The 142902-nt window shown below is 41.0% G+C and overlaps 7 protein-coding genes across 17 annotated transcripts; 3 read left to right on the top strand and 4 right to left on the bottom strand.

Moving 5' to 3' along the window:
• Positions 1-23398: 23398 nt before the first annotated feature.
• On the bottom strand, positions 23399-25651 carry LOC124488489. Of its 3 annotated transcripts, none has more exons than XR_006958711.1 (6): positions 25480-25651; positions 24420-25298; positions 24212-24298; positions 24005-24127; positions 23723-23914; positions 23399-23569 (listed from the first exon to the last, which is right to left on the bottom strand). XR_006958711.1 is itself a non-coding variant. In XM_047051113.1 (6 exons), the coding sequence occupies exons 1-4, from the start codon at positions 25282-25284 to the stop codon at positions 24051-24053; spliced, it is 885 nt and encodes a 294-aa protein (XP_046907069.1). In that variant the 5' UTR covers positions 25285-25454; the 3' UTR covers positions 23399-23569; positions 23723-23914; positions 24005-24050. The 3 variants fall into 3 exon arrangements, 1 of the variants encoding a protein (XP_046907069.1); XR_006958712.1 differs by having other exon boundaries at positions 24420-25051; XM_047051113.1 differs by lacking the exon at positions 25480-25651 and having other exon boundaries at positions 24420-25054; positions 25199-25454.
• A 10-nt stretch (positions 25652-25661) lies between these two features.
• LOC124488487 (fibroin heavy chain-like) lies at positions 25662-31267 on the bottom strand. 3 transcript variants are annotated; one of them, XM_047051108.1, is made up of 9 exons: positions 31072-31267; positions 27871-27983; positions 27447-27773; positions 27222-27350; positions 26978-27116; positions 26796-26885; positions 26624-26653; positions 25999-26509; positions 25662-25886 (listed from the first exon to the last, which is right to left on the bottom strand). In XM_047051108.1, the coding sequence occupies exons 1-8, from the start codon at positions 31178-31180 to the stop codon at positions 26466-26468; spliced, it is 981 nt and encodes a 326-aa protein (XP_046907064.1). In that variant the 5' UTR covers positions 31181-31267; the 3' UTR covers positions 25662-25886; positions 25999-26465. The 3 variants fall into 3 exon arrangements, with proteins under 3 accessions (XP_046907064.1, XP_046907065.1, XP_046907066.1); XM_047051109.1 differs by having other exon boundaries at positions 25999-26165; XM_047051110.1 differs by lacking the exon at positions 26624-26653 and having other exon boundaries at positions 25999-26165.
• Positions 31268-31371: 104 nt separating this feature from the next.
• On the top strand, positions 31372-75298 carry LOC124488485 (nidogen-1-like). Its single transcript, XM_047051102.1, has 20 exons — positions 31372-31675; positions 37064-37366; positions 37616-37845; positions 38072-38406; positions 38598-38738; positions 38915-39166; positions 39856-40056; positions 40410-40643; positions 59231-59368; positions 60542-60670; positions 60999-61142; positions 61587-61715; positions 62872-63108; positions 63332-63504; positions 70279-70405; positions 70606-70777; positions 70907-71064; positions 71402-71525; positions 71758-71870; positions 74368-75298. The coding sequence occupies exons 1-20, from the start codon at positions 31472-31474 to the stop codon at positions 74484-74486; spliced, it is 3663 nt and encodes a 1220-aa protein (XP_046907058.1). The 5' UTR covers positions 31372-31471; the 3' UTR covers positions 74487-75298.
• An 82-nt stretch (positions 75299-75380) lies between these two features.
• On the bottom strand, positions 75381-114196 carry tbce (tubulin folding cofactor E). Of its 4 annotated transcripts, none has more exons than XM_047051104.1 (17): positions 114094-114196; positions 113617-113815; positions 112523-112607; positions 112097-112273; positions 111853-111938; positions 107402-107501; positions 105882-105984; positions 103840-103916; positions 103651-103746; positions 103471-103535; positions 103325-103389; positions 102955-103107; positions 102581-102734; positions 102260-102328; positions 101945-102004; positions 101634-101725; positions 75381-76275 (listed from the first exon to the last, which is right to left on the bottom strand). In XM_047051104.1, exons 2-17 carry the CDS (start codon positions 113714-113716, stop codon positions 76180-76182), a joined length of 1578 nt encoding a protein of 525 aa, XP_046907060.1. In that variant the 5' UTR covers positions 113717-113815; positions 114094-114196; the 3' UTR covers positions 75381-76179. The 4 variants fall into 4 exon arrangements, with proteins under 4 accessions (XP_046907060.1, XP_046907063.1, XP_046907062.1 ...); XM_047051107.1 differs by having other exon boundaries at positions 113617-113818; positions 114089-114187; XM_047051106.1 differs by having other exon boundaries at positions 113617-113818; positions 114094-114187.
• Positions 114197-115478: 1282 nt separating this feature from the next.
• npl (N-acetylneuraminate pyruvate lyase (dihydrodipicolinate synthase)) lies at positions 115479-128687 on the top strand. 2 transcript variants are annotated; one of them, XM_047051112.1, is made up of 13 exons: positions 115479-116084; positions 123070-123100; positions 123270-123339; positions 123800-123873; positions 124134-124221; positions 124389-124446; positions 125403-125478; positions 125560-125652; positions 125855-126000; positions 126928-126974; positions 127323-127407; positions 127589-127628; positions 127734-128687. In XM_047051112.1, the coding sequence occupies exons 3-13, from the start codon at positions 123272-123274 to the stop codon at positions 127901-127903; spliced, it is 945 nt and encodes a 314-aa protein (XP_046907068.1). In that variant the 5' UTR covers positions 115479-116084; positions 123070-123100; positions 123270-123271; the 3' UTR covers positions 127904-128687. The 2 variants fall into 2 exon arrangements, with proteins under 2 accessions (XP_046907068.1, XP_046907067.1); XM_047051111.1 differs by lacking the exon at positions 115479-116084 and adding an exon at positions 122888-122976.
• Positions 128688-128937: 250 nt separating this feature from the next.
• rbm34 (RNA binding motif protein 34) lies at positions 128938-133438 on the top strand. Of its 3 annotated transcripts, none has more exons than XM_047051074.1 (11): positions 128938-129216; positions 129504-129666; positions 129758-129876; positions 130039-130258; positions 130609-130668; positions 130764-130807; positions 131089-131172; positions 131304-131367; positions 131494-131536; positions 131629-131747; positions 131857-133438. In XM_047051074.1, the coding sequence occupies exons 1-11, from the start codon at positions 129170-129172 to the stop codon at positions 132262-132264; spliced, it is 1371 nt and encodes a 456-aa protein (XP_046907030.1). In that variant the 5' UTR covers positions 128938-129169; the 3' UTR covers positions 132265-133438. The 3 variants fall into 3 exon arrangements, with proteins under 3 accessions (XP_046907030.1, XP_046907031.1, XP_046907032.1); XM_047051075.1 differs by having other exon boundaries at positions 128949-129216; positions 129507-129666; XM_047051076.1 differs by having other exon boundaries at positions 128949-129216; positions 130039-130240.
• A 4220-nt stretch (positions 133439-137658) lies between these two features.
• Positions 137659-141626, bottom strand: tomm20b (translocase of outer mitochondrial membrane 20b). Its single transcript, XM_047051085.1, has 5 exons — positions 141045-141626; positions 139907-139953; positions 139233-139314; positions 138576-138718; positions 137659-138309 (listed from the first exon to the last, which is right to left on the bottom strand). Exons 1-5 carry the CDS (start codon positions 141166-141168, stop codon positions 138265-138267), a joined length of 441 nt encoding a protein of 146 aa, XP_046907041.1. The 5' UTR covers positions 141169-141626; the 3' UTR covers positions 137659-138264.
• Between the last annotated feature and the right edge of the window lie 1276 nt (positions 141627-142902).

The following is a 142902-nucleotide window of genomic DNA, read 5'->3' as shown; positions in this document are numbered from 1 at the left end:
GTAACACCCACAGTAACACGTTAGAGCAGTGAAAACATCAAGAAAACCCTTCAGCCAGAAGTTAAATGCCAAACATTGTAAATGCATGGAAAACGCTATTCAGGAGCTGAAAAGCACTTTAAAGCAATAAAAAAAGGAAAGTCTCTTAAACTGAATCTAAGGGCTACACAGCTTCAGAAAACACCTTTACCATGTAGTAACACCCACAGTAACACGTTAGAGCAGTGAAAACATCAAGAAAACCCTTCAGCCAGAAGTTAAATGCCAAACATTGTAAATGCATGGAAAACGCTATTCAGGAGCTGAAAAGCACTTTAAAGCAATAAAAAAAGGAAAGTCTCTTAAACTGAATCTAAGGGCTACACAGCTTCAGAAAACACCTTTACCATGTAGTAACACCCACAGTAACACGTTAGAGCAGTGAAAACATCAAGAAAACCCTTCAGCCAGAAGTTAAATGCCAAACATTGTAAATGCATGGAAAACGCTATTCAGGAGCTGAAAAGCACTTTAAAGCAATAAAAAAAGGAAAGTCTCTTAAACTGAATCTAAGGGCTACACAGCTTCAGAAAACACCTTTACCATGTAGTAACACCCACAGTAACACGTTAGAGCAGTGAAAACATCAAGAAAACCCTTCAGCCAGAAGTTAAATGCCAAACATTGTAAATGCATGGAAAACGCTATTCAGGAGCTGAAAAGCACTTTAAAGCAATAAAAAAAGGAAAGTCTCTTAAACTGAATCTAAGGGCTACACAGCTTCAGAAAACACCTTTACCATGTAGTAACACCCACAGTAACACGTTAGAGCAGTGAAAACATCAAGAAAACCCTTCAGCCAGAAGTTAAATGCCAAACATTGTAAATGCATGGAAAACGCTATTCAGGAGCTGAAAAGCACTTTAAAGCAATAAAAAAAGGAAAGTCTCTTAAACTGAATCTAAGGGCTACACAGCTTCAGAAAACACCTTTACCATGTAGTAACACCCACAGTAACACGTTAGAGCAGTGAAAACATCAAGAAAACCCTTCAGCCAGAAGTTATATGCCAAACATTGTAAATGCATGGAAAACGCTATTCAGGAGCTGAAAAGCACTTTAAAGCAATAAAAAAAGGAAAGTCTCTTAAACTGAATCTAAGGGCTACACAGCTTCAGAAAACACCTTTACCATGTAGTAACACCCACAGTAACACGTTAGAGCAGTGAAAACATCAAGAAAACCCTTCAGCCAGAAGTTACATGCCAAACATTGTAAATGCATGGAAAACGCTATTCAGGAGCTGAAAAGCACTTTAAAGCAATAAAAAAAGGAAAGTCTCTTAAACTGAATCTAAGGGCTACACAGCTTCAGAAAACACCTTTACCATGTAGTAACACCCACAGTAACACGTTAGAGCAGTGAAAACATCAAGAAAACCCTTCAGCCAGAAGTTAAATGCCAAACATTGTAAATGCATGGAAAACGCTATTCAGGAGCTGAAAAGCACTTTAAAGCAATAAAAAAAGGAAAGTCTCTTAAACTGAATCTAAGGGCTACACAGCTTCAGAAAACACCTTTACCATGTAGTAACACCCACAGTAACACGTTAGAGCAGTGAAAACATCAAGAAAACCCTTCAGCCAGAAGTTAAATGCCAAACATTGTAAATGCATGGAAAACGCTATTCAGGAGCTGAAAAGCACTTTAAAGCAATAAAAAAAGGAAAGTCTCTTAAACTGAATCTAAGGGCTACACAGCTTCAGAAAACACCTTTACCATGTAGTAACACCCACAGTAACACGTTAGAGCAGTGAAAACATCAAGAAAACCCTTCAGCCAGAAGTTAAATGCCAAACATTGTAAATGCATGGAAAACGCTATTCAGGAGCTGAAAAGCACTTTAAAGCAATAAAAAAAGGAAAGTCTCTTAAACTGAATCTAAGGGCTACACAGCTTCAGAAAACACCTTTACCATGTAGTAACACCCACAGTAACACGTTAGAGCAGTGAAAACATCAAGAAAACCCTTCAGCCAGAAGTTAAATGCCAAACATTGTAAATGCATGGAAAACGCTATTCAGGAGCTGAAAAGCACTTTAAAGCAATAAAAAAAGGAAAGTCTCTTAAACTGAATCTAAGGGCTACACAGCTTCAGAAAACACCTTTACCATGTAGTAACACCCACAGTAACACGTTAGAGCAGTGAAAACATCAAGAAAACCCTTCAGCCAGAAGTTAAATGCCAAACATTGTAAATGCATGGAAAACGCTATTCAGGAGCTGAAAAGCACTTTAAAGCAATAAAAAAAGGAAAGTCTCTTAAACTGAATCTAAGGGCTACACAGCTTCAGAAAACACCTTTACCATGTAGTAACACCCACAGTAACACGTTAGAGCAGTGAAAACATCAAGAAAACCCTTCAGCCAGAAGTTAAATGCCAAACATTGTAAATGCATGGAAAACGCTATTCAGGAGCTGAAAAGCACTTTAAAGCAATAAAAAAAGGAAAGTCTCTTAAACTGAATCTAAGGGCTACACAGCTTCAGAAAACACCTTTACCATGTAGTAACACCCACAGTAACACGTTAGAGCAGTGAAAACATCAAGAAAACCCTTCAGCCAGAAGTTACATGCCAAACATTGTAAATGCATGGAAAACGCTATTCAGGAGCTGAAAAGCACTTTAAAGCAATAAAAAAAGGAAAGTCTCTTAAACTGAATCTAAGGGCTACACAGCTTCAGAAAACACCTTTACCATGTAGTAACACCCACAGTAACACGTTAGAGCAGTGAAAACATCAAGAAAACCCTTCAGCCAGAAGTTAAATGCCAAACATTGTAAATGCATGGAAAACGCTATTCAGGAGCTGAAAAGCACTTTAAAGCAATAAAAAAAGGAAAGTCTCTTAAACTGAATCTAAGGGCTACACAGCTTCAGAAAACACCTTTACCATGTAGTAACACCCACAGTAACACGTTAGAGCAGTGAAAACATCAAGAAAACCCTTCAGCCAGAAGTTAAATGCCAAACATTGTAAATGCATGGAAAACGCTATTCAGGAGCTGAAAAGCACTTTAAAGCAATAAAAAAAGGAAAGTCTCTTAAACTGAATCTAAGGGCTACACAGCTTCAGAAAACACCTTTACCATGTAGTAACACCCACAGTAACACGTTAGAGCAGTGAAAACATCAAGAAAACCCTTCAGCCAGAAGTTAAATGCCAAACATTGTAAATGCATGGAAAACGCTATTCAGGAGCTGAAAAGCACTTTAAAGCAATAAAAAAAGGAAAGTCTCTTAAACTGAATCTAAGGGCTACACAGCTTCAGAAAACACCTTTACCATGTAGTAACACCCACAGTAACACGTTAGAGCAGTGAAAACATCAAGAAAACCCTTCAGCCAGAAGTTAAATGCCAAACATTGTAAATGCATGGAAAACGCTATTCAGGAGCTGAAAAGCACTTTAAAGCAATAAAAAAAGGAAAGTCTCTTAAACTGAATCTAAGGGCTACACAGCTTCAGAAAACACCTTTACCATGTAGTAACACCCACAGTAACACGTTAGAGCAGTGAAAACATCAAGAAAACCCTTCAGCCAGAAGTTAAATGCCAAACATTGTAAATGCATGGAAAACGCTATTCAGGAGCTGAAAAGCACTTTAAAGCAATAAAAAAAGGAAAGTCTCTTAAACTGAATCTAAGGGCTACACAGCTTCAGAAAACACCTTTACCATGTAGTAACACCCACAGTAACACGTTAGAGCAGTGAAAACATCAAGAAAACCCTTCAGCCAGAAGTTAAATGCCAAACATTGTAAATGCATGGAAAACGCTATTCAGGAGCTGAAAAGCACTTTAAAGCAATAAAAAAAGGAAAGTCTCTTAAACTGAATCTAAGGGCTACACAGCTTCAGAAAACACCTTTACCATGTAGTAACACCCACAGTAACACGTTAGAGCAGTGAAAACATCAAGAAAACCCTTCAGCCAGAAGTTACATGCCAAACATTGTAAATGCATGGAAAACGCTATTCAGGAGCTGAAAAGCACTTTAAAGCAATAAAAAAAGGAAAGTCTCTTAAACTGAATCTAAGGGCTACACAGCTTCAGAAAACACCTTTACCATGTAGTAACACCCACAGTAACACGTTAGAGCAGTGAAAACATCAAGAAAACCCTTCAGCCAGAAGTTAAATGCCAAACATTGTAAATGCATGGAAAACGCTATTCAGGAGCTGAAAAGCACTTTAAAGCAATAAAAAAAGGAAAGTCTCTTAAACTGAATCTAAGGGCTACACAGCTTCAGAAAACACCTTTACCATGTAGTAACACCCACAGTAACACGTTAGAGCAGTGAAAACATCAAGAAAACCCTTCAGCCAGAAGTTAAATGCCAAACATTGTAAATGCATGGAAAACGCTATTCAGGAGCTGAAAAGCACTTTAAAGCAATAAAAAAAGGAAAGTCTCTTAAACTGAATCTAAGGGCTACACAGCTTCAGAAAACACCTTTACCATGTAGTAACACCCACAGTAACACGTTAGAGCAGTGAAAACATCAAGAAAACCCTTCAGCCAGAAGTTAAATGCCAAACATTGTAAATGCATGGAAAACGCTATTCAGGAGCTGAAAAGCACTTTAAAGCAATAAAAAAAGGAAAGTCTCTTAAACTGAATCTAAGGGCTACACAGCTTCAGAAAACACCTTTACCATGTAGTAACACCCACAGTAACACGTTAGAGCAGTGAAAACATCAAGAAAACCCTTCAGCCAGAAGTTAAATGCCAAACATTGTAAATGCATGGAAAACGCTATTCAGGAGCTGAAAAGCACTTTAAAGCAATAAAAAAAGGAAAGTCTCTTAAACTGAATCTAAGGGCTACACAGCTTCAGAAAACACCTTTACCATGTAGTAACACCCACAGTAACACGTTAGAGCAGTGAAAACATCAAGAAAACCCTTCAGCCAGAAGTTAAATGCCAAACATTGTAAATGCATGGAAAACGCTATTCAGGAGCTGAAAAGCACTTTAAAGCAATAAAAAAGGAAAGTCTCTTAAACTGAATCTAAGGGCTACACAGCTTCAGAAAACACCTTTACCATGTAGTAACACCCACAGTAACACGTTAGAGCAGTGAAAACATCAAGAAAACCCTTCAGCCAGAAGTTAAATGCCAAACATTGTAAATGCATGGAAAACGCTATTCAGGAGCTGAAAAGCACTTTAAAGCAATAAAAAAAGGAAAGTCTCTTAAACTGAATCTAAGGGCTACACAGCTTCAGAAAACACCTTTACCATGTAGTAACACCCACAGTAACACGTTAGAGCAGTGAAAACATCAAGAAAACCCTTCAGCCAGAAGTTAAATGCCAAACATTGTAAATGCATGGAAAACGCTATTCAGGAGCTGAAAAGCACTTTAAAGCAATAAAAAAAGGAAAGTCTCTTAAACTGAATCTAAGGGCTACACAGCTTCAGAAAACACCTTTACCATGTAGTAACACCCACAGTAACACGTTAGAGCAGTGAAAACATCAAGAAAACCCTTCAGCCAGAAGTTAAATGCCAAACATTGTAAATGCATGGAAAACGCTATTCAGGAGCTGAAAAGCACTTTAAAGCAATAAAAAAAGGAAAGTCTCTTAAACTGAATCTAAGGGCTACACAGCTTCAGAAAACACCTTTACCATGTAGTAACACCCACAGTAACACGTTAGAGCAGTGAAAACATCAAGAAAACCCTTCAGCCAGAAGTTAATGCCAAACATTGTAAATGCATGGAAAACGCTATTCAGGAGCTGAAAAGCACTTTAAAGCAATAAAAAAAGGAAAGTCTCTTAAACTGAATCTAAGGGCTACACAGCTTCAGAAAACACCTTTACCATGTAGTAACACCCACAGTAACACGTTAGAGCAGTGAAAACATCAAGAAAACCCTTCAGCCAGAAGTTAAATGCCAAACATTGTAAATGCATGGAAAACGCTATTCAGGAGCTGAAAAGCACTTTAAAGCAATAAAAAAAGGAAAGTCTCTTAAACTGAATCTAAGGGCTACACAGCTTCAGAAAACACCTTTACCATGTAGTAACACCCACAGTAACACGTTAGAGCAGTGAAAACATCAAGAAAACCCTTCAGCCAGAAGTTAAATGCCAAACATTGTAAATGCATGGAAAACGCTATTCAGGAGCTGAAAAGCACTTTAAAGCAATAAAAAAAGGAAAGTCTCTTAAACTGAATCTAAGGGCTACACAGCTTCAGAAAACACCTTTACCATGTAGTAACACCCACAGTAACACGTTAGAGCAGTGAAAACATCAAGAAAACCCTTCAGCCAGAAGTTAAATGCCAAACATTGTAAATGCATGGAAAACGCTATTCAGGAGCTGAAAAGCACTTTAAAGCAATAAAAAAAGGAAAGTCTCTTAAACTGAATCTAAGGGCTACACAGCTTCAGAAAACACCTTTACCATGTAGTAACACCCACAGTAACACGTTAGAGCAGTGAAAACATCAAGAAAACCCTTCAGCCAGAAGTTAAATGCCAAACATTGTAAATGCATGGAAAACGCTATTCAGGAGCTGAAAAGCACTTTAAAGCAATAAAAAAAGGAAAGTCTCTTAAACTGAATCTAAGGGCTACACAGCTTCAGAAAACACCTTTACCATGTAGTAACACCCACAGTAACACGTTAGAGCAGTGAAAACATCAAGAAAACCCTTCAGCCAGAAGTTAAATGCCAAACATTGTAAATGCATGGAAAACGCTATTCAGGAGCTGAAAAGCACTTTAAAGCAATAAAAAAAGGAAAGTCTCTTAAACTGAATCTAAGGGCTACACAGCTTCAGAAAACACCTTTACCATGTAGTAACACCCACAGTAACACGTTAGAGCAGTGAAAACATCAAGAAAACCCTTCAGCCAGAAGTTAAATGCCAAACATTGTAAATGCATGGAAAACGCTATTCAGGAGCTGAAAAGCACTTTAAAGCAATAAAAAAAGGAAAGTCTCTTAAACTGAATCTAAGGGCTACACAGCTTCAGAAAACACCTTTACCATGTAGTAACACCCACAGTAACACGTTAGAGCAGTGAAAACATCAAGAAAACCCTTCAGCCAGAAGTTAAATGCCAAACATTGTAAATGCATGGAAAACGCTATTCAGGAGCTGAAAAGCACTTTAAAGCAATAAAAAAAGGAAAGTCTCTTAAACTGAATCTAAGGGCTACACAGCTTCAGAAAACACCTTTACCATGTAGTAACACCCACAGTAACACGTTAGAGCAGTGAAAACATCAAGAAAACCCTTCAGCCAGAAGTTAAATGCCAAACATTGTAAATGCATGGAAAACGCTATTCAGGAGCTGAAAAGCACTTTAAAGCAATAAAAAAAGGAAAGTCTCTTAAACTGAATCTAAGGGCTACACAGCTTCAGAAAACACCTTTACCATGTAGTAACACCCACAGTAACACGTTAGAGCAGTGAAAACATCAAGAAAACCCTTCAGCCAGAAGTTAAATGCCAAACATTGTAAATGCATGGAAAACGCTATTCAGGAGCTGAAAAGCACTTTAAAGCAATAAAAAAAGGAAAGTCTCTTAAACTGAATCTAAGGGCTACACAGCTTCAGAAAACACCTTTACCATGTAGTAACACCCACAGTAACACGTTAGAGCAGTGAAAACATCAAGAAAACCCTTCAGCCAGAAGTTAAATGCCAAACATTGTAAATGCATGGAAAACGCTATTCAGGAGCTGAAAAGCACTTTAAAGCAATAAAAAAAGGAAAGTCTCTTAAACTGAATCTAAGGGCTACACAGCTTCAGAAAACACCTTTACCATGTAGTAACACCCACAGTAACACGTTAGAGCAGTGAAAACATCAAGAAAACCCTTCAGCCAGAAGTTAAATGCCAAACATTGTAAATGCATGGAAAACGCTATTCAGGAGCTGAAAAGCACTTTAAAGCAATAAAAAAAGGAAAGTCTCTTAAACTGAATCTAAGGGCTACACAGCTTCAGAAAACACCTTTACCATGTAGTAACACCCACAGTAACACGTTAGAGCAGTGAAAACATCAAGAAAACCCTTCAGCCAGAAGTTAAATGCCAAACATTGTAAATGCATGGAAAACGCTATTCAGGAGCTGAAAAGCACTTTAAAGCAATAAAAAAAGGAAAGTCTCTTAAACTGAATCTAAGGGCTACACAGCTTCAGAAAACACCTTTACCATGTAGTAACACCCACAGTAACACGTTAGAGCAGTGAAAACATCAAGAAAACCCTTCAGCCAGAAGTTAAATGCCAAACATTGTAAATGCATGGAAAACGCTATTCAGGAGCTGAAAAGCACTTTAAAGCAATAAAAAAAGGAAAGTCTCTTAAACTGAATCTAAGGGCTACACAGCTTCAGAAAACACCTTTACCATGTAGTAACACCCACAGTAACACGTTAGAGCAGTGAAAACATCAAGAAAACCCTTCAGCCAGAAGTTAAATGCCAAACATTGTAAATGCATGGAAAACGCTATTCAGGAGCTGAAAAGCACTTTAAAGCAATAAAAAAAGGAAAGTCTCTTAAACTGAATCTAAGGGCTACACAGCTTCAGAAAACACCTTTACCATGTAGTAACACCCACAGTAACACGTTAGAGCAGTGAAAACATCAAGAAAACCCTTCAGCCAGAAGTTACATGCCAAACATTGTAAATGCATGGAAAACGCTATTCAGGAGCTGAAAAGCACTTTAAAGCAATAAAAAAAGGAAAGTCTCTTAAACTGAATCTAAGGGCTACACAGCTTCAGAAAACACCTTTACCATGTAGTAACACCCACAGTAACACGTTAGAGCAGTGAAAACATCAAGAAAACCCTTCAGCCAGAAGTTAAATGCCAAACATTGTAAATGCATGGAAAACGCTATTCAGGAGCTGAAAAGCACTTTAAAGCAATAAAAAAAGGAAAGTCTCTTAAACTGAATCTAAGGGCTACACAGCTTCAGAAAACACCTTTACCATGTAGTAACACCCACAGTAACACGTTAGAGCAGTGAAAACATCAAGAAAACCCTTCAGCCAGAAGTTAAATGCCAAACATTGTAAATGCATGGAAAACGCTATTCAGGAGCTGAAAAGCACTTTAAAGCAATAAAAAAAGGAAAGTCTCTTAAACTGAATCTAAGGGCTACACAGCTTCAGAAAACACCTTTACCATGTAGTAACACCCACAGTAACACGTTAGAGCAGTGAAAACATCAAGAAAACCCTTCAGCCAGAAGTTAAATGCCAAACATTGTAAATGCATGGAAAACGCTATTCAGGAGCTGAAAAGCACTTTAAAGCAATAAAAAAAGGAAAGTCTCTTAAACTGAATCTAAGGGCTACACAGCTTCAGAAAACACCTTTACCATGTAGTAACACCCACAGTAACACGTTAGAGCAGTGAAAACATCAAGAAAACCCTTCAGCCAGAAGTTAAATGCCAAACATTGTAAATGCATGGAAAACGCTATTCAGGAGCTGAAAAGCACTTTAAAGCAATAAAAAAAGGAAAGTCTCTTAAACTGAATCTAAGGGCTACACAGCTTCAGAAAACACCTTTACCATGTAGTAACACCCACAGTAACACGTTAGAGCAGTGAAAACATCAAGAAAACCCTTCAGCCAGAAGTTAAATGCCAAACATTGTAAATGCATGGAAAACGCTATTCAGGAGCTGAAAAGCACTTTAAAGCAATAAAAAAAGGAAAGTCTCTTAAACTGAATCTAAGGGCTACACAGCTTCAGAAAACACCTTTACCATGTAGTAACACCCACAGTAACACGTTAGAGCAGTGAAAACATCAAGAAAACCCTTCAGCCAGAAGTTAAATGCCAAACATTGTAAATGCATGGAAAACGCTATTCAGGAGCTGAAAAGCACTTTAAAGCAATAAAAAAAGGAAAGTCTCTTAAACTGAATCTAAGGGCTACACAGCTTCAGAAAACACCTTTACCATGTAGTAACACCCACAGTAACACGTTAGAGCAGTGAAAACATCAAGAAAACCCTTCAGCCAGAAGTTAAATGCCAAACATTGTAAATGCATGGAAAACGCTATTCAGGAGCTGAAAAGCACTTTAAAGCAATAAAAAAAGGAAAGTCTCTTAAACTGAATCTAAGGGCTACACAGCTTCAGAAAACACCTTTACCATGTAGTAACACCCACAGTAACACGTTAGAGCAGTGAAAACATCAAGAAAACCCTTCAGCCAGAAGTTAAATGCCAAACATTGTAAATGCATGGAAAACGCTATTCAGGAGCTGAAAAGCACTTTAAAGCAATAAAAAAAGGAAAGTCTCTTAAACTGAATCTAAGGGCTACACAGCTTCAGAAAACACCTTTACCATGTAGTAACACCCACAGTAACACGTTAGAGCAGTGAAAACATCAAGAAAACCCTTCAGCCAGAAGTTAAATGCCAAACATTGTAAATGCATGGAAAACGCTATTCAGGAGCTGAAAAGCACTTTAAAGCAATAAAAAAAGGAAAGTCTCTTAAACTGAATCTAAGGGCTACACAGCTTCAGAAAACACCTTTACCATGTAGTAACACCCACAGTAACACGTTAGAGCAGTGAAAACATCAAGAAAACCCTTCAGCCAGAAGTTAAATGCCAAACATTGTAAATGCATGGAAAACGCTATTCAGGAGCTGAAAAGCACTTTAAAGCAATAAAAAAAGGAAAGTCTCTTAAACTGAATCTAAGGGCTACACAGCTTCAGAAAACACCTTTACCATGTAGTAACACCCACAGTAACACGTTAGAGCAGTGAAAACATCAAGAAAACCCTTCAGCCAGAAGTTAAATGCCAAACATTGTAAATGCATGGAAAACGCTATTCAGGAGCTGAAAAGCACTTTAAAGCAATAAAAAAAGGAAAGTCTCTTAAACTGAATCTAAGGGCTACACAGCTTCAGAAAACACCTTTACCATGTAGTAACACCCACAGTAACACGTTAGAGCAGTGAAAACATCAAGAAAACCCTTCAGCCAGAAGTTAAATGCCAAACATTGTAAATGCATGGAAAACGCTATTCAGGAGCTGAAAAGCACTTTAAAGCAATAAAAAAAGGAAAGTCTCTTAAACTGAATCTAAGGGCTACACAGCTTCAGAAAACACCTTTACCATGTAGTAACACCCACAGTAACACGTTAGAGCAGTGAAAACATCAAGAAAACCCTTCAGCCAGAAGTTACATGCCAAACATTGTAAATGCATGGAAAACGCTATTCAGGAGCTGAAAAGCACTTTAAAGCAATAAAAAAAGGAAAGTCTCTTAAACTGAATCTAAGGGCTACACAGCTTCAGAAAACACCTTTACCATGTAGTAACACCCACAGTAACACGTTAGAGCAGTGAAAACATCAAGAAAACCCTTCAGCCAGAAGTTAAATGCCAAACATTGTAAATGCATGGAAAACGCTATTCAGGAGCTGAAAAGCACTTTAAAGCAATAAAAAAAGGAAAGTCTCTTAAACTGAATCTAAGGGCTACACAGCTTCAGAAAACACCTTTACCATGTAGTAACACCCACAGTAACACGTTAGAGCAGTGAAAACATCAAGAAAACCCTTCAGCCAGAAGTTACATGCCAAACATTGTAAATGCATGGAAAACGCTATTCAGGAGCTGAAAAGCACTTTAAAGCAATAAAAAAAGGAAAGTCTCTTAAACTGAATCTAAGGGCTACACAGCTTCAGAAAACACCTTTACCATGTAGTAACACCCACAGTAACACGTTAGAGCAGTGAAAACATCAAGAAAACCCTTCAGCCAGAAGTTACATGCCAAACATTGTAAATGCATGGAAAACGCTATTCAGGAGCTGAAAAGCACTTTAAAGCAATAAAAAAAGGAAAGTCTCTTAAACTGAATCTAAGGGCTACACAGCTTCAGAAAACACCTTTACCATGTAGTAACACCCACAGTAACACGTTAGAGCAGTGAAAACATCAAGAAAACCCTTCAGCCAGAAGTTACATGCCAAACATTGTAAATGCATGGAAAACGCTATTCAGGAGCTGAAAAGCACTTTAAAGCAATAAAAAAAGGAAAGTCTCTTAAACTGAATCTAAGGGCTACACAGCTTCAGAAAACACCTTTACCATGTAGTAACACCCACAGTAACACGTTAGAGCAGTGAAAACATCAAGAAAACCCTTCAGCCAGAAGTTACATGCCAAACATTGTAAATGCATGGAAAACGCTATTCAGGAGCTGAAAAGCACTTTAAAGCAATAAAAAAAGGAAAGTCTCTTAAACTGAATCTAAGGGCTACACAGCTTCAGAAAACACCTTTACCATGTAGTAACACCCACAGTAACACGTTAGAGCAGTGAAAACATCAAGAAAACCCTTCAGCCAGAAGTTAAATGCCAAACATTGTAAATGCATGGAAAACGCTATTCAGGAGCTGAAAAGCACTTTAAAGCAATAAAAAAAGGAAAGTCTCTTAAACTGAATCTAAGGGCTACACAGCTTCAGAAAACACCTTTACCATGTAGTAACACCCACAGTAACACGTTAGAGCAGTGAAAACATCAAGAAAACCCTTCAGCCAGAAGTTAAATGCCAAACATTGTAAATGCATGGAAAACGCTATTCAGGAGCTGAAAAGCACTTTAAAGCAATAAAAAAAGGAAAGTCTCTTAAACTGAATCTAAGGGCTACACAGCTTCAGAAAACACCTTTACCATGTAGTAACACCCACAGTAACACGTTAGAGCAGTGAAAACATCAAGAAAACCCTTCAGCCAGAAGTTAAATGCCAAACATTGTAAATGCATGGAAAACGCTATTCAGGAGCTGAAAAGCACTTTAAAGCAATAAAAAAAGGAAAGTCTCTTAAACTGAATCTAAGGGCTACACAGCTTCAGAAAACACCTTTACCATGTAGTAACACCCACAGTAACACGTTAGAGCAGTGAAAACATCAAGAAAACCCTTCAGCCAGAAGTTACATGCCAAACATTGTAAATGCATGGAAAACGCTATTCAGGAGCTGAAAAGCACTTTAAAGCAATAAAAAAAGGAAAGTCTCTTAAACTGAATCTAAGGGCTACACAGCTTCAGAAAACACCTTTACCATGTAGTAACACCCACAGTAACACGTTAGAGCAGTGAAAACATCAAGAAAACCCTTCAGCCAGAAGTTAAATGCCAAACATTGTAAATGCATGGAAAACGCTATTCAGGAGCTGAAAAGCACTTTAAAGCAATAAAAAAAGGAAAGTCTCTTAAACTGAATCTAAGGGCTACACAGCTTCAGAAAACACCTTTACCATGTAGTAACACCCACAGTAACACGTTTAAAATGCAAAGGTAGCCCTCATGACCTCAACTTGCTCACTATGATTGCGTGGAGTGTTTCTTGCAAGGGTATGATTATCTTTTTCAACCGATGCCGTCTGACACTTTTGGCCTTGTTTGAACACACACTGGAGCCCCGTCTTGTAATGTTTCTAATATATTTTAAAGAAACTTGGGTTCTTCAAAGATTTATTAATTAAGTAGCAACTAGAAAACTCGGTCAACATGTGCCTCCAGTTTGGTGTGTGTCTTTTACTAAAGAACCTGCTGGTAATTCTTCAAGATTGTAGGCCTACAGATCACAGGACATTTTTTTCTTTTTTTAGCTAGTCGTTGCTGCCCTCTGGTGTTCGATAGTAATAACACCCCCAATCATTATACGTCTCTCCCCCTCTCTCTCTCTTTCACTTGTGCCAGTGTGCATAATACGGCCGGTCAAACAAATGAGTAAATGGCTTGTTATACCGTTTGTGTTATATGGATATTCCGTAATTCCAAAATGAAACAAAACAACGGAAACCAAGCCTTTACCCATAATCAGGTTCTGACATCCAAAATGGACAAAACGATATTACGAGGCTATTATTCATTTGTTGCAGATATTAGCATAAAGGATATGGAATAATCAAAACAACGATTAATGGCTCGTTATACCATTTGTGTTATATTGTTATTTCATTATTCCCAAAAAAACAAAACAACCAAAAACATGCCGTAATACTTAAATGTGTGTTTGAGTTACTAAAATGACAAAACGATATTACGGCCCTATTTTGCGTTTGTCAACACGGGTTGGAAAATAGAATAACCAATGGCCACAAGGTACAGGGACCATGTCAAACAGTCATCGCTGTTTTGACTTTGGTGGCTGATCCATGATAGAAAGAGAGAAGGACGCCCATTCAATTACGCTTTTAAATGCTCGCAATGTAGGCCTACGGTAAAGTGGGCGAAGAAAGCCGCTGATTACCTGATGACCTTCAAGTTTCGTAAATACGACGTAAACTGAAGTTTCACAGCGTGCACAATCTGCGGGTTGGCCATGGCGCTAATAACGCTACGTCTGCGAATGTACGTACATGAGGCCCACAGTGTTATCAGTGTAATGTAGACAAATGTCTTTATTTTTATGAACTTTATTTAGAAGAATTCCTGCAGTGTACAATCGCCGGTATACACGATCTCATTCGAGAACAAGTACATAGAGTATAACATATGAGACAATATGAGACATCAGACAAAATAAAAGGCTAAACATCCTCATAGGTACATCACAGACACATCAGACCAAATTTTATATCTGTACACATAAAATTAACCCAAATAAACCCTAAATTACATTTGCAGCAGAGACAATAAAAATACAACCTTTAATCTCGATCAAAACACCATTGCCATTAAGAACTACCCAAAGTGAGTTACCGGTGTTGGACCGAATTCTCACTCCCCCGCAGAATCCCACTCCCCTACGCGTGAACGCGCACTGCCTTCCTAGCGTATTGCTAGATGTAGTTTGACGAACCCATTTAATTCATGTTTCATCAAAATCTAAGTTATGTTGACCTGCACTTGAGAGCCTATACGATTGGTATGTCGTGCTACTCGTAAAGTCAGAATTATTGTCTCAAGAAAATAGACGAACTTTGGAGCTGCACTTGAAAAACGATGTTGATGTCGATATATAGCCTACAGTATTATCGAAATGAGGGTAATATGTGAATTATGTTGTAGTTGCGAATGCAGTTATGTCACTGTCTGGTAAAAGCGAGAATCATTCTGTGTATTCATTTGTACGATTCACTTTTAGTAGAACTATTCACTTCTGATTCTTGATTACGTTGTACTTGCTATACTTACTAAATGCACTATATGCCAATTAATTGGCATATAATCGTCAGGTAAATGAGAATAGCTACATCATTTTACAAATGTAGGCTATATAAAAAGGCCCCTGCTCACAGGTCCCTCCTTACATAATTCAACTTCTGTTTCTCTCTCAGTAAACTACTAGCCAAACAACTGCTTTGTGTTTACAATCATATCCATTTTATAGATCCTGCTTCCCACAGCCTAGTTTGTGTCTGCCAACTTGCCATGTACAGTGCTTGGTTTTAGTACCTGATAAGCCAAGTCTGGACCTTCCCTTTGTGAATGGCTAGTGAAAAACATCTAATAAATGATGACATTTTGATTAGTTCCATCACATTTATTTTCAACAAAAAACTATAATGATATATTTAACAAAAGGTAGAAAAAAAGAAAGAAAGTGATCTTTAAATGAGAGTTTTAACAAGTTTGAGGCTTGATCATGACAACAGGTCAGGGATGCATATTCCTCTCAGTTGGATTTGAGAACAACACTGATGGAACCATCTGAGGCAGCTGTCACAGCCAACCTGAGATTTTAGATAAACATTAAGATTAATTTGTGGAATGATAATGAATGATCAAACATTAGGAATGGCAAAAACTGGCACTGTCACCTATAATAACATTACCGCCTATACAAAGAAATACCAATGCTTCATTATAAATGTGTCTATTAGTGAAATAAGTATTGTATTCAATACCATTTGACAAGCTATTACCCAGTTAATGTTGCCAGCCATATTGTCCACATCCTGGGGGTGTGTCAAATGTTATAATCCCAAAATATGAGAGGGGGGAGGATTTCGGCAGGTATGAAAAACAGTGTTGCCAAAATCCCACTCCCCTTCTAACTTTTACATTTATGCAACTAGTATCAAAAGCTTTTTATGGTACACTTTACAGGGCATGATGAGCCACCAAAATAATTTGGGGGTGTGTCAAATGTTATAATCCCAAAATATGAGGGGGGGGAGGATTTCGGCAGGTATGAAAAACAGTGTTGCTAAAATCCCACTCCCCTTCTAACTTTTACATTTATGCAACTAGTATCAAAAGCTTTTTATGATACACTTTACAGGGCATGAGGAGCCACCCAAATAATTTTGGGGTGTGTTAAATGTTATAATCCCAAAATATGAGGGGGGGGAGGATTTCGGCAGGTATGAAAAACAGTGTTGCTAAAATCCCACTCCCCTTCTAACTTTTACATTTATGCAACTAGTATCAAAAGCTTTTTATGGTACACTCTACAGGGCATGAAGAGCCACCCAAAATTATTTTAGGGGGGGGGCGGGTATTATACTCCCAAGATATGGGGGGGAAGGATTTTGTCAGGTAGGATGTTATCCACCATCATCCCTGTGCCAAAAAGCCAAGACCAACAGGACATAATGACTACAAACCCGTCGCCCTGACCTCTGTGGTAATGAAGTATTTTGAGCGCCTGGTGCTGGCACACCTCAAATCCATCATAGACCCCCTCCTGGACCCCCTGCAGTTTGCCTACAGTTTGCCTACAGAGCCAACAGGTCTGTGGATGATGCAGTTAACATGGCCCTCCACTTCACCCTACAGCACCTGGATTCCCCAGCATCCTATGCCAGGATCCTGTTTGTGGACTTCAGCTCTGCCTTCAACACCATCATCCCCGCCCTGCTTCAGGACAAGCTCTCCCAGCTGAACGTGCCTGATTCCACCTGCTGGTGGATCACAGACTTCCTGTCTGACAGGAAGCAATGTGTTAAACTGGGAACGCACGTCTCTGACTCCCGGTCCATCAGCACCAGATCTCCTCAGGGCTGCGTCCTTTCCCCTCTTCAACCTGCCAAAGGCAATGATGGTGCACTTCTACACAGCCATCATTGAGTCCATCCTCGCCTCCTCCATCACCATCTGGTACGCTGCTGCCAAGGACAAGAGCAGACTGCAGCGTATCATCCGCACTACTGAGAAGGTGATTGGTTGCAATCTGCCTACCCTACAAGACCTGCACACCTAGAGGACCCTGGGGCGAGCAAGGAAGATTGTGAACACACTCTGTTTCAGCCACTCCCCTCCGGCAGAAGGCTGCGGTCCATCAGGACCAATACCACACACCACAAAAACAGTTTCTTCCCATCCGCTGTTGGCCTCTTCAACAAGGTTAAGGGCTCACACTGACTTAAATGACTTTAATCGCAATCTGCACAGTGACACCTTGCCACATTGCAATTTGCACTATATTACAATATTTGTATATTTTGTACTATTTGTATTTTTATATTGTAAATTATGGCTACTTTATATTTTATTCTAAATCCCCTTAGTATTAGCTAGACTTTGTACATTTTGTATAGTTAGACCACATATTTCAGTTTTAAGGTTCCTATATGTTTAATGTATGCATACACCTACAATGTATGTATGCCAAAGTAAATTCCTTGTCTGTGCAAACTTTCATGGCAATTAAAACCCTTTCTAATTCTGATGAAAAACAGTGTTGCCAAAACCCTAACCCCAGTAAGTTGAAAAGAAATACTCAATATCTGCATCATTAAATAGTTGATTAGAGTAGCAGTTGTTTTTTTAGGATTGTTAAATTGGTGAGGTATTGTGTGAGATAAAGATAACTCATACACAGTAGCCTACTGCAATGCATACAAGGTGAAAATAATGGGGCATTAAGTTGTATTAAACATAGATGAACAAAGCTCTATTTGAACATTTCAGGGATATAGGGGGTGGAAGAAAATACATTTCCTATGTGCTTATGCTGATCACAATATCCATTTCCTTATCACCTGTTCATACAGCGAACTCCAGAATTACTGGCAACACATTGGCAACTATAAGTGACTGATCTGTTCACAAATACACAGTAATATTTAGGAATTTACCAGCAGTAAAATACTATTCAACCCTATTGCAAACCTGTAGGCTGAGCTGAAAATGAGTGCACAAGAGAGTAGGACCCTGGCGTATCTGGAGAGATTCTGTAAAGAGGATTGCTCTCTGATTCCTGACAAACCCCATTTGACTGTAAATCATGTAATATTTGTTTTCTCTATTCACTATCAACACCGTCCTATCCTCAGAGACTTCATCTTAAGTTGTAAGCCTTAAACCCACAACTCTTAATTTTGTAACTCTGTTTGTGAAATGAAAAACATTTTCTACATTTACATTTATTCATTTAGCAGACGCTTTTATCCAAAGCGACTTCCAAGAGAGAGCTTACAAAAGAGCATAGGTCACTGATCATAACAACGTGACATGCAAGTAGCCAAAACATGAAGCATACATTGTGAAAAGCTAAACAAGTGCCAAAGGGAAGACCCATAAGAGCATGCAGTTATACAAGTTACAAATTAAACAACATGAACCACAAAAGTGCAGGACTGTACCTGTAGAAGAACAATCAACAGTAAAATATTTCACAGCGAGTACAAGACTTAACTTTGTTATATCTAACCTAAAAGAGCAACAAGTCACTCAATAAGAGTCATTGTGATCCTGGAGGAAACTAACTAACAAGTCCAGCCAAGCATTCTTAAGTGCCGTTGTACTCCCGGAACAAGTGCGTCTTGAGCCTTTTCTTGAAGGTGGGGAGACAGTCAGTGTCCCTGATGGAGGTGGGGAGCTGGTTCCACCATTGGGGGGCCAGGCAGGAGAAGAGCTTGTGTTGGGACCGGGCAGTCTTGAGCGGTGGGACCACCAGGCGGCTGTCTGAAGAAGAACGTAGGTGACGGGTGGGGGTGTAAGGCTGCAGGAGAGACTTGATGTAGATTAAGGAGTTAACAGTTTGCCCTGTAGCAGAACAGCATTCAGATGTTTTTCAATCCGCAGACATTATCCTACGTAATCAGTTGTGAAACGTCGCATTTGCACTACAATGCATTTCACAATGGATTTTAGAAACAGTATAATAACACTAAATGCTCTGAAATATTCAAATAGAGCTGTGTTTATCTATGTTTAATACAACTACATGCCCCATTATTTTCACCTTGTATGCATTGCAGTAGGCTACTGTATATGAGTTCTCTTTATCTCACACGCTACCTCAATCCTAAAAACCAACTGCTACTTGAATCAACTATTTAAGGAGGCAGCAATTCAGTATTTCTTTTTAACTTACTGGGGGAGTAGGATTTTGACAACACTGTTCATCATACCTGCCAAAATCCCCCCCCCATATCTTGGGACTATAAGATCTGACACCCCCCCCCAAATGATTTTGGTGGCTCCTCATGCCCTGTAGAGTGTACCATAAAAAGCTTTTGATACTAGTTGCATAAATGTAAAGGTTAGAAGGGGAGTGGGGTTTCGGCAACACTGTTTTTCATACCTGCCGAAATCCTCCCCCCCCTCATGTTTTGGGATTATAACATTTGACACACCCCAAAATTATTTTGGTGGCTCCTCATGCCCTGTAAAGTGTATCATAAAAAGCTTTTGATACTAGTTGCATAAATGTAAAAGTTAGAAGGGGAGTGGGATTTTGGCAACACTGTTTTTCATACCTGCCGAAATCCTCCCCCCCTCATATTTTGGGATTATAACATTTGACACACCCCCAAATTATTTTGGTGGCTCCTCATGCCCTGTAAAGTGTATCATAAAAAGCTTTTGATACTAGTTGAATAAATGTAAAAGTTAGAAGGGGAGTGAGATTTTGGCAACACTGTTTTTCATACCTGCCGAAATCCTCCCCCCCCTCATATTTTGGGATTATAAAATTTGACACACCCCCAAATTATTTTGGTGGCTCCTCATGCCCTGTAAAGTGTATCATAAAAAGCTTTTGATACTAGTTGCATAAATGTAAAAGTTAGAAGGGGAGTGGGATTTTGGCAACACTGTTTTTCATACCTGCCGAAATCCTCCCCCCCCTCATATTTTGGGATTATAAAATTTGACACACCCCCAAATTATTTTGGTGGCTCCTCATGCCCTGTAAAGTGTATCATAAAAAGCTTTTGATACTAGTTGCATAAATGTAAAAGTTATGTGGTGTGGGATTTTGGCAACACTGTTTTTCATACCTGCCGAAATCCTCCCCCCCCTCATATTTTGGGATTATAAAATTTGACACACCCCAAAATTATTTGGGTGGCTCCTCATGCCCTGTAAAGTGTATCATAAAAAGCTTTTGATACTAGTTGCATAAATGTAAAAGTTAGAAGGGGAGTGGGATTTTAGCAACACTGTTTTTCATACCTGCCGAAATCCTCCCCCCCCTCATATTTTGGGATTATAACATTTGACACACCCCCAAATTATTTTGGTGGCTCATCATGCCCTGTAAAGTGTACCATAAAAAGCTTTTGATACTAGTTGCATAAATGTAAAAGTTAGAAGGGGAGTGGGATTTTGGCAACACTGTTTTTCATACCTGCCGAAATCCTCCCCCCTCTCATATTTTGGGATTATAACATTTGACACACCCCCAGGATGTGGACAATATGGCTGGCAACATTAACTGGGTAATAGCTTGTCAAATGGTATTGAATACAATACTTATTTCACTAATAGACACATTTATAATGAAGCATTGGTATTTCTTTGTATAGGCGGTAATGTTATTATAGGTGACAGTGCCAGTTTTTGCCATTCCTAATGTTTGATCATTCATTATCATTCCACAAATTAATCTTAATGTTTATCTAAAATCTCAGGTTGGCTGTGACAGCTGCCTCAGATGGTTCCATCAGTGTTGTTCTCAAATCCAACTGAGAGGAATATGCATCCCTGACCTGTTGTCATGATCAAGCCTCAAACTTGTTAAAACTCTCATTTAAAGATCACTTTCTTTCTTTTTTTCTACCTTTTGTTAAATATATCATTATAGTTTTTTGTTGAAAATAAATGTGATGGAACTAATCAAAATGTCATCATTTATTAGATGTTTTTCACTAGCCATTCACAAAGGGAAGGTCCAGACTTGGCTTATCAGGTACTAAAACCAAGCACTGTACATGGCAAGTTGGCAGACACAAACTAGGCTGTGGGAAGCAGGATCTATAAAATGGATATGATTGTAAACACAAAGCAGTTGTTTGGCTAGTAGTTTACTGAGAGAGAAACAGAAGTTGAATTATGTAAGGAGGGACCTGTGAGCAGGGGCCTTTTTATATAGCCTACATTTGTAAAATGATGTAGCTATTCTCATTTACCTGACGATTATATGCCAATTAATTGGCATATAGTGCATTTAGTAAGTATAGCAAGTACAACGTAATCAAGAATCAGAAGTGAATAGTTCTACTAAAAGTGAATCGTACAAATGAATACACAGAATGATTCTCGCTTTTACCAGACAGTGACATAACTGCATTCGCAACTACAACATAATTCACATATTACCCTCATTTCGATAATACTGTAGGCTATATATCGACATCAACATCGTTTTTCAAGTGCAGCTCCAAAGTTCGTCTATTTTCTTGAGACAATAATTCTGACTTTACAAGTAGCACGACATACAAATCGTATAGGCTCTCAAGTGCAGGTCAACATAATTAGATTTTGATGAAACATGAATTAAATGCCTCGGTTCGTCAAACTACATCTAGCAATACGCTAGGAAGGCAGTGCGCGTTTACGCGTAGGGGAGTGGGATTCTGCGGGGGAGTGAGAATTCGATCCAACACCGGACCTTAATTGGACTACAAATATGGGGTATTCACAATGCAATTGTATTGCGGGCATGATGGGACTTGTAGTTCTTTTTTTAAAGCTATATTTTTCCATATCCTCAAATCGTACTTGTAAAGGAATGTTTAGGTTAATTAGACACCAATAAATGTCACACTTAGTCAGCTCTCATCAATGCAACTTCTACGTACATTGTATTTATATGTTTACATTATCTTTAAAAACTAAATTTCTGTTAATGTTTATCATGTGTTTCCAACCAAATGCATTAAGGGTGTGATAATGGATCTTCTATCAGAATTTCAAAAAGATAAGCGCTTATATGTGACTACAAGGTTTTCAGTTAAAAACAATACCACTTCTAGGTGGCGCTATTGAGTCCCAATTCGGGATAGGGGTTTGATATTGAAAGAGAGAGTTTAACTAACCCCTGTTTTTTACTGTACAAAGACATGACTCTGCACCTTGAAAGGAACTCTTAACCCTAACCCTAATTTTTGGCCAAAATTGCATGCTTGAGTGTGGGTATTAGACACATTTGCAGGAGGAAATCTGTCAGTGTCAGTAGAATATTACAATACGATATAACAATTCATATTTGTGATGATAACATGATGACACAAAATAGATTCATTCAATCATTTGAATATAGGCTATGAGTGCTGTAATCTCGGCTAAGCAGGCAAGGGTGGGTTTATGATAGTGAAAATGGATAATGGATGTAATTACTAGTCAATCCACAAAAACACATTGACATAAAGTTCGATTCCACTGTCACTGCAGCGAACCTTTCTGTGGCAATCAGGTAGCGTGCGTCACCCGCTCATCATTACACCTGTGCCACAACCGATAAGACGGCCTTAAAAGGACGCGCAGATAGGCACACTCACCCCGATTGTTGTATGATCAGTGCTGCTGCCGGTAGCATCGAGGAGTCATTCCCTTAGATCAGGGGTTCTCAACGTTTTGGAACTAAAGCCCCCCCCCCCCCCCCAAGTCTTCCACATCATGTGTCAAGGCGGCATCAGTCAACTGAGGATATTCAGTAATCACACTCAACCAAAATGAAGGCAGAGCAAGAGCTAAAGAGGTGTCACAATCTGGTGTCACTCTTTAATTTGACTAACTGCTCCTCCATGGCAACTTAAATGTATTTTCCTGAACAACACCGAGTAGCCTACATAAAATATTATTGTATTCTTTTCTTGTAAAGTAAACCAATGGCGCCGCCGTAATGATCTCTCCCCGCCCCCCCTGTTGAGAACCACTGCCTTAGATCATCCACTCCGCCAAGTCAAACCATTTCCATGTCATGGTATCAAGAAACGCTCAAATCTAATAGGCCTACGTGATTGTCTTTAATGAAATGCATCCATGTCTCACCTATTTCTAAGCCTATACATATGTGTGCAAGGTGTACTTATGCATAGGCTATCTGTATTTGAACGCCATAAAGATTATTGGCTTATAAAATAGGAAAGGATTTTAAAATGATATATCCTTCCAGATTGATAGGGGGTTTATAGGAAACACAGATACATTTGTTTAATTTGTTTATGTAACAGGGCCAATGAAACAAGTTGATTAAACAAACACTTAAAATGGGAAAATAAACAATACAGATGGAAAAATGACTTTTGACATATTGTGGTTGAGTTGGCTGCCGATATCCTTTGGTTGATGGTCTTGGGTGTATTGCTCCAAGTCATTACATACCTTTAAAGTGAAGAAGGGATAGATAAAAAGTAGATAACAAATTAATAAAAAGAAGATAAAAGTATAAAACTATATATCATTGAATTGTAGTCTGAATGGGCGCATGCTTGCAGTCATTCATCTCCACACACATGTTGCATAATACATGTTTACCTCAAAGTTTTGTTATGACTTTGCATGATCTGTGCCACAGGAGGGGCATCAGATGCCTGATGAAGTTCTCCCTGTTCATGTAGGAGAGTTGTCCTTTCATCTTCTTCAAGAGCGAGTTATTCTGCTCTGCCACCTGAGAATTTGTTTTCTGGAACTGAGGATAGCTGTCCAAATTGTATCCAATGTTACACCCTTAAATAATTAAAAAACACAACAGTTTCATTAACTAGCATTTGCAATATAAAAAGGCAAGTACCCGGTATAAAAAGCACTGCAAATCACCTGAGTGGTTGCTCCAGTGCAAACGATCCACAAGAAACCAAGTCTCTCAAAAAAAACCTGGGTCCCTCCGCAAGCAGTAAGTTTGCAGCTGACAGGCGTTGTCATATATGACTGTCTTGGGGCCTAAATGGGGTGCACACAGATGATTACGGACAACAAATTCACAGATAATTAGTCACACCAATGCTAAGCAAAACCTGTACTTACATTGTCGAAAAAAACGTGTCCGGAGTATGGTAAACGGCACGTTCACCGACTCCACTTGCTCCATTATTGAAAACCCAAGACAAACACCTAAAGTACAAAAAACATTCCATTGTGTAACAAAATAGTAAAACAAAACCTCAATAACCTTACCAGCAATTTTCATTAATTTCAATAGTGTAATGTCAATGTTCAAGTAAAGTAACCTCACCATGTGTGCAGAACAGGGTGAATATGCCAGGGATCAGGTTAGGGTGTCTGCCTGCTGTCTTCCTACAGTCACTGGCCTCCTTTTTACACTTGTCTGTAGTGTACAAGCCTCTGTCTCTCACAGGAGGCAGATTGGGGAAGTAATGCCCAGGATCATCTGGGGAAGTTAGGGGTGTCGAGACCGGAGGTGTGGACACTGTTTCCAGTGCCTTTTTATAGAGGCACTGAAAGATGGGTACCACCTCCTGAGGAAAAGTCCCTTCCATCCCAACCAAGCTAAAAAACAAAGGGCATTCCTTGGCAAGTTTCCCTAAAAGTGCTGGTTGCTGCTCGATCTGGCAGTACTTCAATCCCTCCATCTCTGACATCAACTCCCCGAGTTCTTTACTGGGATGTAGAAGAGCACAGGCAGGGGAGTTCTTGCTGACTTGTGTTAAGAGAGGGCGGTAGGGCTCACTTGCATGTGTGGGTGAAGTCAGGGCCAGCTTCTGCAAAAGGGGCAGGAGGAATGGGGCGCTTTTGGCACTCTGTGACATCATTTCCCTGTGTTCTCCAGGGAGGAGCCCGTCTGCACTGTAGCGCTGCAGCAGCTTGCGGAGGTCTGGCTCAGGAATCAAAGTTCTCGTTCTGTGACTGGTAAATTGAATGAAGGAGAAACAAATTTAGAAAGGTCATAATAACATAAGGCCTTAATCATTTAAATTTAAAAATTAGGGGTAACATTGGCGTGCACACACACTGAGACACACAATGATTAAAACAAGAAAATCATAGACTTATCTTCCACTGTTCATTACAGTTTGGCCAGGAACAAGCCTTTCTTTGAGGCCATACCGCTGCTGATACCCCAAAGAGGTGGCATCCATAACAACCTACCTCACTATTAAGACAATGTACACATGCATCACATACTTAATTACAAGCTCCAAACATTGTTGTGATATTCAGCCATGGAAAAAATTAAAAGACCACTCCAAAGTCCGCAATCAATGTTAAGTGGTCTCTTAATTTTTTTCATGGCTGTATATCCAGACCATTTGCAACTTTGTTACAGAACTTACTTGAAGTTATCTTGGCAGATGGGACATTTGAATCCCCAGCTAAAGTCTGCAGACAGAAGCTGCAAAAGGCTATGACTGCATCCCTCAATTTGCGGTAAGACATCTGGAGAGAGTCCTGTGTCCCTGCATCTCGCAGATGAGTGTTGTACACTTCTAAGAAGTTGTACATTGTTGTGCTGCAACAGATAAAGAACAAACATGTTGAGCACCAAAGGTTTGATAATAATCTGTGTTTCTACACATGATTACATATCATATTTGGTTAACTTGCCTTGAATTTAGGAAATGATAAACATAGTCCCTGAGGACTTCATGGTGCACCATGTATGTGGCCATGTTTAGAATGAAATCACATCCACCATCATAGTTATGAGTTTTGGGACACATTGTGCATGTGAGTTGACGGCCTTTGGAAAAAACAAACAAATTGTAATTGCATTCCATGTACAAAACCAATCATCATGACAGATATAAACCTTTGGAAAATCTTAATAGTTCTAGAAAATTCTCAGTGAATACCTTTCACTTTGTACACATGGCATCTGGTGTACCAATGGCAATGTGTATCTTTCTGAGGGGTCAATGATAATGGCCTGCCACAGTCACATTGTTCCTTGGGGGTGGGATACAGGAGGAACTCCATCCTTCTCTTTGTGAAGATTAGGAACAGCAGTCCCATAACGAACCTGGAACAGAAATTGAGTCAGAATCGGATCATATACAGAGGGGAAAAATACCTAGACCTTTTACAAAACTACATGGTCAACAAACACATACCCTATCTGGTAAAGGAATGTGAAAGAGGACTGGTTCTGTGGAAACAGCCTCTTTCACAGTGTCAGGGTATAGAGAACCCTCTTTCATTGCCTCCTTAATCCCTAACAATAAAAGGTGTGCTTCATCGTTGAGGATGTCCTGCAGGATTTGCACGTGGCAGCAGTTCCTCTGGTGCAAACGGCACGTCTGACACCTCATTGCGCCAGCACTCACTTTGATGATTGCATATCCATCTTTTTCAACAACAAAGTAACTGCCGGCAAACGGAATACATTTGACATTGCTGTTCTACAGTGAGAAAGAACAATTCGTGACATGAAGTTACCTACTGTATGGCACGACTATTACCAATTACTGTCACCATTACCTGTTGTTCCATTAGTGGCATAACTGTGCTCTGAGAAGAAAATAAATAGTACAGTAAACAACCACTGTTGCCTCCGTAACAACATTGGTCCAAATAACGCAGCTGTTTAAACAAAATGTTGGGATGCTTTGGCTATATTTTAGAGGCATGGAGTAGAGAAGTGAATACTTACCCATTTCACTGGGACTATCCGGGACATCCTCAATACTGGGCAAAACCCCATTAAATGCATTGATGTGGAGACAGTCCACCCAGGCCAACTCTGTCATGATCGTGATAACAGATATATTTGTAAAAGGGGAGTTTACATACTGGACATTCATTAACATATTAAGTACAATATAAACGTAATACCATCAAAGGATGTGTCCACGTGTGTAGACAGTGCCAAGATGTGCCTGGAATGGTGGTCATTGCATGAACACATATATATCCACCTGCAGCCCTCTGGAAACTGCATTGCTCTTCTAGTGATTATGGCAAAATCATCATTCTGACAATTCAAGAAAAGATAAGAATATATCACATGCTTCATCACACACATTCAAAGACACTTGCCGTCAAATAAAGTATAAAGTGGGCAAAAAAAATGACTCACATTAAGACATTTGGTGGAATGGTTGAATGTGTTGATGATGAACACTTTACCCTCCTCATCTACCAACATAACATTTTCTGTTTCCAACAGAAGGCAGATGTATTTGTCTAGATCGCTAGACATTGGTACCTGGGATTGAATACATAGATATGCTTCAATCCTCTACAGGTAGGTAAACATTGAATCCTATGAAATTGTCAACATTTTCACAAATGACTGTCTTACCCTGTTCTCATGAATGGTGGAATTGGCATCAACACCAGCACCAGCACCAGCATCTATACCAGCACCAGCATCAGCACCAACACCAGCATATATACCAGCACCAGCATCAGCACCAACACCAGCATATATACCAGCATCAACACCAACACCAGCACCAGCATCTATACCAGCACCAACACCAGCATCAACACCAGCACCAGCATCTATACCAGCACCAGCATCTATACCAGAACCAGCATCAACACCAGCACCAATACCAGCATCAACGCCCGCACCAGCATCAACACGAACACCAACACCGGTATTCACGGATTTCTTCTTGTGGTCCTTAAAGCAACACAAATAGGACAACGTGGAAAAGCGATCCTTCTTTCTGAAGTAAAACTGTAAAACATTACTAAACTAACAAAAGATTGGTATTTACAGATTTACGTCTCAGTAGTCCAGGGATACGTTTAACATCATACTTGACGTTGGAAACTTGCCCAGGGAGATCCTGACTTAGGGCCTCGAAGGCCCGTCTTTTTTTAGACGGTCCTTAAATACAAAACAAACAATAATCAGTTACTTACACAAACATACACAAACATTTCACGATAATAATAACAACATATAATGAGGTTAGTGGCTGGGTGCAGTGCAGGGGGTAGGGGTAGGAGGCTGGTCCAGTGCTGGATACAGAGCAGGGGGTAGGGGTAGGAGGCTGGACCAGCGCTGGATAAAGAGCAGGAGGGTGGGACCAGTGCTGGATGCAGATTAAGAAGCTGGGCCCAGCGCTGGATACAGAGCAGGGGGTAGGGGTAGAAGGCTGGGACCAGCGCTGGATACAGAGCAGGGGGTAGGGGTAGGAGGCTGGGACCAGCGCTAGATACAGAGCAGGGGGTAGGGGTAGGAGGCTGGGCCCAGCGCTGGATACAGAGCAAGGGGGTTGGGACCACCGCTGGATACAGAGCAAGGGGGTTGGGACCACCGCATGATGCAAAGCAGGGGGTAGGAAGCTGGGACCAGCACTGGATGTAGAGCAGGAGGGTGGGACCAGTGCTGGATGTAGAGCAGGGGGTAGGGCTAGGAGGCTGGACCAGAGCTGGATACAGAGCAGGGGGTAGGGGTAGGAGGCTGGGACCAGTGCTGGATACAGAGTAGGAGGCTGGGCCCAGCGCTGGATGCAGAGCAGGAGGTAGGGTTTACTAGTACCCCTACTGGGTACTGGTTGGTAGGCAGAAAGCACACTCAGGGTACCAGGGGTTGTGGACCTGAAAGGCAGGCTGATAAATAGCTGTTCTGCTTTGAGATTTGAGGATGGTCTGGTCATAATAAACACTGATAAACATTGGATATGTTCAAGCATGTAATACAGATAGATGTTCCTACATGTATCTGAATGCAAAAAAGTGACTAACAACGTTAGCATCAACCCAGTAACTAACAACGTTAGCTAGAATCAAGGAGAACTCTGACGGCCTTATCAGTCATTGATTAAAAACTCGCAAACAAATTACTTTGCAAACAACTTCTGACTTCAAAAGCGACCAAATTCTAGTAATAAAATACACATATTTTGACAAAAGTTGCTACTTAAAGTACCTGTTTTGATTGATGTCGGCTCCTGCATTTCAGAAATCGATTTGCGCGGTTGTATTTCTGAATGCCATGGAAAACGCTCAAACCAATGAAAATCGATTTAAAGAACCGAAGTTACACGAACTCTCTTCATATGGGAACGTCATTTCCTGATAAAGAACCGAAGTTACACGAACTCTCTTCATTCGAGTACGTCATTTCCTGATTTTCTATCCGGTGGTGTCCCAAGAACCGGGACCACGTTATACCTCTCTGAGGTAAAATTTGGTCGTTCTGAAATCGTCTACTTTTCCCTGTGAAAGCAAGCTGTTTCACCTTTGGCCTACTTCAGACAAAATCTGAATTTTCGCTATCTGAATTTTAGAAATTTGTATTTCTGGATCCAAATAATTCAGTTTTGTTAAATTCAGCATACAAATAATTCAGATAATATATATTCAACAGTAAAATATTTCAGTTTTATGAAATTCGACATACAAATATTTAAGATCTTTCATATTCAAATTCTGATACTTTTGTCAGCTTTCTAGCTCCATACAGGTCACGTGAAAAATGATCCAAAGACTCGTACTTGAAGACCGAGTCGGGAAAATAATCATTTCTGTTTACTCGGACGAGCCTATGCAACAGTCCGGATGCGCGGCCATGAGAAAAAGAACGAATCACTCTTTGAGAGTGATTCGTTACTCCCGAGTCCTTTTAAGGATTCGTTCAAAATGAACTAATCGTTCACGAACGACACATCACAACGTTACATACGCTAATACACACTAACATTGCCTTATCAGCTGTGCAGTTATTAACTGATGCTTGTCGCCTTACTTAGGGAGAGTGGTGGGGACGGATCACCACCACATGTCCTCCCCATCCCCAGTGCAATCTGCGCGCATGGGATGGATAGCCATATACAAAATACCCCCTTGTAAAAATCAAATAGGGGAGACTGGGTCTCAACAAGTTGTTGCAACCATCCCCAACCCTATCACTCCACCCAGCTGCTAGTCCAAGCACTGGTCCTCTCCAAGTTGGACTACTGCAACTCGCTGCTCGCTGGTCTCCCAGCATGTGCAACCCGCCCTCTTCAGAGGATTCAGAACGCAGGGGCCCGCCTGGTCTACAATCTACCCAGACGCTCCCATGTTACCCCGTTCCTCATCTCTCTCCACTAGCTACCCATCAACGCCCGTATCAGATTCAAGACCCTGGTACTGACCTTCCGAGCAGTGAACAGGACTGCACCCGACTACATCAAGTCTCTCCTGCAACCTTACACCCCCACCCGTCACCTACGGTCTTCTTCAGACAACCGCCTGGTGGTCCCACCGCTCAAGACTGCCCGGTCCCAACACAAGCTCTTCTCCTGCCTGGCCCCCCAATGGTGGAACCAGCTCCCCACCTCTATCAGGGACACTGACTGTCTCCCCACCTTTAAGAAAAAGCTCAAGACGCACTTGTTCCGTGAGTACAACGGCACTCAGGAATGCTTGGCTGGACCTGATGTTAGTTTCCTCCAGGATCACAATGACTCTTATTGAGTGACTTATTGCTCTTGTAGGTTAGTTATAACGAAGTTAAGTCTTGTACTCGCTGTGAAATATTTTACTGTTGATTGTTCTTCTACAGGTACAATCCTGCACTTTTTGTGGTTCATGTTGTTTTAATTTGTAACTTGTATAACTGCATGCTCTTATGGGTCTTCCCTATGGCACTTGTTTAGTTTTTTCACAATGTATGCTTCATGTTTTGGCTGCTTGCAATGTTTGGAACTACCTCGTTGTTATGATCAGTGACCTCTTTTGTAAAGCTCTCTCTTGGAAGTTGCTTTGGATAAAAGCGTCTGCTAAATGCATAAATGTAAATGTAAATTTGCCATGATAGAACATAATGTACTAGCTAGACACACTGACCTTGACACATGCTAACCATCTCACTTAGAAGTCAACAAAACAATAATTCAAACTAAGTAAGTTTTGATTAATTCATACAAAAGGTCAGGACATTATGACAAAAATACAGCTCATCATGAACATTTGTACTTTCATACCTTTTTCACTGAACGTTTTGTTCAGTGACTGCAGCAGCAGATGTTGAATATGTTTCTTTCTTCTTGGTGGGGGGAGGGGTTGACTGCGCATGTGCAGTATGAGTGTCATCACTCTAGCATGTTTCTGATTGGAGGAAAGAGACTTGTTGCAACTGTCCCTTGTTGCGACTGTCCCCAGTCTCCCCTACCCCCCATCCGATTCTTTCTGGAGCCGAGCTTGTATAAGGGGTGCGTAAACTATATCGCCTCGCCCCGCCCTCTCGAACTCCACCTTCATAAACCTAAACCTCGACCAATTCATTCCGCTATATTGTGTTAGAGTCGTATTCCTCTCTGAATCCCTTTGCGTTACTGGATTTGAGGGGCGGCTTATCTACAAGTCTTGAACTGCGAAATTAAAATGGGTTTGTTGCTACAATGTTGGTTCGGATGGGCAACACTTTTTGCCACGGTACTGTCAGTGAAGGGTGCTAGCCGGCGTGATTTCTTTAAATATGGAACAGATATTGGAGACGAAGTTTTGAAGCCAGGGACCGACGAAACCCAAGAAATACTTCTGGACCAGTCACTTTTTTTCTTTTCTGAGGCTTATGACACAGTTTACGTGAGTATAGTCTAAGCACCCACCCAGCCTAATTGCAATAATTTGATAATTTTCTTCATCACAAGTTTGAACAACACGGTTGGTGTTATTGTACTTTATATGATTAGATTTTTAGGTCTACATTTATCTCTTGTCCCTCCCCTGCACACCTTGATGGCTTTTTATTCCATTATGAGATTTAGATTCTCACATGAAAAATCATGTTAGTCAACTGTTCAATTTAGCTAGATAAGGTAGTGATGGAGACTGCATGTTTCTGGAATGTTATTGGTGGTTTCGAATGCAGGTTAATTCGAGTCGATTAACACAAGACTTTTCAAATGCCCACATTTGGGCTCTGGGCCTGATGCCCAAATATAAAATATGTTACATATACGCTGCACGATGATGTGATTAGGAATGATACATGCACTTGAACATTATTTACTCTAAATTGTTCTATTATCAACCGTTTGGAATATTCATACTGTCTCACTTTCTCTTTATCAGCTGCGTTCTTAACTTATTTAACTCTTGACTGCAATTTAGCTTGCTGTTAATGAATGTTGATGGTTAATTATTCATTGCCTTTAGTGCAGTGTCTTACAATTAGAACTCTCAACCCCTTTGTTTTAGATTGACAAAAGTAGCATTAACTCACCAAGTCCTAGACAAGTACATTCACATTGGAATGTTTTTGGTTGAAAAATTGCTTTTGTTGTGGATCTAAAGAGACTCTGCACAAAGACTTGGCGTCCAAATACAGTCCTATTGTGTGACTAATCTCAAAGAAGTTGATTGACTACAGTATGATAGACAGACCAAAGGTTAATAAAAGGGATTAAAAAAAAGTCATTTGTCTTACCTCAAAATATTGTCCGAATCATTTGCTTACAATTTCAGTTTTGTCATCCCTTTTACAAAATATTGTATTCACAAACTTTATTACAAGAACTTAGACATTAGACAACAGCTGTAGCCAGTTTACTATCATACACATTTGCTCATGATAATCTAGTTCTTTCACTTTTGTTATCTGTTTTCATATTGTTGACTTTTATCAAACTTCCTTGATAATACACATTTTCCCTGGCCACTAATGGCCCAATGTGCTTCTTGACTCACGCCCCCAATGAGTGACCTCCTTTTCTGATCTTTCAACAAATACAGTCCAAACTTTTCAGAACTATTCCTTGTGCCACTTGAAGTGTTCCTAATAAGCTACCAAATTACTCCAGTGATGGGGTGGTGTAACAACTCCAAAGAAATACATTAAATCAGACAAGATCTGTGCTTTAATTTGGGCTATTTTTTTTATTTCCACTATACACTGAAAGAAGGCATGCTTATATGAGTTGATATGTAACGGTAGTTACGGTGATACATTTTAAAAGGTACCCCTTAATTACCCCGCAAGCATACAATCCCTTTTTCTTTTTTTGTCTTTTCTTATTTTACAGTGTGCAAATGGCAAAAGAATGCTATTGCAAATTCAGTAAAAAATGTGGTCTTGTTGCTTGTCACATTTGTAATCTGTTGCTTATGCACATGTTCCCATGTCTGCTATACTAACAGTACACTGCTCCTACATCCCTTGCCCACGTGGGACTTCCCCCTCTTTGTATCTTCCTTGCTTCCTAGCTCACCGATAGATGCACCGAGCCAGTCAACCTCTGCTCTTTTCCTATTTTCATACATCCCTCCAGTGCTTTGTCCTACCCTCCTCTGAAGGACTGATCTAGGTTGCGTTGCTCTTTTCCTGACTCTCCCGTTGTCTTAGATTTACATTTTACATTTATTCATTTAGCAGACGCTTTTATCGAAAGCGACTCCCAAGAGAGAGCTTTACAAAAGTGCAAAGGTCACTGATCATAACAACGAGATAGCCCCAAACATTGCGGGCAGCCAAAACATGAAGCATACATTTTGAAAAACCAAATAAGTGCCAAAGGAAAGAACCGTAAGAGCATGCAGTTAAACAAGTTACAATTAAACAACAAGAGTGTAAGAGTGTACCTGTAGAAAAGCAATCAACAGTAGATATAGGGGATCAGATGGCTGAGCGGTTAGGGAGTCGGAGTATTAATCAGAAGGTTGTTGGTTCGATTCCTGGCCGTGCAAAATGACATTGTGTCCTTGGGCAAGGCACTTCACCCTACTTGCCTCGGGGGGAATGTCCCTGTACTTACTGTAAGTCACTCTGGATAAAAGCGTCTGCTAAATTACTAAATGTAAATGTAGATATCATGTCCAAAGACATGTGCACAATCTCTCTGTAAATGCTTTTAAGTTCTCATGCCAGTATAGAAAAGCATGTTGGTTATGGGTGGAACGGATACATGTAAATGTAAGGGTCCTTGATTCTCAAATGAGATTTTGACCATGTATGTACAATGTGACATTCTCCCCCATTTTTTGTTAAGCACACTCTAGGGTTAATGTAGATTTAGAAGTTGTAGTTTTTATAGGGTCTTAAGATTGCTAACTACTGTAAACAACTTGAGATGTTATAGTTGTTTTTGAATTAAAAGTGTGGGAAGTTATAAAATGACTGACACAAGCATGTGTCCGTGAAGATTCCTTGTGAATCCTGGCACAGTCAAAACAAAAGCAAAACTATTGACAAAAAAATACATGTTGTTTAACCTGAAAGCTTAGGCAACTGCCCTAAAGTATTGGCTCTGTTCTTTTACACTTTACAATTTATAGTAGAACAGTAAAATTGTCCTCTGTAAGAGTCCCAAAGAGTCATCTATGTACAACATTATTAGGTAACTTGGCACATCTGGAAAGTGTCACAACTTACCGTAGCAAAAAGGCAAGACTCTTAAACACAGCTGGTTAGTCTCTCATTTCCTCCTCTCTCCATTTGTCTCCTTAAACTGATAATAAGACCCCAGCCTGACATAACCCAGACATTGTGCATAGCGCCCCAGAAGGTTGTACAGAAATGGTTCTAAGGTTTAGTGCATGAAAGAATGAACAGGACACTTCAAGCCTCAATGCTAATGCTTCTAGTGGGCTCCAACTTGATGTTCTCCAGACACCCAAACAAAACCATAACTGAACCAAAGAGAGAGGGCCCCTTCCTCTTTGCAACCTTTCAGCTTAAGCCCTTCAGGGCAGGAATACAGTTAGCCATTAGCTTCACCTAGCCGCGCAAAAGGTCCCCTGTCTCGTCACATTGCGTTCAAGCAAACTTCCCCTCCATAGTCGTTTTCTCTAAAGTCAAATACCTGCTGGGAGGCGATCATTCACCCAGATGCTATTGTCATTCATGCGTTCTTCTGAAGGAAGTCTCGTGGATAGACAGGAGGCTTGGGCAGAGACAGACAAACCTGAGATTCCCTGTGAAAATCACTAGAGGCTTCCCTCTTGGCTCAACTCCCTCTTGGCTTTTCAAAAACATTCAAGCGGCCGGGAGACTAACCTTAGTTCCTTTCTCAGTTTTCTACAGGTAGATTCAAAATACAGTGCTGTCGCAAATTATTGTTAATATATGTATTTTTTAAGATATGTATTCAGAATGAACACCAGTTCCCATCAGTACAATTTATTTATCCTCTGAGAGAAATAGCGAGTATAAAAAAAAAAAGCAAGACATCTCGAATTCTGGCCAACTGTGAGCAATAACTGGTTCTACTGATGCATACTCAAATGCAAGTCATGCTATCTAATGAAGTTCAGGCTACAATGTGTTTCTCTTTTTTGTTGTCTGCTAGGAACTAGAATATACAAGATATGGAAAAGCTTAAGATCCTTCAGCTCCTTGTTTTATAGGGTTAAACAAGAACAGAATAGGGATTCTACAAGGCTCTCATAGAACATGAAAGAGAACCAGTGCCATTAAATGCTAATACCACATGGCTAGTGGTGTAATTTACTCAAACATTGTGGTACCTAAACAAAGAGTACCCTGTGGCTTGTCCTAAATGTAGTCTTTGTGTACCTGTTTGCCAACCACAGGAGCCATGCACATTAGCACACAGACCTGTTAACATGACGTTTTAAGTATAGTCCTGAGGAAAATGTTTCGGATTACAGAGTGCAGCCTTGCCATTATTTTCAAGGTGTCAACAAAGCCTTGTCTGTCTGCAGCCTTCAGGAAGTTGGCTCTGTTTGTATTTGTTTGTGTTCTGAAGAAGATAGATAAGTACATCTTGCAGTGTGGAAAGATTGTGTCTGTGTTTGTAAAAGAACAACCTGCTCTGTTTAACAACTTTAAAGTCATTAAAGTAAAAAGCATAATAATTGTATTAACTTCACTTGCTGAGTTTATAGACCTGTCAACTTTAATGCCCTTGGCTTTTGTGAACTGTGAACCTATACATTCTTACTGTGAATTGAATGTACATTAGAAAGGAGCTACACATTGTTGGGGAATCGGCTGTACTTAGTTCACAAACCAGGACTTCTGGGGTTCAATGAGAGAACTCAACTTGACTTTAGATAGGTCTTATATCTAGTCTTGAAAATAAGCCTTCCATGTGGGAACCGTGAAACATGACTCTCCTTTGTTTAGTGTGAAATCACCTTCATGTGGCGGAATGTGTGTTAATTTCCAAGCCTGAAAGTAACAGTTGCATTTGTGGACATTCATTGTGGTGTTGTAAAGAGTCCATGAGGTCACAAAATATATATTTTTCTTTCTGTTTTGGCCTGATTTGTATGTAGAATTATTGTATAGCATTCCTGTAGGCTGACAGAGCAAATGAGCCTCTCTGGCTTGTGAGGTTTGTGGGAGGTCATTGTATAGCAGTTTAAACGGCGAAACATTAATTACAATGACTGTGTAAAGCAATCAAAAGGTCATTTTTGACTACAGTCCTCATTTTACTCACATTTAGTTTATTTCAGTCTTCAAAAAATGCTTATAATACTTATAATTGCCCAACTGGCCAATTTTAGAAACCTTTAGTGAATGTGGTTAAAACAATTCCAATCTTATACCCAACCACACTAGGTCCAATTGATCCAACATCAGTCTTTTCTACCTCTAAAAATTTTCAAGTGAGGTACCCATGGTTTCCCTGGGGTGAGGGAAGGCCTTGACAAATGGGATGGGAGGGGTCAAGGCATGTTGAGATTTAGGGCAATTAATCCTCTCGAACCCCCATTGTGCAGTAAAACAAGACATTTACTCAACTGCATCAGGCTGAAGGACCTCATGAAGTGTCCTCATGGGAGATTGAGAAAAGCTGTCTTTGCAACCCTATTCACCAATCACCTCTGTAATTATGGTTAGGGTTTACGTGAAACTAGAACTTATGAGTCCAATAGATAAGAAATGCCAAGTGCTAAGCTATCTCTGCTGACGATGAAGAGATGATTGAAAGACATTTTATTTTCGTCTGTGTACAACAAAAAAGTTTGAAACTAATCATGCTTTTGAAAATATTCACATTTCAGGTTAATACCAATGGCTTTGTTGCAGTAGGGGAACCTACTCCAGAAGATGAGTACCTGGGAAAGATGCCAACCAGTTTTGGAATGATCGCAGCATTCCTTGGAGATCTTGACAACAGCGATGGAGTGGGAAAGGTTTACTTCCGTCAGGACAGCTCTACTGACGTGCTTTTGAAGACAGCCAATCACATCAGCGAGGCCTTTCCTCAAGACGATGAGATTGAGCCCATCCATGCCATTATAATCACCTGGGAGAACATAGCGGCAAACGGTATCCCAGAGCGAGGTGACAGGGAAGACACAAAGGTAACAGCCCATTTTAGCGTAGCAATAATTTTTTGCCGGTTTTCAAAAATATAGAAGGATTAAATTATGAATAATTAAGAACTTTTTGAAATTGCAAAAAAAAATTCTGAAGCAATTGCTATGCCAAATTGAATGGTTTCTAAAACGTCATTGGTTAAGTACTATAAAAGAGGAATTTCTATTACTTTTCCTGTTGGACACTGTACTCTTCCCTTTAAAAAGAATGTTATCTCCTGTGGTTTCTTGTAGAGGAACACTTTCCAGCTGGTTGTAGCCTCCATGGCATCTGCCTCCTACGCAATCATGTTCTATCCCAAGGATGGGCTGCAGTATGTGTCCACACCACTGGGGAGTGAGCATGAGGTCGTTCAGGGTGGGTTCAACCGAGGCCTGGTGAAGGGCTGGTTCTGGAGGACCAACCTGGGGGAATACTACCGCATCACCACCGGTGACGAGTCATCTGTCAGAGAGCTCCCCGAGTAGGCTGTCATCATCTGTCATTTTGTGTCTGCCTAGTGATCACTTTGTAAAGATTGACATGATAATGTGATTGTCAGTTTATGAACCAATGAAGTATGACGCACGATAGAAGTATGGTTTGACTGTTTTCAACATTTGAGTGAGGACATTCACTCTGTATACTTAGTCACAGATGTACTGTTGATGCAAGCAGGTCACATTACAATTCCTTGTATCTCCTCCTAGGCAGACCAACTCAGGCAGACAAGGTGTGTGGGTGTACGAGATCGGCACGTCCCCCATCTTCACCTCCATCTCCCCAGGCCTGGTCACCGACCTGCCTCCCAAGGAGATAGAGCCTGGGAGTGTTGCCACTGGGGCCGTTGTCCCTGTGTCACCCAGACAACCTGAGGAACAACAGAAAGTAGAGTTCCCAATGTACAAGCCAGAGGAGGAGCCTCTTACCGTTCGCCCAGTGCAGTACCAGCCCAGATATCCAGTTCAGTCAATACCCTCACGCTCCCAGCCAGAGAACCCTCAGGTGGTAGTAGTGGAAGAGGATGAGGACTTGGATGTGAACGGTGAGCATAAGGCAACCCATCCATATAAAAACTCAGTTAGTGAATGCAGTCAACTCAACTGAATGCAAAATAATCTCAATAAGGTCTTATAGGAAATCTGTGATACAAATGAGAGTATTGGTCAGTATTTAGTTTGTTCCGCCTTGAAATGTCATATGATACATTCCTGGGTTTGCCTTTGATTTCAACAGTGTTTGCTTACAACTTTGAGAGGTGTGCCAATAACAGGCTCAAGTGCTCTGCATTCGCTGACTGCAGGGACTACAAAGATGGCTACTGCTGCCACTGTAGGCCCGGTTTCTACGGCAATGGCAAGGACTGTGTGGCTGAAGGTAAGACCTCATAATGACTAAGAAAAAAAAGGTTTGTCAGGTTTGTTATTTATTGTAAGTCTCCTGATAAGCATATATCTAGAAATGTTGATGACATTGAGTTATTGAACTATGAACTAAAAACAAATAAATTATTCCGCTGAAGCAAACATCCATTGGTTCGTACAACTTCACAGGTAAACCACAGAGGATGAACGGGAAAGTGAACGGCAAAGTGTTTGTGGGCAACTCGCCTTCGCCAGTGGAGTTCACCAATAACGACCTGCACGCGTATGTTGTGGCCAATGATGGTAGGGCTTACGTAGCCATCAGCACCATTCCTGGGAACCTAGGACCGTCGCTGCAGCCCTTGTCATCTCTCGGTGGGGTCATCGGCTGGGCCTTTGCCTTAGAGCAGCCAGGCCACAAGAACGGCTTTGCTTCCATTGGTATGGCCCTCAACTGTTTTGGTTTAATGTTGAAGATGGCATTGGGAAATACTGTTATGAAATAAGGGGAAATGCTAAACAAACCACAGGTTTTGACTGCAGTTAGTTTTAAACATCTACAAGCAGGCCTTTTGAAAGCTGTTATAAATGATAAGGGTAATATATTTTGCTTCAACTTAGACAAGATTAAGCTTCAGAGAGAAAGACTTGAAGAACCTGGTAGCGTATTTTGGTTCACCATTTGCCTTGAAATGTTGTTCCACCTCATTGCTTGAAGGTTTATGGCTCGAAGTTAAAGCAGGGCAATGTAGAATATAATGGCATGTTAAATGCATGTTTCTGGTTTTTGTAGGTAAACTACAAAGCCTGTAGTTTTTAGCATTTTCAGCTTGGGCTTTTACTAGAAGGTACTTTGGTACTTTCACAGGTGCGTTCAAATACATAACTCACTTTCTGTCTGGCAATGTGTGAACAGAATTATACTGAAGATTTTTAAAACATTATTTCTACAGACAAAAGTTGTTACTAGGGGTGGGGTCTATTTTGTTTTTAGTTTCAGAAATCACTGGAAATATGTTTTCCAGTAATCTTTCGATGATCAGAAAATATGTTTTGTGATATGCCTATTGATTCTCTAGCTTTAGCTTTACCTGTTTATTTCCCTTTTACACTCTTGCACACACACACAGGTGGTGTGTTTTCTAGGCAGGCTGAGGTGACATTTCAGCCAGGCAATGAGAGGCTGACCATCAAGCAGGATTTCAAGGGTATTGACGAACATGACCACTTAGTGGTCAGTACCGAGCTGGAGGGCCGACTGCCCGAGGTACCACGAGGATCTTCAGTGCAGATAGACCCTTACAAGGAGATCTACCAGTACACCACCAACCGTAAGGTTATTCCTTCAGTTTTATTCTGGAATTATTTTTGAAAAGATTTGTCAAATTTTGTTAGCCGAATGGATCCTAGAAGTTATATTTTATGTTTACCAACTGCTGTACCATTTTTGTTATGTAAAAATGCAACGTAAAGTTTAGTGATATTTGTGATTTTCCATCTTGAAAATTATGTTTCCCGGAGATAAACCAAAGATGGTCAATAATGTATTTACTAAACATAAATAGAATTGTAACTGATTCAGCAGGTAATAATGAGTGTTTGAGTACGCCTCTCATCAATGGTGACGCAGTATTGTTTTTTGTTCCCCACGCCAACCTCTATGTCCCCAATCTTTTTTCTTAAGATATCACCTCATCCTCCAACCGTGCCTACACTGTCAGCCTGCCCAATGGAAGTGTTCAGACCAGTAACTACCAGTGGCGCCAAACCATCACCTTCCAAACCTGCCAGCACAACGAGTCCTTCAGGTCATCCCCGGCCACCCAGCTGCTCAGTGTTGACCAGGTGTTTGTCATGTACGACACCAGCAACCAATTGATCCGTTATGCCATGAGCAACAAGATTGGCTCCGTTCACAGTGAGTGGTGACCACTTTGCTTTGAACTCCTGTGAATCGTTTGTGTCATTGTGCCAGTTTAGATTTTCATTTCAAAATTTCTATAAAAGACAGGTGTTTTTTAGTTGTTTTTTGACAAATCAAATTTCTTACACCACTAATGAAATTCACAGATAAAAACTAATCCAGTTCATGCAGTTGTTCATGCAGTTGTAATGGAACCTACTACGATCTGCTATGCATGTTGATGAAGAACATAAAACCTGAAGAAACCTTTATTAATCTCACAAATTGTGATGCACGCACAATGCTTTCACCCTGTATGTGAGATTTGTTGTACATGGTTGGCTAAAAGTCTTCAAGACAAACGTTTGATGCTTGACCGGTGCTTGGGCGGTGAAAGCTATGTGCGTGGGTTTGAAGCAAGATCTTAGGATTTAATGCTTTACCGCTATACATTCCGATGGAATTTGCAGCAGTAGCATGTCTCCTTCCGAGTGAAATTATTTCACTCCTAATACTCACAAGCAGTACATACTACTAATTTCTCTTTTTTCTTTGTTTAAATATTAGTGACATACAAATAACACCATCTGACCATCTGTAATCCAACATATTGCTTCAGTTTCTCCGTTTAAGAACCTTTTGATAAGGGGTTAGGTTGTTAACGGCTTTCGGGTTAACCATTGGCCACATTGCAGTTCACATAAAGCTATTTACCAGCGGCGGGAGGTGTGAATGAAGGGATGAAAGGAAGCGCTCCAGTGGGGGGGGGGGAAGGGTAGTGCAGGAGGCTTATACAAACTTCACTCAGCTGGGGTTTTAAGAGAAAAAAGTGGAACACCTGTGGTGAATTTCTTGCGTGAGCTGATGGGGGTCTGCAGGAACTGAGAACTTCAAACGTGCCCCCCTCTAATTAGCAGCTGTCTAATAAGCGGACGTTGTGACTCTTCTAATGGTGCATGTCCACCCCAGCTAACAAAATAACGTCCCCAGGACGTCCCCTGAGCGTCCCCGAATGTTATTAGGACGTCGCAAGGGAACGTCCCCATGACTTTTTTTTGTAGGGTCCCCTGAATGTCCCGGAGACGTCGCAGACAAACGTCCCCTGGATGTCCATGTAACGTCCTCATAACATTTAGGGGACGTTCAGGGGACGTTTGTATGCAACGTCATAGGGACGTTCCCTTGCGACATCCTGATAACCTTCGCATACCAAATGCAGAATCAATTTCTCAACCTTAATTTGTAGTCACATTCATGCATATAATGGATATTTATTGTATACAAAGTATAAAATGCATATTACCTCGTAAAATGTAGCCTATAATGCAAAAATAAACTGAATGTCTTTACTTAAACTTAACAATGTAATTTTACTTCTTAATTTTTTTGTATCAACTTTAAGTATAACAGGTTTAATTGTATAACATACAATACACAATAACAATTGTGTATTGTAACTTATTATGTGTATGCTTATGAAAAAAACACACGATTTACAGTATAAACAAACACTTTATTTAAATGCATTTTAAAAGCCTGAATTAATTTTCTTATATTTCAATTGTGTCAACCCCTCCTCCCTCATCCTCTCCCTCCTCCTTGTCCTCCACCAGTTTGTCCGGAATCAACACCTGCAACATGAATTAGCTACAGTTAGACAGCAGATCAAATGCAAAGAACTTTAAGTGGAATTGCATTTTATCGATATAATGCTCCTGGAGTTATTTTTAGGACCGTAACAAGTGAAACGGAAAGCTTCCCTGACCTTCATTATCCAGATATTTACAACCATCTAACTAATCAACTTTCCTTCATCTACTCATCGTGAACATTTGTCCAACGTAGCAACAGTAACTAAGAGATCATGAGCGTCTGAGTCCATAACCAGGACAACAATGACGCTAAGTGGCAATGACCATAGATATATATAAACACTACATGTCTCGTCCGCGTTGCCAGACAACGGAGTCGAACGTCCGCACATGGCAGCCATCTTGCTACAGTGAACTCGCTCACCCATAACATTGGGTTGGTGCTACATTTACTTTTTAAATAACCACAACTTGCTCAATTTTCAACCGATTTTTAAACGGTTTGGTTTGTTATCAACGTCAGAGCTGTAGCTATGCCACTGCATTAAATTTCTTTTTCTGTTTTTTATTACATAATTTTTCATAAGTATGCAGTGGCATAGCTACAGCTCTGACGTTGATAACAAACCAAACCGTTTAAAAATCGGTTGAAAATTGAGCAAGTTGTGGTTATTTAAAAAGTACATGAAGCACCAACCAAATGTTATGGGTGAAGTTCACTGTAGCAAGATGGCCGTCATGTGCGGACGTTCTAGACTCCGCCGTAAGACATCTAGTGTTTATATATATATATATATCTATGGCAATGACCGCCAACTGTCATTATGATACTTTTCTTGCAAAATGTCTTGGTTCATTGTAGCTCTAGTTTAACTGTCCAAAAGTAGCTTGCTATTCTTTGAGCTACTTGACTAGCTCTTGACTAGCTGTAGCCTTCACCTGTCCAATAGTAGCCTCAATTGTTTTGTATTTTCTGTATCCTTAAAGAGATGACACCATTAGTGTGTAGGCATCCGATTTAGAACTAGCTAGTGCTATCGATAACATTGTTAGTTAGCTACTGTACAAATTAAGACGATACGACGTCTCAATTTAGCCTACTTAGAAAACCAGTGCCAACTCAAATTGGCAAGAAATTAATATACATTAATTTTCGATATGGCTATTTCATTGGATAAACATACAAATACATGGATAGTAGAGCTAAAGTATGTATTAAAACTAGGGCTGTCAAGCGATTAAAATATTTTATCGCATTATTTCACATGATTAATCGCAAACTATTTAATCTATTAAAATGTTACCCCAGTAAATTATAAAAAAACAAAACATTAACAGGGTGTTCTTAAAAACTTCAAATAGGCTTAACTAACTTAAATTGTGAAGGAGTTTTATTCACTCACAAACTATACTGCTGTAGCTATAATAAACATCCACAAAGTTAGACTTCTGGAAAATAAAATACATTTAAGACATGTTGTCTCATAGTACATAGTACTACAATATCCTGCTCCATAATATTCAAATGTCACTCAAACATACTTCAGATACTAATGCAACCACAGATTGACCTTAATATTGAACAAGACAATTTGTCTTTTGTGAACCTAGTCAGCTGCTCGCTTCTTTTGGGAGTGTTGTCTGACATTTGTTACAGGAGCGAATGCTGCTGCTGCTACTGCTACAGTGCCAACACTACTGCTGCTAGCTGTGTGCTTTGCTTGCATCTGATAGTGTAGGCTGGAAGTACTCTGGAGATAACTAAACTCAGCCTGACAATCAGTACACACAGCCTTAGTTTTGTCAATAGAGCCGTCTCGCAACTTCTTGAAATAGAACTTCCCATCTAAAAGCCCTCTCTCCATCATTCAGTTACGGTCGGTAGTCAAACTCATGTGAAAACAGGTAATTCCCAGGGTCAAAAAGAAACCCGCGTTAACGGCACTATTTATTTTTGACGCGTTATAGTGAGATTGCGTTAACGCGTTAGTAACGCATTAACTTTGAAAGCCCTAATCAAAACATATTTACCTTAAATTCTGTCCTTCGGGTGGCCCACCTTCACAGGAGTGCGCTTTACTCTAAACTAGCCAACTAAAAAACAAAATGATAAACACAATAATTAAGAACTAAACTATCAACACTAAAACTTAAGTTGAAGATATATTTACACAAATTGATTATCAAACGGTATTATAGCTATAAATGAAGGATGCGGTATCAAAACGTTTTGCTGTCTCTCAACGGCTTCTTCACTCAACAACAGGGTTCACGTCACAATCGATGACGTCCGCAGGGATTTGTTGTAATAGGCTAGTATGGAACATTTCTAGAGATGCGGGCTGGTGCTTGGATGCAGCTTAGATGTTTTGTTTCAGTGATGGTACTTCACAAAATTATTTATTACTATAATGTATTACTTTGCTCAAATGCAAGTTACTGGTACCATATAAAACAATTGATTTAATACTGTACAGTTTCCACAGTGACAGTAGGCTATAGCTCAAGCAAGTCACATAAAAGAATGACACACAAACGAAAATATCCATTCGGAATTTAGGTGGTTACGTTATGACCAACGAGTGACGTTATGGAACCCCCGAAAGTTTTAAACATAATGGCTGGGTTTCCCAGATTCGTTAAGAAGCTCTTAAGCGAACGTTCTTAGAACGCTCTTAAGAAGCTCTTAGCGTTAAGAGCTTCTTAACGGATCTGGGAAACCCAGCCAATGTCATATCATAACCAACCAGGGACGTTCCTGGAACGTTCCTGGAACGTCCCAAATGTCCCCCAAAGGTTTTTAACATAATGTCGTATCATAACCAACCAGGGACGTTCCTGGAATTTAAAAATAAATGTCTATAACTGACTAAATTGTGACCTTTTAGGAACTTTACTAACGTCCAGAGAACGTCCTAAGGACTTCCTAAGGATAACGTATAGGTATAACCTATAGGGGACCAAATAGGAACGTCACCGAACGTCCCCAGGGGCCGGTATTTCAAAATGATCTCACAGGATTAATCCTCCTGGATTGGATTAAATCCTGATCAGATCCTAAAAACTGGTATTTCAAAGCAAATCTGATCCTGATGATTCAGATTCGGGAATCCAATCCTGCCTTTGATCCGGATAAAAGACTGCTGTATTTCAAAACTTTAGTGGGAAACAGGGGTGCAGATGGAATTTTGGAACTGGGGGGACCAAGCTGTCAGCAAATGATAAGTTATTTTGTGTAATATATATATATATATATATATTACGTGTATATATATATTACACAAAATAACTAATTGAGTTGGAATATATACATGCAATATATATATATACATGCAACGTTTGAACATATGCAATGTTTGAACATATGTCAATCATGCACCAAAACTTCATGCCCTCTGCAAATGTTTTATTTAAACATTTGCTGATCTCAGCAGGATGTAAATTATTCCAAATATAACAATGTGTATGTAAACGGTATAAAGTATAAACACTTAAACAATAGATTTACATGAATAAAAATAAGTACAGCCTAAATAGTATGAAATGTGAAATGAAATGTACACTTTAAATTCAATATTCGAAATTCCCTCTGCAATTATTACTTTTTTTTTTTTCTTTTTCAATAATAAACGAAAAAAAAAAAAAAAACTCACCAGCCAAACAAATTTACCCTCTAGAAGCAGACTCAATAGCTCCCAAAAACATCTATCCTCCTTTAATTTCCCGGAACATATTGCTGGGCTGTCTGTCTTATCTATCTAGTTTGTCAAGTCTGTCTTGTGTCTTTACGAGCAGTGCTCGAATGATCTTTCTGTCTTTAAGTTGGTCTCTCTCTATCAAAATGTTGGCATAGCCGAACAAGGCTATACAATGAAATAGCCTAAGCGCAAGTGGCTTTTTTGCTTAGTATGCGCATGGTAGGCCTAGGCTATAACTTGAGAAATGCACATATATAATATATTTTCTTGTTGCTGCATAAATGGATTCCTTGGAAGTAATTTCAACAACCGACATGCAAACAGGTCAGGGGTAACAAAAGTGAGAACGATACGGTGAACCCCCGACCCTGTAGGGGGTCTTGGGGCATGCTCCCCCGGTAGAAAATGTCTTAAAATTTAAAGTTAAACGCATTAATCTAGTGCACTTTGAGAGCATAATTAAGAGGCTAGATCAATGTAGATCTAGCCCCCCCCCCACAAAGGTGAGGAGTTTGCATGAATGCAACATATTGTTGATTGTAATAGTCTGGTTCATAATTTGAACCAGACCATTCATGGTTCATTCATGGTTCATAATTTGAACCAGACCACCGATATTTACCTTCATAAATTCTTCTTCATGTCCTCTGCCTCAGTAAAACTAGTCGCCTGGCTAGAACTAGCTGTTGCTAGTGCCATATTTTCTGATTCTAAATCTGCAACTATTTGTAGTTTTTGGTGGTAAAACCGAAACTTGTAAGTAAGTAAGTAAGTAAGACTTTATTTATATAGCACATTTCATACAAGAATTGTAGCTCAAGGTGCTTTACATAAAATCAATAAAAACAATAAAAACAATAATACTAGTGATAAAAGTAATAATAAAAATAGCAACAATAATATAACTAATAAAAGTAGTAAAACCCTTCTGAGATAAAATTACTTAAATGCTTTGGTAAAAAGGTAGGTTTTAAGCTGTCTTTAAAAAATGTCTAGCGTGTTTGCTTCCCTAATAATTATGGGTAATTTGTTCCATAGTTTTGGGGCATAATTAGCAAAGGCCAAATCACCAATCTTCTTATGACTGCTTCTGGTGACCTCTAATAGGCCTGCATTTGATGATCGCAGTGTTCTAGCTGGTGTGTAGTTTATAAGGGAGTTAGCAATGTAGCTAGGTCCTTGTCCGTGTAGAGCTTTGTATATGAGGAAAAGGACCTTAAAGTCAATTCTGAAGGTAACAGGGAGCCAGTGTAAAGTAGCTAGGACAGGACTAATGTGTTCTCTCCTTTTAGTTTTGGTTAATAATCTAGCTGCAGAATTTTGAATGAGCTGTAGTCTTTCAGTGGTTTTCTTGGTAAGACCAGTGAAAAGTGCGTTACAGTAGTCCAGCCGGCTGGATATAAAAGCATGAATTAACTTCTCTGCATCATTTTGGTTCATGAATGGTCGTACCTTTGCTATATTCCTCAGGTGAAAGAAAGCTGTTTTGGTCACTTAATTTATGTGAGAGTTGAAATTCAAATCTGAGTCCAGGATTACACAGAGACTCGTCAACTCTGGTTTAAGACCTAAGTGGTTTAAGCCTCCTAGATTCTTAGTAAGCATCTCTCTTTTGGATTTGGGGCCACATAGTAGGACTTCGGTTTTGTCTTCATTTAATTTAAGAAAGTTATCATTCATCCATTTGTTTATTGCCAACAGGCAGTTGGTAATGGAATTGATGGCCGTTGCATCGTATATAGTTGTGCGTCATCTGCATAGCTATGGAAATCTATGTTATGTTCTCTGATTATGTTGCCGAGTGGTAACGTATAAAGAGAAAAAAGTTATGGACCTAAGCAACTTCCTTGAGCAACCCCATAGCAGTTCTCATGTTTCTTGGACCTATGGCCTCCTAAACTAACATAAAACTTCCTTCCTGTGATATATGATTTTATCCAGTTCAATACACTATCCATGAACCCAATAAGCTTTTCCAGTCTATTGATTAGGATGTCGTGATCAATGGTATCAAATGCTGCACTAAGATCTAGCAGGATAAGGATAGAGACTTTATTTGCATCAGAGTTTAATCTGAGGTCGCTAATTATTTTGGTGAGAGCAGTTTCAGTACTGTGATATTTCCTGAAACCTGACTGCGAGACTTCCAGGATGTTATTTTCTTCAAGAAAAGAATTTAATTGGACTAAAACTATCTTTTCCAGTACTTTACTTATAAATGGAAGGTTTGATATTGGTCTGTAATTTGCAAGTATACCGTTATCCAATTTCGGTTTCTTTAAAAGGGGCTTTACAACAGCTGTTTTGAAGGCATCTGGGAAGACGCTAGTTCTAAGGGATGTGTTTATAATCTCTAGCACCGGACCTGAGACATTATCAAACACTCGCTTAAAGAATGTTGTGGGTATAGGATCAATATCTGAGGTTGTGGAGTTACATTCGCTGACAATTTTGGAAAGTTCACTAAGTGTGATACAGGTAAATGTGCTCATGGTTATGTTGCAGAATCTACTGATGTCAGTTTCGACCCCACTATTAATTATACTAGCTCTGACTAGCTCTGACAAAGTTATTTTGTTCTTGAAGAACAAAGCAAGCTCTTTACATTTAACTGCTGAGGAAGGGGGTGGGACAGGGACAGTGTTTAACAGCTGGTCAATGGTGGAGAAAATAACTCTGTAATTTCTGGCATTTTCTGTAATAATGTTGGAGAAATATTCTCTCTTTGCTAGACGGGTGGTTTTGTTATAGGTGGTTAGTGTATCTTTGTAGATATTGTAGTGGATAGTGATCTTTGTTTTCCTCCATTTTCTCTCTGCTGCACGGCATTTTCTTTTCGTTTCACTAACATTTTTATTTCTCAGCCATGGGGAGGTTCTGCTTGTGCACTTCTTTTTGGTTTTTAGTGGTGCAACAGAGTCTAACACAGTTAATAGTGCATCATTGAGGTTCTCTACCATTTAATTCAGAGAGCAATCATGATTAGTTGGCTCATATAGAGCGAATTGTTCAGAAAATTTCATCATGGCCGTATCGTCTAAATTTCTTCTTTTGGCTAAGAATTCTTTTGTGTTTATTGTTAGGATGATTTCCACATTAAAAAGTATATAATGATGGTCTGAGAGGGGTAGATCAGTTATCGAAATATTATCTAGTGTGTTTCCGTGCTGGTGTGTTGGGTCTGTTATGTGTTGAGTTAGATCGAAACTGTCGAGGAGATTTAAGAGCTCAATAGTTCTTGGGTCTGCTTTTTTATTTACTTGGATATTTAAGTCTCCGTTTAAAACTACTTTGTCGTATCTAGTGACACATAGTGATAATAGTGCAGAGAATTCTTGTATGAATATTGGCGAGTGCTTGGGTGGCCGATATATAATAACAAAAAGTATTGATTCGATTTTGAGCTCTATAGCAAGATATTCATATGATGTGAATTCACCTAGCTCAGTAATTTTGAACAACAGTTTAGAGGAGAAAATTGCTGCGACTCCTCCACCTTTTTTTGATTTCCTAGAAACTTGGTGAAAGCTGTATTCGGGCGGACACGCTTCTATCAGAGTTGCTGTTGCCGTGTCATTGTTTAGCCAGGTTTCTGTTAGACAGATGCAGTCTAAGTTGTTTTCTTTGATCAGATCATTAACTAGAAATGTTTTGTTATTTAGTGATCTAACATTGAGAAGGGCCAGTTTCATCTGTGGGGTATTAACAGATAAAACAGGGGTTGATAAATCTGTTGGAAGAATATGGATAGTTCTGTGACTTCTAACACTAGTTTCAGGTTTGTAACCATGCATTTTACCATGCCATTTTCTGTTTGTGATGATGACCGGTATGTCTATGAAATAGCATGGTGGCTGTCCTAGCGTAGCTTTTCTTTGGGAAAGTCTATGTCACTGAGCTGTTCCATCACAAGGGAATTCATCCGGGGGGTGCAGATCTGTGCAAGGCCCATGTCCTTGCAGGAGGCTGTTTGAATGTTCTTGTTCGATGGGAGGTTGTTTGGGATGCGTCAGTCAGCTTAGACATAACAGGTATAGGGAGAGAAACTTGATTTGTGGTCAGGAGCATGTGACTGATGTTTGTTGTCAGGGCCGAATATGAATTCAACCTAGGTGGTCTTTTTTTCGGTGGCATAACTGACAGTGATATTTATATTTAAGGTGTATTAGGTGACTTCTTCGGACTTGCAAGGGCTGTCAAATCGATCGTATGCGGGTTGCTCACACATAGCCTAGTGGTGCAGTGGTGAAGTGCAGTGGAAGGCTCAGGTCTAGTACCTCCCGTAGTAGCCTATATTTTAATTTAACGTCTTTAATGGTAAGAGACCGCGGCACACAGGGATGGAAAATGAGCCTTGTTTAAGATCAAATTACAATGCAACATATGGCAGACACCTTCAGATATGAGAGACCCCCTCAGATTTTTTACTTTGTTGCTTTCATGGGAGCCAGTCCTCTGTATGGGAGCTCGGCTCCCTCTGGCTACCACGTAATTCGAGCACTGAATGAAAGGGAGCGAGCCAAACATTTCAATTTTAAGCAGCCGAACGGGCCTACCAACGTCATCTCCATGACAACCAGGAAGACGCCAAGCCTAAAAGCACAAACGCCGGCTCCAAAAATACTTTAAATAAGAATAATGCACTTTTTTTCTCAAAAGTGTTGTAGTACTTTTGTGTGGCCAACGTTACATATGCTAATACACGCTAATGAGGGCCGGCCCAAGGCATAAGCGAACTAAGCGGCTGCTTAGGGTCCCCATGGCCACCAGAGGGCCTCCAAGAACACATTAAATTACAGTTTGATGTACCGTGATTCTTCAATTAAGCGCTGCTCTCGATTAAATGCTGCACCAAAAATGTACATTGTGTAATAAACGCCGCCTCAGAAATACGGTAGGAGTAGCATGTCCTGAAATACCCAGTAGCAGCATGTCATTTTAATGAACATTCTCTTGTGTTGCACTAGGAGTCCACTGTTAGGGTTAGGATAGGCTGCATTATGGAAGCTTATGAAAAAATAGCCAGAAAACGAATAGCAGTCTAGCCTAGCTATTGAAAGAACTGGAGAAGCAGGTGCTCTTGCGTTAGAAAGCTGATCTAGTTTACAGGCTACAGAAGGTAGTCTAGGTGTTTTTGCTATCTAGCTGTTCTTGCATTCCTTGCAAATCAGCATTAATAAAAAGCAGATGAGATAGAGCTGGCTAGTCTAACTAACATTGACATTTGCTCGTTGCTTAATCAGTGATTTAGTAGACCGTACTGTTCAAACTATTTAAGAACATTTAATGTAGCGAACTAACACGTTAGCATGCTAGTGCAGCTAGCCTATAGAATACCTTATTTCTTCAAGTATACGTCGCCCTCAAATAAACGCTGCCCTCAAATAAACGGCGCAACAAACTGATGGAAAAAATTATGTGTAATACATTTAATAAAAGAAAATACGGTAATCAAGAAAAAATTATAATAATTGGCGACGCGGAGGGGCCCCCAAATAAATTTTGCTTAAGGCCCCATAAAGGCTTGGGCCGGCCCTGACGCTAACATTGCCTAAACAGCTGTGCAGTTATTAACTGATGCTTGTCGCCTTACGTAGGGAGAGTGGTGGGGAAGGATCGGGGTCGCTAGAAATCTGGGGGGAACATGTTCCCCCGTCCCCAGTGCCATCTGCGCGCATGATGGGAAATCTGGATCAGTTTGATCCTAAAAATCAGGATTACCCAGATCCAACCTCAGAGGTGGATTTGAGGTTGATTACATGTAAAGGTTTGAACAGCCTAAGTGTAACTGCTGCCAAAGGTTTTTTGTTTGATACAGATATAGCTAAGCTTCACTGCTGTTTGATCAATGTTCATTTTCTTTGCACGTTCCTTTCTTTTTCAGCAAACACCGTGAAAATGAATGCCCTATTTAAGTAACAGTTTTTTGTTAAGTTATACCCACTGATAAAGGCCTCCACTGAAAATCAGTCAAATGTATTTATTAACATGCATTCAGTACACACACTTAATTTTCATAGCCAAAGCTCAAAAGGTTATGCCATTTGGAGCAGGTCTGTGTTAACTGGCTGTCTTCTCTTTCCACAAAAATCTGTAGAGAAAAACAAATATTACGGTTTTAGGGCTGTCTCTTTTGTTGACAACTGTTTCCTAAAAATATATGTACAACACATTTTTTTATCTACACACAATGCCTTGTGAGTAAATGCATTAAAATGTGAACTGTGGACCGCGACATACCGACGCTACCCTTTTTACTAACTTGTTAGCTCCTTAACACAGAAGTCAATGGAGCAGCGTTAGCTCGCATTAGCGCAAACACAGCTTTATTTGACTTCGTCAAGCTCTTCTTCAACTTTGTGATAATTTACATAATTTGCCTTTCATCTAGTCTTAGGACGCATTAACACTGACCAAGATTATACTTACATTTAGAGACAACAGTTAGGCCAACTTCTCATTTCTTTGGTAAAATGTTCGCTCCGATGTTCGTTTCCTATCTGTGATCCAGGGGGCGGGACGGATTTAATGGAGCTAAATCAGGGCCAAATGTTTAGTTAATTCGAAAAAATCTTTAGTCGAAAAACAAAAGCTTGACATTAAAAATTTGCGTTTTGGTCGAAAACTTGAAAAATAAAACCATGTATTCAAAGAAAAAATAAGTGTACTTTTTTTTTTTCAGGTTGAATAAAATGTCGATTAAATTCTGGAATTATTTTGAATAAGTTATACTTTTTCACTTTCATATTTTCACATAGTTTCACATTTCATGTTTTCGATTCAAAACTTTTTTTAACGGCTTCAAAAATTTTCTTTGAGTTTCATTATTTATTTTTCAGTTTTTTCTTTTCAGTTTCAGACTTTTGGCTCCGATTTTGCATAGGGGGCGCGGCTTCAACTCAGAGGCGGGAATTATGAGTGACAAGCCTAACAAAGAGGCAGAAGACTCGGCAGTCGGCATGTCGTCCGCTCCGCCAACCCAGTCTCATACTTCTGCGTATCTATGACACGGGTTTACACATCTATTTTGGGTGCCATATTACATTTACATTTAGTCATTTAGCAGACGCTCTTATCCAGAGCGACTTACAGTAAGTACAGGGACGTTCTCCCCAAGGCAAGTAGGGTGAAGTGCCTTGCCCAAGGACACAACGTCATGTGCACCGACCGGGAATCGAACTGGCAACCTTCAGATTACTAGCCCAACTCCCTCACCGCTCAGTCACCTGACTCTCTACATATATACGCCAAATCGCAGTTTTGTGTGCAGTTTATACTCAAATTCCTCCCATCCATTTCTATCAACAGAAAATGCGCCTTTATCACTCGCAGAACTTCATTAACTCTTTATCCATTATCCGTCATCACTCAGACTCAGATTTTACGGAGATTCACAATATCGAAGCTTCCAAATTTATTTTTTATACATTTTTGTGGGGTAATTTTCACCTCAACCACCTTTAAATAACAACCAATAATTATTATTTGCCACCAACACCAAGCAGCATTCTTGTAAATAAAAGTAAGAAAAAAAGATAGGCACACACACACAGGAAATATGGCCAGGTTCTTGCCAGCTATGGAAGGGTGGGCTGTGGAGATTTAAAAAAATGAATTCTGATTTAACTCTTTATAACTCGAGACAACTATCATCTCAATATTTACCACACACGTTTAATTAGTGATCTCCAATTTGGCGTATATATGGCACGCAAAATAGATGGGTAAACCCGTATCATAGATACGCAGAAGTATGAGACTGGGTTGGCGGAGCGGACGCCATGCCGACTGCCGAATCTTTTACCTCTTTGTTAGGCTGTCACTCATAATTCCTGACTCTGAGTTTAAACCACGCCCCCTACGCAAAATCGGGGCCAAAAGTATTTTTGAATCTGAAAACATGAAATGTGAAACTATGTGAAAATATGAAAGTGAAAAATGAAAATGTATAACTTATTCAAAGCAATTCCAGAATTTATTAGAAATGTCATTCAACCTGTACAATAAATTGGTACACTCATTTTTTCTTTGAATACATGGTTTTATTTTTCAAGTTTTCGACCAAAACGTACATTTTCAATGTCAAGCTTTATTTTTTATTTTTTTTATTATAATTAAATAAAATATACAATAAAATTAAATATAAGTTGCCAGAAATAAAATATAAGTAGCTAAATTACATAATGAAAATACAAATATTACAAAAGATACAAATGTACAAGGTAGAATTGTGTAGATGTAATGTGTTTTTAGCAGGAAGTCATTTAGTCAGTGTGGACCCTTGGCCTTGTTGAAGAGGCCAACAGCGGAAGGGAAAAAACAGTTTTTGTGGCGTGAAGTATTGGTCCTGATGGACCGCAGCCTTCTGCAGGAGGGGAGTGACTGAAACAGGGAGTGGCCAGGGTGGTAAGAGTCGGACACAATCTTCCTTGCTCGCCTCAGGGTCCTCGAGTTATGCAGGTCCTCGAGGGAAGGCAGATTGCAGCCAATCACCTTCTCAGCAGTGCGGATGATACGCCGCAGCCTGCTCTTGTCCTTGGCAGTGGCAGCAGCGTACCAGACGATGATGGAGGAGGTGAGGATGGACTCAATGATGGCTGAGTAGAAGTGCACCATCATTGTCTTTGGCAGGTTGAATTTCTTCAGTTGCCGAAGGAAGTACATCCTCTGTTGTGCTTTCTTGATGAGGGAGCCGATGTTCAGTTCCCACTTGAGGTCCTGGGAGAGGATAGTGCCCAGGAAGCGGAAGGACTCCACAGTGTTGACTGGGGAGTCACTCAGGGTGATGGGGGTGAGTGGGGCTGTGTTCTTCCTGAAGTCCACAACCATCTCCACTGTCTTGAGAGCATTGAGCTCTAGGTTGTCCTGGCTGCACCAGGTCCCCAGGTTGGCCGCTTCCCAGCTATAATCAGACTCGTCTCCACCAGAGTTGAGCCCAATAAGGGTGGTGTCGTCCGCAAACTTCAGGAGTTTGACAGACGGATGACTGGAGGTGCAGCTGTTGGTGTACAGGGAGAAGAGCAGGTGTACAGGGAGAAGAGTACAAGTTATATCAGTTATATCAATCATTATTGATATAAATATAAAAGCTCCTGTCTCGATCAAAATACAGCTTTTACACACATGACGCAAGGAAAAAAATATTCATCAGAATAAACATTGACATGTGTACTAAACTTTTAATATATTACTCGAACTATGCAAATCTATCGCTACGTTATGGCTAGCCACTACACATTTACTGTAAGGCTAGCGAGTGACTGCCAGTCAGCATTTCAACGTTGAATGACAATCGTGTGCCGGGTGAGCTAGACTATGCAGCTAGCACAGAAAAAAGTTACGTAATGTGGCCTCGGAAATCCTGCGCCGGGCATCATTTTTTTTGTTAACGTTTCTGCGATCGTACAGAGACGTATCAAACAAGACTGAGTGTGCAGACACACATACGATAAGTTTCCCCTCCATCTTGAAACTGAGAAACCTAGAAAATGTTTACCATGACGAACGATTGGCCAATGCCAGCGTTTAATGCTCCTCATTTACATAAAGTTGAGAAAATCCAGGTTGCTCCACTCGCATTCCCACAATGCCCTACGCGAGCGTTGACAATGGCTGTTTATCAATCTGAAGAACGCTAGAATGTACTTGCGTTCTTGAGAAGAACGTTCTTGCCAAGAACCGCAAGGACGGAGAATGAATTGAGATGCAGGTTTTCTTTGCTATTGCGCAATACCCTGGACTTGCTAGCTAGGTTATCGAAAAGTCGGAGCAAATTTACGAATTTGCCATTTCATCAATAAAATAAGCACATTTTCAGCATCTACACTGCCCATTTTTGGTCACATTTTAATTCAGATGCAGATTTTCACGTACCGTTAGCTGAAATATGAATCATAAATGAGTCATTGGCGACTTGTGTCCTTTGGATTGGAACCATACTTGGGCAATGAAAGATTACGTCAAACGAGTTTGCAAGAACACAATAACGGAGAAAAACGTGGATTGATAAACAGCCAATGAATTGGAAGCCCCCGCCCACTCCGTTGTAGTGGACACGCACCGTTACGTTCATTGTCAATGGAACCGGGTGTTGACGCGCGTCGGGCATTGTGGGAAGGCGAGCGGAGTGGAGCAAGCTGGATTTTCTCAAATTAATATTTATGCGTTAAACGCTGGCCTTGGCCAATCGGATTGGTTTCTTGCAAAGTAGCAACCGTTGGCCATTCTAAACATTTCTAGTTTTCACAGTTTCAGGATGGAGGAGAAACTTATCGTGTGTGGCTGCACACCCAGTCCTGTTCACCCTTACAAAATATAAGTATACTTCAAATTTGTAAGTATACTTAAGTATAAAAAGTATACTATTATCATGGTCCTTAAAGTATACTAGCAGTGTACTTATTTATATACTAGCAGTGCACTTATTTATATACTATTTTTTTTTACTAAGTAAACGGAATTGGCCCAGTTTTTAGGTCATTTAGTACACTTATAGTGTATTTGAAGTTTACTTTAGAATACTGTAAAGTAGTCTGTGTAGTGCACTTTTAGTATCTCAAAATATACCTTTGAATACTCTGAAGTAACCTGTGTAGTGCACTTTCAGTTCAGGAAGTATACATCCTGAAGTAGGCCTACCTCAAAGTATACTTTGGAATACTTTCAAGCGCACTTTCAATTAATGTAAGTATTTCAAGAAGTACACTTAATAAATGTCCATTTATTATGATTTACTAATATATTTAAATGTTTAGGGGCCCCTCAAACGCCGCCGATCTTGCGTCCCTTGACGAAAACGTGGGCCCTCGCCGAATGAGACTGCAGATTATTAGCTGAAAGAAGCTATTTACTGCGTATGCTCTCACGTTGCAATAATCCAGCACTTCTTATCAAACGTAACAGTCATTTGACAGATGGTTACAATGGTAAACCAGCACAACAATGACAATTACCACACAACACATTCTACATTCTAAGCAGACACATTATAAAAACACAATTCATGAAGTTACATTTGTATTTTGAACAAATGGGAAAACGAATTTTAACACTATTTACCCCCTTGCATCATGGGAATTGACCAGCCAATGAGCCACGCTATCTGAATTATTTCACGTCGTTATTCGTTCTTCAGTCAGTTTGACAGTATAACCTTCAAATACATAATGCAGCCCTTCTGTCTGCTTATTTCTCAAGCAGCTTTTTTGTTTTTTTCCAGTAATACTCCAATTGATAATTATTAGTATAGTATAAGAGTATAGAGCTTCAAAATGTATAGGCGGAAATCCCGGGGGGGACACAACCCCTTCCATCCTGGGAAAATTTTGATTTGTCCCCTCCAATAAATTACTGTAAACATAAGGACATTTAAATAATATTAATAATATACATTTAACCTATTACAATGTAGGCTGTAGGTTTTCAACAGATTGACAAGATATAATTGGAAATGATTACGTTAGTTGTTTCCACTTCTGTTGTCAAAGCAAACAGGATCGACTTAGGTGGGTAGCGTTAGCACTACAGCTTAGCAAACAAACTATCGTGATTCAACTCAGCTTCAGTTAGCTCTAGCTATCTTGCTGAAAAATAGATCTGGACAAACATGCATCTTGAATTTTAGATTTACATGACAACACAGGTTATTTATTTGAATGAAACACAGTCAGGAACATGAAATAACGTTAGTGCCAGCCCCATTGCCAATAAACTAAATCATCACACATTCTACCAATGCTAGATACAGGCAGGATACGTTAGCATTGTTAATTCAACTGTGACAAAGTAAATTCGGTTCTGCAATCAATGACCCCTTTATTACTTTTAAGGGCAGAACAAAGTTGGGTAATGTGACAAGCCTGAATTTAAAGATTACATAAAAATAATAATGCATGGTGCAGGATTGCTGATGTTGTCACTGTCCCTGGTGTGTTTTTATACTTTTAAATTCAGTCTCGTCATATTAGCTTACGTGACTGTTCTGTGCCTCGCTAGCCCAGCCGACACATGACTGGTTGAGTGAGCAGTGGCGTAACATGTAGTGTAATCTTGCACTAGTAAAATTTTGTGTATTTTTACACAAATGTTGTGTTAAACATTAAATCATGGTCTGTTATCATCTTTTATTGTAATTTGTCTCAGCAAGTTAAGAAATAACTTAAATGAATTGTATATTGTTGGAAAGCTTATTCTACCTCAGGTGTATTTTGTCTGCAGAAACATGTAACACTGTGATAACAACTTAATCTCTTGCATACAACTCCTCCTTATAATAATTACATTTTCTTCAAAATAATAATATAAGATTAGTTACTAACCAAGCATTTAATGCAAATTAATAATACTCTTTGGATTTGAGGTTCATGTTGTTTAGTTGTAACTTGTTTAACTACATGCTGTTATGGTTCTTCCCTTTGGGACACATTTGGTTTTCACAATGTATACTTCATGTTTTGGCTACCCGCAATGTTTGGGTCAATCAGTTGTTATGATCAGTGACCTATGCACTTTTGTAAAGCTCTCTCTTGGAAGTCGCTTTGGATAAAAGCGCCTGCTAAATCCATAAATGTAAAGAGGTATTTTGATCAATATTGTGAGGACATAAACCCAAGTCTGCACGCTTGGCCATGTCTACAACAGTGACCTTAGAGAACTAGTCTACAACTCTGTATTAACCTGTCGGACATGCCCCCGAGTGTGGTGAACTGTGGGAAGGCAAGCGGTGCAGTGTTAAAAAACGCTGTAGTGGACACGTACCGTTACTGCCTGTGTTTACGAAATGGCGAGTGTGGAGTCATAATATTTTTCTGGCTATAGTGCCTATTGAATGGGGTGGGGGGCATTTGAGGCATGCCAGGGGTAGGAGGGAGAACAGGAGGGGCACAGTACTTAAAAATGCTTCTGGGGAATCCTTGTCTAGCTCTTTCTACTTTGTGGCTGCCCTGGCCCCCTTTTAGAGAGAGAGAGAGAGTTAGAGAGAGAGGGTCAGAAGGGAGGGTAAGAGTCAATCCTTATTGGGAGTTCCCTCCACCTTAGACTTGCTGCATCCGGGATAGAGGCCAGGTGTCAAGGGTGCACAAGTGGAAGTACTGATTGTTAATGACCCCACCTAAACTGCTCCTACTCCAATTCCGGGCTTTTCTTCCTGCACTGGGGTGCCACGCTTTGCAGACCTCAACCATTGTTTAAACAATTGAAACAGAAATGAATGCCTTCTCTCCCCTCTGGATAACATAACCCAAATTAGCCTTGCTAGTCAAGACACATAAGACCCTATGGTCGTGGTATAGTGATGTTGCATGGTTATTGACAGGTGGCCCTCCAGAGAAGAACCCGTGCTTCACCGGCAGACACAGCTGTGACACAAACGCTGCTTGCAGACCAGTCGAGGGACTCCAGTTCACCTGCGAGTGCGCCACTGGTTTCACTGGGAATGGTCACTCGTGCTACGGTAGGCAGCCTGCATATTAACCTAATTGGTCTCAAATTAAAAGCATACAACAAATAGTTGGGCTGCACCCGGCATGGTTGTATTTGGAATTCATTACAAATAACAAAGGTAAAATGGGGGCTAGTATTAAGTATTGTTAATGTCACTGTATCATTTTTTGGGGGGAAATGTTGGAATAACTTATTGTTGTAAAAACAATATTCTTAAAAAAAATCAAGACGGACATACATACATGGAAACATGTTTTTTAATTGTTTCATTTATAGTGCTGTTCACAACTTCTTAGTTGCCTTAAAGTTGGCCAGGTCTTCACTTATAAAATCTCACAGATGTATAGACACATCCTAACATAAACATCTCCATCTCAAGTTGCAGGGAATGACCACAGTTTCTTCATCTAGGTCAGAAAACAGAGGTTGTTTCTGCAATGTGATGATAGGGATCTGCTCTTACAGAAGGGAGGAGTTGTAAAGAAAAGGAATTGAGACTGCTGTCGGACTTCTTTACATCTTCCTTGCATATCGTTTTGTCAACAAAAAAAGATTATGAAAATCAAAGCCTATAATCCAACATCTGTCTTCAAAGGCTTATTTAATTTCAAAGAAAAGTACAAGTATCTTTATCACAGACTTTGTATGATGAAGTAATAACACAAATGAGCTGCACATTTGAAGAAATGGTTTGGAGCCCTCAACTAAAATACATTTTGAATAGGGGCAGATCAGATGTAGGGGGTGGTGGGAAAAGTCTGTTTTTGATTGCTGGGTGCATCCTGTCAGAAGTGTGTTGACAAAACATCTCAAGGTAATCTAAGGCTCTCAAAGAAAATTTGATTAAATCGTACTTGTTGGATTTTTTTTAAGACCTTCTTGACCTAAGTATAACTGAAGAGTGATTCAATTTCAATAATCGAACAGTAGAAAGAGTTTACCACATACATGTTTTATACATTGTCTTCGACAACATCTACATAAAATTACCATGCACCAACATTTTGTTATATCAATAAAGTATTATGTCTTGAATATAGCTTGTATGTAAAGAGCAGACATCACAAATAGGGTGTGTTCAATTAGAAAATAAACACTTCTCTAGCGGTATATAGCGGTATAAGTTTAAATATGTTGACATTATACAAGTGTGCATATCCAGTCTATTTGTTCCCGCTTGCAGACATTGATGAGTGTAGGGAGTCTCCTTATATCTGTGACCAGAACGCCATCTGTAACAACCAGCCCGGAACATTCCGCTGTGAGTGTGTGGATGGTTTCCAGTTCTCCAACGATGGGAAGACCTGTGTTGGTATGTAAGATCTCAGTAAGGGTGTGCATTTTTGTGTTAATGTGCATGCACAGCTGTGTGGGTGAGTGTGTGATTTATTTGGTTAATCCCACAGCTTGTTGCATAAACAGGTGTTCAAAACTGTTTGTTTTCTATGGATGTCCTCTATGTGATTGTTTGTGATTTTTAAATAGAGAATATTGCAGTGTATGTTTAGTGTTTTTTTGTCAGTCCGAGACCCAGTCTCTCATGGTTTAGGTCTTTTGAGGAAACAAACCAGAGTTTAGTGAAACACAAGGGCTATGCATTCACCTAGTCTTCCTCTCCCTCTACCCCCCCCCATGTGCAGAAGTGAACCGTCCCATTGACCACTGCCAGAGGGGAACCCATGACTGTGACATCCCAGAGAGGGCCAGTTGCAGCTACACGGGCGGCTCCGCCTACATCTGCTCATGTCTACCTGGCTTTGTGGGCAATGGCCATGCCTGCCAAGGTAAAGCGATAGCTTCATTCATGTGTGGTTGGATTCAGTTAGTTCTGATGAAAAGCATGATGTATTATCTGTTCCACTGTTCCACTTGTCTGTATAAGAGCCGAGTTCTCCTTGTTGTATTTCAATCACACCGAGGCCCCTTGTGAGAGGAAATGCACCCACCTGGACAGGAAATGCAGAAATTCGTCCCTACAGCTGTGGAACTCATTGGACATGCGTTTCATTCTCTTCTCCCCCCTTTCAGCTTTTGGCTAGCCACCAACCTACTGCTGTAATGTCTATACATCCCTATGGGATGTGTGTGAATGTTGCTGCTTGTTTTCTGTTGTGAGGCTGTAAAAGAGGAAGACAATGTATTCAGTTTACCCGTTGCATTTTTGGTTTCCTAAAATCCTTCAATTTTGTGCAACTTCCCTCCCTGTCCATTGCTCCTTGAACACACAGACGTAGATGAGTGCCAGCACAGCCGCTGTCCCTGGGATGCAGTCTGCTACAACACTCCAGGCTCCTTCACCTGCCAGTGCCGCCCCGGTTTCCAAGGCGACGGGATTCAGTGTACCCCTGGTTCCTTAGGTGCATAACTCCTCTGTGACTTTGGTGTAAATCTACCGTCTGTGTTGACCCCCTCCTACTCAGAGGTTTCTGGGATCGACATACATTTGACAGGGATGTAAAGGAGGGGATGTTGTGTTGACATAACATACAGTCCTGATAGTGGAACGTAAACATTGAGGGCCACTCTCCAGGCGATTAGCAGTGGGGTCGGTAACATATCACATGGGGTATGCTGGAACAGAAACCAGAATGTTTACCTCTGTAACTAGATGATGAAACTCTGCCTTTTTTTGTGCAGTTTCTTTCAAGATACACAATGGGTTGTCTATTTTGTGACACAAAGGCTTCACTGAGTCTATGTGCACCTAACAACACCTCTTTGTGAGAGAGTATGTCTGTCACCTTTAATTATACTCAAATTTTTCTACTTGGAGGCAGCAACATCATTTTATCATCTTAGCTGCACTTGGTAGAGATACCTTTATAAGTTTCAAGTAGTGTGGCTTTCAAGTGTTTTGCTTTCTTACAAAATAGTCTGTCTCTGTTCATGTCCCCTTCAGCACTGATCCAGGTGTCGAGAGCATGCAGCATGAAGCTAATTATAGCTCCTCTTGCTCTTCTCTACAGTTTTGTAATTTCTCTTTTTTTTATGAGCCGTTTTAAGGGAAAAAAAGTACAATTTACTTCACTTTGTCAAAACACGCTGTTCAGTTTTCTGCAAAGTTTTGTCTGAATCGGTTTGTCTCAACAGTTAAGGACAACAAGTGCTTGTTTCTTCTGTGTCTTGTTGATCACTGTGGCCAGATGTTTTGCAAATTGGAGGCTGGGTATTGCGACTTGCATGGGTTGTTTTGACTGGTCTGTGGTTTACCAGATAGAGACCCTTTAGAAATAACCTTCCATTGACAGGTCTACTCCAGATGTGACGATAGTTTTCTATGTCAGATTAGTGTGGCCACATCAAATGAAGGACTCAGATTGAATCATTTTGCTCATTTTAAAGCCATGTTTAATTTCAAAGCGGGAAAACCAAATTAATTTTGAGGTTCTATATGACATACTGCAGAAATATTCTACAAATAAATCTACAGCTTTCAGTTAGACCACAATGTGTCAGAGACATGCCTTGTATGACAAATGTTCATATTTCTATATATATATTTTTTTTTTCCAGAGCGTGAGAAGACACAGTGCGAGCATCACAGGGAGCGCACCCAAGCCTCTGTTCCAAACTCCTCTTTCTTCTTCTTCCGCCCACGGCCAGCCGTTGGACAGCACGTGCCTACCTGCGATGAGCGTGGAGCCTACGAGCCGACCCAGTGCCATGGCAGCATTGGGCAGTGCTGGTGTGTGGACCGCAATGGTCAGGAGATCCCCAACACTAGAACAGGCCCTGGACAAAGGCCTTTGTGTAAGTAGCCACTCCAAAAGCAGTGCTCTAGCACATGCAAACTTGGGTACATAGGAACTGGGCATATATGGGTCAATCCTGCTGTAACTGAAATCTAAATTCAACAGGCTTTAATGACACAATCTCTTTTCTTTGTAATCTAAAACCAAGTGGTTTTTACAAAGTTTTTAACTACGTTTTATTAAAGTTTTAATACATTTCCACCCCCCTCCTCAATTTAAAGGTATTGACCAGGCAGTTACTCCCCCCCCTGTTGGCCCCACCCCCAGGCCTGATGCCAGTCCTTTGGCCCCCGGTACCCACCTGCTGTTTGCCCAGAGCGGCAAGATTGAACACATCCCACTGGACGGCTATCACATGAAGAGAGAGGAGGCTAAGGCTCTGCTGCACCTGCCGGTGAGTGTCGGCCATTATGACCCCTAAATATACACGCTACCTAATCTCAGCCAAACACTATGCAGAGTTACTAATTCCCATTTACAAATGCTGTTCTGGCAAGAAACCTCATTCCCAGTCAAGTTGGTGGCTTTGCTTAGAAGAAAAAAAACACACTTGGTTCTAGGATACTCACGTTATGAGCGACATGGTTTCAGACAGTGTGCGAATTACGGGGGGGTTTGGGGGGGGTCTGACCCCCCTAATTAAGACTTGGACCCCCCTAATTAAGACTTGGACCCACCCAAAAGAGGTAAAAACAACAGGTTGGGGGGGTTGATACATTTATATATCGTGCTTACCTGTAAATATTACAATATATTTACCATATTTACTTTTACATTTACACATTTAGCAGACGCTCTTATCCAGAGTGACATACAGTAAGTACAGGGACATTCCCCCGAGGCAAGTAGGGTGAAGTGCCTTGCCCAAGGACACAACGTAATTTGGCACAGCCAGGAATCAAACTGGCAACCTTCAGATTACTAGCCCGATTCCCTAACCGCTCAGCCACCTGACGCCCACATATTCATTCAATAACAGGTTGGTGATACACAAAAATGTTGACTTTATGGCAGGGAACATCACACACAAACACTGTGCGCGAGTGACCAGTGCAATACAGAAGCTGCTTGAATCACCTCGGAGTATAGCTACCGCGTAGTCAAAAAGGTATGTTAGCTAGCTAATACCAAAACAATTACTAATATAATTTAGATCTATAATATTTTTGTCACAATTGTATTTGTAATGGAAATTAACCAAGGGCGTAACCATGGTTTAGACGTTGGAGGTGTCCAAATGAATACCCTTCCTTAAGTATCCTCAAGTGCATTGCCTACAATTCTATATTTATATATGAAAATTCGCACATTTAGAACATAGTTTCGAGGACTACATTGACCATTTGAATTCACATCTCAAGGAATAGTGTATTTTCTCAGAGACAGTGATTGCCTGCATTGTGACCACATGTCATTTTATCAGAAAAACAGCAACTCATACTTTTTTGAGGCTACTAGGGATGGGAGGATCGATCCTAAAGTATCGATATTTTCGATACTGGCATTGTATCAAAAGGATCGATTCTCAATTTGAAATATCAATTCTACCTGGGATTTCTTTCTTTTTGATTTTAGAATATTTTTATAATAGTAGTCGGCCGTATAGTATAGACATTTACTTTAACCAAAGAAGTCAATGGGAACTATTTTTTCTTCCGCTGTGTCTGTGCTTATCATGAGTTCATCAGCGGCAGCGTGCCGCACTCTCCCACTCTCACTCAGTGAAAGCACACTCAGCGCAGATTCGAGTGCATTGCTGCGTTCATGTCTGAAAGAAAAAAAGCATAATCTGGAGTTATTTCACTCCAGTTAACGACGAAGAAGCTTCATGTGACATTTGTCAAACAACAAAACGCTATTGTGGCAATACCATAAACATGACAAGCATCTAAATGTTGAACACCCTGAGGAGCACAACGAAGTAGTCTATAGCTGACGCGAGCAGAGGAGGCAACACAGACATGTAATGCTTATTGCAGTTTATTTAATATTCTAAAACTGGTTGTTCCCATCCTTGATTATGATTGGCTATATCGCATTCCATGCCATTGTAAAATCCAGCATAACCTTACAGGTTGTCCTCATAACATTCTTTAACATTCCATATTACTGCGCATCGAATACTTCAAATAAAAAAAGACGGCAAAGGTGTCCATGGCAACGATTTATGTAGGAACTATACTTTGTAGTGGCGGAAGAATGACAGTTTATTATTAAACTATTTTGTTTCTAATAGTTTTTATTTATGAAACCATATCAAATATTTGAAACTGTAAACAGTTTTAGAAAAGCAATAAGCTCAGCGAGTCTGTGTTTTGCGCTGATTTTAGAACCCCTTACCTGTTCTAAAATCAGCGCAAAACACGGCCTCTTGGGGCTTGTTGCTTAATTAATAAGATGGCTTTCCGAATGCATTATAAAATTACTCTAATAAAAATATTTCATATAGAAGTATCGGTTTCGATATCGACGATACTGGTCTTGAAAGTACTTGGTATCGGATAGAAAAAAAAACATATTGGTATCGCCCATCCCTAGAGGCTACTCGTTTTATTTACTTACACATTTAGCTCTGTATCAAGTTACTTACTGTCTGGAAAAAAACGCGTATGCTTGGCTGCTGGTCCAGTTTTCAGCTTTAGGTAACCTCAAATCCTCCATTAGCCTACTCTACCTCCTCTCCAACAAGTTAACTAACGTTACTTTCTTTGCTCTCAACTGACTGACGAAAAAGTGTTAGGTAACCATGACAACGCAGAACGACGCAAGGTGGATTCAAACGAAATCACACAAGTGTAGGCTACAATTAGGAAGGGGGATTCACACACGTTTTTCTTAACAAACCGAAATAAATTGAGAATAAATATGACATAACAAGAGACCGATTAATTGACAGGGCTCATAAAAGGAGAACATATATTTTACATATTTTCTGCTGTATATTGGGGGGACAGATTTCAATTAGCTATAGAATATTCACAATAATGTTAATGATAGAAGCACGTGCTTGCGCTGTACTGGGTTCCCTTTACGCCCTGGAGAAGAAGTTGGCCCCCTCCGATTGTCATTGTATAATTCGCACACTGCTTTCAGAGATCAGTCTAGCTGGAAGTCCTTTCACTGCTGGAGCATTAAGCACTGACGCAGTCCAACAGTCCTCTGACGCTGTATAAATAAATGAAAAGACGGTGTTGTGTCAATTTTCATTTGTCTCATTCGACAAAACTGAGAGATCATTGATCCCATTGCTGTCTATGCCCACTCTGGAATGCCCCAAATTCCGCTCAAACAATCTTCGTATTGTGCCAGAACAGAGTTACGGTTCAAACTCATTCCAAAGCTTTTCCTCTCTGGCATAAAACATTTCTGGCGTAGGAACATATGTGACACGGTCCACTGAAAAGGGGCTCTAGTCAGCAATCCATATTGTCCGCTAGAAGCCTTTTTTTTTTTTTTTTTTTGCAGTTTTCATTTTCTTGCATATTACAAAAGTTAGTGTTGAAGAAGCCACACAATATAATAAAGAACATGTTTAGGATCACTATATACTCATATTTTGTTCTTGTTTACCTAAGCTTCCAGTTCACTTGTGGGCGCGTCATGCGTGATGTGATATAATTTGCATCACGGTGCAGCCGTTTTTTCCCTAGAGCTAGTACCCCACGGTGGTACTAGCTGTAATGTTTCGGCTGTGTTTGAATGTACAAAGTACGATCCCATCCCCCCTATGAATCAAGTAGTGAATCGGCAGATTTGGTCTCGAGTCAAGTACCCAGAAATATCATGTTTCACAAGTAGTTGTACTTAATACTACTTTCAAGCATGCCCTCTGTGTATTCGGCGTACATTTTTGTCATACATTCGTTTTACTAGGGTGACCAGATTTGAGTTTGTGAAAAAGAGGACACGTTACGGGGGGGAGGGGGTGTTAATGTGTCTTGTCCAGTAGCGGACTGGCCATCGGAGCACCATGAGAATTCCTGATGGGCCGAAGCCCTTCTGGGCCGGAGGGCACTTTAGGTGCGTTCGACGTGGACTGACTTCATGCAGCGCTGCAGCCGGCTACAGGCGGCTGACTTGAAACAGTGAATTCTTGTTAAACTTTTTGTCCGACTTGAGACGGCGCCGAGGATAGATCACTGTGACGTCGCCATCAAAGTACCGTGAGATCGATTCGAGAACTGCCGGCTGTGTAGCCGAGCAAGTTTTCTCAAGAGCAACTGCGCGGGTTCTAGTGACAACACAGCTATTTCATGATTGGCCAGACTCACACACGACAACTTTGACGCGACTTTTGTAATTATTCTGACACCTTCAGTTTCGCCAATGCTCAAATCCAGACCAAACTGTTTAATTGAATTAAAACATTCTGGAAGAAAGGGTTTTTACTCCGCCTCTTCACTAACAGAAAGACTACGTTTAAATAAAGTAAATAAAGTAAAGTAATCAAACAGCACTTAATCGGCCGTAACTGACGTCAACGCAGCAATTCACGAGAAGCTGAAATGTCCGACTTTACAGAGCCGTTTTCAACTCCTCCCCGACTGCAAGCGGCTACTCTCGCCGGTCGTTTCATGCAGGCGCAGTCCATGTCAAACGCACCAGTTGTCATACTCATTCCAGTCAGAATATGAGTCTGAAACCACTCCGTTGGGCTGTGAGTATGGGGCGTGTTTCAACTGAGAAAAATGCCTCTTCGCTTAATTGGATGGACCTACAACCAATCAGAGCAACTTAATATGTTGTTTGAATTCAACCCAAGTGCTCATTGGTGACGTGGTTGATTACGTTACTGTTGATTATCTGTCCATCATCGTATAAAGCAAGCCCTGACAATTTGATTGGTCCGAACAGCTCCTTTTCGGACATACTTTTTCCCAAAGCTAGCGATCCCAGACCTAACTTCCCGACCAAATTTGTTTGTGGGCGGGCTAAGTTGGGCTGGCAGCCAGGCAAGCCTTTAGTGCCACAACAGTGACACTGACAGATCGAAAGCTAGCTAGTAGAGACAGTATAAAGATGGAAAACCAAAGATGGAACGTAATTACCTTCACTAGACAATCAGTTTTATCAATTGAAAAAACGGCTGTTTGTTTGTTTTACTTAAAGCTCCAAAAACTATTTTTTGCTCAAATCAGCCCCAAAAAAATCGCTCGCTCGCTGGGCGCGCTCGCATTAAGCGTGGAAGTCCCTAACTAGCATCACATCAGGCACTGAATTTGCATGCATTAGCAGGGCCAGGGGCGACTAGGATCAGACCTTTAGGGGTGCTCAGCCCCCAATGAGAATGTGACATGGATACAGTGCCTTGCAAAAGTGTTAAACCCCCTTGCTAATAAATCACTAATTTCACTGGATAACAATACATGTATTTATTATTATGCAAAATATTGAATGAATGAAAAAACTAAGGATGTCCCTTTCTTCATGAACTACCAGCATCAAATTATAATAACAATAATAATTCAATTTTTTTATTATTATTATTATTTTTAGGGGTGCTGGATGCTTGAGCACCCCTAAAAAGGGTCTAAAATCGCCACTGAGCAGGGCGCTCGCTGTGGTGGCATATACGGGACCGGTTCTGGTGGGCCGGTCTGGATCAAAGATCAAACATAATATTGGCCATATATTAAAATAAGAAAATCAAGTCAAATTTACGTTTTGGCTGCAGATGTCATGTGCTGTTTCAAACAATGCGCTGGAGACGTACCAAAGGCTCAAAGGGATCTTATTTGGAGGATTATCGTGCATCTGGCAACACTGAAAAGGCGGTCGACCAATGACAGTTTTCTATACAGTCAGAGCTAACGCAAGAAGGTGGAACGTGAGGGAGATACACTTTCCAAAACTTTTAAGGGCGTAATAAAAGTTTGTGAAAGACCCACAGAAACACAAATATCCAACGAGACAAAATCGACGTTTTTGGAATCCCTGCCAGACGCATTTTTTAGGTCTCAAAAAGAAGACATGTCCCGATAAAAGAGGACGTCTGGTCACCCTAGTTTTACCCTACATCCACGGACTAAATAGAATGAATAGGCTAATCTCGGACATTGCATTGTGCACAGGATGAATTTTCTTTGTTTGACCTGGTAAACCGTGAATAAATCTTTCAGGCTGTTATCGGAAGATGCGATTCACACCAACAAGTTACATAAATTGAACCATAATCGGGCCAGGTACAGTGCAATGTAGTCAGTACAAAATACTGGGTGTTAAAACACCCAGTCAAGAAAGCAGAATCCTGGAATTTGATTGAGTGCAAATATTGTTTTATTTTTATTTTCTTCACTGCAGTGAAATAACTGTCGCTCGACACTACTGATTAACACAACAATCCAACCTCTCTTAAGGCGTGAAAAGATCTTTGAAGCAGAATATCTGTGCTAGAGCTTTCCTGGTTTATCAACATTCACCTCCCTGAAATGAGTCTCTGCAGGTTGGGATCAGGGGCGTCGTTAGACCCCTTTTACTGGGGCACGGGCCCCAGTATAAATCTGTTTTGCCCCTGTAAAATCTAAAGTTTGAGTTTTAACAATTTACTTTATTAGTCAGTGCATTAATAGTTAGATTAGTTTCATAATTCACAAACAAACGTAACACGATTCACAAATGTATTTTGTGTTTCACAAACCAATGTAACACGATTCACAAATGTATTTTGTGATTAACAAATAAATGTAACACGATTTACAAATGTATTCCATGATTCACAAATAAATGAACCCATTAGCCTACATTTGTTTGCCACTTGACGAACACGAGTTACAAATCGGACGAACACGAGTTACAAATCCCTTTTTTCCAAAAGATATTCTCTGCAGCCTATCAGAGGTCTCTTCCAATTTTAGCCAATAACAGCTAGCTTGCTAAACGTGAGCCTAGGAAACAACAAAATGACTAAACATGGATCCTGCCATTCTCAAGAAAATTCAATTATATAAGATTAACAAGCAATATTTCACCTACATGCTACCAGACAACATTGCTTGTGATCTCAAGGAGACAATGTCCGTTATTATGGCAGGTTGTTGTAGTCCACATAGACACGTTATTGTGATTGGCTAAAATTGGAAGAGACATCTGATAGGCTGCAGAGAATATCTTTTGGAAAAAATGCATTTGTGAATCTAAGCGCGTCTCTCTCTCTCTGTGTTGCCCCCAGGACAGAGTGGTAATTGCCATTTCCTACGACTGTGTTGAGAAGATGGTGTACTGGACTGATATCACAGGGCCCTCCATAAGCAAAGCTAGTCTGGAAGGTGGAGAGATCATTCCTCTGGTATCCTCACGTGAGTTGCAGCTGTCATATATTTTGTTGGAGTGAAACCCTGTGTCCCTTCTACACTGGTTAACAGTCTGACTTCATGGAATGAATTATTTAGCTTCAAGGTACCACATATATCTAGTTTCTTGTAGGTTAAGATTCTATACATTATTTTGTATTATACGTTCTCTCAGCACTTCATTTGTCTTTAACTTCTGTATGCAGAGCTGGAGAGTCCGGAGGGTATTGCGATCGACCACCTTGCACGTCTGATGTTCTGGACTGACTCCATGCAGGACAGGATCGAGGTGGCCAGGCTGGATGGGAGCAACCGCCGGGTTCTGTTCAACACTGACCTGGTCAACCCTCGACCCATCGTTACAGATCCGTCCAATGGGTGTGTTTCAAAATAATGTCGTAAATCTGATGTTGTAAAACGATAAACGGTCAATGCATTTGTTTGAGTGACTTCGTAGCTGTTGGATTTGTTAGATTTGAACCAATAAATCTCCTAATCTTTGTCCAGGCGACTTTACTGGGCAGACTGGAACCGAGACGAACCCAAAATTGAGATGTCCAACATGGATGGCACTGACAGAACTGTCTTGGTGAAAGACGACCTGGCCCTGCCCAATGCTTTGACCTATGACCCAGCAAGCCAACAACTATGCTGGGCTGACGCCGGTAAGACAATACCAGACAATATCATTTTTGGAGCTTGTATCTTTATGCTGGTTTTCTTTTTTTGCTCCATTTGTTGGAGCATGGTGTTAGCACCACAAGGTAGTGGGGTTCAATTTCCTCTGGTTCTGGTATCATTGGCTCAAATGGCATTGTTTTACTGTAATTATCCCGACCTAGCATGTATTTTGTACTGAATGCACTTTAGTCTTTTAATATAAATGCTTTAGCATATTAGTTTGTGTGTCGTTAACACATTTTTCAGGGCCAAATGGTGAATTTATCACCACCAGGATTTTCTGAACATGAATGATCGAAATGTATTCCTCATGCTCTCTAGGTACCCATAGGGTGGAGTGTGTCGACCCCAACCGCCGGGTTCGTAATCAAGTCGTGGAGGGGATTCAGTATCCCTTTGCTATCGTATCCCATGGAAGGAACCTTTACTACACTGACTGGAGAAGGTACTACGTTGAGCGTTGATAGTCTATACTGAATCTTTTCATGGCTGGGGTTTTCTCTGCTGTTTTATGAAAAAGCACATTGGAAAGTAAAAAAGCAATTACTCTGGCTACAGTATGACTTGTCACATTAACCGTATGTATACATATCGAATGTCAGCTAATGTTGATAGTGTTTGTGAGAAGTCAAAATTCTGTGTGTGGCCCCCATGAACATTGAATTTTCTGTTGCCAGGGAGGCTGTGGTAGCTGTGGACCGCGTGGCCCAGAGGGAGACAGAAGAGTTCCTGCCACAGAAGCGCTCACGTGTCTATGGCATCACCACCACTCCAACACAGTGTGCTCAAGGTAGGCCTACTTGCCATCTTCTCTGGTGATACTAATCTCGCTTTCCTCATGCCCTGGTCAGTTCCATTTCAGTTTATTTTCTGTAAAATCACATATAATATCCCAACTATCAAATTTTGATGGATTTGATGTGACACTGGAGTGTCAGCTCTAGTGATGGTAAGTTCGGATCATTTTACTGACTCAGTTCTTTGAATTTCGTTCAGTAAAATGAACAAATATTTTTTCGAGTTATACTTTCATTTCAACGGGGGGGGGGGGGGTAGGAGCGGGGGGGGGCCCACCGAAAACCCCGGGCCCGCACCCGAGGGGGCCCCCGATCTTTTTTTTTTTTTCATATTTTCTCTTTGGCAACAAAACGTTGATTGTATTCATGGCATTCAATTTTACTAAATATATATATAGGCCTACATTTTCCGAAACTTTTTTGTGACTGGATGCTCGGAAAGTTGGAGCGCTTGCGGAGTTCTATTCGGAGGATCTGTCTAAGAACGATGATGTGGTTGACAAATTTGTTACATTTCGTAGGCTACTCCGTGAGCTGAGCATGGAAAAACATGAACTAAACACACACAGCATCCTAGCATTTCTCATTGACAACAACATGGACCATGGTTTCCCCAACCTTGCCATTCTTTATCGTATTAACTTGACAAGTCCGATAAGCAGTGCTAAGGCAGAGAGGACTTTCAGCCGCCTGAAATTAATATAGTTTCTTGCAATCAAGCATGGGAGAGGAGCGGCTGTCCAACTTAGCGCTGCTGTGCATCGAGAGGGGCATTGAGATTGACATTAACAAAGTAATTGCCAGATTTGCTAACGATAAGAACAGACAATGATGATTTAAATAGGCAAGGACATTTGTTGTGGCATTGTTTCATGTCTGCATAGCCTATAGATTCTGCCTTTGTAAAATTTAAGTTAAATAATGTGTTTTGAGCTGTGTGGACGCAATGAGTTGCATGGTTTTGAATATCCCAATACATGTCAGTTCGGAAAATAAAATGATTATAGTCTAATGGAATTTTAGTTCAATAATAGCATGCTGGCTGTAGGTGGCCTACTGCAGTGCGCGTCAGCCTGTGTGTTGCGCACTAGTTTTTTTTCATGGGAGCTTGGTTCGCCCGTGTAGCTCCATCCAAATTGTTGCTGAAAGAATTGTTATATAGGCCTATGTTTGTTTATTAAAAGTCGTCACTGTTAGGATAACTATAGGCTAAGTAGTAGACAGTACTGTCTTTAACTTAATTTTGGGGGGCTTAGACCTCTTCGTTGAATTTGAATATAATGTATTTGGCAAATGGACAGATCATTAAACCCATTTTATGCATGGATTTGTGTAGGCCTACAGTATACTGTGTGTGAGAGATTCTAATGAATGCTGAATGCGAGCCTACTGGCCTACATTTTGTTCGGTTTCCTCTTCTGAGCCTATTCAGGTCACGTGAAAAATGATCCAAAGACTGGTACCCGAAAGAAGGAACGAATCGTTCACCTCCCGACCGTGTCTTCGAATCAACGTTTTTTTCTTCTGCCAACCAAGTCTTCGGATCAATGATTCGTTCATCTGCCGAGTCTTTGGATACATTTTCTCGTGACCTGCATAGGCTCAGAAGAGGAAACAGAAAGGATTTTTTTACCTCATTCAATTTTGGTTATCCACCTAATGAATCTTTTAAGTAAGAATTTAAGCATAATTGTTTACATAATTTGAAAATGTATACTAGGTAGCCTTGTCTGGCATAAATGGACTGCAATGTGACCATGATTGTTAGTAGAAGAGTTCAGTATATAAACACTGCCCATGGCAATAAAGTGTTAACTTTTGAGGTGATCCATTGCACGCATGAGTCTTATGACTTACGATGAAACCCTAGAGAGGGCAAGTGATGGAGAAGGCAGTTGTAAATTCCTCATTGATAATTAGGGATTTTTTTTGTTTACATGGGGGGGAGGGAGACAGCTGACAGTTTCACTGCCATGGCACAGCTGGTTGGACTGAGGTTAACTTTACTCAGCAACCCCAAATTCTCCACTCCTTTCAATCCTTTCCCACATGGAATGGTCTGGAATCAATTACCTTGTGTTTTGCGGCTATGTGAACAGCCCTCGCACATCTGTGATCCCACTACATGTATGTCGCTCCATACATTTGGATTTGTGGGGGTTTAGGCTGAGAATACCCTTGTTTTTCATTAGAACTAATACAGAGTTACAAATTTGACTTCACTTAAACGTGACTCAGTCTGGGTTGTGGTATTCTCATATTGAGGTACAGGATCCCTGTTCGACCTAAATGCTCGCATTAGATCACTGTTAGCTGTTATGAGCAGTCACTTTTACAGCTGGGTGTCTCACAGGGTCTTCAACCCTGCCATGATGGGCAGGGTTGAAGACCCTGTGTCCCCCACAAAGACTTCATTATGTGCACTTGACTTGCATTCCTCTGGATGACTCTGAAAGACTGAAATGTGTTATTTGTTTGGCACCCCCTCAGGGTACAACTACTGCTCCAACAATGGCGGCTGCTCACATCTTTGTCTACCGCGCCCAGGTGGCTTTACCTGCCGGTGCCCTGATGTGACGGGTGGAAGGTGCGTGGAGAGGAATGAGTGAGTCCCGGACGGCAGTTCTGGAATTCATGAAAACGGCGTCACCTGTTGCCTTGCGATTTTCTCTCAGTTTGGAAGAAATACAGCTGACTCCAGAATAGGTTATGCTCGGGCCCAATTCCAATCTGAACTCATGGCCCCTACCCCCAGGCCCTTATTTGATTCCCGATTGATAGGTAACAGCTGTTGAAATACGCCCACTCAAAATAGGTGTGGTTAATTTGAATTATTCCACCTTGCGTATGTGGAACAAATAAAGGGCATGGAGAGTATCAGCTAGAGATCAGACTTGAATTGGGCCTATTATCCCACTGAGCCAGTGATGGACTGATTGGGGACGATCAGCGGGTTAGGGGGTGAAGAGGTTGTGTTTAGGCAATTGGAGGGTTTAGGGAGGGTGGGGTTGAAATACCTGGGGATTTTACAGAGTTACCTTTCCTAATAAATTTTTACTCTTACCAAATTTAGTCCCAATTTTTTATGAGCCATTGGCAAAAATGTCACATTGTAGTCACTTTTTGTAACTTGTAAATAAATACCTGAAATATAGACATTATCTGAATTACAGTTGCTTTTTTTTTAACCTAAAATAGATTATAGTGATGACAACTGCCGGTCATGCAGTAATATGTTTTTTGGCTGCCACAAAAGCCCATCTGGAAGGACCTTGGCCTAGCGCTTTTGATGACCTCATGCACCATAGGGAGGGTTGGGAACCTGTGGTAGGATGTTCTGTCTGTGCAGCTGGGTCATCAGAGATATGGAAAAAACTCAAAAATAATAATGTACAGCCCCAATAAATACTTTTTGTACTAAGTGTTGTGTACATTGTGTCTTTTGCTTTGAGAATTGTGTAAATGAAACAAATAATCATGCAACGATTGAATGACAACTAATCTTGTCATCCAGTAGACTTTAGGTGGGACTTTATTACTCTTTGTGGAGTCTACCTTATACAGTTTTTTTATCTTGTTAGCAAATTAAGTCAATGCCCTGAGGACCAGGGTTGGGAACCACTGATTTAGACACAGAGCTCAGTTGTCTTGGAATGTAGAAAACATTTCTAAGCATCAACTACCCCCTACTGGTGACAAAAAAGGGTTAAATTGAATGTTGACAACCATTGAGGTAACTGAATTGATGTCACATTAATAAAAGAACGTAGCTTTGACTCTCCAGTTTGTCCAGAAATTAACTATATTCAAATTTTCCTCTTCATAAGAAAACATGTGAATGGAATGTTTTACATATAAAAGACAAACACATTGAACCACATTTTATAATTCAGCCACCTGCCCAGTAATGATGTACCATTAGTTTGTCACATTGCAAGTTCTGTACTGTATTGATCCATGCTACATTGGCGCATTTCATGTTCGAAATAAAACGTAAATAAATGTTTTTTACGTAGTTTTAATTTAAGGCTTCGTTACTACATGATTTAGTGGCGTAACTTCATATCCCCTATCAGTTCTATGCATAAACTGCAGTCCCTTAAATGAGTTCCATATAGGCCTTGAACTATACCCCTCCTAATCCCACTTCTAACCAATGTGGCCTAACGTCAGCCATGTTTGCTGACAAAGCAGGTCAACAACATCTTCTGGTGTAAGCGGGCCTTCACCAGTAAATCCATGCCTTCCCAGTCCAGCGCATCTTCCGTCCTTCTTTGACTTGCGTCCCCGCCTGTGAGAAGCTCAGGACCAGCGCACCAGTACCTTGTCTCCGTCCTCTATGGAGTAGAACTGCAGTGGCTTCAGGTCGTTGTCGATGTCTATCTCTGTTCCCTCCATCTAGAAGATAGGGTTGGTGATTTTAAGGAGTGCATCGAATATGGATAGAAGGTAGAATGGTCTAGCAAAACAAGACGATTTATTATTTTTAGTCATTAGGTTACCCAGGTATAAGAACTATTCCTTACAGTCCCTTCAGCGATGCAGTGTTTTCCCTACCATTGTTTTGGAGGGGCGCCATCAGTTGACACATTAATTTTACAAAATTCACTAATCTATTCGTTCTGTTAGCTAGCCAGCAACCCCTTTGAAAACAGCTTATTATCGGTTGTAAAAGCGAATTCGCTTTTAAATAATTTAACAGAGTTTCCCTATTTTCCTTACTACAAACTCCAGCGGTAAGCGCTTAGTTATTTCATTGCAAATGCCTTTGTCAATCGCATTAGTTCATTAATGAATTTTTTTTTGATACAGCTTCCTAGTCCACGTGCTAGTGAAGCATATGGTGCGAAGGATGACCAGAGAAACAATTAAAGTGAATTTGGGATCAGTGTTGCCAACTGGCCAACTTTCATAAAAATAAAATAAAAGCACCTAGCGACAAATCCTTTTCTTATATCAGCTTTCATGTTTTTATAAAGAATATGCATTAACATGAAGGTTTGATTAGGCTTTCACATTTGCTCTGATTATCCTATAAATTGCACACACAGTTAAATAAACATTGACAAAATATTTATTCTTATTGACAATATATTAAAGGGGTCATTGACTGATTTCATAGGTTATTTCACACTGTTCCTTAAGGTGTCTGAATAGGGTATGTAACATTGGTTGGGCTCAAAATGGCCCGGGTACTGTTCTATGCGCCCTAATGCAACCCTGTGAAATAGCCCTAGAATGAAACTGTTTTTTTTTAAGCTGTTTTCTCCTTTTATAGTATGCTCATGAATATATAGGGAGTCAGATGGCTGAGCGGTGAGGGAGTTGGGCTGAGGTTGCTGGATTGATTCCCCGCCGTGTCAACTGATGTTGTGTCCTTGGGAAAGGCACTTCACCTTACTTGCCTCGGGGGGAATGTCCCTGTACTTACTGTAAGTCGCTCTGGATAAGAGCGTCTGCTAAATGACTAAATGTAAATATATACAGTGGGGCAAAAATGGAAAGTGAGTTTGCATTTCAACCATTTCCATTTTAACCGGCACATTTTTTATGGCCTGTACGCTATTTATTATGTCTATGGTTTTCCTACTAGATGTGGTTTCTCTATCTTCTGTGTCCAATCCAAAGATCCAATCAGGAGATGTAATAGCAATCACCATGACAACTCACTCACTCAACGTTGGCCGCAACCTCTGTGGGTCACGCAGGTTGTGTTTGTCATTCGCAACAACGTAGGCTAATCGATTTGCTAATGGTAGCTAGCTTACCTGTTCTTCCTTAGCAAAAATAATGGCATGACAAAACCCAGCGAAAAGTTGATTCCGGAAAATTTCAGACAGAATGGACTGACAAGAACGCATTTGTGTTGCCGGTGGGGAGCACAAAACCGATGTGTTTAATCTACAATGAGATGGTTGCCCTTGTCAAAAGTGGTAGAGCTAACATGAAACATGACTATGAGTCATGACACAATAGACACTGAACGAAAGTACCCCCTGAACTCTGGTCTATCGGAGAAAGGGGCACGGGCACTGTGCCTAAACCTAAGTCAATTTTGAATGGGAGTCAATGGGAGAGGTAAGGGCAAGAAAAATAAACCATGGGCCGTTCCGAACCCTCGACTGAATGGAAATTTGGTGAGTGGACCTTTAGAGTTTCTAATTGAGTACCCCTGCGATAGAGGATCCCTCTAGCTTGAAGAGAGCTTGATCGACTGGTTGAGCCTGCCTGGTGTGTAATACTGTTCTTTCACCAATCAGAGGCTTTGACCCGCCCCCTGACTTGGTGACGACAGATTTATTTTGCTGCAGGAAGTTTCACCATGGATAAATGTAAGTATAAATACATAAATGTAAGTATAAATAAATAAATGTAAGTATAAATGAATAAATGTAAGTATAAATGAATAAATGTAAACACATGAAAACGTAAACATATATATATATATACACACACAAATACATGTAATATTTATATATTTTGTGTCATTTATTTAAGCTTGTGTTATATAATTATTTATTTATCCAAGTATTTATTTATTTAGTTTTGGCCCCTATAATCCTCCATATGCTTCTACCAGGTGTTGTAGTACACAAACTGCAGAGAGGGAGACCTTCTTGTGTAATTGCTCTCCTTCTCTCCCACACACATGTAAAATTACCACTGTCATATTTACAAACCTAAATTAAGAATGCAACCAAGCTCAGAACCAATGTGCCTACAGGGCCATGCGCAAACAGCAATGAGTTCAACACAACAGGAAGGCCACAACGAAGCAGAAATACAACTTTTTAGGGATACAGATCCATTCTATGACAACAACCAGATAAGCATGGGCACACTGACACGTCACCATCTTTATCTATCGATCCAGCCCCATAATATGACCAATGCACAGACCAGCACATCAAAGGCAGGATGATAAAATATGCTTTCACTCACCAAGGCTGAGAGCTCACTTGAAGAGAAAGGTGCCTTCTTTTGTATGCTAACTAGACTAACCGTTAGCCATTCTTCAAAAACCACTCCACGTTAAATCTGCGGTTACTTTTACCAGCAGTTTGAGCGATGACAGTATCGTGGCTGATGGGCACCACTTAAACTGCTTTACTTTAACTTTCTCCTCCAAATTAAGGGTTTATAGGGTATATAAGGGTATACAACCGGTGCTCAAGTATGAAATCCACTTTATTCATTTTCTCAAGTTATCTGGCGTTTGTGAAGCTAACAAGCTAGCTAAGACAATCTAGCTACATCTCCTCGCTCTTCTTGCCGACTAATGTTGGCGACAAGCAGCCAATCTGGGCTGAAATACAAAATGACGTATTGTATACGTCTGTATTGGGGCAACCGGCTCTCAGCCCCACTTGGCATAACATTTGTGTGATTTACATTACATTCTGAGCATGCATATTAATTAGTGCTGTCAAACGATTAAAATATTTAATCGCGATTAATCGCATTAATGTCATAGTTAACTCGCGATTAATCAATTAATCACACATTTTTATCTGTTCTAAATGTCCCTTGATTTCTTTTTGTCCCATTCTTTTTTCAATTTTAAAGCTCTTATCAACATGGAAAAGTGGTTCGGATTGCTTCGTGCAAATATTTTTTTATTGAAAACAACATTGCAATCGCCTGGCTTTGACGAGGGGGCGGAGAATTTGCATGAATCGCATCAGCTGTGTGCTTGGCCATCAAGTGGTATTTCAGACTGGACGTGCTGCAATGATAACTCAGTTTACAACGACAAAATACACAGATCACTTTGGTCTTATCAATGGAACCATTTGGCAACTTTTTAAAAGTAAACTTTCCATTCAGAATCTTATTGGCATCCATTTCGGCGTCTCGCGCTCGCCATCCACTCAAAACAACGTTAGCCTACTACCGGAGAATGTCTAATATCCGTAAACGGGCTCTGCTACTACTCTTTAGCCGGCTCGCAAGCCAAACAAGTGTGTGTGTGGCGTGCCTGTTGTTTTATTTCCGGTCTAGCTAGATCCGGTGTGGTGTTGTAGTCTTTCTAACGTCGGTAATTGTTGCAACAGCATGTGAAAAAAACTACAAAGTTTGCTAGGCCAAAAAGAGCGTTAATCGCGCGATAAAAAAATTGACGCCGTTAATTTAGGTTTGCGTTAACGCTGTTAATAACGCGTTAAACTGACAGCACTAATATTAATACTTTCCCACCTCCAATGCATTGTGAGAGGGGCTAGCCCCACCACGCTCTCCTTTTTGCCGACTAATGTTGGCGCCAGAAAGACAGATAGCCAATCAGGTCTGAAATACAAAATGACGCTGTGGTGGGGCAACTGGTTCTCAGCCCCACTAGCACCAAATTTGTGTGATCTACTTTACATTACATTACATTCTGAGCATGCGTATTAATACTTTCCCACGTCCAATGTACATTGCATTGTGAGAGAGGGGCTAGCCCCACCAGAGCCCCACCTTCACGATTAGCCTATGCTAAACTCGAATAGGCAGAACGCAGTCTGAAGCAACAAGGCAGGGACCAATGAACATGAAATAAAATCTTAACACAAACGAATGAAACAAAACAATATAGGAAGACGCTATATTCATAGATAGTAAATTATTCGAAGTAAACGAAAATAAAAATGTTCGAGAAATTAAAAATAACATAATTTTGTTGCAGTTCTTTCTGTTGATAACAGGTGGGGCACTGTCTACGTCCTCATTATCAGTCCAAACTTTGATACTGTTCATAACAAAACGCTTTTGTTTTCAGTTTCATGTGCGCACCAGAAAGTTTCTCGTGCACACCATATTTTTTCTTCTTCTCCATGTCCTTTTAGGGGCTCCGTACTGGCATAATGTTGCCTAGGCTTATTCTTTTTTTTTACAGTAAAAAAATAAGTAATCTACTGAGAAGTGTTAAACGTTCAACCCTGTCACAACAATTCAACGATGTTGTAATAGAAAATGTGACAGGGTTGAATGGGACGAATGTGAAAGAAATGTTGGTCATATGTACAATGAATGTGTTATAAGAGAAGTTTACAGTTGGTTAAGAAGCTTGATACAATGTGGATTCAACTCCATTTTGCAGAGCTGCCACCTGTAGTTTTATGACACCTAACTAGGAGACGTGAAGTCTAGAGACGGGAGTCTGGGTGACCTGGGAGAGTTCTTGTCACCTGGGGGGAAGTTGGTCTGAAGACAATGTGGATTCAACTGTATTGTTCTAAGGAGTTTACCAATGATAGAAGAGATTTGGTATGCTGCATGTCTGTAGAATGGACCAATGACTTTTGAGAACTGTCGTATCTATAGAATGGTCTGTTGAAGAATGTTCTGGGGGGGTTCAGGGCCATCAGCTGGGTAGTGCTGGTGGGCTGGATTGTCCCGGTTCCATTCTAGAATGCTAGATGGAGCTGTATGGCATTGTCTTTGTGTTATTGTCTTCAGTTTGTGTGCCGATGATGTTATGTTGATAACGTTATTGGGCGCATTTCCCAGATTCGTTAAGAGCCTCTTAACGCTAAGAGCTTCTTAGGAGCGTTCCAATATGTTTACGTCATACGTCAAATAAACATTAACTCTGTGCTTCACCCGACTTCAGTTTAAACGATTGATTCTCTCAAAAACTTCCACAACGCGGTTTTTACATTTCTGGCTAATGTAACCATAACTCCACATTTAGCTAACATAATAGCAACACATGGCCTTTAGAACATTAAAATATATATGTGTAGGAGCCATTATTGTGTATTTATGGGGTTAATGGGGCTTGTTTCATTTGGGTGTGGTTTGTGGTTTATTTGGGTGTGGTTTGTGGTGGCTGGGTTATATAAGGTCACAGGCACCATTGACAGGAGGCCAGGGTGACGGGAGGTCATACTGTTTTTACCGCTTTTATATTTAATAAACGGGAACACCCCAAACAAACACAATTCCGTCTGGACATTGGTTCTGTACACAGCGTGTTATCAACTGGATCCCCCGCACCCAGAAGCGACTACAGAACTGGATGGTCGCTACAAAGTAAAATCTCTACCTGTTGGAAAAGGTAGAGCCGCTTTGGATTACTCACCTGGAAACGTTCGGAGCGCAGGACAGCTGGGACTAGCTCAGCTGCATGACGAGACAAAGGACTTCATTCAATCATGGATCTCTCGCTGTCAGCAAAATAAGCTCCGCAAATGAGGTATGAAACACAACGACAGTGCAGGGTATCTTCGGTGAGTGCAGTCACCCTTGTGGAATATTCTACCACCACAGTTCGATGCGAGGAGGCCTCCTGCCCACTCCAGGAGTTTGCGCTTGCCGCGCACGGCCAATGATCTTGTGGTGGCTTTCATTTATTCACAGTCGAAAATGTCTGATATCGATAACCCTGAAACGGAGCCTACTGGCATACAAGCCGAAAAGAGACCAAAGGTATTGTTTTAGCCATGGAACGGTTACAAAAGGAAAGAAGTGATGGTTTTAAACGTGTAAGCAAAATAAAGGAGAAAATAAGAGTTATGGTCATCAAATGCAAATGTTTCTCTAGTTCAACAACAACTGAAATGCTTTAATCCATTGTGTGAAAATGCATCATCTCTACATGACACATAGTTAAAGGATTTTCATTTGCCCATGGACGAAATCCAAACACAATATGTCTGGTTTCATGTTAAAAGGGCCGCAAACGACGCATTCATGTGTGAAGTGCGCACCTGGTTAAACGAAAATCGGGTTTTGGATGAAGTCACACCAATTGATGTAAATGAAAAGGAAGTAACGAGGATGATGGCAACAGGCAAACTGTTGAACATATCGTGGTCACTGATGGGGTGAATCCTGAAGAAAGCGCATCCAACGTATCCAAGCGCTCGGAGCGCAGCTGCATGTCAGGGTCGAGCACCGCCTCTGCTCACAGACTGGCAATGGCCGATCAAGCGGCTCTCATGGGGAAAGCCGCAGTTTTGAAATAGAACACGAATTAGAGGAGCAAGAGCAAAGACACAGGCTGGAAGCTGAAAGGATAAGAAAACAAAAGGAACATGGAAATGGACGCTGAAATGGCCGCCGCTGCGGCTCATCTGTCTGTGTTAGAGAGCAGTTTTGTAGGACAGAGGTCTGGCACAAATGGGATGAATTCTTACGTGAGCAAAAGGCTCAAGGAACAAAAACGGACTGTGTTTAACCCAAAGCTAAAATAATTTGTGTCTAAACCTAACGTTACTGCTCAGCTGAGCTCAGCAGCGCCTCCAGCACTTGCGATAGGTGCAAGGCTTAAAATACGCAGCCACATCAAGTCATACACACAGGAGAAAATACAATACAACAGCAAATCACAAAGAGATGCCATGTTTAATCCACCTGTCTCTATTCACCCCGCAACTTCACAATATGAGGATTTTAGTGCACCATCGCAACAGTTCACTACCCTACAAGCCCCAACTGCCCCAGATAATGCCATCTGCACCATCATTCAAAAACAAATGAAATCACGTCAATGCTTGTACAGCAGCAGTAAGCTGCATCTTTGCCTCAGCGTGACATTCCCATTTTTGATGGCAATCCATTGCAGTGAATTTCATTTATGAGAGCTTTTGAACACTGTGTGGGAGAGAACAATCAGCTACCTGGATTGCTTGTACAGTACATGGAGGAGCTGAACGTACCATCTCATATGAGGCAAGTGATCATGAAGTGGCCCTACAAGCTGCGTGAAAGATGGAGATCTACAGCTTGTGACATACAGGAACGGCGAGGCTTTAGAGCTACTTCTATTGATCTTGTTGACTTCCCCGAGCAACAAGTTAAGATCCTGTGTCATCCTCTGTTTGGAGACATTTCTGACAGCAGTTCAACTCCTGCCATAAAGGGTACATACAAGGACAGAGTCCAATCCAAGAGTGACATTAAAGGGAGCTTTGCTACATCTATCACAGCTACAGACAGTGCCACAGCCCCACCACCAGCAGCGAGTTCACAGTTCACAGCCTCCAGAAGCCCTTCTACAGAAGCCTGTCTTGTTTGTGAACAGCCTCACTCCATGCTTAAGTGTCCAGAACTCACCCGGATTTATCATTGGGAGAAAATCTAACTCCTTAAGGCAAACACAGTATGTTTTGGGTGCCTAAACGTGGGCCACATCAGCAGAGAATGTAGGAGTCGGCTCACTTGTGACAAATGCCGTATAAAACATCCCACTATTCTGCATTCAGACAGCAGAGGGCAGCCCGCAAGACCACCCAGACCTCCAGTGAGCAGTGCACCTGTGTTTCACCAAGCTAATGCTTACGTACTGGGGCCGGGGACCAGGAATGTACTCTCTCCATTGTGCCTGTTCAAGTAAAGTGTAAGAAAGGAGGCAAGGTGTTGCATACTTATGCCTTCTTAGATCCTGGGAGTACAGCTACCTTCATCACCAGCACACTCATGAACCAGCTGAACATGAGGGGTACAAAGACCAACATTCTGCTGTGCACTATGGGCCAGGAGAAGCTGGTGCCGAGCCACTGCGTCACAGGACTGGAGATCTCTAAACTGCGAAGAGAGAACTTTGTAGAACTCCCGGAGGTGTATACACAAGATGCCCTACCAGTCTCAAAGAACAACGTTCCCCGTCAGCGAGACGTTGAGAAATGGGAATAGTTCAAAGACATTAAGATCCCTGAATTGGACGCTGATGTGGAGCTTTTGATTGGCACAAATGCGCCAAAGCTAATGGAGCCATAGGAGATTGTCAATAGCAAAGACAATGGACCCAATGCTGTGAGGACCCTGTTGGGCTGGGCCATAAACGGACCCTTGAGAGGTGGAGATGGTAGTCGGAGAAGCTGCCCAGCTGTTCACGCTAACAGGATATCAATTGTAAAATTGGAGATGTTGGTATCTCACTATAACCAGGAGTTTAATGAGAAGGCACCCGAAGAGGAGCATTGGATGTCAATTGAGGACAGGAAGTTTGTGGAGATTATGGACAAATCAGTATGTGTGCAAGACAGCCACTACTGTATGGCCCTTCAACAAAGACGACATAATTATGCCCAATAATCGGTGTATCGTGGAGCAGCGCATGCAAGGCCTCAAAATACGTTTCCAAAGGTTTATCTTTTAATGCTTGTCTCCAAGTGAAGAAAACGTTTTGAAGGCTTCATTGCCTCATTTGCTAGCTTGTCGCCGAATATTGTGCAGAGCGGGCTCGGCAAATGAGAATCACCTGTTGCGATAAATCCGTATTTTAAGTAGGACTCCTGGTATTGTTTCCTGGTATTATTTCCGCTGTTTGCCTCCTCAACAAGGCCAAGAGCTCACACTAACTCAAATGACTTCATGTTTTAAAACTTTTTACTTTTGCACAACATTCAATTCCTGTAATATTTGTATTTTATATTGTATTTTATATTGTAATTTGTCAACTTATATTTTATGCCCACTTTTATTCTATTTTAATGTATTCCACTTATTACTGCTAGTTTTAGTATAGTTATTCACCACATATTTAAACCACATATTTAAATTTAAGATTCCTATATGTTTATTGTATGCACCTTCCTGCCAAAGCAAATTCCTTGTCAGTGCAATCTTTCATGGCGAATAAATCCCATTCTGATTCTGATTCTGATTCTTGTTGTAGGTTCCTCTTCTGTCACCTCTTCCGCGAGTCTTTTCCCCTGAGCAAAAAAGCTCTGCAAAGACGTATGTTTTAAAAAAAATTTAGCACGTTTGTGGGCTTCATTGAGCTGAAGGCTAACTATCACATGTCATGTGTCAAGAGGAAGAGACACGCATGATGCTTACCGCTCAATGAAGCCAACAAACTTGCACAAAGAATTGTAAACAAACGTCTTTGCAGAGCTTTTTTGCTCAGGGGAAAAGGCCCCGGGGAAAAGAGAATCTGGTCATTTTTCAAAATAAAACAGCTTTCAGACACTGATAATTGAACGGAAATAATGGTATTTTTTTCTGTGCAGCCCGGTAGCGGTCTGCGGACCGTTGGTTGGGGAATGCTGCTGTAGAGCAGCGCTGGATGTCTGAACTTGCTCAGTTTGATTTTCAAATTGTTTACCGCATAGGTAGTCAGAATGCTGGTACTGATGCATTATCTAGACCAATGGTTCCCAAACGGTGTGCCGCGGCACACTGGTGTGCCGTTAGGCAAGGACAGGTGTGCCGTGGGATTTTGTGACAGCCATATAAATGTTGCCCAAAAAATATCAAAATGTATGGCTTAGCGCCAGTAAGATTTGTAACAAATTATCAGCCTTGGTGGTGGCACACACAGCGTTCAAGTTAATAGACTCAGGGGCGGACTTACCCATTAGGCAAGGTAGGCAACCGCCTGGGGCCCCCAGCTGCCAGGGGGCCTCCAGATGCCAGGGGTGCCCTTGAAAGACTACATAAAATTACTATATGATCAATAATAACTATAATAATAATACAAATCGATTAAAAGTCATAACCTTCTACAAAAGTATCAACAAAGATACCAACTGAACGTTTATACTATTTGTGTCAACGCAGGCTTCCCCTCCCACCTGATACTACTGTGGACTATTCCATCGATTGCAGCAACTGCGCAGCAAAGCACGTCATATCAGTTGGTTAATGTGAGACAGTAGAAGAGTGAAGTGAATGTAAAAAACAGTTTGCTAAATGTAACGAAACTCCCCAACCGGAGCACAAAAGAGAAAGACAAAAGAGGAGAGTAAACAAGTAATTGCCAAACTGAAACTACCGAAGGAAACATAATTTTTCTCCAGTGGTATCCAATGATGCGGCAGCTAGCACAAGTGCTGCTCAGTGAAGTTTGGCTTGCAACAGCAGCTAGGCTAGCTTGCTCGTTGCACAATTTACCTGGGTCAACTTCTCCACACAGGGCTCTAGACTGAGACCAGCTTTGGCATTGGTACTGACAATGATAACCTCCAGCAAACTTTTTTTGAATTAGCCATTTCCCCCAAAGTAATTGTCAAGCTTAATTACGTTTTTGGGGGCATATTTTCAGTACTGTGGTGTTTGAATTGCAATTCCATCTGAAATACTGCAGGTGACAATGTTGTTACAATATATTGTTTCAAAGGGGGTTCTTAAAGGGGCAATTGACTGCAAAACCGATTTTACCTTGTCATAGTTGAATAACGACAGTTCGGTGGGTAAACTGAACATACCGTGAATATCAAAGTCCAATGACACCTCTTTCCTATTCAAATCTCAAAAAGAAAAGAATTGGCTGTAAAACGCTAGCTTTTCAACAAAGCTACCGGTCCTACGTAGGACCGGTGATCGCCCTCTTATTGGCTCTGGTCTGTATCTTTGTCACGCCCCAGAATTTACATCCAGACCAGCCCAAGGTAGCGTCTATCTCCGATACTAGTTTAGCTGCACGCTGCTCTGTGTAGGCTACTTATAAGGAATTACAAAGAAGAACGTTTTGAATTTTAACAAGGATATTGAAAATGGACCACGGTCGTAAATGCTGTGTTCCAGGCTGTACAGGGAAGGCTAACACTCACAGTCTTCCCAAGGAGCCAAACATTCAACAGGCATGGCTGCTGTTGTCTATGAGAAGATCCCGGCGAAGTTCGACACTCAATCATTCATTTGCTCTGAACATTTCACCCAAGACAGTTTTGACAACCTTGGACAATTTCAAGCAGGATTTGTTAGGAAGCTGAACCTGGAAAGAGGTGCTGTTCCGACCGTATGCTCATTGCAACCGCAAGCTATAAGGACAGTATGATGTTGTGCTAACAGGGAAGCTTCCGAAAAAATTGCCAGAAAACGAACAGCAGTCTGGCTTATTGCTTACGCCTGTCTAGATAATCTATTTGAAAGAACTGGAGAAAGGCAGGTTATAGATACAGGATACGTTAGCATTGCTAGTAACTGTTACTAGTAACACCTAGACTGTACTAAACAAGTTTAGCTTGCTAGTTAACGCAAGAGCATAGGTAGAATGTGTGAGAATTTAGCCTAGTTTATTGGCAATGGGGCTAACGTTGATTCATGTTCCTGACTGTGTTTCTTTCAAATAAATAACCTGTGTAATGAAAATCTACAATTCACGATGCATGTTTGTCCAGATCTTTGTCATGTTATTTTACAGCAAGATATCTAGAGCTAGCCTAGCTAGCTAACTGAAGCCGAGTAGAATCACGATATGGTTTGGTTGCTAAGCTGTAGCCTAACGTTCTACCCACCTAAATCGATCCAGTTTGCTTCAACAACAGAAGTGGAAACAAGTAATGTTATAATTTCAAATGATATATAGTCAATCTGTTGAAAACAGTGTTGTGTAGACACAATAGATTTATTTGCGCGTTTTTATTTCAAGTCTCCAACTTCGGTGTTTCAGCGAGTGCTGCTGTTGGCCGTGTTGCGTTTTTGCTCCCAGCTTCACTCGTTGATAACCAACCAATCAGCGCGCAGCTTATCTAAATATTAATGAGCATACCATAAAAGGAGAAAAGCTAGTGTTTTTTCCCGGGAACATTTCAGAGGATTTGTCAGAGGGCATAGAACAGCACCCGGGCCATTTTCAACCCAACCAATGTTACATACCCTATTCGGAGACCTTAAGGAACAGTGTGAAATACCCCAAAAAAACAGTCAATTGCCCCTTTAATGAATTAAGAACCCCCAAGGGGTTTTTACCCAAGGGTCATCTTTTCTACCCAAGGGTCATCAGGCTTCTCAATGGACACTGATATGGACATTTTTACTGCACACTAGTCACTTATACACTGTCACTTTCAGCTACTGGTTGCTCTTTCAGTAACATTGCACTACTGTACCTCACCACCAGGCTCCTGTTTGGTCATTGACATAGTCACTGATCTGCAAATTTGCACTACTGCACTGTACTCCACTTAGGTTAGATTAGGTTATAGGGTTGTAACAGTTTTTTTTTTGTGTTTAGGGTTAGTATAGCGTACTATTTATTGTTATCTGTAATTTAGGAAGTTTTAGTGTTAGGGTTAGTATAGTCGTTTATTTATTGCTATCTGTATATTTAGGAAGTTCACTTATCTAAGCTCAGCATAGATGTAAATTTGTTATGTGTACTTATATGTTATGTTATGCCAGGTGCTTGCGTTGTCTTGTCTTAAGAATTTCAGTGCCCAGTCTAACCTTGTGTTGCTCTGTGCACCTGACAAATAAAAGACTTGAACTTGAATTAATGCAATATGAGTAGGCTAAATGCTTGAAAATATCACAGAGAAAAAGGTGACAAAGTCATAGAGGTTAGGACCGTTTTCACCGGATTGCCCAATATCTTCATTTGATCCAACTTTTCAACTGAGGCTGCTATAGCTTATCAACATTATATATATACAGTGCCCTCCAAAAGTATTGGAACAGTGAGGCGAATTCCTTTATTTTTGCTGTAGACTGAAAACATTTGGGCTTGACATCAAATAATGAACGTGAGACCAGAGATCAACGTTTCAGCTTTTATTTCCAGGTATTTACATCAGGATCTGATGCACAACTAAGAAAATATCACATTTTGTTTGAATCCACCCATTTGTCATGTGATCAAAAGTATTGGAACAGATATACTTAAAACATATTTAAGTGAATAAGACTTAATATTTAGTTGCAAATCCTTTGCTTTCAATAACTGCAGCAAGTCTGTGACCCATTGACGTCACCAAACTTTTGCATTCTTCCTTTTTGATGCTTTCCCAGGCTTTCACTGCAGCCTCTTTCAGTTGTTGTTTGTTTTGTGGGGTTCCTCCCTTCAGTCTCCTCTTAAGCAGGTAAAATGCATGCTCTATAGGGTTTAAGTCTGGAGATTGACTTGGCCAGTCTAATACCTTCCATTTCTTGCCCCTGATGAACTCCTTTGTTGTTTTGGCAGTGTGTTTTGGGTCGTTATCTTGCTGCATGATGAAGGCTCTGCCAATCAGTTTGGTTGCATCTTTCCTTAAATTGGCAGACAAAATGTTTCTGTAGACTTCCGAGTTCATTTTGCTGCTGCCATCATGTGTTACATCCTCAATGAAGATTAATGAGCCCGTCCCAGAAGAAGCCATGCAAGCCCAAGCCATGACATTACCTCCACCGTGTTTCACAGATGAGCTTGTGTGTTTGGGATCATGAGCAGTTCCTTTCTTTCTCCAAACTTTAGCCTTTCCATCACTTTGGTAAAAGTTAATCTTTGTCTCATCAGTCCATAAAACTTTGTCCCAGAATTTTTGAGGTTCATCTCTGTACTTTTTGGCAAATTCCAGCCTGGCCTTCCTATTCTTCTTGCTAATGAGTGGTTTGCATCTTCTGGTGTAGCCGTTGTACTTTTGTTCATGAAGTCTTCTGCGAACAGTAGATAGTGATACCTTCACTCCTGCCATCTGGAGGTTGTTGCTGATCTCACTAACAGTTGTTTTAGGGTCTTTCTTTACAGCTCTTACAATGTTTCTGTCATCAACTGCTGATGTTTTCCTTGGTCTACCTGTTCGACGTCTGTTACTTAGTACACCAGTAGTTTTCTTCTTCTTCAGGACATTCCAAATGGTTGTACTGGCTATGGCCAATGTTTCTGCAATGGCTCTGATTGATTTTCCATCTTCTCTAAGACTCACAATTGCTTGTTTTTCACCCAAAGACAGCGCTCTGGTTTTCATGTTGTTTTCACCTCTGAATACAGTCTGCATAGACAAAACCTATCTTACCCAATCTGAACCTGAGTGTAGACATTCAGTGGTATTTATTGATTGAATAATGTATGTAATAGGACACACCTGGGCAACAAAACACACCTGTCAGTCACATGTTCCAATACTTTTGCTCACGTGACAAATGGGTGGGTTCGAACAAAAAGGTGATATTTTCTAATTTGTGCATCAGATCCTGATGTAAATACCTGGAAATAAAAGCTGAAACGTTGATCTCTGGTTTCACATTCATCGTTTGATGTCAAGCCCAAATGTTTTCAGTCTACAGCAAAAATAAAGGAATTGGCCTCACTGTTCCAATACTTTTGGAGGGCACTGTATATATATATATATATTAATAATTATTATATGGATTGAAAAGAGTAAGAATAGGAGTTAAGGGGGCCCCATGCCTGTCTTCGCCTGGGGCCCCCAAATCACTAAATCCGCCACTGAATAGACTTGGTGGCGCGTTCGAACCGTTCTCGCACAAAGAGCGAGAGCCGCAACACACAGACGCTCAAAGAATGTTACCTCAGAATGTCCTGTCAAACAACAATAACGGATCGCGGTTAGCTAGTTTTGCTCAAAAGTCATTGTAAGAAATACTACAGGAGGTACAATTTCTGGGGAAATTGTAGGGTGTGCTTGCTTACTTGTAGGGGTCCGTATTTAAATTACATTTTACAACTGATATTTCTGTATATTTTATATTAAAATGCATAGCCTTCTTATTATTTATTAAGATTACATAGATTTAAAAGCATATTTTTTTCTGCTCATTTACAACTCAAAATACTAAGAGTGAAGAGTAAAATGAAATAGTCTTGTCATTTCCCCTGCAAGATGAATGGTGATCAGCAACCTCATAGTTAAATCAAAACGAATATATTTGGCAGACCGGTGTAAAAATTGACCTAATCTCTATGATTTAAATGTCATTGTAAGTTTTTCCCTTCTCGTAATATTTTCAGGCATTTAGCCTACTCATATTGCATTCATTCATTAATAAAGAACCCCCTTTGAAATTTATTTTAACAACGACGTTACCAGTAGTAGCTATCTCAGATGGAATTCAAATAGTATCATCTGCTAACTGAAAATATGCCCCCCAAAACGTAAATAAGCTTGACATTTACTAAGGGGAAAATCACTCATTCATAAAAATGTCAGTGGTAGTGATCATTGTCAGTAACAAGGCAAAATGCAATATAGCCCTGCTGTGTGGAGAAGCTGCCCCGGTAAATTGTAGGCTACAACTACTACTAAACTGTCTTGGTAGCGATTGCGTTGGTTGAATTCGATTTAACGTTACTTCCGTTGTACGGTCTAGGCCGAAATTAATTATTTTCATGAACAGATTGAAGTTTAGGCTGTGGCAATGGAGTTCAGGTTAGTAGTCACTAGTCAGATAGTTTCACTTATTGAAAGACTTTTGATTTAAGGTAGGGTAGTGCCGAACATCATTGACTTCCACGTAGGCTACTGTAAACAGCTGTGGATATGTTTTTTTAGCTACTAACAGTACAGTACAGCGTTGCAGTGAGCTACACTGGTTTGAAACCACAGGTAATGATAATTTCACCAACAAATCGTTTACTTGTAATCTAATGTCATAATAAATCCTACAACGAAAATGTAATTGTGAGGAATGTTTATTTTAACGATTGAAAACAGATGCATCATAGACCGCTGTAGTATGTGTTGCCCGGACAACAGAGGCTAATGTCATGATGCTAGAGGTAGTCACGCGATATTTCGTGACGTTGGTGACGTCAGTAGCGTCAGTGACTGTGGCTAGCAAGTTAGCCACCGTTAGCTTCACTTTTGCCACAAAAACGTAATTAAAACCTAAACCGTGCAACGGAACATAAATCCCAATAGAACCAACGCAATCGCGACCAAGACGAACCTTTTGACATCGACGTTGTCTATGTAGTCCAAATATTGACTGAGCCTTAGGGGCGCGAAAATAAACAATAATAATAACTAGAAAAGGCTGTTCCTGCGAAACAGCAGTGAGAATGCTGAAAACCTGAATGGGGATAGCTGACCATGCTAAAAAAGCTGAACATAGTGAACATTTAGTAGAAAGTTATAAGGTGAATGTCTTGTGAACATTTTAAAGGTTGAATGGTGTCTCTATCTGAAAGTATGCTGAAGTAGTTAAATTTGAAAGAGGAGGACTGAAAGTATGCTGAAGTAGTTAAGTTTGAAAGAGGAGGAAGCTTTTTTTAATGATTTGAAAGGATTTACCATTACTTTTAAAGGGAGAATAATTTGCACAAAAACCTTAATATTTTTTTAAGTATAAAAGGGAGAAATACCAAAACACATAGCACACATCTCCTGAAGGAGCTGAACGTTTTTTTTTTTAAGATTTTTTTTTTTTATTGCTGAAAATACAGAAATGAGAAAATACCCGCAAGCTGAAATGAATTTCAAAAATGTGTGAGTCACACAAAAGAGGCAGTGTGGAAGCTTAACTGCATGATCTAACAAAGCTAAGAGCTAAAATAGCCTACAATGCGGGAGAAGCTGAAAGCTGAACTGTTAAACAGGAGAAGAAGTAGGCTAGCTAGTCGTAACAAGAATATTATCGTTTTAACAGCTGAAATTATAGCCATACCATTGAGTGCATTTACTCTGCTTTCTTAGTAGGATTCAAACATACAGCAGTAGGGCCGATACAAGAAGACACGGCGACACTTTGTTGCAGAAGGATGATGGTGCAAGTTTCGTCCGTGGAGCATACAACGATTAATAAAAAAGAATCATGTAGACGTGTTTATTGAGTAATCGCATAACTAATTACACATGTAAACGGAGTAATTGTATCATTGGCATAAACCGACAATTGCTAGTAATCGGGTTTGATGAATGATGAACTTCATTGGTTCGTCGAGAATTACAGAAATGTGCCTAGCATCCAGACCTCAAACAAGTTAACCTAGACGCAAAACTATACGTCCAATCCAAAAAATAAGGATATTTTCAGAGACCCAAGACTCTGCCGAAACCATTGATATCCTTTCTGCGTCTGTGCGGTCAGAAATGCAACTCTTTTTGCAGTTTCAAAAACATTACCCAATTCTGCTTTCATGGTGCGTGTCTGTTTGGTTGTCACGGCAATGGAGCAGCTGTACTCGCTAACGAGCTGGGCAGAGAGAGTGACACATTCAGCTAGCATCCACACCTCAAACAAGTTGACCTAGACGCAAAACTATACGTCCAATCCAAAAAATGAGGATATTTTCCGAGACCCAAGACTCTCCCGAAACCAGACATGTCCTTTATATGTCTGTGCGGTCAGAAATACGACTCTACCGGCATTTTAAAAACACGTCTACTTTCGAAATTCTCTGACGAATTTTACCCACCACTGAAAGCCACAAAAGCACTGGACTAAATGCCCCCCCCCCCCCCGCGCAACGAAGTTTCCTCTTTTTCACAAACTCAAATCTGGTCACCCTAAGAAACTAATCATGCGTAACTGCACACCCCGTCCTGTTCAGACACTTTAAGATGACATCAAAATAATAATTCATAGTGCAGGGTTGCCGATGTTGTCGTTGTCCCTGGTGAGTTTTTTTATACGTAAATAACAAGATCATGCTACATCTAACCAGCGGATCATTTCTTGCAAGTGTGTCAAAGTGGTATGTATTAACACCGTAGGCTTGAATAATAACCAAAGGCGTGAAGCTAGAGAGGATGCAATGGAAGATTTCCTAGATCTAGATCGACTACTTCAAATTGAAAACTGAGAAGATATTTAGAGTAAAGACAAGTTACTTTACATATGTGTTCAATATCGTCAATTAAAAGTAAAAGCTTTCCAGTTACGAAGCGTTTGTTCGTAGGATTAACGCCAGCTAAAGTTACCCCAGCCCTGGTTTGGCTGTTTGTGACGGTCAGCTAAGACAGTCCAGCCTCGATGTTTGCATATTTCTGTAAAACTTTCTGTAGATTATGTACACTTTAAGCTCAATGTACATACCTTGTTTGGCCAATTTGGTCGATTGTGGAAAATAAGTCAAACCGTTATTAGTTATGGAGAGCCATCACGCTAGCTTGATTATGAGAAATGTAGCTAGAATCCACACCTCAAACAAGTTAACCTAGACGCAAAACTGTACGTCCAATCCAAAAAATAAGAATATTTTCCGAGACCCAAGACTCTGCCGAAACCATTGATATCCTTTATGTGTCTGTGCGGTCAGAAATACAACTCTTTTGGCAGTTTCCAAAACGTCACCCAATTCTGCTTTCATGGTGCGTGTCTGTTTGGTTGCCACGGTGATGGCGCAGCTGTGATTGCTAACGAGCTAGGCAGAGAATAACACATTTAGCTGGAATCCACACCTCAAACAAGTTAATCTAGACGCAAAACTATACGTCCAATCCAACAAATAAGGATATTTTCTGAGACCCAAGACTCTCCCGAAACCAGAGATGTCATTTATATGTCTGTGCGGTCAGAAATACGACTCTACCGGCAGTTTAAAAACACGTCTACTTTCGAAATTCTCTGACGAATTTTACCCACCTCCCCATTGAAGTTAGTGAGAGAATTTGAAAGGCTGCTCTCGCTTCAAGGCTCAAAGCTGAAAATCTGTAAATGTGAGCTCTTTAGTAGTTAAATTGGCTGAAAGAGGACACGTTTTCCTACATTTTAAGGTATAACTTGTTTCTGTAAGTTAAACTATATGAACGTCAGAGGAATTTGTTTGACAATTTAGTTGAATATCAGAAAAAGAGCATCAAGAAGGAGCTACATTTTTCATGTATTTCAAACTGTCACGAATCAAAATTGGCAGAATATTTGAAAAAGCTGAATCATTTGGGAATAGCTGAATGTCCTGTGAACATTTTAAAGGCTGAATGGTATCTCTAGCTGAAAGTATGCTGAAGTAGTTAAGTTTGAAAGAGGAGGAAGCTTTTTAATGATTTGAAAGGATTTACCATTACTTTCAATGGGAGAATAATTTGCACAAAAACCTTAATTCTTTAAAAAGTATAAAAGTGAGAAATACCAGAAGTCATAGCCATCATCTCCTGAAGGAGCTGAATGTTTTGATACAAAAATTGTAGGAATCGGTGAAAGTATGCAGGACTAGTTAAAGGTCAAAAAACGGCGGAAGAACTGAGAAGTTGAAAAGCAATAGTGAGAATGCTTAACAGCATTCTCACAATAATATATATGTGAGATAACAATGGTTTGTGCTGGCCGAAAGGCAAGCACACCCCAAAAATTGATCGCTTTATTGTGAGGAGCAAAGCACAGATAGTCAGCGTAGAAGAACCACCTAAAGAGAAGAAAATAAAGACTGTCAGCAGACAGTATCATGAAAGCTACCTGTCTTATGGCTTCACCTGGACCGGGGATGTCAACTGCCCCCATCCCGAGTGCGTAATCTGTCGGGAAAAGTTGGCTAATGCTACATGGTGCCAAGTAAATTGAAGAGGCACTTGGAAACCAAACATCCCTTTCATATTGAGAGAAACTTGGCCTTCTTTAAAAGAGCGAAGGATCTGAACCAGAGGCAGCAAGACCGTTTGTTGGATTGTGTAAAAGTGTCTGATAAGGCTATGGAGGCAAGTTATATGCTAGCGGAGCCTATTGCAAAGCAGAAAAAAACACACACAATAGCGGAGACGCTCATCCTCCCCGCTTAAAAAAAATTGCAGGTGTCATGCTGGGTCCAGATGCCGCAAATGCCTTATCAAAAGTGCCTTCGTCAGATAATACAGTTAAAAGAAGGATCGATGACATGTCAGATGACATAGAACAACAGTTGACGGAGAAACTGCAGGTCAGCGGTACATTTTCTCTACAGGTAGACGAGTCAACTGACATAAGTGGGGCTGCCTAACTCCTGGCAAACGTCAGATATGTCGATGGTGATTCAATCAAAGATACTTTTTTATTCTGTAAAGAAATGGAAAGCCACACAACAAGGGAAGAGGTATTCAGGGTAACTAATGACTATTTAAAAGAGAAAAGTCTGAACTGGGAAATGTGCGTCAGTCTTTGTACAGATGGTGCGGCATGCATGACGGGGAGAGTGAGAGGTTTTATTGCCAAGGTGAAAGAACAAAACCTAAATATTGTGACAAACCACTGTATTTTACATCGAGGCTTTAGTTGCCAAAACCATGCCCCCGGAGTTGGCTGAGGTGCTGGATCAGTCTGTGCAGGTGGTGAATTACATCAAATCAAGGCCATAAAAGTCTCGGCTTTTCTCCCAACTATGCGCTGAGATGGGAGCTGACCACCAAAGCCTACTCCTCCACACAGAGGTACGTTGGCTGTCACGGGGAAAAGTCCTGTCCCATCTTTATGAGCTGCGAGAAGAGGTTTTGGAGTTTTCGAAGGAACACCCTGTCAAGGACAAGCTCGCGGATCAGAGGTGGGGCGCCAAGCTGGCTTACCTTGCAGATATATTTGGGCATCTTGACGAGTTAAACACCAGCTTCAGGTCAGGAATGAGAACATTCTATCGTCCACAGACAAGATTTGGGGGTTTATGGGCAAGCTTATCCTGTGGCAGGAGGCTTTGGAACAGGGTTCCATGGAGATGTTCCCACTGGCATCAGCCACGCCACAGGCAGCTAGGGAGCACGCTTTATTTGCTGAACACCTTCAGACATTAAAAGAGAAGTTTGAGCGCTACTTTCCACGTGTGGCCGACATCGAGGACTTTGACTAGATTCGAGCCCCATTCATCAGGAATCCTCAACAGAAAAGCTCATTTTGAGGGAAAGAGAGGAATGTGCAGAGCTCCAGATGGACCGCACAATGAAACTCAGTGAGCTCCCACTGGATCAGTTTTGGTTGGCTTCTGCACCAGAGTACCCAACTATCTCCCGCCACGCGATTGAACAACTTATTCTTTTTCCCCACTACCTACCTGTGTGAGTTGGCATTCTCTACTCTAGTTTACATGAAGAGCAACAGGAGGTCACGCCTCTCCGTTGAACAGGACTTGCGAGTGGCCCTCTCTTCAGTACCACCAAGAAATCTGCGAGCAACGACAGGCAAATGTTTCTCACTAGCTTGTAAGCAGGCAAAATAGCAAATGTTAAATAGCAAATGTACAATAAAAAAAATGTTAAATGCCGATTCAAACATACATTAGTTGTAAGTTTACAAACTTTCAAATTAATTATTGAATTATTTTGTTTTTGGTTTGCTTTAAGGCACATTCGGATGGAGTGGCAGCTTGGTCCGGGCAATTTAGCACTTTCTTGTACTTGGTTGTCTTTAAAGGTTTTTATAGTGTGGTACCCTTGTATATAGGTCACTTCAGTCATACATGGAAGTCACGTTGTTTGCCCAGTGAAACACCGTCATTGTTGGCCTCACAAGGGCTAGTTCCCTGTATAATGTATTATTCAAATGGTACTACAGAGTTACGTATTAATTTCTGAGTTATGCATGACACCTGCATTTTGTATATTTTCTGTTTGTGCTTTACCACATACACCCACCAACACCTCAATGAATTCATTGTTTTTACAAGTATTTAATACAAAGAGTTATGATTCTACTGGATATCCAAGTCTCCCTTTTTTTCTTCATTCTAATTGGACCCTCAGCGATGGAACCTTTCCCTATCAGTAAATAAAAATAAACGTTTACAGAGTGATAACACATGTTATAGAGGCGCTTTGCACAGATATGAATACAGGTGTGCCTTGAGATTTTGACTTGCCTTTTGGTGTGCCTTGGACACAAAAAGTTTGAAAACCACTGATGTAGACCAGGGATACCTACCAACGTATATATTGAAACTGAGAGCTACTACACGGGTACTGAGTCATACGAAGGGCTACCAGTTTGGTACACTCTTTTAAAATAAATTAGCTCACTTTACCTTTAGTTATATATTATTATTAATGATTAATGACACTCATCTATGTGAAGACACTGATCTGTTAATGATTCAATTGTTAACATTTTCAGATGATCACTTCTACATTCTGAAAAGCAGCACAAACGAAAATAATGGCAGTACAAACGATTGAGACTATTTTGACGATGTTTTGCGTTGGGTGTACAAGTCTATGGTAGCTTTTGTGACAGGTAGTGAAGTGTCTCTCCACATTGTGCCGCTTTGCCGTCGCCACATTCGCCATACAAATGAGACAGTAGTAAAAAAAGAACTCTTCCTCCCATTCACTGTGAGAATGATACTTTTTTTTCTGCCACGTTTTTGGGGTGAGAAACCGCATTCAGCTCCCCATCTTCACTGCGCCCTTCAGCTACTCTCCATGAACGCTGAAGTTTTGTCATGCGCACAATACTGGTTTTTACTCTGATCAATAAAAGCATTTATTTATTTATTTTAAGATATTGTCATTTTCAAATCTATATAAATGCAAGTGATTAAAAAAGGATAGCAACAGAATAAAATTTAATTTTAGACGCAGCTCACAGGTGAGTTGTGCTATTTTTAGAACAGGCCTGCGGGCGACTTTTGGTCCTTGCGGGCGACCTGGTGCCCGCGGGCACCGTGTTGGTGGCCCCTGATCTAGACAATACAAAAACGTCTGTTCTCCAAAGGATCATGTGGTCCAGACGTTCAAGGAAACATATGGTGCCCTTCCTCATCAATTTGCATGGAGGAAAGAGTGTTAGCTATAGTTAAGTTTGATCAGGGTTGAGGTTGAGGACGGTTTGCGTCCAAGGCCCATTTGAAGAATCATAAGTCAAAGCGCGGCTGCGCTGCAGGGATCATGAGACTGAGTCTGCATGATCTGTCAGGTTGCAATTAGAATTGCGTTTTGGTTTTGTTCTTCTGTAGAATCGTTCAGGGAGTGTTGCACAGGCACTAATCTTGTTGAATCCCCAGAGAAGCTTGGCGACTATCCTTTGCCAATCCTGATGGCGGCCATGCCATAATTGGTTTCGCTTGAGTCAGAGATCGGTTGTCATCTCAGGAGTTTTATACAGTTCAGAGTTAGGAGGTGGACCTGTCTGAAGTCAGCAGTTAATTGGGGGAAGCTGGGTTCTCAACTCCCCCTCTTTCTTTCACACCTACCAAAGGTGTCAACTGGTGTCTGGCTGGTTCATAAGATTGTTCAAGTATTGTTCCGGACATCTTTGTACAGTTACAAAATATAGTTGAATGATTGTTTATTATGTTAAGTTTGTGTAGATACCAATGATGACTTGGTTATTATGTTAGGTTTGTGTAGATACCAATGATGACTTGGTTATCTTTCAGGAAGAGGGAGTAGTTACTAGAATCAACAAATCAATTTGTGTTTCACCTCATTTGTTTGTGCATGGCCGCACTGCAGCTATAATTCACTAAATCTCTCTTACTAATTAAACGCCACCCTCGAATAAACACCGCCCCAGAATTTGGCTGCACCAAAAATGAACATTGTTTAATAAACACTGCGGGGTTTAATCGAAGAAATACGGTATGTTCTATATTCAAATTGCCCCCACAAACGGAGAGCACAAATGGTTGGTGGAGACGTTTCGTCTCAAGCAGGCCCTTTGAAGCTTGCAAGCCAGCAGGAGGGCATCACATGCAGAGGGGGGAGGCTCCTCCCCAACTCTATGGTCCCGTTGCATCGGCGTTTGGTGGGTAATCAGCATACTGAGGGTGCCAAGAGGGCTGATTAGGTTTGTCTGATGTGGTCGGATCACACTCTTAAAGGGATGACAGGATGTTGGCTCTGTTTGGTCTGGCTGACCTCGCTACAGTTGCTACTGGCCTGGAATGTATGCTGATGTGGAGAATTATTCCAAATCTTTTGAGAGATGTATTGTCCAAAGCTCAGCAGCCCAAAGTTGAGACATCCATGGGAAGTATGCTGGCTTACAAGCCCCTGGACCAGCATGCCATTACAGTGGCCTGATGCTCTATGGGGTCCTGCCAGAATTCACTCTGATCAAGGAAAATTCTGTGAAGTTGAAATTGTCCGGTCCTTGTGTAAACTGTGTGGCATGAAAAAAAGTATAACCACCCCATACCATCCCCAAGGCCAATGCGAGCATTTTAACAGGACTCTACATGACCTCCTTCGTGTCTCGGCCCAAAAGAAGAGGCGATGGGTGGAGTATCTTCCAGAAGTTGGGTATGCCTATAACACAGGTAGCTTACGAACATGTTGGGAAGAAGTCGGAACAAGCCCTCCTGCAAGAAACAGTGTCTTGGAGCCCGGGTCGGCTCCTGTATGTGCATAACCGCCAGTACACTGGAAGGCACAAGATTCAAGCTGTGTGGCTCCCTGTACCGCATAGGATGCTTGCACAGTCGGCTTCTGAGAAAGATGTTTACTCAGTAGTCCCGATTGACTGTTCCAAACCTCCAAGGAATTTGAATAGAACGGAGTTGAGATTGTGTGGGCCTGGAGTTCAGCTGGAGGAACAGGATAAAGGCCCCCCACCCAAGTAGCTTGGCCAGAGATCAGCAGAGAGCAGTAGTGAGGAGGAGGATGAGATGAGCATGGTGTGGGTCAGAAAGTCTGTCCATAAGCGCAGAACTCCCTATCTGGAGGAAGAACATCTGAGGGGGGGGCCAGCAACACAGAGGATGCAGGAGGATGTCACAATGCAAAGTACATTGGATGCGGTAAAATATTAAGACGCATGCTCAGATTGTTTGTGTGTTCAACACTATGACACAAATTTGATGCCAAGTGGGGCTGACAGCAGATAGCCCCGAAAGGCGTACAAAAATACAGGGTGTTGATATCACAGCCTGGAAACATACCTAGCTACATGTTTGGCACCGACATTGTGTATGTAGTACAAAAATTGAAAAAAAGTTTTTCTTGCTAGGCAGGTTTCTCGCACTGCCTTGCGGGGCCTGTCACGTGGCTTCCATTGAAAATGAATGGGAGGCTAAATTTAGGTCTTCCGCCCCCCTGAAAAAAATCTTAGGGGAAACACTGCACAATGGAGAAGTTATTAGTGGCAAAAACAACAACATTGTGCAATACCCAAACTGAAGAGTTTGTCTTCCGCTGCTTCCATATTTTTTCACCTTTCTGCAAGTGCCGGCACATGACAGCTGGGGCTGCATTGCTCTTTTGAGTATGTCTTGGTCATTGAGTTGACCTTGTTAAAGGGGTGCAACTAATGTAATCATTTATTCATTTTCAAACCTTTGAGCTAGCGTAGGAGAGCTTCAACTGGACACCTGGTATCTTCAGAAGCCTGTACAGCAGGCCTTTCACCTTCTGGATGATCATAGAATCTAAACGTGATGAGAAAATATGTTCCATTGTATAACATGTTAGGGTAATTTATTATTCTATAAACTGCAAAATACTATAAAAGCATTATTCTCTCTGCTGCTGAATGTCTGTCGCGTTTTCAATAAAAGACAGCTAGGGGAGACAGCTTCCTTAAACAATTAGATGTACATTTTATATATGTAAATATCCAAACACTGAATGTGGGGTGTATAATATACCTGGTAGTTTTTTTACAATGGGCTTCCTGTCTGAATCTTCTGGACAAAGGAATGTAATGGCTGGTAAAGGAAAAATAATAAATTCAGTCCATATTTAAAACTGCAGGCATTTTTTTCTGCAGAGGGTCTTTTGTATTTACTACGCATTTACTGTATGGGTTTTTGTTTACCGCGGTTACAGTGTATTCAGTTACAACAGACACGGCTTGAGAACACATGAGGACAACATATAATTACAGTGTGTTTGTTTGACAAAGAAAGAAAGGAGAGGAGTGATGTGAACAAGAAAGCAAAAAATAAGGAAGGAGAACTCACACAAGAGTTGGTTTTTCAGCGCAAAAGGCTCCGGCTTTTTGAGCTCTCCTTCCTCCGGAGCTCCATATTCTGAAAATCAAACCGTTAACATCACTCAATTTGTTTTACGTAGCAAGGTCAGTTGAGTAATTTCTCAATCTGAGCAGGACTTGACAAGGAACATGAAGATCTAACATCTGATGGATCTGGAGACTGAACATTAAAGAAAACTTTGTGTACCACCACAGTTTGAATCACAGTGAAAAATGATTGACAGTTCTAACAACAACTCTGACATGGTTAATTCGTAAACTGTGCCTCTAGGAATGGACCAGTCCCTACTCTGTATCAACATCAGATAGCGGGGGTGCTGGGCAGTGAACTCTGTGCTGGGGTGGTTCTGCTGAGGATCTCTGTGTCCTCCTGATGCCAGCCACTCCAGCCCAAACATCTTGCAGTAGTCCAGCTCTGCCCCTCTTCTCTCCTCTAGAGTGATCTAGAAGAGACCATGGAAATAGGGATGTATTCAAAACATGTATATTAATAAGTGCAACTATGGGAATTTGCCCCGGTGGTAATTTTGGCCAAGAGCACTAAAGCGATAAAAAAAGAAAAAAAAACCTGACTGCATCCATAAAGAATTCTACACACAAAAAAAACACCCATCTTCTTCTAGAAAAAATTGCTGGGCTTTCAAACGTTTGAGGTATGACTACCTGGCTCCTGTTCAAGACCTCCAGCTTGCCCACTCTGGCAATAAGAAGCTGAGTGGCAGTTTCTGGATTATTCTCTCTGCTCAGCAGAGGGTTATTCCGGCACGACAGCTTCACCAAGCTGCTCAGCTTTTCCAGCTCACTCACCACCAGCCACTGTGTGGACCGTAGAACCAGTGTTTGTAACAAGGTTGAAAGAGAAGAAGAAGAGACAGAGCGAGAGGGAGAGAGAGCACTTATTCATTAGCACCAAAAAAAAACACCTTAAACCCACCTCAGCTGTAATATTTCTGAGACATCATATAACTCTGAATATCTGTTAAATTATCAAAGAAATTGAAAGTTAAAGACAGAGCAAAAAGGGAGCACTCACATCTGATATATTGTTATTATTAAGAGCCAACATCTTCAGTGCTGGGAACATGGCCGTCTTGAAACCTATACCATGTAAAGACAATGGCATTTGTGACCTTTAATTTGAAACATTGAGACTGTAAAGCAACTTTATATGCTACTTACCAGGTTGAGCATCATTGAACCAAATAGTCGATAGACCTGTCTTGGATAAGTTAAGGTTTTCCAGTCTGAAATGTAAGAAGCAATGGCTGTTGGGTCATGGGGTCAACTGATAGAAGAATTAAAGAGCAGTTACAAAATAATTTTGTACGAGTGTGTGAATCTAGCTACGTCAACACTGACCGTGGTAGCTGGCTGATACTGAGCAGGCTATCTTCAACCAAGGGGTTGTCCGAAAGATCCAGAATGGTTAGAGACTCTAGGACCTGCTGTGATGGACTGCAAGAGACTGCACGTGTCAGTGCCCCAGTGCTTTTGAAATCAAACCGTTTCAGACTGTATGCTGAGTAGGGAGAGCTCAACACTGCTTACCTCTCGAGTTTTGTGATGTCGTTCTCAGAGACGTATAACTCTTCCAGCTGGGGCCACATGGGGACACACTCCAACAGCTACAAGGGAAGGAGAAGCAAAAACTCAAAACAAAAACCCATAACTCCATGGTCCACTTAGGCGGATTGTAAGGTTCCTGCTGCTACTTCAGGTGTTGACGCCTTAATCAGCACCACCTAAAATCGATGTTATGGATTGAAACAGTTCATGACCTTATCATTGCCTTTGATAGAATACAGTGCCCTCCAAAAGTATTGGAACAGTGAGGCGAATTCCTTTATTTTTGCTGTAGACTGAAAACATTTGGGCTTGACATAAAATAATGAACGTGAGACCAGAGATCAACGTTTCAGCTTTTATTTCCAGGTATTTACATCAGGATCTGATGCACAACTAAGAAAATATCACATTTTGTTTGAATCCACCCATTTGTCATGTGAGCAAAAGTATTGGAACAGATATACTTAAAACATATTTAAGTGAATAAGACTTAATATTTAGTTGCAAATCCTTTGCTTTCAATAACTGCAGCAAGTCTGTGACCCATTGACGTCACCAAACTTTTGCATTCTTCCTTTTTGATGCTTTCCCAGGCTTTCACTGCAGCCTCTTTCAGTTGTTGTTTGTTTTGTGGGGTTCCTCCCTTCAGTCTCCTCTTAAGCAGGTAAAATGCATGCTCTATAGGGTTTAAGTCTGGAGATTGACTTGGCCAGTCTAATACCTTCCATTTCTTGCCCCTGATGAACTCCTTTGTTGTTTTGGCAGTGTGTTTTGGGTCGTTATCTTGCTGCATGATGAAGGCTCTGCCAATCAGTTTGGTTGCATCTTTCCTTAAATTGGCAGACAAAATGTTTCTGTAGACTTCCGAGTTCATTTTGCTGCTGCCATCATGTGTTACATCCTCAATGAAGATTAATGAGCCCGTCCTAGAAGAAGCCATGCAAGCCCAAGCCATGACATTACCTCCACCGTGTTTCACAGATGAGCTTGTGTGTTTGGGATCATGAGCAGTTCCTTTCTTTCTCCAAACTTTAGCCTTTCCATCACTTTGGTAAAAGTTAATCTTTGTCTCATCAGTCCATAAAACTTTGTCCCAGAATTTTTGAGGTTCATCTCTGTACTTTTTGGCAAATTCCAGCCTGGCCTTCCTATTCTTCTTGCTAATGAGTGGTTTGCATCTTCTGGTGTAGCCCTTGTACTTTTGTTCATGAAGTCTTCTGCGAACAGTAGATAGTGATACCTTCACTCCTGCCATCTGGAGGTTGTTGCTGATCTCACTAACAGTTGTTTTAGGGTCTTTCTTTACAGCTCTCACAATGTTTCTGTCATCAACTGCTGATGTTTTCCTTGGTCTACCTGTTCGACGTCTGTTACTTAGTACACCAGTAGTTTTCTTCTTCTTCAGGACATTCCAAATGGTTGTACTGGCTATGGCCAATGTTTCTGCAATGGCTCTGATTGATTTTCCATCTTCTCTAAGACTCACAATTGCTTGTTTTTCACCCAAAGACAGCGCTCCGGTTTTCATGTTGTTTTCACCTCTGAATACAGTCTGCATAGACAAAACCTATCTTACCCAATCTGAACCTGAGTGTAGACATTCAGTGGTATTTATTGATTGAATAATGTATGTAATAGGACACACCTGGGCAATAAAACACACCTGTCAGTCATATGTTCCAATACTTTTGCTCACGTGACAAATGGGTGGGTTCGAACAAAAAGGTGATATTTTCTAATTTGTGCATCAGATCCTGATGTAAATACCTGGAAATAAAAGCTGAAACGTTGATCTCTGGTTTCACATTCATCGTTTGATGTCAAGCCCAAATGTTTTCAGTCTACAGCAAAAATAAAGGAATTGGCCTCACTGTTCCAATACTTTTGGAGGGCACTGTATGTAAGAATGTTAAACATTAGCTCGTCATACTCTTTTGGAAAGAGTACGTATCAATGTCTAAAATGGAAATCAGAACATAGCTATTCTTGGCTATGGTAAAGAAAGGTATAATGTTGCCTGTTACCTGAGGCCATGTGAGGGTACACTTTTTGAGGGAGAGCACCTTCAGGCTGGAGAAGGCCTGATTTAGTGCCATGGGTTTGATAGGCACACGCAGTCTGTTATGGCTAATGGAGGACAAGAGAACGATTAAATAATACAAATGACACAAATCTAAATGAGACAATGGAAACACACTAAAGTGGACTCTGCAGTACGATATTTATCAGTCACATACTGTACTACCCTGTTCATCATGGGTCCACAGTCTCCCGCAGAAATACTAATAAATAGGATTCAGTGGCGGACTGGCCATCGGGAGCACCGGGAGAATTCCCGATGGGCCGAAGCACTTCTGGGCCGGATTGCCTTATAATCTTTTTTACTACTAATACAAATTTCGGCATAAGATCGAGCGACACGTTTCCCAGCAACACGGTTGGCCGGCCCCCCTTTCCCCCAGGACGGTTGGTCTATTCCAAATGAACGTCTATGCAGCCCTTAGTTAGCCTGACGTTATGTGCGTTCGACGTGGACTGACTTCATGCAGCGCTGCAGCCGGCTGCAGGCGGCTGACTTGAAACAGTGAATTCTGGTTAGACTTTTTGTCTGACTTGAGACGGCGCCGAGGATAGGTCACTGTGAAGTCACCATCAAAGTACCATAAGATCGATTCGAGAACTGCCGGCTGTGTAGCCGAGCGCATTTTCTCAAGAGCAACTTCACGGGTTCTAGTGACGACACAGCTATTTCATGATTGGCCAGACTCACACACGACAACTTTGACGCGACTTTTGTAATTATTCTGACACCTTCAGTATCGCCAATGCTCAAATCCGGACCAAACAGTTTAATTGAATAAAAAAATTATTGAAGAAAGGGTTTTTACTCCGCCTCTTCATGAACAGAAAGACGACGTTTAATTATAAATAAAGTAAAGTAATCAAACAGCGCTTAATCGGCCGTGACTGACCTCAACGCAGCAAACCACGAGAAGCTGAAATGTCTGACTTTACAGAGCCGTTTTCAACTCCTCCCCGACTGCAAGCGGCTACTCTCGCCGGTCATTTCATGCAGCCGCAGTCCATGTCGAACGCAACTGTTGACATACTCATAATTCCAATCGGATTATGAGTCTGAAACCGCTCCGTTGGGCTGTGAGCATGAGGCGTGTTTCAACTGAACCCGGAAAGAAATGCCTCTTCGCTTAATTGGATAGACCTACAACCAATCAGAGCAACGTAATATGTTGTTTGAATTCAACCCAAGTGCTCTTTTGCGATCCGGTCTGGATCAAAGTCCAGGGCCTATTTTTACTCCCAGTCCGTCCCTGATAGGATTTGATCTGAACACTGACACTAAACTGCAGGAAGAGTTGGCGTGAGGCAGTGGTGGACTGCAATATCTCATGGGTATTTACATACAAGTCACCTAGCAGACATCCTACCCCAGAGCAGGTCTGTCACAAGGTCACAGTAAATGCTGACAACCCTTACAGTAAAACTGTGTGTGTGTTCAACAAAATCCCAGTATCATGAACCTGACCTGAGTACTAGCTCTCTCAGTGGCTCCATCTGCTCTGTAATGGCTGCCACATCCTCCCATCGGGATAGCAGGTTTCCACTCAGGTCCAGAGAGACCACATCTATCGGTGACTGTTAAAAAAATATGTACAATTGCAAAATATACAAATTACAGTTAAGACATAAAAAATAAAAGAGGAGGTACAATTTCTGGGGAAATTGTGAGGTGGGCTTGCGGACACTGCAGCTGGAGCATCACCTCCAAACATATTAAACTATTATCAAATATTAATAGTTGGATAATTTTTTGGGAGAAAGACGAGTTTTCATAAGTGTACTTACATTCAGTACTTATAACTGATGTCTGTGTAATACGTATATTATTATTATTTTTTAAGTATGCACTTTCTATCAAAGATTCCAGATTAAAAAGCATACATTTGTTGCTGCTTATTTACTCTTTAAAGTACAAAGCGTGAAAGTGTTGAATGATACAAGGTTCTCCTATTTTCCTTAGAGCAGTGATATGGGAGGGAGCCTCACATAGTTTTGATACAACTGTTTCAACTAGGCTAAGAAAAAAGCAATTCTGTGTAAAAAATTGTCTAAACTATATTATGACTTAATACTCCCCTTTTACTGTTATTTTTCATTTAATTCCTCATTTTACATTTAATTAATAATCAAACCCCTTTGAAACTAGCTGATTCAAACAACGTTGTCACTCTGGTATCTTTGCTAGGATACTATACCCTCTGCTAACGGAAAATATGCCCCAAAAAACGTAACAAGCTTACACGGGGTGGGGGATTGACAAATAAAACTAGTTTGTTGGAAATACTGTTTGACGTTTCCAATTAAACTGTTGTCCAGCAAGGAATGAATCAGTTCATACCTAGACTAGGTAGCCAGACCGAAACTTGACGTGCTCGCCATCTATTAAAATCACTACATGGGTCGTCTACAGCCATTCCCACGTTTCCACTTCGCAGCCCACTTGCATGGCTCAAATCTTTTGAGGCCCCCCCCAGCACATCCGTTTTCCATTTTATCCCAAATATTTTCCAGACCTCCAGCTTGCCTTCCTCCCGTAGTGCATCCTGGTGCCATATGTTCTCCAGGTAAACGACACTTACAGCCATCCAGAAGAAAGAAAACGTGATAAATCAAACCACGTCACCGTCTTCCATGGCTCCGTGGTCCAGTTCTTATGATCATGTGCCCATTTTAGGCACTTTCGGCAGTGGATAGGGGTCAGCATGGGCACCCTGACTAGTCTGCGGCTATGCATCCCCATACAGAACAAACGGCAATGCACTTGCCCATTTTTCCTGCTTCTAAAGACAACTTTGAGGACAACATTTTCACTTTCATGCCTAATATATCCCACCCACCGACAGGTGCCAATCCATTTATTACAAACTATGGAGCCTCACTTCATTCAGTGGTTTCATGAATGTTAGATCTCTACTAGCTGCTACTGTTGAAGATCAGGCAATATATGACAAAGCTTCTTCTCACAGGCCAATCAACACAATGCACTGGTTCCAGAGATGTCATCAATGTGACACATGCACTACCTATATGCAAAGTGCCAATGCACATTGAGTACTATGGACAGTCAAATATATTTTCAAAGTTTAATAATTTAGTTTTCTAAATGTACTAAAGTAATATTTCAATACATGTAACAATGTTGCAATGTACACCAATCACCCGTAACATTATCACCACTGACGGATGATGTGAATAACACTAATCAGTGTTATTCACTTCAGAATCAGAATGGGTTTTATTTGCCATGAAAGTTTGCACAGACAAGGAATTTGCTTTGGCAGGAAGGTGCAAACATTAAACATATAGGAATCAAAAATTTAAATATGAGGACTAACTATACTAAGGGTACATAACTAGCAATGCTAAGAGGAATTAAATATACAAAAAATAGGACAAGATTGTGTAGTGCAGTGCAAAAAGCAGTGTGTTTTAAGGACTTTAAGTCATGAAGTCAGTGTGAACCCTGGTCCTGATGGACCGCAGCCTTCTGGAGGGGAGTGACTGAAACAGGGCTCTGTTGTGCTTTCTTGGTGAGGGAGCTTATGTTCAGTTTCCACCTGAGGTCCTGGGAGAGGATAGTGCCCAGGAAGCGGAAGGACTCCACAGTGTTGACTGGGGAGTCACACAGGGTGATGGGGTGAGTGGGGCTGTATTCTTCCTGAAGTCCACAACCATCTCCACTGTCTTAAGAGCATTGAGCTCTAGGTTGTTCTGGCTGCACCAGGTCACCAGGTTGGCTGCTTCCCAGCTATAATCAGACTCGTCTCCACCAGAGATGAGCCCAATGAGGGTGGTGTCATCCACAAACTTCAAGAGTTTGACAGACGGATGACTAGAGGTGCAGCTGTTGGCACTGCTTCCTGTCAGACAGGAAATCTGTGATCCACCTGCAGGTGGAATAAGGCACGTACAGCTGGGAGAGCTTGTCCTGAAGCAGGGCGGGGATGATGGCATTGAAGGCAGAGCTGAAGTCCACAAACAGGATCCTGGCGTAGGATGCTGGGGAGTCCAGGTGCTGTAGGGTGAAGTGGAGGGCCATGTTTACTGCAACGTCCAAAGACCTGTTGGCTCTGTAGGCAAATTGCAGGGGGTCCAGTAGAGGGTCTGTGATGGATTTAAGGTGTGCCAGCACCAGGCGCTCGAAAGACTTCATTACCACAGAGGTCAGGGCGACGAGTCTGTAGTCATTATGTCCTGTTGGCCTTGGCTTTTTGGGCACAGAGATGATGGTAGAGGACTTGAGACAGGTTGGCACATGGCATGTCTCAAGGGAGGTGTTAAAGATGTAGGTAAACACCGGAAACAGCTGGTCAGCGCAGTGCTTGAGGGTGGCTGGAGAGACAGAGTCCGATCCAGCTGCTTTGCAGGGATTCTGCCTCTTAAAGTCTGTTAACTTCACCCTCCTGAATGGAGAGTCGTCACTGTAGAGGGGGGAGGGTGGAGGCCTCGTGGGTAGGAAGGGGTAGTTCAGGACTGTCCAATTGTCTTTCAAATTTGCAGTAGAACTCATTCAGGTCATTGGCAAGGCGAGAGTCGTTAGTGGAGTGGGGGGCTCTGGGCTTGAAGTTGGTAATCTGCCTGAGCCCTCTCCAGACAGAAGCAGTTGTTTGCAGAGAATTGGTGTTTTAGTCTCTCCGAGTAGTCGTTTAGCCTCCATCACCGCCTTGCTAAACCTGTTCTTCGACTCCTTGAAACTGTCTGTTCCCACTCAAACCCTGCCTTTCTCTAAACTCAACCTTCTGAGTTTAGCTGTAAACCAGGGTTTGTCGTTGTTGCAGCTCACCCTGGTGCGTGTTGGTATACAGCAGTCCTCACAAAAGCTGATGTATGATGTCACAGCCTCCGACTAAAAAGATGGTGAGTAAAAAGATCTACAGTTAATAAAAATGTATTCCAGATCAGGAGAACAGTGCTACAGAATCACTGTCACATCTTCACACCAGCCACTGTTAATGTAAAAACAAATACCACCGCCTTTCGTTTTGCCAGAAAACACAGGGTCACGATTCGCTCTCAGCAGTTTGAAGCCTGCTAGCTGTAGTGGTGATAATGTGCATTGGCACTTTGCATATATATTGAAATATTACTTTAATACATTTAAAAAACGAAACTATTAAATTTAAAATATATTTTACTGTCATTTCTAAATGTACTGTCCATAGTACTCAATGTGCATTGGCACTTTGCATATAGCTAGTGCGTTTGTCACATTGATGACATCTCTGGAACCAGTGCATTGTGTTGATTGGTCAGTGAGAAGAAGCTTTGTCATATATTGCCTGTTCTTCAACAGTAGCAGCTAGTAGAGATCCAACATGTGATACATGAAACCACTGAATGAGGTGAGGCTCCATAGTTTGTAACAAATGGATTGGTTTCCCACTGATGAATTGCTTACATCCGTGTCAGCCATCGTATTGGATTATGCTCTCATCCAATGACAGCCATTCCAGAAATGGCATGACTTTGTATGACTGAGCATGGACAAGATGGGCCCTAACCTTCAAAAATGGGTCGTCAGTGATCTTTGGGTTGTCAACCACATGAACTGAGGCCATTATTTAATCAAACCAATTTTTCCACATTCGTCAAATGCTTTCATTCACGGTAGGGGGAAGGTCATCATTGATATTATTGTGCCTGTCTTGGTCTGTTATAACTCAGCATACACATTCAATCATCTGGCTGGCAAATGGCCTGTTTCCCTTTCATAGTCCATATTTGACCCATCGCTATCACTAACTAAGGACAGCATTTTTTGCATTTTGAGGTATAACTGCAATGTTGCATGCCTTATCTGGGCCATCACCTGTGATATCCCACCGGTCACTATTGTTAATATTTCATTTGACCCTTTACTATTTCAGTATTTGCCAAAGGCAAGCACACCCAATAAAAAAAGGAAGAAAAGGATACGAGGAGTGACTTTCCGGATTTCGTTATCCGCACCAGGTTTGGACACCTCACACATCCTGAGTGCTACAGTGGTAAGGAACTCTTCCCTGAGGAACAGTTGAAATAGCACAAGAAAACAATGACTTTACAATGGATTGACACTGAGTACATTAGTCCACAAAAAGAGCACCAAACAGGGAATGTGTTTGTTCCCAAAGTCATTTGTTATCATAGCTTGTAGCTTTCAAAATTCATCCAGTCTTACTTCTGTTTCTCAGTGACAGCCTCAAAGCCAACCATCTCCACTGTTTTGGAGGAGATGGTTATCTCTTCGTTCAGAATCTGCTGTACTTCTTTCTTGTAGCGTCCTCGGATGGCTGTTAGATAGTCCACCCCAAAACTGGCCTTCTTGAGACGTATAAAGGAACCCCCCTTTGGGTGCCTATAGCACGACATGATATAACATGAGGTGACTTGAATGTATATTGAATATGAATGTTTAAGAGACTGCTGAAGTGTGTTTGTGCACTCAAAATGCTTCCATATCTTTCATATAATATTGATATCATATTTTAATTAATAAAATCTCAGCATCAGATTTCAGTGTGTGAAATGTGAATGACAGGGGCTAGTTCTTTATAAGTATTTAATGATTATAGAAGTTTGATATAAGTTAGCAGGGACAGCTTACCTGCATGTAAAGTAGTGGATTCCTTCATGGGTGCCATCATGTTTACCTCGCTCAGGGTTGTCCCACTCCACACCAAGCCACAGCCCTGGGGGAATTTTTGCATGGGTGAATGCAAGGCCGGCCCAAGCCTTTATGGGGCCTTAAGCAAAATTGATTTGGGGGCCCCTCGGCATCACTTATCGTTGCCGATAAAAAAAAATAGAATATATATATTTTTACATAATAGATTAAACTGTAATTTCATTTGCTCTTGGGGGCCCTCTAGTAGCCACAGGAGCCCTAAGCAGCCGCTTAGTTCGCTTATGCCTTGGGCCTATGGAAGTTTGAGACTCTTTATTTAAATGGCAATGCTTTTGACAAATGGCAATTCAATGCGCAAAGTGACAATGCAATCCGCAATTCAAATGGGAAAGTAGTTGTCAAATGGCAATTCAATGTGAAAATGACAATGCAATCCGCAATTTAGTTTGCTAACAACAATATGGCGACAGAAGAACTTGTTGCAACGCTCACTGCCTTAGCAGACGATGTAGATGGAAATCGAGTGTCGTTAGGTGATATGTTGCTGATTGCATTGCCACTTTGCACATTGAATCTCCATTTGAATAATGAGTCGAAAAAACCTTGTCAATATGAAATGCAATGCAATAAGCGGTCATTCAAATTTGTATTCAAAATAATACAAACTGAATTGCGCATTGCATTGTCATTTGCACATTGAATTGCGGATTGCATTGTCACTTTGGGCATTGAATTGCCATTTGACAAATGCATTTCCATTTGAATAAAGAGTCTAATAAACTTCATATTCGCCGCAACAAATATGAGATCCGACTTGAAAATCGGCAGTAACATGTTTGTGAATTTGTGACGAATCTGGTGATGGAGAAAGACTGATGCGTGAACGCACAGCTGGGGAACCAGTTAGCGTGGTACCCAGTTGGGCGACAACACCGGCCCTGGGTGAATGCATTCTGGATAACACATCTATGATTAAAATTATGCGAAAACCAAGCAAGTCATGTGTGGTTAGCACTGGATAAATGCTTCACTTCAAGACTGTATGTGGAGGCGAGGGGGTGGGTGGGGTGTACCAGTAGTTGGTGGTACGGTGCCAACAAACCGCACCGTGCCCCGCTCTCCATCGCACGATACACGACTCCCTACTGCGTCTGATGGCAAGCCGTCGTCCATGGTGGTGCTGCCGTATGGCTGGTCGGTGACTGGCTGAATGTTGCTTACTACTTCACCAAACAGGTTAGCTGGTTTGTTTGCAAGTAGTAGGCAGTCTGTCTACTAGGGGACAGACCCCAGTGTAGAAGAGAACAACGAAATTACTGAATGACATCGAGGGTGATCAATTAAAACTAGTTCTACCAGCAGCATTGTCATGTCATCATTAGCTAAGTGAACTGCTATATTGAATAGCTACTTGCTAGGTAGCTAGGTTGTCAACAACTGCTTAGCTTTGCAACTAGCAGGGCACTTTTGCTTTTACGTAATAATTTTTTCATGAAAAAACCGTACATATTCATTTAGCAGAATGTGAGTTTAAACTTAACTTACATTACCTTGGTCGTACATTAGACCCGCTTTGGTTTCTGAGACAGTAGACAACGACCAGATAACTGGTGGTACAAACTTGTAGTGTGGCTTGCTTATGGATTTCAAAATAAAGGTTTCACTCATCCAATGAACAAACTTGAAAGAATACAAACCAATACACTTCCGTACTTTGTTTTGAACATATTTTTAGGCCTACATTGTATTTATTGAGGTAGGCTATATGCTTGGGTATAAATATTAGGTATATCGACATGGCCCTTTATATAGTTATATTATATTGTTTTATATTTATGTTATGTTATTATGTTTTATATTTATACATTATTTGCTTCCAAATTGTATTTTAGATGAGACAAGATATATTACAAGACGTGTTGTTTACAGCTAATCATTGTCATCAAAGTTGAAAAAGGTTGTAGGCCTACATCTGGCCTCTGACTGTTCTCAGGCCCAAGGCTCTCTCTGGAGACAGTAAAGGCTTGGTATGTATGCTAAGGTAGACACAGAACCAGTGAATCTGGAAGAAGTCAGTGAGAGAAAGTAGGAGTAAACTGTACAAGAGGAGAAAAATACTAATCAGAGGAAAGAGGAGGACAGAAAGGCTTCATGAGAGGACAGTACAATGTTGGTAAAGAGGGAAAGGCCATCACTCAATGGATGTTATGATCAGTTATGTTACACTAGCATCAGATTCCTTATGTTTACTCACATGACTGATAAATGAGAAATTACAGTTGTACCCAGTCAGCATATTATGTGCATATATGTTTCATCAGAACATCATTTGACCTTCTTGACCCATATTGTACTATTCCCTCTTTAAGCCTTTGTGTCCTCCCTTTTCCTCTGATTTGTCAGCAAGATCATTAAACAGTTTACTCCTACTTTCTTGACAGATTCCTCCAGTTCCTGTTGCTTAAATTCTGATGTGCAGCAAAGTAATAGGAATCATTCACACTCTCTCTCTCTCTTCTTTCTCTCACATATAACAGCTCATGGTACATACATTACACATTCAACCATGGCCCAAAATGGGTCTATGGTCCCTTGAGGTGGAAGCCTCAGGAGCAGGATTGACAAGACTGGGGTGACAGGGCTTCAGTTCCATGACTTGTCGGGTCATGGCACAAGTCGGGAGAAGCTGTTATAAAACCATTGAACCCTATGACTTGTCAACAGAAAGGGTCAGCTTCCTAAACCCTTTTAGAAATTGTCCAAAAAAGTACAGTTTTCCAACCTGTTGGACAAATGCTAATGCTTGAAATATATATTGTTTTGTTCGTTTTTAATATTTAATTGTATGTACAAAACGTTATGTAGGCAACAATTTGGCAGGCTTAGTTAAATATTTTTGATCTTGCCAGTACAAATAACCAGACTGATAAATCTTTAATCTTTTTTTTTCTAACTATTATAATTTAAGCCCTTTAACTAGGTTATACTTGATATCACAGTCGACATCCCCTAGACGACTCTGGTCATTGGCAAGTCTATTATTAGAGATATCTACATCCCCCTTCACCAAGCGGTCCCTGCAAGGTTCACTGCTTCCCCGGAGCGAGGGTCCGTGACATTCAACGTAGACTCCCAAGCATCCTCACCGGCTACACCAAGGTCAGCACCATAAATGTACATGTGGGCACAAACGACACCAGAGCAAGACAGACAGAAGTCCTGAAGGCAGACTTCACAGCCCTCCTCACTACCCTCATGGACACAGGAAGACGGATCGTCATTTCTGGGCCCCTACCTACCAGAGAGGCGCTGAGAGATGGTCCAGACTTTTTAAACTCCACACCTGGCTGCGAGCGACTTGCGCTTCATTAGTCATTAACCTTTGTTAACAACTTTGACCTGTTCTGGGAGAGGCCCAGCCTGCTGAAGCATGATGGACTCCACCCAAACCGGATCGGAGCCAGTCTGCTGTCGGACAACATGAGGACCACCCTAAGGCATTGACATCCTGCAGAAAACATCACAGACTCATGCCCCCCAGGTACATACTCCAATAAAACTGTTTATATAAATGAATCTGAATCTGTCAATGTTTTCTACAGAGCAGTACATGACACCACTACCTCAGAACAGGCTGCCTCAAATAATGTTATGGCATGCGTCTATCATCCTATTCCAGTTTTAATGTCTACCCAACGCATAGTTAAAAACAACGGCCATAGATACAATAGAAGTAATAATAGAAGCTCAGCAAATATTCTATCTATACCCTGGCATATTCCTCCTTCCTGCGAGCCACTATATCCAGAAAATATTTCAATGGCAATACTAAATATTAGGTCACTATCAGGCAAAACATTTCTCATTAACAATCTTATATGTGACTGTATGTTTTTAACAGAAACCTTGCTAAACAAAAATGGGTCTGCAACTCTTATTGATGCATCCCCTCCCAATTATAGCTTTTTTCAGTCCATTAGAACTGGTAAAAAATCTGTGGTTATGTGACTGCCACCATAACCACAGATGCCCTGGGCTGCAGGAGTATCTCCTTCAATGATTTTGCCTCATTTGAATATCATGCCATTGTTCTAAAGTGCCAGCCTCCTGTTCTGACAGTAACTGTGTATAGGCCACCCAAGCAATGTCCCACTTTTCTCACAGACTTTTCAGAACTACTCTCCATTGTCGACATAAACTACGATAAGATTATTATCACTGGTGATTTTAACACACATGTGGATAATGGGAACGACTCAAGAGCCAGGGATTTTGTGAATCTCTTAAATTCCATGGACTTTACACAACACATCACTGAACCCACTCACAACCATGGCCACACCGTTGATCTAGCAATTACAAAGGGTCTTACAACAGTTATATCATCTATCTGTGACCTTGCTCTTTCTGACCACTTTTGTATTTTCTTTACAGCATTGGTACCTAAAGTTAGAAATAGTGCTGAATGTTTTTATTAAGAAACGTCATCTTAACTCTGCAGCAGCTGAGAATTTCAAGGTTATGATGAACATAACTAGTACCAAAACCCCAGATGCGGGGCCATCATGTGTTAATGATTTAGTAACTACTCTAAATACAAAATTAAGGACAGCCCTTGAATCTATAGGACCATTGAAACAAAAAAAGGTTTTAGTCAAACAAAAAGCTCCATGGAGAAATGAGGAAATTATTCAACTGAAGAGATCCTGCAGAAGATCTGAGCGTACATGGAGATAGACCAAGCTACAGGTCCACCTTGATATCTTTAAGGATCAACTTTCAGTCTTTAATAAAGTAATAAGAAATGTTAGGAAAGATGATTTCTCTAATTTGATATCTACAAATTCTAAAAATTCCAGGGTACTTTTTTCAACTACAGACAGCCTAATAAATCCTGCACCTAAAGTAGATCATAGTCTCTTTTCCACCTCCAAATGTGATGAATTTGCAGCATTCTTCAGAGATAAGATTACGAACATTAGGAAAAATATTGCTCAAAAATTCCAAATGTCTTGTTCTCTGATCCCCTTCCTCCATGCTGTAACAGTATTAGCTTTTTTGCACTGGCTGATATAGAAATGCTGAGCAAGGTAGTGTTACAACTGAAGCCATCTACATGCCCTCTTGATCCCATTCCAACCACATTTTTTAAGACCATCAGAAAATAAGACACATTTTTGCCAGCCATTATTAACTGTTCCCTGCTTACAGGTACTTTCCCATCTAAACTTAAAACGGCCCTGGTGAGACCCCTCCTGAAGAAAATAAATGTAGACTCTTCAGTTCTAAACAATTTTAGACCCATTTCCAACCTTCCCTTTTTAAGCAAAATCCTGGAAAAAGTTGTCTTTAAACAGTTAAATGATTGCCTAGATGTTAACTGTGCATTTGACACTTTCCAATCTGGCTTTCGTTCCAATCATAGCACAGAAACGGCATTAGTCAAGGTTGTAAATGATCTCAGGATTAATGTTGATTCCAAAAAACTATCTTTCCCTTCTGGATCTGAGCGCAGCCTTTGATACTGTTGATCACGATATCCTTATGGATAGACTTGAAACTTGGGTTGGCCTCGCTGGCCCGGTCCTAAACTGGTTTAGGACCTATCTAACTGACCGAGAATACTTTGTCGCCCTCGGAGACCACAGCTCAAAAAACATTTGTATGACCTGTGGGGTCCCTCAAGGATCCATTTTAGGGCCCTTACTTTTCAGTCATGCTACCCCTTGGTAGTGTAATTAGGAGGCACACCATTGACTATCATAGCTATGCAGATGACACATAGCTTAATATTTCTGTAACACCCAATAGCTACAGCTCTATTGATTGTTTGGTAAATTTTATTTCTGATATAAATGTATGGATGTCACAAAACTTTCTCCAGCTCAACCAAGATAAAACAGATGTTTTAGTCATTGGTGAAAAAAACTAAAGAGAGAAACTATCTGCACACTTAAAAACACTAGCACTTAACACCAAGCACCAAGCCAGAAACCTAGGCGTCATATTTGACTCAGATCTCAATTTTGAAACCCATATAAAAAATATAATTAAAACATATTTGTATCACTTAAGAAACATTGCTAAGGTGCCACCGTTTCTCGCTCAGGCTATCACGAGCAGGCTAGACTACTGTAACTCGCTTTTGTCTGGTCTCCCAAAATAAGCCATTAGTCGGCTACAAACAATACAGAATGCAGCAGCGCGAGTCCTTACTAAAACAAGATGAAGGGCGCACATCACACCAGTATTAAAATCACTGCTCTGGTTACCTGTTAGTTTTAGAATAGAGTTCAAGATTCTCCTGCTAGTCTATAAATCACTCCATAATCATGCATCTGAATATATTACAAACATGTTCTCAGGGTACACACCCAGTAGATCCCTGAGGTCCTCCGGTACTGAACTTCTAACAGTTCCAAAAGCCAGGACAAAGAAACATGGGGAAGCAGCTTTTAGTTTCTATGCTCCCAGCCTTTGGAACACTGCCAGAATACCTTAGAATGACTGAAACGGTTGAAACATACACTTCAGACATATCTCTTTGATCTTGCTATCACTCACTGTAAAATGTATTTATTTAACATGTATGGAACATTTATTTATTTATTTGTGTTTTCAACCCCCCCTCCCCTTTTTTATCCTTTTTATTGTGAGGCGCATTGTGTTACCTCTGTGTATGAAATGCGCTGTACAAATACATTTTGATTGATTGATTGATCATAACTCTGACCTCCTAAATCTGAACATAGAGTAGATTGTGCCCATAGAGTTAATATAACTATAGTAAGCTACTTTTGTCTTCCAAGATGGCGTCCCCATTCATTTCTATGAAAAGTGCTCAGTGGCGCATTGAGGCAAGCGAGAGCGCGAGACTGGACGCGGCCATCTTTCCACTTCCGACTCTTCCGGTCTAGCTTTAGGCCGAATCCCAATACTCCCCCTTACCCCTTAGTTGTGCGCGTACCCGTGAGAGCTAGTGGTGTCCAATACTCTTTTTGAGCTAGGGGTAGGGCTAAGACTAAGGGGTATACACCCCTAAAACCAAGTAAGATCGGGAGCTTAGGCCGAATCCCAATACTTCCCCTTATCCTTCCCCCTAGCCCTACGGTGCGTTCACACTGCAGCGTTTTTTACCGCTCTGCACCGCTGGCCTTCCCACAGTGCACCACGCTCGGGGGCATGTCAGACAGATTCATTTAGAGCTGTAGTTCTCTTAAATCACTGTTGTGGTTCGTAAAATGTCATGGCAAATGTGTAGACAAAATACAACTTTTACACACATTTAGCAAAAATCCGACACCTTTTCTAAATCTGACATGATCTTATCTACAGCACACAATAGGTTATCTTTTTCCACACTTTTTTAGGCCGAGTGAAAGATTAAATGCCACCCGCACTCTATGTAACGGGTCTTGTTCCGGCTGGAAAAAAAGATGCATCAGACATAAACGTTGACATGAGTAACCTTTTATTATATTACTCAAAATCTCTGCAAATCAATCGCTAGATTATTACTTGCCACTACACATTCACTGTATGGACAGCGAGTGGCTGCCAGCCAGCATTTCAGCGTTGAATGTCAATCGTGTGCCGGGTGAGCTAGCTAGACTATGCAGCTAGTACAGAAAAAAGTTACGTAATGTGAAGAAACTGAATTAAAGTACAAATTACAACACACCTGGGACGCTAACAACCTCAGCAACCCTGCGCCAGACATCATTTCTTTTGTTTACGTCTCTGGAATCGAACATAGACGTATCATACAATACTGGGTATGAAGACACACATACGATGAGTTGCTCTTCCATCTTGAAATTGTCAAACCTAGAAATGTTTACCATGAGCAACAGTTGCTACGTTACAAGAAACAAGAAAACAACCCGTTTGGCCATCCCTGGCGTTTTCACGCTCCTCATTTACATAAAGTTGAGAAAATCCAACTTTCACGGCCCCGCTCGCCTTCCCACAATGCCCTACGCGGGCGTCAACGCCTGGTTTCATTGAAAATGAATTGGAAGCTGACGCCCCGCTCTGCCCGCCCCGCTGCAGTGTGTCCACTACAGCGGCGCGGAGCGTCGGCTTCAGGGCCGTAACTACCATTGAGGACACCGAGGTCGTGTCCTCTGTATTTTTTTTCGTATTTCTGTTTTTTTTTGTTGCTTAAATCGTGGTATATAAACTCAAAATAAAGTACACGTGAAACTGACTGCAGGACGATGATCTTGGTCTCCCACAAACCGTAACGTGATTTTATACTTGAAGAGCCGAGTAGCTCAAGAGTTTGGACATACGTGCTGCGTGTCATCAACAAAACGTACTGTCGGACGCTGATGTTACCGCCATAGACATACCGCTACTGTTATTGATTAGCCTATGTTAGTTACAGTCACTGGAAGAGGAGCGCAGCAAACTAAACATGTAGGTTAAGAGAAGTTTAAGTGGCAGATGACTGTGAGAAGAAAGATTCATTTTCATGTGGAAATATTTGTATTGCAGCAGTGTAGGCTACTACTCAGATAAGGAAACATCAAATCAAAGTTTGGTTAACTCCGTCAGTACCGGTTGTCAATCAATTTCCACCGGTTGAATCAACATTCATTTTGCGATTGATATGATATGTCATTGATGTGATTGATTGAAAATGAAATTCAGTGGCAATTGGGAAATATCAAACTGACTCGCTATCGCTCGGTCGATACGTTCCAGCCTCAGTTTGATATTTCCCGGCATGACTGAACGGTCGAGGTTAGTAAGTAGTTTATTATATGGAAATTTTAGATTCTTTTCATTTTGTAAACGAAAATAAATGGTACCTTTAGTTGTAGCTAGCTTCTCACGGTGTGTTTCATGTGTTGCGAAGCAACTCATTACTTTTGATAGAAAGCGGACAACATGGTTCTGCTAAAATGGCTTTAATTTCATCACAAAATAACGACACAAGTGATTCAAAGAGTCTGGTCTTCATCCTCACTTTCGATGACAAAGCTTTTCAGCATCATCTGGATAGTAAAACTCAGCAGCTGACTGTCGATATCGCTCATTTTGAAGCTGACGTCAGAGGGCAATACGGATCCGTATTGACCGGCGAGGAGGGCAATACGCGGCTGGGGTGACTACCCATTATCCAATCAGAACGCTCGTACCGTCGTTGCCATATAATAATAATTTAAAAAAAATTGTGGTAACTTGCCCTTACTTCATGAGTCCCATAAAGGTCCTTCAAAAAGCCTCAGAATGCCCCATGTTTACCTCAAAATTTAAAAAGCTCCACACCGCCCCATATTCAAATGTCATAATGATGATGTTTTTGCTCCTTAAGACTCAATAAGAGAAAATGGCCATATTTAAATAATGTAATTTAAAAAAATTCCGGGGGAGCATGCCCCCGAACCCGCCTAGAAGTTCTGACTCATGACCTCAGTATTTTTTGGGCCCTGCGTACGGCCCTGGTCGGCTTCCAATCCATTTTCAAAGAAACAGGGCGTTGACGCTTGCGTACCCCTAGCCCTTGGCCCTCGAAACTGGGGGGTAAGGGCTACATACAAACACTAGGGCTGTGTCTACTACCGCGCACTTGTGCACTTCGAGCACTGACTTTCAGTGCTTAGGGCGCTTCACTCACAAAACCAGAATAATTCAGTGCACTGAAAGTACCAGGATGGCGCACTGCAAACGGTCCAAAAAAACTGTGTACAACGATGGACACTACTCGCCCTAAACGGGCGCCATCTTGGCTACGTAGCGGAAAAGCAGGAGCCCTTTCGGCAGCTTTTTCCACGTAAGTGGAGAAGCACCAGAGAATGGAAGCACGTTCATTTTGGCAGGTTTTGCGGGTGTGGCGAACAGATTTGCGTCCGTCACTTCCACCAAGTGTTTAACATAGCAGTATTCCATTTGAGACAGCACTTATCAGCGACAGAGTGCACTGAATATGTAAGTGCACTGTTTTGCAGGGCACTGCATTGCAGTGTACTTCATGAAGTGCGCGGTAGTAGACACAGCCATAGTGTTTATATATCTATGGCAACTTTTATTGACGTAGGCAAATAAATGGGGTGCTAATTTACCCATTTCGGATTGGTTTCAAATTTAGCAAACATCAGGAAAAATTATTCTATGCAAAAGCTAGTAGTATGAGCCAGGTTCGAGAATCGAACAAACAAAATAGTTTTGTAAATGTTGACTGGAGTTAATAGAATAAAAACGACCGGAAGAGTTGGGAACCTAACCGTAAATGCAATACCACCTACATCCACCGGGGCCGTTGCTTCAAGCCGAGGGGCGAGGGGTGGGGGCTTGATTGTGCCTCCGAATTCAGTCGTTTCTACATAAGACCACGCTTTTATTCTGAAGGCGAGACAGCAAAAACCGGAAGTGTCCTTGCAAGAGTCCGTGCTTCGGGCATCAGCAGAGATAAAAGCATCAGTCAGGTGACAGCCGTGACAGACTCGGGTATTTACTTGTTGAACAACTGGATTCTCCTGTCTACTGTCACTTGACTCTAATCCGCTTTGCTGTTGCAGATTGTGAAGGCTCAAGACAAGACACCTGACAGTAAGTGGGATTCTTGAAAGCATTATGCTTTATGAAGGGATCACTTTAAGGGTAAATCTCAGTTGTTATCTTAATGTCAGAGTTTAACTTCAAGCCAGAACAAGCTGTTCCCTGTGTATGTATGTTATGTGAGTGTCAGCACATTGTGTGTGTCTGTTTCCTCCCACAGCCATGAACGTTGAAGCAGGAAAACCCACTGGGCTGGTTGCTGCCACCTTCACTCCTCTCTCTGAACAGGGGTACGAGCTCTGGGTCTATACCAGTATGACCTAGAATATAGGGGCAGCAAGGTGTCTAACCTAGAACAGAATGGAAACAAGGATCCAATAAATGTATAATCTGGAAAATAGGGTCATCGAGGACATGTATACAACCTAGAAAAAACGAGCAATAATCTCTGTGAATCTATGACAAAGCCTGGTGACTAGTGAGCAATATTTAATGATCAACTGTATCATATCTGTTGTAGGTGCTTTGGAGCTTTCTTGTTCACTTAGGGTGACTTAAATCCTATAACTGTTGTGTACGGATGTGTTTTAATGATCTAATGTCCTCTCTCCCTCTCCCCATCTCTCTTTCACTATTTCTCTCTGTTCCTTGTCTCTCTCACCATCTCTCTGTTCCTCCTCTATCTCCACCATATATCTCTCACCATCTTATCGCCATCTCTCTCTTCCTTCCCGTCTCTCTTTGCCTCAGTGAGATAAACTTGTCCCAGATCAAGCCCTATGTTGCGTATCTGATCAAGAAACAAGGTGTTAAACGTGTCTTTGGTAAGAGCTTTATCCTTCTCTCTTTCCCTCCACCCCTGCTCTCTCCATGCTTCCATCCTTGCTCTCGCTGCCCCTTAATCCTTAATAAAGAACCTGTGAGACCAGAATGTTCTGTGACCTGTAGATATGCTGCTTCTCATTGACAATCCCTTACCTCCTCTCCCTCCAATCCTTGCCTCCCCCCTCTTTCCTCCCGTCTACCCCTTCTTCACCTATTCCTTCTTCCACCCTCCTCCCCTTCCCTCCTCCTCCCCCCTCAGTGAATGGTACTACAGGGGAAGGGATGTCTCTCAGTGTGAAAGAGAGAAAGGCTCTGGCGGAGGAGTGGTGTCACCAGGGCAACAACAAGTAAGCCTGAGAGGAGGAGGGGGGGGGTCCATTCATCTGTGTGACTCAGCAACAGTAAGTAATATGTACATGCCTGTCTCGCAACCTTTACTCTCTTGTGTGTGTGTGTGTGTGTGTGTGTGTGTGTGTGTGTGTGTGTGTGTGTGTGTGTGTGTGTGTGTGTGTAGGTTGGAGCAGGTGATAGTACACGTGGGTTGTATGAGCCTAAAAGATTCGCAGGAACTGGTGAGTAAGTGCACACACAGACATGCATGCACATACTCTGTTGTGAAATGTAACCACAGCATGCTATATCTATTCACTGATACACAAGGTGAGTGCTTAAGACATTTAACAGCAAATGCAATTTAGTCGAGAACTTTAATGTTTGCAAACATGGAAGCATGGAAGAGCTTGCTACCAAGCTCTAGGTGTGTCTTTCAAAGTAACAATGATTTCCAGCATGATTTTTATACTCCCTCTTATAACGATTCTTTAGTAGCGGACTTTAGCTTTCTTACTCGTGTCATCTCAAATAGTTGCATGCCAAAAGTTACATTACTTGAGACACTAATGGTTATCGTTTTTCTATTTTTGTCCCGCGGTCCTTTGTCACTAGTTAACCATATCAAGCTTAAAGTGGACTCCTTCATATCATCAGATAATCACATCAGTAGTGATGATGGTCAGCAAAGTGTTGGCATCTTGTTTGCAAATAACAAAAGTCAACACTCACAGGAAATTGCAACAATATTACAGACATCCCAAGTCTCCCGGAAGTTCCGGGAGTCTCCCGCATTTCAATAGCGGACGCCCGCAAATGCTATAAAATCTCCCGGAATTCGGGAATTTTGTATTTAGAGCGAGCTTGAGACTGTGCAATGGTCATTTATGGTAGAAACAGGTGCATATCGTGCGTCTTGATAGCGTCCCGGGGGGTGGGGTGTACATGCTGGTCCGAGGGGGTACATCATGCGTGCGGATTGCTTCCCGGGGGGGGGGGGGGGGAACCTCCCGGAAATGAGTCTGCAGGTTGGGATGTCTGATATTAACAGGGCAAATACGTTCCAGAGTAACATATCAAACATTTAGAAAGTATAATTATTACTAATACAGAGAAATAACCATTAAATCCCACACACGCAGACATCCTTGAGCCATGCATGGTTCCAGAGTGTTTGAGGCCCTCTATATCTCTCCAGGCTCGCCATGCTGTTACAGCTGGGGCACATGGGATAGCTGTCATCTCTCCATCCTTCCTTAAACCGTCCAGTGTAGGTCAGTACCAACACCTGGCTCCCTGCTGGAACTGCTTTGCCTGCTTGTTCAGCAGTCAGCTCATCGTGTGTGTGTGTGTAGATTCTCTGAAGCTGTACCTAAAGGAAGTAGCGATGGTGGCCCCCTCTTTGCCGTTCTACTACTACCACCTCCCGGCTGTGACCGGAGTCAACCGTGAGTACACACACTCACTCAGACATGTTCACTCTCCCACAAACACACACTCACCCATGTGCACATACTTACACATGCTCCCACACTATAGTATAGACAGCTCCATATAGGTGACACGTCTAGGGTATTTCTTGATAATTGAAACATTGAGCAACACACTTCTCTCCTCCCTCCCTTCTATTGTTCCCTCCTACTTCCCCAGTGGCGGCCAGAGATGTGCTGGAGGGGATAGAGACGCAGATTCCCTCCTTCAGGGGGGTGAAGTTCAGTGGTACTGACTTGCTGGACCTGGGGTTATGTGTGAGCTACTGTCCTGCCCACTGGTCAGTGCTGTATGGGGTGGATGAGGTCAGAAATATACCTCCCTCTCTCTCTCCCTCCCTCTCACTTTCTAGTCCTCGGGGTGGCTGTGGGTCAGGGGGTAGAGCTGGGGGGGGGTGTTAATCGCAAGGTTGGTAGTTTGTCCCCAACTCCTCCACGCTGTGTGCCAAAGTGTCCTTGAGCAAGACATTGAACCTCAAGTTCCTCCCAATGGGCAGAGTAGCGCCTTGCAAGTGAATGGGTGAACGAGAGGCCAAAAATGTCTGACTGCCGCTAAGGTAGAAAAGTGCTATATAAATGCAGTCCATTTACCATGTAAATTTCTTTCACTCCCTCTATCCTTTTTTGTAATTCCCTCTCTCTGTCTCACTCACTCTATTCTTCTTCATCTCTCTCTAAAACAAACTTTTTTGTTTGATTTCCAGCATGCTTTTTATACACCCTCTTATAATGATTCTTCAGTAGTGGGACTTTAGCTTTCTTACTCGTGTCATCTCAAATAGTTGCATGCCAAAAGTTACATTACTTGAGACACTAATGGTTATCGTTTTTCTATTTTTGTCCCGCGGTCCCTTTGTCACTAGTTAACCATATCAAGCATAACAGTAGAATCCTTCATATCCTCAGATAATCACATCAGTAGTGATGATGGTCAGCAAAGGTTGGCATCTTGTTAGCAAAATTCAACACTCGCGGGAAATTGCAACAATATTGACAGGGCAAATACGTAGACATCCTTGAGCAATGCGTGGTTCCAGAGTGTTATAGGCTCGCCATGCTGTTACCGTGCTATATAAAAACAGTCCATTTACCATCTTTCACTCCCTCTATCCCTTTCTAATTCCATCTCTCTCACTCACTCTATTCTTCTTTATCTCTCTCTAAAACTATGTTTTTGTTTGATTGTTTACATTGTGTGAAGAAGTGCTGTGTGGTCTTCTTGTGTTTCATCAGCAACTGCTGGGAGGTCTGGCCATGGGTGCCTGTGGAGCCGTGGGCAGGTGGGTCTCCATCTCCTCTTTCTCCTGTCCCTCTTCCTTATGTCTCTCCCTCCCCCCTCCATCAGTCTCTCCCTTTTCATCCCGACTCTCCTTCGTCCTTCCACCTCCCTCACCACCTCTTTCTCTCCCTTCTCTTCATCCTCCTCCCTCTTCATCATATTCTAATCTGACTGTTTCAAATTGTTGATGCTCCCATGACAACCTTCCTCTAAGTGGATGGGATTGATTTTGATTTGGGATGAACATTTGTGTGTCTGTAAACCCAACATCTGACTGACCTTCCTCCTTCCTCCTTCTCCCCACCTCCTCCTCACTCTCTTTTCCTCACCCTCCCTTCCCTCCCTCCAGCACGTACAATTACATAGGCTTGACCAACAACAAGATGCTGGCTTTGTTTGAAGGAGGTGACCTTACCACAGCCAGGGAGATAGAGGTAGGCCAGTCAGACCTTAGGCCCCTTGGGCAGGCTGTCACACACCAGGGCCTGCTTGATTTACACCACAATCAGTCCCAACTGGTTCCAATTATAAGTTGATTCAAATGCTCCTTGAGGAGCTTGCTGACATGATTTAAAACAGAGAGTGGGGTGTTATGATGGTGGTTTCTCCCTACAGTTCAAGATCCAGGCTGTCATGTCTGACCTCTTCAAGCTAGGTGAGTGGATGCCTGCTGCTTACTTGTCTGGTATGCTTTGGCTTTGCTTTTGTTGTCTGGGTTTGACCTGTGTCTTGGTGTGCGTGTGTGAATGTATCTGTGCAGGTTTCGACCTGCCCATGAACAAGCAGCTGATGAGTGAGGTGTCAGGTATTAACTTGGGCCCCCCCCGCCTGCCCCTCCAGCCCTGCGACCCCCTCCCCATCGCCACCAGCGCTCTCTCCCTGCAGCGGCTCCACTACACCCTGGACAGCTCATCGGGGCAGAAGTCATAGGTCACCGTTCTTGGAGGGAGGGGGGGGGGGGGGGTGAGCCCAGTGATCTGCAGTCAAACGCTTGATCAAGAGATCCCCATGTGTTGATTTGGATAAAAGCGTCTGCTAAATGAATACATTGCATTATTATTTTCAAATGTTCGATATGGTGCCTTTAGGTTTCACTTGAGTGGTAAGATCAGCTGTGAGAATGAAATGAATGCAGTACAGTACATTCCTGTGGGCCAGTCCTGATGTTGGGGTTAATATAGAAATGTGCTCCACACTCCTTCAGTTTACTTGTCCATGTGTCGACTCCAGATCGCTAAGGAAACGGGTTCTGACTTCCTTATTCTCGTCAAGCAGTAATAACACCGATACAAAATGGTGTTTACTGTCTTGTTCTCAGCAGCCAGAGAAAAACTCTCCAGACTTTCAGTTCATTTGCCACTTCTTAGTTGATATGATGTCAATGTACATTGACAGCCTCATTATTTGAATATTACTGTACTTTATTGCAATGGAGGACATTGCACTACATTAACTAAGCCTACATCAGTAATGTATTAAGACTAGTCCAACATACTTTTTGGCCCAGTTTCCCCAGACATGGATTAAGCCTAGTCCTTGCCAAATCTTTTTGGATGATGGAGATCTTCATTGAATTTTTATCTTACTTTAGGGACTAAGCTTAATCCATGTATGGGAAACTGGACCTTTAAAATATATATTAGTCCAGACTAAAAAGGGAATTATATATGTTTTTAACTTTGTAAACACACTTGCAAATGTCTTAATAAATTGATACCTTTTTATATGGTTATTTTTGTTATGTTTGGGGCTCCAGTGTGTGTTCGAACAAGGCCAAAAGTGCTATACAGTATCAGTTGTCACTTCTACTAGATTGAATGGAATAATTGAATGATCGGATGATATACGGAGATGATATACCATGTAGGCTACATTATTTGATCAACTACTTCAAAGATATAAACATTATTTTAAGTGTTCCCGGGGTGACTCTCGCTTACGTAGGAACCTTTGGTACTAAATCTGTAGTGTCGGTAGGAAATATTGAAGTGACGGACCTTTCCAATGGATGGAAAACGTGAGGGAACGGCTTCGAAACGAGAAGAGCATTTGAGGTCATACAGTTTTAAAGTTCAATTTAGAACTTGTTATTTAACGGCAAATTTCCAACACTATTACCTCTAAGTGAATTGAATTATAGAACTGTCAATAGTAAAGTTGGAGCAAAAATCTGAATCGGAGCTAGTGAAGTGAACCATGAAGAACCATGAAGTGATCACGAAGAAAACACTTAATGGGGAGAGGTTTGTAATTTTTTTTTATGTTCTTTACTAGTACTTCGAATAACGTTAACGACTGGAATGCCCCACTTATGGTAAAAGTATATTTAGCATACATTTAGCTTTACAATAGAATGTACTTTTGTAAAATTCTGATGGGACAAAAATTCTTAATCATTGATTATGCAGCCAACGTTCATAAAAACATAAACGTAACTACTTTGAACAGCTGTATGGTTATCAAAGGAACCATAACTTCCCAGGGAAATGCATCTGTTCAAACTCATTGTCGAGCATCACGTTTTTTTCAGTAGGGGGGCGCAAGCTACCAGCAGCCAATCATCTGACTATATGGTTGGATCAGTATCAGGCAGCTTGTTTCTAAAGGAAGCTTCATCCAGCTCTAGATCGCTGGCAGCTTTATTCTCATCTGCACCTCCAGCTAAGGCCCTCATTTATGTCCGTGCAGTGAAGGTAAGCAGGGTTTGGAGAAGTGTTACCCTTATATATATTAGTAATGGCACAAAAAAAGTCAGTCCTCTTTTTGTATGCCTTACGTACATAGCCTGCTCCGAAGAGCAAGCAGGAGGATATGGTAGATGCAGAAGTAAAAGGCCCAAGCAACCAGCAAAAAAAGAAAGCTACAAAGAGAAAATCTGCTGCTGACCAAAAGGTGGAAAACAGGTGTGTCTAAAATGAAAGGAAACAGAATACAATTAAAGACTATTTACATTTCTTATTAAATTCTGTATTGCATGGGTGCTGCTATATCTTTTTGCTTGATATACTTTTGTTACAATGCAGCTAGATACGTAATGCAAATGTCTCTCACACACTCTTACTCAGAGAGAGTGCCCTACAGAATGCAGATGCAGATGAGAATGTCACAAAGACCCCCATGAAGGTGAAGAGGAAAGTTTTAGATGTGAGACAGGAGGGCAGTATGGAGGAGGAGATGGAGAAGAAGAGGCCAACACAAAGACAGAAGACTGAAAGAGTGGAGGAGAGGATAAAGCTGAAGAGGACAGTGTTTGTTGGCAACTTGCCTGTCAGTTGTACAAAAAAAGTAAACCTAACAACTATTTTTTCATTTTTAACAGCATTGGACATGCAATGATGCTTGGCACACAGGGATTCCACTGTCACAGAATGGAATATTTATAGTCAGGAAATTTAATATTTATTTCAAACTTTGGTTTGTCATGTAAATTAATACATCCTAAAAGTATTGGAGTATTGTTATAGAAATGACTCAAAAACACAAATTTCGGAAGCTAGCAGTGTTGGTGCAATATTTTGGGCTCACTTTAAGTATACGGTCATCGTACTGAAAATTAGGTTGAGTCATGCAATTGTGAAGAAAATACACTTGTCAAATGGCGTGTATGCAGTTTCACACAATGTTAACTTTTTCAGACCCTGAAAATAATCTTCAAGGACAAAGGGCTTATTGAAACTATTCGTTTCCGATCACTGGTAAAGGCTCAACTCAACTCTTTACAGACGTGAATTGTCTATCTACCAAGTTACACACTATGATCTGTGACTGGTAAAACACTTTTTCTCCACAGGTGAGAGAGGATCCTGGCATGTCACGGAAGTGTGCTACCATTCAGTAAGTCTAACTATTTGGGAATTTTAACAGTATCTAGTATAATAAACAATTTGACAAATTTTCTGCTGTATGTGTAGAAACAATTTGACACATTTTCTGCTGTATGTGTACATATATATATATATATATATATATATATATATATATATATATATGTACACATACAGCAGAAAATGTGATGATGTGATGATGTGATGATGTAGGGTTTGGAAGGTGAAGGAAAAATAAAAAGGAAAGGTTGAGTTATATTTATATATTTTGTATGTGTTTTCCTCCTATAGACGCAAGGTTCATTGTCAAAAAACAAGTATCAATGCATATGTGGTATTCAAAGATGAGGAGGGAGCTGTACAGGCACTGGAAAGGTAAGGTTTACTTCAGTGAGTTACATGATGTGCTACCTGAAAACAAGTCATTTAGATGTTGGGACGAAAATCGTGTGCATTATATGAAAGACTTGGCTCGTCAAGGTATTCATGTGCCCCTATGATTGCAGGAATGGCATGGAGATTGAAAAAGGCTTTCATATAAGAGTTGACAAGGTTTCCCAAAATTCCCTTGTAAGTGTCCTTGATTGAATTGTACTGACTTTAAAATATTTCAGCAAAACCTGCACATCAGCTGACAAATTTCCTTAAATAAAAAATAAAACAAATGCTAATGCCTAAAACAATCTTGATTTTTAGCACGACCACAAGAGATCTATTTTTGTTGGAAATCTTCCATTTGGTGAGTATCCATTCTAGTACTGCATTAGATGTTGTTTGTAAATAGGAAAACAATGCACACTGTTTTCTTCTTTAATGCATGTTTCCTTTCAGAAATAAATGAGTTGCCTTTACGGCAGCACTTTGATGAGTGTGGTACAGTGGAGGGGGTGCGTTTGGTGCGGGATGTGAACTCTGGGATGGGCAAGGGATTTGGCTACGTTTTGTTTGAGGTGGGACACAAAAATACACACTTAATCACTGCTGTTAATCTCTATTGATCATTTATTGTAATTACTTGTTAATATAATCTGCTAATATAATGGATGCTCCTGTTAATAGAGTGCAGATTCTGTCCAGCTGGCTTTAAAGCTGAACGGTTCCAAACTCCAGGACAGGAGCATTCGTGTGAAGAGGTCTGTCCCAAAGGACAAGGCCATCAAAATGGCTTCTAAGAAAGGACCTAGAGGGAGGAGAGACAAGGGTCATAACAAAGAGACAGAAGGAAGAGAAACAATGGTCAGGGTGAAGGACAAAGGTACAAGTAAGGTTGAGTTCAAGAGAAGACCACGGCAGGGACCTCAAGACCAATCCATGGGAAAGCCGTTCATTAAGAGTCCAAACAAATATCAAAACACATCCTCAGAGTCCTTCAAAGGTGAGATGACCGACCCTACCAAGAAACCTAAAAAGAAAGGGCTGAAAAAGAAACTAAGACCCAGGAGGAGCCAGAAGACTGTCCACATTTGAAGAATCTGTATTGAAGCATTGAACTGTATATGTATCCGATATCCTGCCCATTCACATGTGGGTCAGAGTTTTTGCCAGAAATTCCAATGATGTTGTATGTGTTATACATGTGGGCTTTCAACTTCCTTACCGATGTTTTAGAGCAGTGGTTCCCAAACTTTTCTGGCTCACGGCTCCCCTAAACATATCTCTCCATCCACGGCACCCCTATTTTTTTCTTTTTACTCTCAACCTCCTGTGTGTCATATTTGTACTTAATGCCATTTGATTTAGGCTATAACTGCTTTTATTATAGGCATTACATTGAGAAGGTGAGGTTTATATCATTTTTGTTATATTCAAATGAACCACTCTTTAATTCAACTCATTTAATATAACTTTTGATTAAATAGCAAACAGAATATGAACAGACAACGTCTGTCCCTCTCAACTATATCACAGCCAAAATACGTATGGTCATAATCGAGAAATTGGATGGCAGTAACAAAACATATCAGGAAGGAACCAACCTTCAATATAAAGTTCACAAAAATATAGTTATAATCGTCTCCACAGACCACTTATCAACTTAATGGGACATATGTGCCTGTCTCTGACTGTCAAGTAGGCCTACCTATTCGTCTGTCACCCTGAATATCTCATCTCCGGTAGCATGGTTGTCCAGTTATTTGCAAAATAAATTTTTTTCTGTAAATTTGTCCTCATCCACGTATCTCACGAAAGTCTTGAAATTTGAGTGAGAATGTCGCCCGGTACAGACCGCATAGGAGCGGCAGCCATATCTTCACGCCATGTCACAGTTCATAATTTTACAGTTTCAGTCAATTCTACATCAAAAAGTCGAGCAGGGCAGCTTTCAAGAGATATTGGATTGCTAGTTGTAGTTTGACGAACCGAGGCGATTTAGGATATTTAATTCATGTTTCATCTAAATATACGTTTATGTTGTAATGCACTTGAGAACCGATACGATTTGTATGTCATTCTACTCTTCAAATCCGAATGATTGTCTCACGAAAATAGACGTAATTTGGAGCTGCACTTGAAAAACGATATTGATGTCAATGTTGTGCTACACTGTCCTATTATCGGAATGAGAGTAATATGTGAATGGTGTTGTAGTTGCGACTGCTGTTATGTCACTGTCTGGTTAAAGCGAGCATCCTTCTTTGTATTCATTTGTACAAATCACTTTTCACTTCTGATTCTTCATTACGTTGTAGGCTACTTGCTGTTATAGGATACTTACTAAATGCACTATATGCCAATTGTGCCAAAGAAAGAAATAGTGATCATTTAAATGAGAGTTTTAACAAGTTTGAGGCTTGACCATGATAACAGGTCAGGGATATACGGCAGGCAGCACATACATATTCCTCTCAGCTGGATTTTAGCACAACAGTGATGGAACCTTCTGAGGCAGCTGTCACAGGTAACCTGAGATTTTATTTGGGGGAGGGAGGATTTCAGCAGGTATGAAAAACTGTCAGAAATCCTACTCCCCTTCTAACTTTTACATTTTTGCAACTAGTATCAAAAGCTTTTTATGGCACACTCTACAGGGCATAAGGAGCCACCAAAATAATTTTGGGGTGTGTCAGATCTTACAGTCCCAATATATGAGGGGGGGAGAATTTCGGTAGGTATGAAAAACAGTGTTGCCAAAATATTACTCCCCTTCTAACTTTTACATTTTTGCCACTAGTATCAACAGCTTTTTATGGCACACTCTACAGGGCATAAGGAGCCACCAAAATAATTTTGGGGTTTGTCAGATCTTACAGTCCCAATATATGAGGGGGGGAGGATTTCAGCAGGTAACAAAAACAGTGTTGCCAAAATCCTACTCCCCTTCTAACTTTTACATTCATGCAACTAGTATCAAACGTTTTTTATGGCACACTACAGGGCATGAGGAGCCACCAAAATCATTTGGGGGGGGGGGGTGTCAGATCTTATTGTCCCAAGATATGGGGGGGGGGGGGGATTTCGGCAGGTATGATGAACAGTGTTGTCAAAATCCTACTCCCCCAGTAAGTTAAAAAGAAATACTGAATTGCTGCCTCCTTAAATAGTTGATTCAAGTAGCAGTTGGTTTTTAGGATTTAGGTAGCGTGTGAGATAAAGAGAACTCATACACAGTAGCCTACTGCAATGCATACAAGGTGAAAATAATGGGGCATTTAGTTGTATTAAACATAGGTAAACACAACTCTATTTGAATATTTCAGGGCATTTAGTGTTATTATACTGTTTCTAAAATCCATTGTGAAATGCATTGTAGTGCAAATGCAACGTTTCACAACTGATAGGATAATGTCTGCGGATTGAAAAACATCTGAATGCTGTTCTGCTACAGGGCAAACTGTTAACTCCTTAATGTAGAAAATGTTTTTCATTTCACAAACAGAGTTACAAAATTAAGCTGAGTTGTGGGTTTAAGGCTTACAACTTAAGATGAAGTCTCTGAGGATAGGACGGTGTTGATAGTGAATAGAGAAAACAAATATTACATGATTTACAGATACGCCAGGGTCCTACTCTCTTGTGCACTCATTTTCAGCTCAGCCTACAGGTTTGCAATAGGGTTAAATAAACATTGCCTTTGTGTCACCTTATGTATATAGGCTATAATATTTTACTGCTGGTAAATTCCTAAATATTACTGTGTATTTGTGAACACATCAGTCACTTATATTTGCCAATGTGTTGCCAGTAATTCTGGAGTTGGCTGTATGAACAGGTGATAAGGAAATGGATATTGTGATCAGCATTAGCACATAGGAAATGTATTTTCTTCCACCCCCTATATCCCTGAAATGTTCAAATAGGGCTTTGTTCATCTATGTTTAATACAACTTAATGCCCCATTATTTTCACCTTGTATGCATTGCAGTAGGCTACTGTGTATGAGTTCTCTTTATCTCACACGATACCTCACCAATTTAACAATCCTAAAAACCAACTGTTACTCTAATCAACTATTTTATGATGCAGATATTGAATATTTCTTTTCAACTTACTGGGGTTAGGGTTTTGGCAACAATGTTTTTCATCAGAATTAGAAAGGGTTTTAATTGCCATGAAAGTTTGCACATACAAGGAATTTACTTTGGCATACATACATTGTAGGTGTATGCATACATTAAACTTATAGGAACCTTAAAACTGAAATATGTGGTCTAACTATACAAAAGGTACAAAGTCTAGCTAATACTAAGGGGATTTAGAATAAAATATAAAGTAGCCATAATTTACAATATAAAAATTCAAATAGTACAAAAGATACAAATAGTGTAATATAGTGCAAATTGCAATGTGGCAAGTTGTCACTGTGCAGATTGCGATTAAAGTCATTTAAGTCAGTGTGAGCCCTTAACCTTGTTGAAGAGGCCGACAGCGGATGGGAAGAAACTGTTTTTGTGGTGTGTGGTATTGGTCCTGATGGACCGCAGCCTTCTGCCGGAGGGGAGTGGCTGAAACAGAGTGTGTTCACAATCTTCCTTGCTCGCCCCAGGGTCCTCTAAGTGTGCAGGTCCTGTAGGGTAGGCAGATTGCAACCAATCACCTCCTCAGTAGTGCGGATGATACGCTGCAGTCTGCTCTTGTCCTTGGCAGCAGCGTACCAGATGGTGATGGAGGAGGCGAGGATAGATTCAATGATGGCTGTGTAGAAGTGCACCATCATTGTCTTTGGCAGGTTGAATTTATTTCGCTGCTGTAGGAAGTACATCCTCTGTTGTGCTTTCTTGGTGAGGGAGCTGATGTTCAGTTCCCACTTGAGGTCCTGGGAGAGGATAGTGCCCAGGAAGCGGAAGGACTCCACAGTGTTCACTTGGGAGTCGCACAGGGTGATGGGGGTGAATGGGGCTGTATTCTTCCTGAAGTCCACATCCATCTCCACTGTCTTAAGAGCATTGAGCTCTAAGTTGTTCTGGTTGCACCAGGTCACCAGGTGGTCAGCTTCCCAGCTGTAATCAGACTTGTCAGAGATGAGCCCAATGAGGGTGGTGTCTTCGGCAGGTGCCTACCTGCCGAAATCCTTCCCCCCCATATCTTGGGAGTATAATATCTGACACACCCCAAAATAATTTTTGGTGGCTCATCATGCCCTCTAAAGTGTGCCATAAAAAGCTTTTGATACTAGTTGTATAAATATAAAAGTTAGAAGGGGAGTGGGATTTTGGCAACACTGTTTTTCATACCTGCCGAAATCCCCCCCCCCTTATATTTTGGGATTATAACATTTGACACACCCCAAAATTATTTTGGTGGCTCCTCATGCCCTGTAGAGTCTACCATAAAAAGCTTTTGACACTACTTACATTAATGTAAAAGTTAGAAGGGGAGTGGGATTTTGGCAACACTGTTTTTCATACCTGCCGAAATCCTTCCCCCCCATATCTTGGGATTATAAAATTTGACACACCCCCAAATTATTTGGGTGGCTCCTCATGCCCTGTAAAGTGTATCATAAAAAGCTTTTGATACTAGTTGCATAAATGTAAAAGTTAGAAGGGGAGTGGGATTTTAGCAACACTGTTTTTCATACCTGCCGAAATCCTCCCCCCCCTCATATTTTGGGATTATAACATTTGACACACCCCCAAATTATTTTGGTGGCTCCTCATGCCCTGTAGAGTGTACCATAAAAAGCTTTTGATACTAGTTGCATAAATGTAAAAGTTAGAAGGGGAGTGGGATTTTGGCAACACTGTTTTTCATACCTGCCGAAATCCTCCCCCCCCTTCATATCTTGTGATTATAAAATTAGACACTCACCAGGATGTGGACAATATGGCTGGCAACACTAACTGGGTAATAGCTTGTCAAATGGTATTGAATACAATACTTTTTTCACTAATAGACACATTTATAATGAAGCATTGGTATTTCTTTGTATACGCAGTAATGTTATTATAGGTGACGGTGCCAGTTTTTGCCATTCCAAATGTTTGATCATTCATTATCATTCCACAAATTAATCTTAATGTTTATCCAAAATCTCAGGTTGGCTGTGACAGCTGCCTCAGAAGGTTCTATCAGTGTTGTGCTCAAATCCAACTGAGAGGAATATGTCTGTGCTGCCTGCCGTTAACATCCCTTACCTGTTCATGATCAAGCCTCAAACTTGTTAAAACTCTCATTTAAAGATCACTCTCTTTCTTTTTTTCTACCTTTTGTTAAATATATCATTATAGTTCTTTGTAAAAAATAAATGTGATGGAACTTATCAAAATGTCAAAATTATGTAATTAAATGATCAAGCCTGGGACATTCCGCGGCACCCCTGAGCATGCGTCAGGCCCACTTTGAAAACCCCCGTTTTAGAGAATTCACTATTTTTTGCCTATTAAAACAGGATAGACAATGGGGAAACATTCAACAAGTAGATTTCAGTGTTTCATCCACCTTTTATTTATTCTTACAAAGAGGGATGGCCTCTTCAAAAGAAAAAAATATAAACATTAAATCACAGTTTAAGTATTTTGTCAGACTGATAAAATAATAACTGAAAATTTGAGTAAAGACCAGTTTGTTTTTTCAAGACCCCCCAATTTTTATATCCTAAAACTGTTTCGTACAAAGACATTTAACTCAAAAAATAAACCAGTTTAGTGGACTGTGAATAATGGGGTAACTTTCCCTCTGCATACAGTATATTGTTTTGTCTTAGCTACACTTAAAGGTAAGGGAGAGTTTTGCCAACTTGACACCTGTATACAATCAACTTAATTTCTAAAGAAGAGAACAGCATGACAATGTGATCAATGCAAACAATAGGAGGGAACTGGACGGGCAAATGTTGCTATTTTCATTAAGACATACAGGAAGCTGCAAGGACAGATTCAACCCTCGAGGCATAGTCTTAAATGAGAATGATGAGATGAACCAGGTACGCAACATTCTTTCATAGAACTGGCTTTTTGATGTTGAAGTTGGTCGCCACAGGATAGGAGTATTTTCAAGCAGAGGAATTTAATCCAAGGCCCTCTCTCCTTATTCTATATCGTCTTCGCTCAAGCTCTGTGCGCTCACAATACGCTGTTGAGATGAGAGGGAAAACCGTTACCTAACTACTTACAAAAGCTCAGGAAACAAGATGATTTACCAGCAAATCACTCACTTGTATCCAAAACCTTTTATCAGTTTCAAAACCAACGAATATTAAGCCTTCACTGGGTGCCTTAAATTCAGACTTGTGCAAGTGCACGATTATGCAAGCTGCCAAAAATAGTTTTCATACAGCTCCACCAAGGCAGACTGGCAGTACTACATGGGCAATGGTACTGGGTAAGCAGGCCTGGTACCTGGCTGATGGTGGGTAATTTGGTGAGCAGCATCTGGAACACGGGCGGCGGCAGGGTCTGCTGTAGGACCTGCAGCAGCTGCTGGGGCTGGCCACACACGGCAATGGCGTTAGTCAGGTGGTCCACACCATTCTCATAATCTCCTGTAGCGACCACCATGCCCATAAAGAGAGAGTGTCGATTACTGGATAAAATGGGAGGTATCTGAATGGATGGTGACTTCCTACACAAATTAATAATTGCTCAACAGTCATTCATTTTATTTAAGCAGGGAAATCCCAGACCAGTCAAGTGTTGTCCAACTGCTATGAGGCTGACTGTAGCGTAGCCTAATCACTACTTGAATCAGGGAAAACAGGATACTGTTATTAGCCATAATCAAAGTTAGCTACATAGGAATATGTTCCCAATCTGTAGCTTCAATGTATCACTGCTGGCTGGCCGATATAGAAGATTGTCATATTGCTTAAACCAATCCAGGTCAGTGATCAGTAACACACCAAGGAGGATGTGATGGAGGAGCACTGTTGTGACCTAACTAAGAATGGGAACTAAGACTAAAGCTTTTCCTGGCACATTCAGTTGGAACCAATATCAAAGCCATTCAAAGAACAGGACTTCCACCGCTATTGAAGATCATTCTTTTGTTTTTTTTACCCTGGGCCAACAGCTCTTCTCCCAACTGGATCTCCTCCAAGAAGAACTTCTGGACAGCCTCTGCATCCTTCAAGTCGGGGAGCTGAAAGACCAAGGCACCTGTTGACATAGTTCATAATCCAAAGCAGATACAAGACTGAACCACCTGTCCAAACCTAAGATATATTTTAGTGGACATGGGGGCATTTGTCATGCACCTTTATTAATTAAGCATGTGACAATGTGTGTGTGTATATATATATATATATATAAAAACAGAATCGGTTTGATTCCTGGCCATGCCAAATTATGTTTTGTCCTTGGGCAAGCCACTTAACCCTACTTGCCTCAGGGACAATGTCCCTGTACTTACTGTCAGTCACTCTGGATAAGAGCATCTGCTAGATGGCTAAATGTAATATATATATTGTCCTTATGTCCCTGTTGTGAAAATGTTTTTAGCCCTAGTATCAGGTTTATTAAACTCTCCTGGTCTGTTGTGATCAAATTTATAATAATTTTAAAGCATACATTTTAAGGAGTCAGATGGCTGAGCGGTCAGGGAATCGAGCTATTAGAAGGTTGCCGGTTCAATTCCGGACGTGCAAATGACGTTGTGTCCTTGGGCAAGGCACTTCACCCTACTTGCCTCGGGGGAATGTCCCTGTAAATGTAAAGTAACCGATTTTCTTTACCTTAGACAGTCCAGACCTGTCCTGTGCAGCCTTCTGCTTTCTCCTCCCTAGTGGTGAAGGATAAACACATTTTAAATATGTTGCATTTTCTGCATATTTTTTCAAAAGGCTTTAAAAGTTAGACATTTATGATTGACTTATCGGTATCCGATTTATCACGTTTGAACCTCTGCTTTAAGATTATCCACAAATTCTACCCATTTCGTTTGGGGAATTTACCAACCAAGATATATCGTAAAGAATGGCATCACACTAGCCAGAGGCTGACATGGCATTGATGTAAATACAAACTAATACAAATGGCATTATTAACATGTATTCATTTAGCAGACGCTTTTATCCAAACCATCTGCTACCTGTGGAAAAACAAACAACAATAAAAACTATACATCACAGCGAGTAACTCAGTTACCACTAACCACAAAAGCAACAAGTCTCTAAGCAAGAGTCATTGTGATCCTTGAGGAAATTAACATCGGTGACCGTTGTACTCCCGGAACAACATGCGTTGTCAAGCATAAAAGTAAGATTGTAGAGCCTTTAGCAGCAGCAAAACACAGCATGCAGGTTTGTTCCTTTCGTTAGACTCGTCGTGGGCTGATTACCTAAAGAGCTGCTCATCATATTTGTCAAACTAGGGTTAGGGTTGATAGGAAGATGATTTGTAGTATGTTGCATGACAGGTTCTGTGTAAGCAAGCTTTAACTAGTTAGCTAACGTTAGCCGCGTATTACATCAATGAATCATGCTCGGCTAGCTGGCAAGCTAGTTTGATGGCTAGCATACTGTAATCCAGTTAGAACAGTGATTTAATTTCTCTGTACTGGGAGACACTAAAATGTTTTGCTAGGTAAACTAGTCTCGGGTTAGCTAGGTAATTCGCTTGCTATTATCAGTCTAATTAACGCTAACTAATCCATGTCTAGCTCTCACTAGCCAACAGCCAGCTACCCCACAATTAAGTGCAAGTGCAGTGTTCAATCAATTATTCAGAAAAAACTACGACAGTCGACCTACCCGTCTAAACCATACCTCGGAATACGAAAGTTTAACAGTATTGTTTTGGCATTGGATTAAGAACATCCCGTGAATGTGTTTCCTAAACCGGGGTGTACACGGTCGGTAGGTCAACACTCACGTTCTCGGAGCCTGTTCTTGAAGCTGGGGTCACTCCGTCTTTTCCTGTCGAAGTAAATGCAATAGCCAACAAAAAGAGCACCGCAAACACCGGCGGCTATCGTGCTCGATCTAGCGCCCATCATAACTTAAATAACAATTAATTGTTTCTCGATATTTGGATATGAATAGAGGGCTAAGTTTCAGAGATCTCTCATGACCCCCCTGGCGCAGGCTTGTGCGAAAAGACCTACAGTCTAGGACCCCTAAATAGCTTGACCGATGGGGTGTCACTACTGAACGCCTGATTGCAAATGATTAAACTCGCGATTTTAATTTTGTCGGCAGGTTTGAGTAAATGCACCTCATTTTTATCGTTTAAAGCCTGGAATAAATTATTATCGTTGACCACCTCATACGGATTTTGCCGTTGTACTATGGGACCAAAGGCTGTGTCTACTACCGCGCACTTTATGAAGTACACTGCAATACAGTGCCCTGCAAAACAGTGCACTTACATATTCAGTGCACTCTGTCGCTGATAAGTGCTGTTTCAAATGGAACACTGCTACGTTAAACACTTGGTGGAAGTGACGGACGCAAATCTGCTCGCCACACCCACAAAACCTGCCAAAATGAACGTGCTTCTCCACTCAAGTGGAAAAAGCTGCCGAAAGGGCTCCTCCTTTTCCGCTACGTAGCCAAGATGGCGCCCGTTTAGGGTGAGTAGTGTCCATCGTTGTACACTGTTTTTTGGACCGTTTGCAGTGCGCCATCCGGGTACTTTCAGTGCACTGAATTCTGCAGGTTTTGTGAGTGAAGCGCCCTAAGCACTGAAAGTCAGTGCTCGAAGTGCTCGAAGTGCACAAGTGCGCGGTAGTAGACACAGCCAAAGACTTATATAGGAGTAGACACAGCAAGCCTGCTCTTTCAAGATGGCGTCCCCCGTTCATTTCGGGCGTCCCCGAAAAGCAGACCCCCACCCCTCGTCCCTCAGCTTAAGGCCACGTTTACACCAGTGCTGTGTCTACTACCGCGCACTTGTGCACTTCGAGCACTGACTTTCAGTGCTTAAGGCGCTTCACTCACAAAACCTGCAGAATTCAGTGCACTGAAAGTACCCGGATGGCGCACCGCAAACGGTAAAAAAAAACAAGCTGTGTCTACTACCGCGCACTTGTGCACTTCGAGCACTGACTTTCAGTGCTTAAGGCGCTTCACTCACAAAACCTGCAGAATTCAGTGCTCTGAAAGTACCCGGATGGCGCACTGCAAACGGTCCAAAAAAACAGTGTAAAACGATGGACACTACTCGCCCTAAACAGGCGCCATCTTGGCTACGTAGCGGAAAAGGAGGGGCCCTTTCGGCAGCTTTTTCCACTTGAGTGGAGAAGCGCGTTCATTTTGGTAGGTTTTGCGGGTGTCGCGAGCAGATTTGCGTCCGTCACTTCCACCAAGTGTTTAACGTAAGTGTTCCATTTGAGACAGCAGAGACAAAGAATGTCTAATATAGAGAGAACTGCCACTCTTGGGAAACTTCCGGGATCTGAACTGGTTGAAGTTCCATGTGAGGGCGCTAACGAGCGAGTGCAGAATGAATGGAGGTCTATGGAGCGGTACCCCTCAAAATCCACTTTTCTCAGGATATCATTTTTTGTCTAGTAATTTGAATTCTGAATTCGAAAGGGGAGGCCAAAAAAATACACACTGCTGGCTATTAGATTGTTTTAAAGTCGCCTTTCTGTTTTAAAAAGCTTTTGAAAATGTCATTGACGTCATACACATCGTACGACCAGAGCTACTGCTTTACGGCAAGCTCTGGGGCCTCATGTATAAACGTTGCGTATGCACAAAAAGCTTGCGTACAATGGTTTTCACGC

The sequence above is a fragment of the Hypomesus transpacificus genome, unplaced genomic scaffold (assembly GCF_021917145.1).
Source record: "Hypomesus transpacificus isolate Combined female unplaced genomic scaffold, fHypTra1 scaffold_138, whole genome shotgun sequence".
NCBI classification, from domain to species: domain Eukaryota; kingdom Metazoa; phylum Chordata; class Actinopteri; order Osmeriformes; family Osmeridae; genus Hypomesus; species Hypomesus transpacificus.
This window is presented reverse-complemented; position numbering and strand designations above follow the sequence as displayed.

Excerpts from the sequence above, each read along its gene's own strand:
- LOC124488487 (XM_047051108.1), bottom strand. The coding sequence starts at position 31,180 with ATGACACTCATACTGCACATGCGCAGTCAACCCCTCCCCCCACCAAGA. Across the intron at positions 27,984-31,071 it reads CAAAACGTTCAGTGAAAAAG|GACCGTCTAAAAAAAGACGG; the intron begins GTATGAAAGTAC and ends TTTGTATTTAAG. Across the intron at positions 27,774-27,870 it reads GACTACTGAGACGTAAATCT|GACCACAAGAAGAAATCCGT; the intron begins GTAAATACCAAT and ends TGTTGCTTTAAG.
- npl (XM_047051112.1), top strand. The coding sequence starts at position 123,272 with ATGAACGTTGAAGCAGGAAAACCCACTGGGCTGGTTGCTGCCACCTTC. Across the intron at positions 123,340-123,799 it reads ACTCCTCTCTCTGAACAGGG|TGAGATAAACTTGTCCCAGA; the intron begins GTACGAGCTCTG and ends TCTTTGCCTCAG. Across the intron at positions 125,653-125,854 it reads GGCTGTGACCGGAGTCAACC|TGGCGGCCAGAGATGTGCTG; the intron begins GTGAGTACACAC and ends CTACTTCCCCAG.
- tbce (XM_047051103.1), bottom strand. Across the intron at positions 112,608-113,616 it reads CACCGTACCACCAACTACTG|GGCTGTGGCTTGGTGTGGAG; the intron begins GTACACCCCACC and ends AAATTCCCCCAG. Across the intron at positions 112,274-112,522 it reads ATCCACTACTTTACATGCAG|GCACCCAAAGGGGGGTTCCT; the intron begins GTAAGCTGTCCC and ends GTCGTGCTATAG.
- LOC124488489 (XM_047051113.1), bottom strand. The coding sequence starts at position 25,284 with ATGGATGCCACCTCTTTGGGGTATCAGCAGCGGTATGGCCTCAAAGAA. Across the intron at positions 24,299-24,419 it reads CACCCTGTTCTGCACACATG|GTGTTTGTCTTGGGTTTTCA; the intron begins GTGAGGTTACTT and ends TTTGTACTTTAG. Across the intron at positions 24,128-24,211 it reads GACACGTTTTTTTCGACAAT|GCCCCAAGACAGTCATATAT; the intron begins GTAAGTACAGGT and ends CACCCCATTTAG.
- LOC124488485 (XM_047051102.1), top strand. The coding sequence starts at position 31,472 with ATGGGTTTGTTGCTACAATGTTGGTTCGGATGGGCAACACTTTTTGCC. Across the intron at positions 70,406-70,605 it reads CATTCCTCTGGTATCCTCAC|AGCTGGAGAGTCCGGAGGGT; the intron begins GTGAGTTGCAGC and ends TTCTGTATGCAG. Across the intron at positions 71,871-74,367 it reads TCCAACACAGTGTGCTCAAG|GGTACAACTACTGCTCCAAC; the intron begins GTAGGCCTACTT and ends GCACCCCCTCAG.
- rbm34 (XM_047051074.1), top strand. The coding sequence starts at position 129,170 with ATGAAGAACCATGAAGTGATCACGAAGAAAACACTTAATGGGGAGAG. Across the intron at positions 129,667-129,757 it reads TTTATGTCCGTGCAGTGAAG|CCTGCTCCGAAGAGCAAGCA; the intron begins GTAAGCAGGGTT and ends TTACGTACATAG. Across the intron at positions 130,259-130,608 it reads CTGTCAGTTGTACAAAAAAA|ACCCTGAAAATAATCTTCAA; the intron begins GTAAACCTAACA and ends TAACTTTTTCAG.
- tomm20b (XM_047051085.1), bottom strand. The coding sequence starts at position 141,168 with ATGATGGGCGCTAGATCGAGCACGATAGCCGCCGGTGTTTGCGGTGCT. Across the intron at positions 139,954-141,044 it reads CAAGAACAGGCTCCGAGAAC|GGAGGAGAAAGCAGAAGGCT; the intron begins GTGAGTGTTGAC and ends CTTCACCACTAG. Across the intron at positions 139,315-139,906 it reads ACAGGTCTGGACTGTCTAAG|CTCCCCGACTTGAAGGATGC; the intron begins GTAAAGAAAATC and ends TTGGTCTTTCAG.